Genomic DNA, 144,179 nt, shown 5'->3' on the forward strand with positions numbered 1-144,179 from the left:
TAATTCAGCACAACTCCTTACAACTACTTCAAGAAGCTGCTCATGCAGATTGACAGTCTAACAATGTCCTCTTATTCTGTTGCTATATCTACCCTCCTGCTCTGTTGCTATCTGCTCCTCAACACACTCTTCACTGTGTTATCTGGCATTTCACGCTTTCTCTCTCCTCTGGCTACATCATGATATTATGTTTCCAGGACTGTCAGTCCATCAGTTTTCACAGCTACTAAGATCACATAAAAAGAGAGAAATTTGCTGATATGCTCTTATCCAAAGCCTTAGATCTGACTCTCGCACGCTTTAGAAATTTTGAATCCTTTAGTTCCTATTGATTTTGGAGAAATTAATGGCATCTGGATGTAATAACCCAAGAGCCGCACACCACATCATAAGTTTTCGCTCTGTCATTCCGGATGACACTGTGGATGTATTTACTGTGTCATCAAGTTTCTCAGATCTCTGTGGCCTGCACAGTCCCCTCATTTTTCAAAGGTTTTAGTTTATGATGCTAATTATGTCAGAGATGCCTGTAAAAATGTATTCTTGATAGTGGCTGTTGATGTAGAAATAGTTTTTCTGTTCTGTCTGCTTTATCTAATTAAAAAGTAGGCTCCTATTTTTCTTTGCTCTGCTTAAACTTTATTGAGTTTCAGATCACAGTGAAAAATTTACTGTATTTCTTGCCTTACTCAGCTAAAAGGTATAAAGTGACTTGACATTCTCTGTTCTGCTCTCATTTATGTGGTTTTTAACTCCTGACATCAAGCATTCAGATACGGTTGTTCCCAAACTTCAAAACAGAATCCAGAAGCACAAATCATATGAGGGCACAGTTTTACACCTAATCCCAAACTCTGCAGAGAGTGAAACCAAATCCCCAGATCCAGATTGTCTCTGCTTTGGAATGACTGGTGTGGATGCAATTCATTTCTCAGACAAGTAACTCTGTGATTTTAAGGTGTAACCTAAAGGTTACGTCTGAATGCTGAGTGCTCTTCAGTCATCAGTGAGATGTCTGAAACAATTCCTGCTGACCTGAGACATGTCAGGATGGGGCAGGACCCCTGCAGAACAGAGGGGATGAGACCAATGTGCTACATCAGTATTAAAAAGCCCTTGTTTGTAGGGCTTCTCTGCTTTAGCTCACACAGGAGGGGCTTTTGTAAAGAGAATTTGTTGTCTTCTCAACTATGTATGCCCTTTGCTTCTGCTCCATTTAGATGGAATTTCCACAGATGTGTCACGTGCATTTCCCAAAGCATTTACATTTTGAGCACTTAAACTGTGATGTAATCAGGATTAAACTTTTGCTCGGACTAGTCTTCCAGAGTACAGACTTACTGGTTTTGAGTAGCTGATCATGTAAGTGGGTCAGCTGGGGTAGAGCTCTAGATAATGTGACTGATTTCATTGAGTCTCTGCCTGGATCTAGGATTGAGCCTTTCTTTTCCATTAAGTGCAGGTAGGTGGTTGATGCATCAAAGGAATTCTGGCAAGACTTTAAAAAAAGCCTCCTTAAGTTGTCTTTATCTGCATCAGTAGTGGAATCTATACCTTATGTTATTAAAAATGAATGCATTATTAAAATATTAAAGCATTTTTAACTGGCTTTGCTTCCCATTTCCTTCTGCAATGCACTCTTCAAAATCAGTGACACTTATTTGGACTATTTCAGTTTTATTTCTAGGCAATTTCACATTTTTTGTGTTCTCCCATTAACACTAGGATGGCCAGGATATTCAAGCACATCTAAGGATTTTCTGGTCCTTGATTAGATATCCCTTATAGACTACAGAAGTGGTGAAAGTACAAGCTCTGAAAATTTGTCCTCTTGAAGCTCTCTCAGTCTGGAGACATCTACTAAGGAGGCAATCTCATAGCTTTTCAAAGACTTTAGGATGGAAAAAGTACATTTTTACTGGGTTTTTAAAAGCTCCTAAACATTAAGCCTGAATGGGATCTAAGCGCCATCTTTAGCTATCTCTTAAAAAATATGCCTCATTTCCTGACTTTTGTAGATGTTGGCCAGCTTGGGTCATTAATGCTTTATGGAGGTTGCTTATACTTTCGTCAATGTTTCAAGGGGAGTTCTGTTACATTGAATCTTCTATTTTGGTTCAGCCACATCTATTTGAGGCAATTCAACACATGAATCACATTTCCAGGATTCAGCTCTCAAGGGACTACTTGTTAGTCTTTATGAGCAGGAGATCCCTTACACTTCCATAGTCTTAAGAGAGTTATTCCTCTGGGAATTCCTCAGAAGAATTAAAAATAGAAACTTGGCTAATTGAGAACATAAGTGCAAAGTTGTGCTAGGGAGATGAGCTATTTATAACAGGATGGCCAAGACAACATGAGAAAACTGTGCTATTTAGATGTCATCGCTGTAAAATATCCCAGTGAAATCTTAAAGAAAGAAGGGCCACCTATGTTTGAATGCCAGAGGATGAATTAAATGCTTGAAAAATGATAGAATAATAACGTACAGAAATACACAAAAATAATATGCTACCAAGCTGTCATTTGTTACCAATTACGTTCTCTTTAAACTAAGGCTTTTCCATTAGAAGGGTGTCAGAAAAAAATGTGATTAAGTCACCCTTATTTGTATTCCATTCATGTACAAACTGATTCAGGGGAGGGTTTTAATGTTACCATGCATTATACACAGAAATGGATACCTTTTCATTTAGAAAGTTTTCTGTTATCTCTGTGGCTGAATATAGATGGGAAATATATGCCAGTGTAACTGCGTTTTTATGATCACGGTTATAATACTAATTTACAGCAATAGCCAAATAATTGCTGATGGCAAGAAAAAGGATTTCAATGAAAGATTAATTTATTTGCCTGGTGGATATAGTACAGTACCTCCCTGATGCAACTCTGGTCTCAACTGTCTGTATGTATTAAACCTTGAATTCAGAGCTCTCAGAGGTCAAGCCCTGCTCTCTGCTGACCTAAAAGCCAAGGATAACATTGTGGCTGAGCCTAACCATTACTAATCATGCCACATACCTTAAGAGATGCTTTTTTACCCCCAGCCATATTGCATAACTGCTCACATAGTATATGCCTCGGGGAAAAGGGAAAAAGAAGGCTAAGACAGTAAAATGAGGTATGCAGCTGCCTGAACCAGGGAGCTGAAACAACTCCTAGCATCTCCATCCATCACAAGGCTGTGATGTTATCCAGAGAGCACAGGGTCTACCTGGGAAGGGACAACTTGACGGGTTTGCGGTGTTCAAAGCTCTGTGTGAGAGGGAAAGATAGATAGGAAGTCTGGAGAAGACATCAGGAAAGCAAAGACATAAAAATAACCAAGACTATAGTCAGACTGGGCATCTGGTTCTGAAAAATGCCTATGTGAAACTTCTTGGTTTGAACTGGTGGAAAAGAGGGCACTTTCTGTCAGCCAGAGAAGTTGCTTCCTACTGCCTCATAGGTGAAAGAGGAGGATACTGAAGAAATAGCTGAATTCTTTCTTGATTTCTTCTGCCAAAAGAAATGATTGCAGCCTCCAAAATTTGGTTAATTGCCAGGAAGGAGAAAAAAAGAAAAAGTTAAAACTCTAAGAACAGATCTGCTCCTCTCAATTTCTATCAATCTTTTTGTTGGCTGATGTTAGCACTATACGTGTAGGAAAGGAGTGAGTTTTTCCCTGCCTTCTGCAGTTGTAGGTTTAGAAATATTCTGAGGGTTGTGCAATCTTTCAGAGTTGTTCTCTTTTAAGATGTACTCTGAGAAAATGATTAAGACTGCGAACTTCCAACCATGTGTTGAGAGATATTAGCAAGTATCTTTGAAATAAATGCTGCATAACTCTGAAACTCTCTATTCTGAAAATGCTAGAGCCTGGAGAGGTTTTCTAGAATAGCAGTTCTGTATTGCCACAGGTGTACATTTTATTGAGTAGCCCCAAGAGACAGATGTTTAGCAGCATTTTTCAGGGATTTGGCCAAATCTATTTCTGCTGACCTCTGCTGACATCGTTACCTTCAAACCCAAATACTTATTCCTTAAATATCATGACTTTGAGCTGACACAAGAAAGCATTGGCTTCCTAAAATCTCATGGCCCTTTGGCACAGAAGGAACTAAACAAACCAGATAAAATTTGAGCTCGTCCACACACACACTTAAGGGATTATATTTTGTCAACTACTTAGAACAGACTGTGATCTGTACAGCACAACAGAGCACAGTCAGAGAGATTACCTTATCTGAGGACAAAAGAAATACAAGCCTGATATATACGATCATCATAAGTCCTAAGCTTCAAATTTACAGTGATAGTTACTCCATCATTATCTTTGATGTTATTTCCTGGACAAGAAAACCCCCTAGATACAAATTTTCAAGACTATCTGAAAATGAGGGAAAACAGGCTCCAGCATCAACATGAGCTGAAAAGAAAGCACTTCAACAAATTCTGATTTGCTTGGAGTTGTTTCCTTAATTTTATCCTCTGTACCCAGAAACATTTTCTCCTTTAACCAAAAGCCAAGAAGTTGTTATGATATGACTGCTTCTTTGCATTCCTTAATTTCACTTTTAGTTTTATAGTTTTGTTGTTGTTTTTCTCAACTAAGAACAAAGCAAATCCCATTTGCAACTGGTATTTATTACTGCCTTAGAAGGAATTAAATATCCAGCTACTTACAGTTCAGTAAACTCCTCAAATCCCATGTGAACCAAATGAACAAAGCTCATAAGCACATGCTTCTCTCCCACAGATGCCAGCGAGGTATGAGCCTATGCTTGAAAGATATGAGCAAAAGTGGGAATATTTATGCTTGTAAAGCTATGCTGTGTGTAGAGATACCAGTGTTATTTGTAGAAGATCTGTGTAAAGCTGCTAGATCGGTTCTGAAAGTGGCATAGTTGTGTTGGTGTGGTGTTACGTGGTAGCCTTATTTTTGAACAGGAGTAACTAGCTCCAGCATGATGCCATGCTTGCAAAGCTGCCGTGTCTTATCATCATTAAAGCACTGCTCAATGAAGAAACACTCTCTGCAAGTACAGATTTTGAATTTAGTAGGTATATTCCCTTGCACACTGTATGATCAGTCTCGCCAGAAGCAACAACTGTGTTGTGAGACTGAGCTCTTCTACTTGCTCCTTCAGCTTGAGGGGACTGAAGACTTTCCACACTGCATTGGTGATTAAGCTTTTAAAACACCATGGATTTGGAAATAAAGGAGTAATGACGCAAAGAGTATGTTGTCTTGTCTCGTGCCTGCCAGCTCCTCAGTGCTCTTGTATTCAGTTCTCCTGTATCACACAAAGCAAGAGCATCTATAAGACAAAAGTAAAAGGCTTGTGTCCTGGATCCTGAACTTGGTGTTTTTGTGTTCCTCTGACGGGAATTAACTGGGTTTTCAGTCTGTTTAGTTCAAGAGAAGAGATTTCAACAGTTCTGAATGAAAATGTAGTAGCTGCCTAATATCAGCACAAACTTACACAGTGGATAACATCCAGAATAGACATGACCTCCTTGTCTATCGTAGCTCAAGAAGCGTTATCAGATTCCAATTTAATGTGATAAAATGTCATCACAAACATGAAATTCTAAAGCCATCACTCAATGATTATAATTAGCCCATGGCAAATTGCTCTGAATACTAAAGCAACTATAAAAAGTGAAAACTGTCTTAATTAGCAAAGACGCAGAAAACGTGTGAGACTGACTCACAGCTGGCAAGACTTCAATTAACCTGGCCCAGATTGAGATGATTAGGAGGGCAGCTCCAATTGTGTAAAGGATGTAAAAACTGCTAGAGCAGTATTAGGTCTTATATTTTTCCATCCCTGGGCCTGTTCTTCAGTGCTACCTTCAGGCACATCATCTGTTAACATTAAATCATTTCCTGAGCTACCTGCTGAAAACCAGACCTAAATCCAGCAAGCCCTGACGATAATCTGCAAACCTTTTCAGATATTAACTCTTTCAATGACTATGATCTGTACAGCAATTTTTCTGCCTGGGTGTCACACGGTCCTGTCCAAGCTCTTGTTCAATATCATTGCAGAGAATTCTACAACCCCAGTCTAATAAAATGCAAGAAAACATTTCTTTCCATATAGTGTCATCTCGTGGACACAACACCTCATGCTGGGTCTCTGATCATTGTGTTGTTGAAAAGCTGCTTAGCCTGGACTGATCTTACACCTGACAAATTCAGCAACTGCTTGTGGTTGACTTCAGCAAGGGAAGATCATGCCACCTCCTTCAGATTCAGACCACAGAAGTACTGACCTGTCCTGTCCTGCCGATCCCTGTACAAACCCAGAGTGCTGCAATGTGTGTGGGAGACAAAGTTTAATTTAGTTTCAACAGCAATAGCATAGTTACTACTGATAATTTGGGCAACAGGATTTCTGATTTTCAATCATGCAGACACTTAGCTTCTCAGAAATGTTTTGTTTGCATCCTGTACTCTAAAACTCAGATATGTCTATATGAGCTGCAGTCATATCTCTGTGCTGTGTCTTAGGAAAGAGCACTAGATATCTGTATTTTTAGATCTGAAATGGAGAAACACCCAACTGCAGGATTCCTAGGCAAAGTGGACATTACATTTAGAAATCTAAAAGTGATCCTGAATGAGATGGGCAGAGGAAAATATGCTAATTTTTGTTTCCAGTCTCTAATGCTTCTATTAATACATACACCCACAATCAACCAGGATATAGCTCAATTCATTGTAGATGATGGGTTCTTATAGTAGCATCACCAATAATGTTTCTGAAACATTTCATTTGGTCTAAGAAACTATGCCAAACCTTTGAGTTGCAGGACCATATACATATTTTTGTCGCATGATGACATGAGCTCGTAGAAACTTCAAATGCAAACAACCACTGCATCATTTTTCTGTACACTGCCATGAAGATACCACCTGTATTTCACACTATGCATTGATTTCTGAGGTACATGGGAGAGAGCCAACAACTCTGAACACATCTAAGTTCCATCAATCAACACATTACCAAAATCCATACGGATCCAATGTTGAGAGTACAAGGGAGTTATTTTCAGGAATAACAACAATGCAAATGGACTTTTTTTCGGTCAGAATTAAAAGTAAAATGTCAAACTGCATTATAAAAAAGAATCAATTAAAAATCTCATTAATTAGTGACAGTTTAACTTTAGTAGGTCCAAAATTATGTATTCATGTTTTTTTTTTCATATTTGAATCCATGTTACCTCTTATTTCTCACAGTATATTGATCTGCATTTACTTTTAGCTTTCAAAAAATTACAAATAAATATAACTGGAACTATATTTTTGGACAAGGACTGGCCAAAATTCTGGAATGAAGATTGCAGTTTTCAGCAAGAATTGAGGAAAGACTAGAAATAAGCTGCTACAGAAGACTAGAATACAGATTGGAACAACTGTCTTTATCACTGGAGGGCAGTATAAGTACCAATATAGGCTAACATAGCAAACCCCCTCTATCTTCAACTAAGTGACTTTCTCTACCAGAACAGTAATTGCTACTTGATAGTGACGAGCTACAAACATGAGATCCCACAAACAGCAGGTCAGACCTACCACTGAAAGACAGAAAGACAGTTCTCTTGTCATCGATTTTTCTTTATCATTAGATTTTCCCAGACTCAACCTGTGCTGGGAGAGAGAGAAACTTTCCTTGGTCAGAGATCTTCTGCAAGCAAAATTTGTTTGCAAAATTTGTATGGAGATTTTCTCTGATTTTAATAGAAATATAGTTGCAGAAGCCCTCACCATGTTATGGCCACTACCAAGCTTGAATGTAGTCTCAAGCCTTTGGGGCATCTCTCTTAATAGCCAGGCATACAATACCCTTGTGTCTTGGAGCTCAGCAGAGTTTAAGGCCTTGGTGGTTGAAAGAGACTCTAATTGTTTTATTTGTAATATGCACAGAAAAATTGTCAAACTTTTCTACATCCTTGACAATGAAGAATACAATTTCATACCACAGTTCTGGACTAACTTTTCTTAATCATAACAATTTATGAAGTTTCTGGACTAGGCATTCCTTATAAAACAGTGAAAAAAAAAAAAGGAACATTAATTCTGTGGGGTACCTCTGTTACTTTGGGTCAAATCTGCATCTTCTCTCATGGAAGTGAAACTAGCACAGGATCAACATGAGCAGAAATGGCAGCATCTAGCTCAGGCCAAGAGAAATAGCGTTGACTCCTGGTTTCATGTAAAGCCAGAGCCTCTGAGGCAACAGTAGACCTCTGCTTCTTTCATTTTGGCTGGTGTGAACATCTAGTCCTAAGCAAGACTGTAAAGGTAGCTATGATATAATCAAGGAAAATTCTTTGATATTTGCCCTTCAAATAAATCTGACAGAAGAAGAATGGACAAAAATGTGTCCTTTACATCAAAGCAATTAAATAAAAACTGCAAATGGAAGAAAAAGAAAGTCTTACGGCAATGTTAGTAAATTGGTTGATTAAACATTTCTGATAATGACATATTTAAGTCAGATACAAACTTGAGGACAAAGTTCTCATAGGTAAGGAAGTGCGCTTTGTTTGCAGCTGTACGATTCAGACTAACTTGTATCAACCGAGATTCGTGGCTGTATATGCAGGAATCATTCTGATGAGCTAACTAGCTTAGTTTCCAGAGGAGCCCGTGTAATGGATTTACGAGGGGGCTTTTGACATGGGACCAGCACAGATATGTTGCTATAGCTGAGTATGTATCTTGTAGGGTGTAGTATTTGGTAGTCCTGAATATCTAGGCAGAAACTTGGTCACTTGCTGTAGTACGACTGCTGATTTTCAACATGAGCTGTACAATTTTAATGACAAATAATATTTCAACTGAAGTAATTTCATGACTTCTTGCAATTTGACTGAACAACCTCAGTATTATTCTACTAGGATGTGTTTTTGCACTCAGTATTACCCATTTTTGACAGTGGAGATGATTTGCAGCTCAAAAACAGTTACCAGTTCACCATGTGAGATGACGACTAGCCACTTTCCTTTCACCAAGGAGCCTTTCCTCAGCAACAATGAGCAGAGGCAGTTTTCTAGCAGTATCCTTTTTTTCAGTGCCTTTTGGGGCCACTAGATAGAAAACTCACCTGGGGAAATGGTGATTGATTTAGAAATGGAAAATAAGTGTATCTGTGGAAAATAGCCAGACAAAGAGGGACAGGCCTACATCCTAGGTCAGGTGCCCTCTCCAATATGACTAACAAGGTTGTGTCCTCTGATCCTGTACCATTGCCTCCTTTCCATTTGAAAGGAAACCAGGTCCAAGGATAAGGACAGAGTCTTAATCCAGTAGGGTCCCGCTAGACAGGGTACCAAGGACCAGGACTTCAGGATACAGTCAGATACCTCAAGGCAAATCCCAAAGGTTACCATTTGCACTGGATGGGAGAGGGATTTCTGCATATGAAATACATGATTTAATGTGTCCCTCTAAGCTTACTATTTACTCAAGAATCTGAGAGATGCTTATGCTATTACCTTCATTATCAAGACCAAGACAAGTGTGATAGCACAGAGATGGAGTCAGACCTCATAGCCATGAGGTGAGTGTAACATGGGCATGTTCCCTCAGGCTTCCCAGAGATGGTTAGAGAAAACCTGAGAAAACCATACCCCAGAGAAAATCTGTGCCTTTCCATTGAAAAGGCTTGAGCCTCCAACTCTACTACTGAGGGAAGAGGAGCTGACACCTACCAGGGTTGTGGAGAAGAGGGGAGAAGCCTGGATGTGAAAGCAGGAGAGAATTTGGTGAGAAACGAGCTATTGGCATGAGCAGTTGGTGAAGAAAGGAACTGGGTTATGTTCTGTAGAGGCCATTGTCTAGTCAGGTCTGTCTGGGAAATTTAAACATTCGGTTGCATTTAGTGTAGCTGCATGGCAGCTGTAAATTGTCTATCTGGCGATAGTCTGTGAGGGACCATATGCCAGCTCAGGGTTGCCAATTGCTCTGATCTTTTCTTCCCAAGCCCTGGGATGCCCTGAACCGCTTGTGAGGAAGGAGGTGCCAGTTCATGGTGCTACCTGAGGTTTTAGCTCCACATTTTCTCTTAAAAGAAACCCTGTTTGTTTCCTCTAAAACTAAATGTAAGGGAACAGGCATGTGACAAAATGGTCATGTAATATGCATTAATACTGAGTATCTTTTTGTTAAAGAAAGGGAAAATTCTAATATTTAAGAGTAATATATTTTATTGAAGATTTCAGTCTTTCAAAGACATAAGGATTTGGTATAGAATTTCAAGCTCAGTAAAAGGCTCTTATACAAATATGGTCATGGTATAACCTTGAAAAATATTAACAGTTTTCAGCAACAAGGGAGCTTTATGAGGGACAATAACCAATGTCGATTTACGCAGTTTATTCATAGCATAGTAAAGTTGCCTACACCTGAGAAATTTCAGTAAACACCTAATGCTAAATTCATACAAAGAAAAGTTAAGCAAATTCTGCAACTTGAAGATAGAAAAGTTGACCATTATGGGCTAAAAAGAAAGAACAAGCAAGATGTTAAATTAGGGTGCAAATGGACACAAAAAACAGTTGGAAAAAAATGACCTTCATCTTCCCTATAGTACTTAGTTAATTCAAGTATCATAGTGACTCTTGGCTGCTCACAATGTGTTGTTTGTAATGCTCCAATCACCCAGCTGCCACCTTGGAGCCCTAACGACCGATCTTAACCCCCCAACAAATAAAGTGAAAAGTCAAAGTGATTACTGCCCATCACCTGAAAATTATTTATCAACATTTTCGTTTCAGCGAGCTGAAATGCCTCAGAGGGATTAGTCTGACCCCACTTTAGAAGTGTGCTCTCAAGCATATGAACTCGTTATCCTGGGCTGTTCACCAGATCTGGTAGCTGCCATCATGCATTTAACATCATGCATGCAAGGACCCTCATCTTAAAGTATCTGTCTGAACTAGAGGAATTGCAGTACCTATTTATCTCCTTTGACTACAGCAGCCAGGAGGGGATTTCTTTGATATCTGACTTTTACAGGTCACTATCTGGTTGTGTGTTTCTGCAAAGTATTGGCTACAGATATCACATGGGAAGACTTATTTCATGAAAAGACATTGTTTGTCATTAGAGTCTTAAATGCTTATAGAGCCTGGGTTTCTATCGAGATTATGTTTTAGGGCACAGTATTTAAAAAAAAATTGTTGTAAGAAACAGAGGTCAGTTACACTGAAGCTTTTTAAGGATGTTGAGGAAATGTCTGATTTAAGACCCTTTGTCTCCTTTTCAGATTAGAATATCTGCTTATCCCAGTCCTCAAACTGGCAAAGACTTATGGGCATATATTTATATATACATCCTGATGGCTTCCCTGAAGCCAAGGGGATTATTCACAATATTTACGTCTTGGCAATTGCATCTGTTTTTGCAGGGGCGGTGACTTGATTTCTTTTCCTGGTGTACATAAGTGTTCCTCACTAAATGCAGCCCAAGGATATATATATAGCATCATTCTCCGCTTCTGCCCCATTCATATCACCATTCACATTTACTTTAATTAAAAAGCAACAGATGATGCCAAGGCAAGTTTTACACTAGACCCAAAGCCAGCTTTTATTTTTTCTTTTTTTTTATTGGCAAAGCTGAATTTAACTTCATTAAACAATTCCTCTCTTATTCATAACAGAGGCATATCCAGCACTTCTCCAGAGTATCACTTGATAGAAATAATGAATTATATTATATGAAAAGTTTCAATTTTTCTTTTAAAAATGAGCTTTAACATCATAAAATACTGTATTCTCATTCTGAGTCAAATATCTTCTTGTTATTTCTCAAGGAAAAGTGCTCAGCAAGGCTCTGTTCTTGCCTGAGTGTTGTATGACTGTAACAAATCACTAAAATGTCCCTGAGATATCTCACATCAGGGAAATTGAAACCCTGAAAAATATATGGACTTGGCATGAGCTTTCTACATATTGTGAAATTGCTACTATAATTGTAGGATTTAGTATGTTATGGGTAAAAAGGACTTATCTTTTAAGGCCTCTTTTTCTGCAAAGCTGATATTTAACTTGAAGCACAGAGATAAGTATATTCTTGTTTAGCTCAATCCTCTAATATGTGTTTAAATTTAAAGATGTCCCAGGCCATGAGACTTAAGAATTTGATTAAACTAAATCATTTACTTGAGTGTTTTGCCAGATTAAGATCTTCAGAAGTAAAACAGAGTATGAACATAGGCTGCATTGGTGTCTGAAGTTATAACTTCCCTAGTAAATAAAGCAATGTCAGGAGTTGCTCTGTGTCCCTGAAGGAGGCTGGCATGGTCTGTCAATGTCTGTACTATTAAACATTCCTGTAGTTTAAAAACCAGGTAACTGTAAGCAAGCTGTTTGATGGGAATGCCCCCTGTGCCATACCAACACCGAGACTGTGTCCAGGAATTGCTGGGGAGAGAGCTGGTTTTCTGGACCAAAGCTGTTGCAGGGTCTTCCCTAGATATTTAATAGTTTTGAAGATTAAATTCCAATACCTGTGTCACTATAAAACCTGGAATCACCTCTAAAAGTAACTGCCTTGGTCTTAAGAGGTTGCACCCTACGTTCTATGTTTCCGCTGGCGTTATCACGCCCAGGACTCAAGTTTCACGGTGCTGATCAGCAACAGTTTATTTTTATACACGTGGCTCTCTGAGGTAGTGAGAAGAGAACACATTCTTGTTCAGGGCTGGATACTTTCACGATTTAGGCTTCCACAGCTAGATGAACCCTCTCTGAAGTTCTCACACAAGCACAATAACTGCAGCTAGGCTGGCACTTTTTGCTTTTCCACATCATGGCTGAAAATCCATCTGGCTGCAGAACTGAATTTTGCAACTACCTCTTATTTTTCTGTAGAGGCAAAATCACACATCTCACAAATCCTACATATTTAGTATTTGGGCCTACACATTGGGAATGAGGGTCTTTGTCTGCATAGGTACATACTGACACTTCTGCTGTGCCAAAGGTTGCAAAATCTCCTTTGACTTGGAGTTCGAACCAGTGGGATTTCCTACAAGGGAAAGTCTGCATCTGGCAGACAGGCTGCTTTTGTGGGTCAGAGTTATCTTCAGTGTGATAAGTGTGAAAAAATTCAGTTCTTATTGATGAAAGGAAATAAGATCAAAGAAGTATCATGCCAGAATTACAAGAGAAATAGAAATAAAGATGTTTTGGACCAAGATTTCTCTATTCATGGAGACTTTTACTGTCTATTCAATTGACATTCCTGCTCGAACTCCAGTGTAAAAAAATATATATATCCATGACTGAATCTCAAATAATTCATGTCTTATTCTCAAGTGGCTTATTGGAACGAAAGCGATGCTTTTTGTACTTTACAGAAGAACTTGGTACAACATCCAAAACACAGCTGGGGAAGTGAGAAGCAGTCTTACAGTAGAGGGCTGCTGCACTGCCTTACCCTGTGATATATTCCTTTGCCAGCAGAAGCTGTGCTAATATCTTCATGATTTTATTACATAAGCAGGGTAGACTCTGATGTGTGCTCAAGAGGACTATACGGATGATTTTGCCAAAATGGTCGCGTTGCAAATAATGGGGAGACCATTACCAATCTATGTTAGAAATACTGCCTGGAGTACCCAGGAGGCTGATGCAGAGGGGTTGAAGTTAAGCATTAATAGGACACTGTTGAGGTGTGATTAATTTTTCTCTAGTTAAGGCTGTATCAGCATTTTCAGTAGAATAGTTGTTTCCAGAGGCTTGTATAACTCAGCCTGGAAAATGTGCTCTGAACAGAAACTTGGCACAAAATTTTCCAAGCAAGGGCAATATTTTCTTTTTGAAGGCATGAAGAAATAGCCATTTATTTTTGTATCTGAGAAAGAAAAGCAGTGAAAAACTAGGCATTTCTATAACAAAAGTGTGCTGAAAATAAGAAATGGCTACAGTAAAAAGACCTAGAAAGAGCAGAAGTTTATGAGATAAAAAGTACAGAAAAATGAAAATTTAGGCTTAATTATTTTCAGAGTTTTCTTGCAGACACTTTCCTGTCTGAAGGAAGTTTTTAGCTATTTGAGTGCTATTATAAATTAGCTAGTTCTGTACCAGAGTCTGCACTTCGATGCATCCAAGCATCTTCCATTTATTTCAACAGAGTTATGCTCTTAGAGTTTTCAAAAATAAATAGGAAAATTTTGAAGAGGTTGAAAGCACACACAAAAGATTAAAGTACAAAATAAGTTGAGCTGCAAAGGAAAGATAGCTTCAGGGAGTGGGAAAGAAAAACTTTATTTTCTTTAGTGAAGAAGCAGGAAGAAAATGGTATCTAGTGTTGTGGGCATATTGGTAGGTCAACCCACATCAACCCTGTGGTTAAGCATTGACTTTTCACACCACTGTGTCTAGGATGAGCATCTAAGTTTCACATCGGGTCCTTTACTTCTAAGCCATGGAGGAGACAGAAAACTTGGGGAAAAGAAAGCCTTGAGGATTAAAAGCAAGAACTTCTGGAAAACTTTCTTCTACCTGACAGATGTGTCAGAAGCAGCAGTTGCAATTCTCCAGTTTCAGGTGGGTGAGTTGATGTGTGGGGCTCTGTAGTGAGAAATGTTCTCTCAAAGAACACCTCTAAAAAAACCCCTGAAATCTTGGTCAGAGGTGTGTGCGTGTGAGCTGCTGTGATCACAAATTTCAGATTACTCCTTGGGAAATTATGAATGCTGGCACTAAGTGCTAGGTAGGTACCTCTGTGCATCTCCAGGAGATTGTGGTGCTGCTACTAGTAAGAAGGAAGAGAGCAAACAATGGGATTATGCACCATCTGTGCTTGCAGCCTGGTGTGCACCTTCCATCTCTCATTCATAGCTTCCTCAGGTAAGGAAGCAGCTCTGAATCTCCTCCCCAAGGGTGCGTGAAACCCAAGATGGAATCCTTTCCTTGCTGTATATGGGAAACAGGTCACAGAGTGGCCCACACTGAGGTGGGGGAATCTGCTCTCACTTGGTCTGTGGCACTGCTTTATGCAAGGCTGCAGGGAAAAGAAGCCTTTTGGGATGAGCTTCGCTCCATGTTCAGTTTCCTTCCCTGTCCAAATGCCTTCTTGCTTGTGTAAGATGGTATGGAAGAAGAATCAAAGTTTTGACTGTCTATAATTTGATTACACTACCCTCCACACAACATTTTTCACCTGGTTTCCACTTCACCTGCATCTTCTGAGATAGCCTTAACATCATTATTTTTTTTTTTTTTTTTATTTAGAGCCTTGCTGGAGGATACGCTGCCTCTTTGTGAAGTATCCCTTTTCGCCAACAGTACGTCTCTTGCTCTCACTAACTGCCTAACTTTTCTTCCTTTCAGTATTTCCTAGGACATCTAATGAGAGCTTGAGGTATTCAAAAACCTAGTGTTGCAGTGAAAAATAACTTATTAAAGTTTATAATTACAGAAAAATTAATCAAAGAGGCTTAGCATGGTACTTGCATAAAGACAATAAACCAAGCTCTTGTCATAGTGAAATATGGAATAACTCCATTGAAATAAATCTTAATTATGCTAGAGTCACTACTCAGTGTGACTTAATTAAGAATAGAGCAGTGAGAGCCTTTTGGGAAAAAAGAACACTAATTACACAACTATTTTACTTCATATTTCTTCTTTCTCCCTCTTGTTCTTTTCCTTCTCACTGGAGAAAATTTCAAAACTCCTGTTGTTCAAGCGAATTTGAATAGATATTAGCATGTGACGCATTACATCCTAAATAGGAATTGTTTGAAGTTAAAGGTTGAGAATGATAACCCTGAAGATAATCTCTTTAAACTATACATGCAAGGTACCATGCATCCATAGTTGTCTTAGCCATAAAGTTTGTTGCTTTGTTAAGCAATAAATTTATGAAACATCAAGTACTGATCTACAGAGGTGAAGACTTAATTCCAGTTTAAAAAAATGGCAGAGGAATAGATTCATTAAGGTTAAAAGAACCTGTATGGAAAAGTGTAAAGAAAAAAATTACAGAAAGAAAATATATCTTCACTGCAGACTTCAGAATGCAGCATGCAACAATGGCTATCGAGTATAGACAGATATATTGTTCAACAAGCATATCAATAACGTAAGAGGTTCATTTGTCATGATTTCACTTCTTACCAGATAGAAAGCATGCAAAGCCAGATATGTCATGGCAATAAATCTGTTGACTTCAACAGAGTTATCTCAACAATGAATTCAAACCAATATACTTTGAGGGAATGAAACCAAACCAAATAGGAAAATGCATACAGGGTTCTTGGCAGCTCATGTAGACCATATATAAAACCAGACATTAAAGGAACATATGCAATATCCCAAGGGACTTATGCTAGCTGTTAAAAAGTGTATAATGAAGATCCAATACGTAGCATGTATCAGAATGTCAAATTGCTGCGCATGAGCTGTGACCTTTCTTCACAGGTACCTATGTAGCTCCAGTTGAGCTGAACAGGTGCTGCAGAAAAGGGTAGAATTTTTTGAAATGGACTGAAACCCAAAAAGAGCAAAAGAAGGAGAAGGAATTAAAAACTATGGACTCCTAATCCCCAAAGGAGTCCAGTGTGAACCAAATTATAGCAGAAAATAATTAATTTTTTTTAGCTTGAGATGAAAATTTTCCTTGGTCCACAGAGACTGATGCAGGAGTAATGGCTGCAATGGTTTTCCCTGGTAGATCTGGAAAAAGGTTGATAAATAAAGTAATCAAATGACATCCATGAAAGGTGTGGTTTGTTTTCTGCTCCACTCCCACATTGACATAGAAATAAAAAACTTCTATTCCGAGAGTGTAATCTATATATCTTGTGTCTGGTATATACAAGTGCTACTGTGCATGCATGATATCAAGAGACATCTCGTCATACTCTAGTTCATTTGTGTGAGCCCACCCTCAACATTAATATCTTCTGATTTCTTAGTTCACCATTTTCTGCTGGGAGAATTCCAGTGGCAATTTTTAAACAATCTGTTCTGCATAAAAGCCTCGTAACCAAACATAATATTTGAGCTGAGTTACTCCTGGGAATTATCCCTAAAATAGATGTTGGAAGGCAAGTTTCTAAGGTTTTCTTCTTTCCTCTTTCACTTGATATTTGGTCTTTTTAAGTGGGGTTAATCTCACCAAATCTGGATGAGTCTACATTGCTGATGTCTGTGTCTGAACTAAGCACGCTGAGATTCCTTTATCATCAATGGACAGGAATACGCATTTTTTAAGGTGTGATTCATTTACTCCTGATGCACAGCTGTAAAATGTGTGAGAAGTGTCTAACCCTCTCCTATGGCCATACAGGGAGCTCAGATATAAATATCTACTTTGTCAATGTCCAAAGTTAGATGAGATGAATCCCGGCTTTGATGGCTTTGGAAAAAGCTATTTTCCTCAATACAATGCGTGACAGAGATCCCTGGCATAGATCTGGGCAGTACAAGACAAGACCAGCAACGTCTCCTGTGATGCATTGAAGCGGGTGTGAAAATGGGCACCTCCAGAAATGATACCCAAGGGTCACAGTTGTGCTGTAACAAACCCGGTTTTGTATAGACCATGGAGGAAATGTAAGACGAGGTATGGAAATCTTAATATTCATAAACAACTGTTCTAAAAGGATGGATATTGCACAATATCTTCAAGATGCAAATCAAGGTCAATAAATACTTCCCAACTAGAGACATGCATCTGAGCCATAACCCAACATTAAAACATCCAAATCTTAGTAAACTATTTAGATCTCAGTTTTGCAGCTCGTCCTTGAATATCTTGGATCCAAACAGTAACCTTGATCTAGCCACATCTGAAATTTAGATCTGGATTCAAACTTTGGAAGCATTATCTATCTAGAAATTTTGTCTTTCTCTAAAACCTGTTGCTCGCAAAAGGTCCCTCAAATAATCAAGAGCTTTGACCACTCCTAAAACACAGAGGTCATTTTTGGCAAATGATAATGGCAAAGTACAGAAAGTATAAAGAGGCAGCACTGCATTCCTTGGAAAAAGAAGCAGCTAATGAACATTAGAACTGGCGTTCAAATGGCTTTTTGTGCTGCAGGTGAATTTTCTCTGACTCTTCCTAACCATGAAACAGTAGGAGGAGGTGAGACATGTCACATAACAAAGAATCAGCTTCTTGCAGAGAGCTTTTTAGTAAAACATATGTACACACCCTCATCAGCAGACTCCGCACATTGAGACTGAGATAACCAGCCACAAATAGACATGTATACATATTTTGGAAGGCAAACAGCTTTCAGACATCTTGTAAAGGTACCCACAAGTAATACAAAGTAGATATAAACACTCCATGTAGTGACATCTTTACATAGTGTCCTCATGGATACTATATATTCAGGAAGACATTGCTCATGTAGGTGATGATATACCATATTCCAGAGATTAGAAAGCAAGCCCTTTTAACATACTGAAGGGGGAGATGGACATGGCAAGCTCCAGCGCAGAACTGGGCCAAGAGCAAACTGAAATGGCTAAATCTGTTTTCACCCCTCCTCTTGGGCTACTAAGCTGTATAGTTTACAAAGCAGAGAAAGTCATTACAGTACAATTTCTAGTGTCACATAGTAACCGTGGATTTACCACACTCTTCTGTGAAATTTCAACTGCAATAACAAAGCTTTATGTTGCAGATGATCAACACTCAAATATAATAATAATAAAGACATTTCACCTTTCCCTCCCCTTCCCACAGGGGACCGATATGTCTTTTTACAACTAGGAGTTGATTCAGCCCCCTGCAAACATTAACAAGGTATTTTTTTCTGTGATGTGGCACATATTTGACTGACATTTTGCTTAAAGAAAGGGAAAATCCCACTTTCTGCAGCATATCGCAGGGACCAGCAAACATATCCCTTTGTCCACTGGACCCAATATATAATGATAATACAGTGCGGGTGATCCAGAGCTGACTCAGCCGTTACACAATCACATTATGCCTGTGATATGCGATCCATCATTATGTTTAAAGCATCGTTTTGATTAATATTCAGTATTTAATGTCAACACTGAGAAATTAGAATTTGAAAGTGTTAAACTGCAGGAGCTGCAAATATTGCTGCAGTGGTAATGGCCTGGGTTAGTTTTGTGAGATCTGTTAGTTCAAGGGGAATTTTGTAATTCAGAAATATCCAAACGTGTGTATGGTATTAAGTACCAGCTGTGACCTCTTGGCATAAAGGTCAGATGTCACATTTAAAGAAACAAAACATTATATTTCCAAATGGTTACGCTTATTTCTTCTCCTATATAACCAATACCTCTATCCCTTAGCAGTATAGCTTTGCCATCCATACTCACAATAACACTCTAATTGTGGTGTTAGAGATATACATGGCATACTAGAACTGGGAAGTACTTTGGCTTAGATTGTTTTAAACATCTACTTCCCAAGTGCATAGGTTTTATCTTAACTAACTTGCTCAAGAAAATAAGAAAAATATACCATGGCATTTTTTCATCTCTTGGTCTTGTTCCCTCTTCTCATTTGAAATGTTGTTTGGTTTTGGTTTTATTTTTTTTTTCCTTTTCCATGGACAATTTTGTCAAACAAATCTGCCCTTTTCCCTACTGTTTACGTGATGGCAACTCTTTTTTTCACCTTTGTTTCAGTCCTACGTACAACAGATCAGACAATTACCATTAGAGCTACAGGCTGAGATTCGGGAACACTTAATGGTCAACAGACTCTTCCCTGGTGGAGAATGAGGATTCAAAGGAAACAATTGAGATTATTTTTACTTTCATTGTTAAAAAAAAGTTTGCACCTTGATGTGTCATGAATACCCCTTCTTGATCTTCCTTTGCCTTGTCAGACCTGGCCAGCACAAGCAGCTGAGATCTTTGCTCTATTTTCCCTGCATCTCTGTGCAACACTTTTTTAAAAAGAGAATAAACTATTATTTTTTCTAAGCCTTTCAGACTGCTGTAACGTGATCAGGATTCTCCTGAATCTCTATGCATTCGATCTCTTCTCGTTCCTTCCTTTTGGCCCGTTTCTTTTTCTTGTGGTGCTTTTTGGAAGGTGGGAAAAAAGTTAGAAAGACGGGCAAAATAACAAAACAGTGCAGAAGTGTGCAACTGCCAGCAAGCAGCAAGCATTTGAACAGTGTGAAGGTCAAGTTTGAAGGCACAAAGAGAAGGGGGACCAACCCAATAAGAAAAGAGGAAACATTCTGCAAAATGGCTGTCCCATGCTCTTCAAGTGAGTTCTTTATACACTGAGTTCGGGTGTGCTCAGTAGCTAGTACAAATGTATAAAGCAGGGGTGCACAGTGATCTATGGCAAAATTCAAAGTGTAGATAAGGCACAGTATAGAAATGCAATCCATGTCTACATTCCATAAGGTCATCAAGCCAAGGACACCCAGCTCTATCGAGGTGACACTGAGAATTAACCAGAAATTTCCCAGAGGATGGATAACCAGGAAAAAGGTCAGTATTAACACCAGGAGGATGCCAAAACCAGAAATCAAGACAGGCATAGTTACTGATAAACCGTAGTGGTCCATGAAAACAAAAGTAGGATTGAACACAATGAACTTGATGCTCTGGATAAGAGAGAGTGGCCTCAGCTTCTCCAACAATTCTACTGCCTCCCTCTGTGTGTTTTCACTAGTCCTGGCCACCAGGTACAAACGAGAAGCGATTATGTTGTTCTCATCTCCAGCTTTGGAGAAAATAATGTCGTTTTTGAAGTGTTGGAATTCTGGCTTTTTTAAAAAGGAGCTCTGGAGGATGCTGATAAAATCACTTTTGTTGGTTGCACTGACGTTAACGACTCGAAGATACTGGTAATACTGTTCAATCCAGGACACTGTGTTGAACCCCTGGCTTAGTGTTTTCAGGTCTTCTTGCACAGTGCCATTCCAGTACTCCAGGGGTTCGTAAATGTAGAAACCTATCACTGGGCTGTAGTTACTGAAATACTTTTGCTGTATGAGGGCATAGGAGACGCTTGGAGACTCACTGGCAAGGAGGTTGATAATGTTGGCTCCATCATTAATCTGTAAGCACCCCATAAAGGAGAAAGAGGCATAGATGAGATACAGTATCACTACAAATGGCTTGACGTAGATGTTGGTAATCCACTCATTGTAATGCTCTCGGAGGAAATGCTGGATAAAGTGATGCTGGTACGGGTTGGTCTCATGATGAGAAGTATGCCGATGGCCATCATTCATCATGGTCTGGAACCACACAGGTTTCCGGTCCAGGTATTCTGCTGAAGGGATTTTACAGCAGAAGATGCTGTGATAACGGTTCTGCTCCAACTGGCCAGCAAAGACCAGGCAGGAGCCAAAAAAGGAGAAGATATAGAAGTAGTTCAACAGGATAGAGACACACATGTTCTGGCAAAAAACTTTTACAGCTTCAATGTTGGTGAAAGGGCTTGCCCCCATACCGAAGGCTATGAAATACAAGGAGCTTGTCATTGTATAGGAGACCATGACATCTGAGTAGGCGTCTGCTACTCTGTCTTTGAATGGCAGATTCTCTCTCGTTCGACGCCATCCTGAAAGAAGTTCAAACACTCCTTTGGTTCCATGACCTGAAATGAGAAAACAAAGTATATACATGTCCATATATAAAGTGGGTCCCATCATCCTCCAGGTTTTTTTTCCTGTAGCAGGCAAAAAATTTTGGCAGCTAAGTTTAGTTATGATCTTGTCACTAGTTAAACAAATGCAAAATTGTGAACTGTCTGTCTAAAGCTAGATACCAGAATTTATACGCAGATGCTCAAATTAACAACCCGATATTCTGAGACTCTCCATCCTCAGTAATGAAATGGTAAAATGCCTATTAAATTACACTCATTGATTGTAATGGACATTGAATTAGTTCCCAAATTGACGGCCTATATAAGACAAAGGAGAACAGTAAGTTTAGTTCAAGTCTGGGGTTCATTCTCGAAATTCCTCATGGCATCTGCTACACCTTTCAATGCTTAAGGTATTTTGTGTGAAGCACTAATGTGACTATCAACATTTTCTTCCAGAGAGCATAAATTAAAGGCATTATTTGAGAAATGAGGAAGTGCGACCAAGAAATGGGCACCTTGGTTCTTCATGCTGGACAAAGGAAAAAAAATATACTACCATTAAGTACAAACAGCCAGAATAATTTCTAAGATGGTTCTCTACCTACTGAATGAAATTGGAACTTCTCAGTGACAGTGCACAAGTTTCCACACTGACATACTGGTGATAATGAAGGAGAGTATAGTACTGGCTAAATCACTGGTCCACATCAATTTTCTAGAAAAATTATGGGCTTTTTTCATTATTATGTCTCCCTGTCTTTTTCTATGTCCTATCCAGATCTCCTTTTAGGGAGGAATTCCCTGAACTTACATGAGAGGACATTTAGAAAACAGCCAGATGTGACCAGTGTTCCATGGCAGGTTCTTACTTTGTGTTCCATCCTGAGAAACGTGTTGGGGTTATGATTTTTTAATAAATTAAAGCCTAATACAAACTTACTTTCATTTTACTCATTACAGTCACAGTCTGGGAATTCTACAACTATTAAACTTCAGGACAGAATGATAAAGTTGAAACTAAGCTCACTGGAAAAAGTAGTAAAAGTTATTAATTTTATATATATTCTTATAATTTATATGTTGAGAATATATATACACACATTAGAATAGACTTTATAGTTCTTTTTTAGTTTATAGTTCTTCTATTTGCCATTAGAGATTTTCAATTTGGGGGGAAATATAAAAACTAACATTAAAAAACACAGCCAAAAGGGTTTGGATTTGAAATAAAAAAAATTGGTCAAAAATTAAAACCACATATTTAGACTTGAATGAGAAAGTGGAAGGTTTTCTGCGCTTTGAATCAAGCCCTGATGAAATTCTGCACAGTATAAGGAAATGCAGTACTCAGCAGAGAAAGCAGTAGAAGCAGACTGCAGATGCTTGTGCCTCTGTTTGTGTGCCTTCGCTCTGCAGTAGGAGAATTGTATGCAACAAAACATGCACAAAGGTAATTTTCTTGTCATAAAACCAGAAATATGACAACAGGAGATTTGCAAATAATGAAGTGTGTAATACTGAAAAAATGTCTGTGGAGTTTGTCTTTTGATTTAAATTGTTTGGATTCATATAGCTACTTATGTTGCCCAAAGCGGACTCCTGGCAGCCATTCTAGACAAGGAAAATTACAGCATAAACTGTCAAGTTCTGTGAATGTTACCTGTTTTACTGCAAATCCGTGTCCCCAGTGAAAGATAAACATACAGTATTACAGAAGTCTTGTAGTTAGCGAAGAGTCTGTGTGGAAATGCTGCTCAGTTACGAATCAGCATCTTGGCTCGGGAGGGACCTTGAATTCCCTGGTAAGTTTAGGGTGAATCTGTTCAAATTCTCAAGGCACATCTGTCTTGCATGCTGTCAATTTTGGACCATTAAGCAGAAAGCACTGGCTCCTTGGACTGAGAAAAGCTGTGGAATCCAGTGACTTGGATGCAATTTTATATTATGCCTAAAGCAAGTGTGCAAGTACCCTGCAGGGCGTGGATGAGGCTGGCTGGTCACCACTTGCAGTGCCCACCTCCTGGCATGGCTTAATTTAACATTATAGGAGCTGTGTTCTATTCTGGTTTAGGGACTGTAGAGCATGATGATCTGCCTCAGATATCTGTGCTCACCCGCTCTCCATCTACTGATTGATTTTGGATGGTTCTTTTCCAGACATTTCTGACAAAGGTCCCTTTGATGTTTGATTTTGCCACTTAAAACTTGTTCATATCTCATATGCCAATAACACCCCTCTTTCCAAGGCAGCTCCTGCCCCTTCTCTTCCAGCTTTAGGCACCCCTCTTCTTTCTCTCTCTCCCTCTCTTTGTTTCTTCTTTTATGAGGAAGGCTGAGGGGATGAGTAATAGTGCAGGATTTCTGCTCTCATTGCTGGTGTCATTCTTCCCATCTCCCCACCCCATCAAGACTTTTCCACTGAGGACAGAGTGATCTTACTGAGTGGAGGTGCTGTTCTTAAACCTTAGTTTCCTCTCTACCTCCCCACTCTCCCAGCATAACTTCATTACTTGCTGAATGAAAGAAGGACTGGCTTTTATTTGTTTCAGACTCCCAGCCAGTGTAACTTTATGGGTGAATTAAGCAAAAACTAAACCTCTTGGTCCATAAGCAACATCTTTAATAAAACCTGTTCTTTGTTCTTGGGATCTCCCATCTGAACGATCTCAGCATCCCTCACCCTTCTGACACCTCTCCTTGACCACATGTCCACAGCTGGGTCTGTGTTCCCTAGTTGGCTGTCCAAGACTCATATGCTAATTTACCATCTGGATGTTACCAACAAAATATAAAACAGGTGAGTCCTGCCCTTTACCTCCTCTAGGAGATACTAACCTGGGATTTTTCCTCTTTCTAAGCATCGATTTTCACAAAGCTTCTAGGACTGCAGTAGTGTCTGAGATTTCTATCCCTCTTCTAGATGTGACTGAAATGGGTCCATTATTTTCAGACTGTTATATGTGCAAAAGTATGGAGAGAATAACTGTGGTAGGCTCTTGTTAGGAATCAGAACAAAAAGTGACTGGCAAAATCAAATTAAAAAGAAAAGATTTTGAAAATATGAAAACAGATAGTGTGGATCATTGTAATGTTTTAAAATTGGAAATTTAGCAAAAGCAGTCCTTTTGCAGAAATGGCTTAATTTATGATGGACTGACACTTTTCAAAGAAGCCTTAGGTGAAGCAATGCTCTACCAATTCTGTCAATAATTTACAGTAATATTAACTTTTCTCGCCTTATTCTGAAGTCTCATTTATGTGCCCACCTTAAAGGATATGTTCTCAACTTTGTTTTTATTATGGTTTTATTGTTATTAATCTATAAATTTTAGTGTATCACATTCTCAGTGATTAGTACGAGTGCATTTAATCTTAGGATAGGTACATACTGACTGATAGAAAGGGGTTTTATTGTGAAACATATATGCATGCAAAGACTACCCAAGAGCATACACTGACGTGTATGTACTAACTTGTGTTAATACTGAAAATTAAAATACTGTAATTAAAATCTAGACTGTTTTTCTAATAGAACAGGTAGCATCTTAAGGAAATAAAATACTGATATTTGTAACATCTTTGAGGCTGAAAACTGGCACTAATTTTCTCATGAACACTAATGTAAAACTTCAGCTCTATCACACAAATATAGGAACTGGGGAATACAGTGTGGTAATTCCCTTGCTGCCACAAGAAGAAATCTTTCCCTGGCTGGTTTTGCTACATCATTATTCTTATACCAGGTTTTCCAGTCAGCCTCTATTGTTCTTCCCAGATAAGCAGGTCCATTCCCCTTTCCCACCAAGGACAAAAATCCATTTTTTTCAGGATTGGACAGAAAGCAATATTTTGCTGTCATTTCTGATGAGTCAGACACCACAGCCACTCTGTAAAATTCTGTTCCTTCAGCTTCATCACTAATGTCACTGACAACATTGACAGTGGAGTTAAGTTCACTGAGCAGTTCTAGAAAGGTTCACAGGGTCTTTGGCTCTGGGTCAAAACTGCCAAGTTTCTCTGGTACTAACATGACATGAACGAAGTACCGCAATTTTTTATTTGCTAGACAAGCAATGGCCTGTGACTACTTAAGAAGAAAGGAGACAAGATAATTTTTTATTCCATTACTTATGAGGTTAGGAGAGCAAATAAGGGTGGCTTCAGAGCAGATTGAAATATAGGATGTTTTTTCTCCCTCAATTTTCAAAACAAAAGTTTAATTATGAGCAGATATTCAAAATAAGTTTGAAGAGGATAGGGATAAAAGTGTGAAGACTGAAATAACAGATTAAAGACCACTTGATTCCATTAAATTTGTTCAGGTTGGAAGAACTTGGAGAAATGAATCAACTAAAAGCTGAGGCAAAGTAACCTCTGAACTATTAGTAGTCACCTCAGAGAATGAATATAGGTGGGATGGTCCAAGAAGAACGGAAAGGACAAACATAGTATCTATCTCCAAAAAGGAAAAAGAAGACCTGTAGAACTTAATGTCCAGCAGCTTAGTTCCTATCTCAAAAGACAATAGTATAAGCAATTGCATACCAATTTACCATCACCAAGAGGACAGGAAAATGATCAGAAAAAAACAATATCAACTTATCAAAAACAAATCATCTCAAGTCAACCTAATTTCTTGCTTTGAAAAGTAACTAGCCTAATGGAAAGAAAGAGAAGCAGATAGTCTATCTGTCTCAGTAAGGCTTTTAATACCTTTATACTGGGCTTAGTAAGTTTTTAAATACTATTGCACTTAGTATTCTGACAAAAAAATTGAGGAAATACTGTCTAGAGGAAAACATAGGAAATATGTATTCAATTGATTGTGCACATACAGAGTTTTTTTCCAATGTTCTGTCAATTTTCACAGTGAGATTGCATCAAAAGTCCATCTTGGGCCTGGTTCTTTTTCATATTTTCCATTAATGATCTGGATACTTAAGGAATTTGTGTGCGAAGATAAACTGGAGTTCAAACCCGCTACAGAGCACGACTTTAAACTTGGAGAAGTCATCAGAAATCAATAAGATGAAATGCAGTGAATATGAATGCAAGGCACTTTGAGGAAATCAAATTTAAAAAATGCATAGTAAGGAATAACAGCTGAAGGAGAAGTGAGACACAAGATTGCTTAGAGGATATGTGGAACTTCAAATATTCTGTTACAACACATAAAAAAAAGCTGAATTAACAGTAATAACAAAAATTTGGAGGCAAGAATTTTGCCTACTCTAATATGATGGAGGAATAAACTGGAACACTGTTTTGAAATGGGGAATGATATTTTCACAGAATCATAGAATCACGGTTTGGGTTGGAAGGGACCTTTAAAGATCATCTAGCTCCAGTCCCCCATGCTGTGGCCAGGGACATTAAAAAAAAAAAAAGGAAAAATTGGTCTGATTGGGGAATGGAAACAGCAAACAATAGCGTGTTTGTCAAATATGAAAAGCACAAAGAAAAGATGAATGAGTTGGCTTTTTTTCCCCTATAGACCACAATGTCAATGAGGACTCAGTAACATTCAACATGAAAAAGTTATTATGAAAAGGACAGCAATTGATTCTTTCTCCTTTCTGCTGGGAGGAGGAAAAAGAATCATTGGTGTCCTTTGCAGAAAAAACATTTAGGGTAGATATCAGGAAAAGCAAAGCTTTCTTTCTGTAAGGTTCATTACACACTGGAACACACTATCTAAGGAAGCCATAAAGTCTTCTTCATTGCAAGTTTAAAAAAAAAATCTGTTAGTAAAAATTGAGATGATAGGTACGTCCTGTCTTAGTGCTGTGAGGTGGATTCTATCCAGATTCTCAAGATCTCTTACATCTCTTCTTTTGCACCATTATACCTAACTTTAACTTAAGATATTTAAGGTTACTTAAACATGAAAATGAGTCTACCTTTTGTGTTGTCTTAACCAAAGCATGTTTGTTCAGAATTTTTCTGTTCCTTCTGCTACAACTCGTCAACTTCTTGGGACAGGAATTTGATCTGCATTTATTACTCAACATAATATTCACTGGGACTTCAGTCTGTAGTCACTAGGTACTGCTGGAAAGAGGGTTTGGGAACTGCCAGCTTTTGTAAACTTCCTAGGAAGGAACACCAGCATGACTCTGTTATTTTTAGGTCAAGACATATGGAAAAGGGTTTGCTGCTACAGGTCATAACACTCAGTGTGGTGATATACGTGTTGTCTATGCTATATTTCAAATCAAAAATGTAATGGATACTGTAATGAGATTTTTAATCAGAGGGGAAAAAAACCCCAGGGCTTTTAATCATAGGGAAAAAAAGTCTTAGAGGTAAGTGCCATAGCACAACTTTACTCAACATTTCTGCACTAGGAAATCCAAGAATTACATTCAGTTTTCATTAACAGCCATACCTGTATTCTTGTCATGTATATACAGGATGCCAGGACACCTTTCTTTCAAATTGCTGTGGTGGGCATTAAAATTCTTTGCTGTGAGTCTACAGGAAATGATCTTTCCATTGTTTTGTATAGAAAAACAACCTATAACTCCTTGAGGGGGAAATCACTTTTTTTTTCCCCTGGATACAGACAAACAGGGTACATGGATACTTTTTTTCTTCCTTTGAACTGGAGAGGCCAATTCATCTCCTGGAAAGACTGGGCTTGTTTTATCTAATCAGTGCCCCATGACATCAGAGGCCGTGGCCATTAGTAGTATATTGACGCAATCTCTTTTGTTTTCACTAAACATGATTCTTTATCTCATTTGAGACATCACATTTTGTAATATTAAAAACATCTAAGCAGAGAAATTAAGTCATTTAAAGGTACATTCTCCTTGTGATGCCATGGCATACACATATTTTCTCTCACCAGATTTATGCAGACATGTTGTGAGAGAGGTTTACACCCTGCTATGCCTTTCTCTCTTGAAAATAATTCAGGGTAGAATTGTTCTTTAAAGCAACAGATCCCTATCATAATAAACTGGCTAATTTACAGAGCTGTGTTCTATGATAGGACTGTTTTACCAAGTGCAACGAAGCCTCAGCCATCTGAACTATGTGTCTTTAGCAACCAGGACCTCAGGGAAATCTCCAGTGCTACACAAGGGATTTTGGTATTGCTAGATTTTGGCACTATTGATAAACACAGTAAATGCACCTAAAGCTAGCACAAATATAATAAATGAAGTCAGTTATGCCTAGTAGATATTTCGATTTCCTCGGAAATATTTCTGCCAGCCTATGGCAAATTTGGTGGCCTGAACACATTAGTGCCTTCCAGCTCCCAGGTTTTGGTGTATGCCCATTACAATGTGAACCCCATTAAAAAATAACAGTGCATCATGGAATACTCCTATTAACCATACAGGCTATAACAGGTGCCTTCATGTGTGCTCCAAGTGATTGCATTTATTTCTGCTTGCATGAGCACTCTAAAAGCCTTTTAAATAATTCTGGGAATATCTGATGAGACCGAAACATAAAAGAGTCAGTCTCCTCATGGGCATTTCAGTGGAGCCTGGCAGATAGCATCCCAGCGAGTATTTGAGGTTGAAAAGCAATGAGGAGAGAGGCAAACGTTTGATTCTATCTGGTGTTTGCTGTACAAGGGTATTTCAAAAGAGCCCAGCATCAGCCTAACATTGCTCCCGTAAAATATTGCAAAGTTCTTGACCACAACCATAGCTGTGGTAGCTGAGCTCCCTGCAGTAACTACAGGAGGAGATATTGGCTGCTTTATCCTCAGGTTACCTGTTTGCATGAATCTCCCTATGAAAATGCCACTCTCTTTTTACCTGTTAAAAAGGGAGATGAGACAGCTAGTTTAGCCTAGAAGCCTGACTTTCAGACTGCTAAATTTATGTGAGATTAACTGTATCTTCTGTCTCCATCCTGTTTTCTTAAATTGCAGAATGATGTCTATACAGAAAAACATGCCTTCGGAAGAAGAAAATGAGGTAATGATGTACCAGTCATAGGGGACACCCTCTGTCAATTTCCAAGATCCTAAGGATCCTATAGATCCAAGATCCTAAGGAACACCAATCTGTAAATTTCATAATGCTAATCTGTTGGAAACTCAGATGAAAAGGAAGGGTTCACTTGCTCTTTTGGTCTCCTTTCACGTGTTCCCTTCAGCTAATCAGCTCCACAGTCCTTGACAGCGCCCTCACTCTATCCTTCCCCATCCACCTCAAAATAAATGTTGTCCTAGACAACATAAAGAAGCTCAGACATGAGCAAGCATCTATGGGAACTGGGCTAAATCTCTCATGGTGATCATTTACCTACATGTCACATCCTTTCGGCATGTCCTCAGTCTTTCACCAGTTTCTGTTTCTCGTTTTTCAGACTCTCCAAAGCAAACACTATTACCCTTGTTTGCACAGAGATCAGTGTAACGGGACCTTGATCTTGATTTAAATTAAGAATAATTAAGGCTAACATGAATTTGGCATCTCTGATATTGAATCTTATTCAGTTTCGTATCCTTCATATTGAAAAGGCCTTCCCAGAGCTTTATCATAAGCAGCCCTGGGTAGACGCCCAGAGCTGAGCACTGGAGATGAGCCAAAGGCCTGCTAGTCCAGACACAAACATGTTTCTAACTGAACCATAGTGACACCACTTTGTATTCAAGGTTTGTTTGCTACAGTTCATTTTTAAGGTCAAACTTTACAATTTTTCATGCCTAGAATCTCTTTTTTTTTGTTAGAAGGAACTGAAATATTAAATAACAACCCTCCCACCCCATGCATTAAAACGGAGCTGAACATGGAGAACATTTCAATGGATGCAATTACTCATCAGGCTGCACACCTCATTATATGAGATTTATGTTTGAGCTAACGTATACTGCTTGCAAATTGTATATAAAGTTGGAATCCTGCTTAGTTTTCCACTGTGCTTAGCAGTGAATTAAAACGTTTTTTGCTGTTTCTCATCTAAGCCTTTTAATGAACATTGTAAACAAGGACAACACATATGGAAATTACTATTCATCGATAGGAGTTTAAGTGACATATAGAAGACAAGGGAATGAATTTAGATTAAGATATTAATGAATATATTATATATTCATTTATGCTAAAAGCATAGGACGGATTTGTGACACTGATCAGAACACACTTGTTTTATCACCTGGATTTGATAATCCAGTAACTTCCAAAAGAAAATCAGATTAATAAGGTACTATTGAGTCTCAAGAAAGGAAAATGCTTTGTTCAGGTGTGGATTCTGACATCCAGAATAAATAATCTATACTTGAATCATTATAGAAACAATGAGTTAGGGTCATTTGCTACTTTCTGGCATAGAAAGCACAATTATGGATTCTTCAAAGAGAAGCAACAAAACAGTTAAGTTTTGTTTGTGTAAGGATATGCGTCCAAAAAATGACTGGTGCATTTGTAAGCCTGAGCAAATGAAGAAAGCACGAGTGTTTAAAGAGAGCGGGACAAGTTCCTGGAGTAACCCCATGAGGGAAGTGTACAACATTTTCAGTGGTGGGACCCAGTTGTGTAAGGGGAAAACTTTTACCTTTCAGTGACAAGATGCATTTGTCTCCAGCCGGCATTTTCTGAAGTGCAGGATGCCAGAGTGTAACAGGCAACAAGCAGGAATAATTCCCCCTTCACTTTCTCCAATGAAATCAGTTGCCTGTCCAACCCACCTCCCCTTGCTTGAACAGCTGGAATCTCTCCTGGACAAAGCTTTGAAAGGAATATAGGCTGCCTGATAGAAGATATTTCTCATACATTCCCAAAGCCAGATGGGGCACTATCTTTTCACATTGGCTGAAGATCTGGTCCTGTGGTTAACTCTGTTTTAGTAGGTAATATGCTATAGAGCAGGAGTACTGCATCTTGGCTGAAGTAACTCATTTTCAATTGCTACCCTAGTACCAGGTTCTAGCTGAGAAAAGCAGGGCTAACTTTTATCTTGATAGTTAATGCAATCAAATCCCTTTCTCTTCTCATAATTTGTATCTGGAAATTACTCTGGCTCTTCATTTGGCCACTGGGGTTTCCATCTAAACTACTTATCTTGATGTAGAAGCACACCTTGTCTGCAATGAAAATATAGCTCCAAACCGAAGGGAATTAACCCATCTGCTGACAGAGTGATATTTTTAACAGTGCTGTTAGCTTAGAATTTGCTGACATTTGTTTACTTCAGAAAAGGGATGGGAAGTCAGAGCGGGAGGCAACATTAACCTTTCACTTCTGTTCACTGGGAGTGAAGAAAATACAGAGGACTGACTCAGCAATTTGAAAAAGAGGTATTAAATCTCCCTCTCCCTTCCCAAAAAGCCCAGGTTCTGCATTGCACAAGGCTGCGGAGGGAGGCTGCTCAGCTGCCCTTGCCAAGCCCAAGGCGCTGCTGAGGAAGGAGGTGTTGGGTGCTCTGACGCACTGGGCTGCCCCTGCCCCTCCATCCCACCCGTGGGACTGGTCAGAGGAGGGAATCATCCTCCAGTTCAGGTGCAAGACACAGGCAGCTGCCAAGCAGCTGATACAGTGACGTGGCTGCTGCCCTACATTGTGATACATGAGCTGTGCTGCTCAGACAGTAACGCTATAGGGGAGCAAAAGCCCGGCTTGTCCCTATACATTTGCCCTGGGAATCCCAGGCTGCATGTCTAAAATGTGTAGGTTGCATATATAACTTTTATCAAAGAATAGCGCCAGGGAACGCTGTGCATGCAGGAATTCATTCAGCCGAGCTGCCAAATGGTTATTATAATCCTCAGCATGCCTCTGCATGGACAAAAGCCCATCCTTGGACCTAAGAGTTTCCTCTCATTAGACAAAGAGTAAAAAGCAAAATGAACCAAAGAGAGAGAAATTACTTATCCAAATGACTGGAATAAAACCCTACTCCTTACGTTTCATTATGCAGCTCTGTTGAAAAGTTACAACTGCAACATATTGATGCTATGCCTGCTGTTCCGTGACTCTCGGCTAGACACATATCAAAATTATTCAAAACCCTATAACACTAATATGGACCTTTCAAGAGGTTAAGAGGACTTGCATGCATTCATGGGGGAAAACTGCATGGAAATAGGCCATTTAATTCAGAGACAACACATTTGGATGAGGAAGCCACTGAGCCTAGAAGCAGCTGGAGCCTGGAGAAATGTTTTGGGAAAGTGTGAGTTTACGCTTGACCTATTGAAATCCTCGTTTTTAAAGCACTTACCATTGGCCACTATCAGAAATAGGATGCTGAGCTAGATAAACCTTTTGGCTCAAAAAAGTCTGAATGCTTTTACATCCCCGTGTATGCATGGAGCTAACTGCATTAAAATCCACATGCACATGAAGAATGAATTAAAGCTATGCAACTCTTCCTGCTCTTAATTCTGTCATTTAAGTTTTTGACTTTATTAATTTTAGTCTTATATTAATACCATTTAGAAACTTGTCTTTGAATTGATATAAATACTTGCCTTATTCACTGCATGGTCTCAGGTCCTATTTACCCTCACCATTTGTACACAGCACAAATCGATTATTTTGCCATGGGTTGATACGGCAGTGCATGCATCAATTCCCACATGTACTACATACATTAATGAATATCATGACCTCTGTGAGATTGTTATAGGTATTACCTCAATTTTATGGTAGGGAAATTGAAGCAAAAAGAAATCGAATTTTAAAATATCACCAGGATCCATCAGCGAGTACTTAGCCTTGAGCAGGTCTTGCTTTTCTCATATAACACAGGACATTTATTGCAATTGATATGCTTAAAGCCTGGTGTATCAATCAATATATGCATATGTCATACTTCGAGTATTCGTACCTTGGGTATTAGACCAAGACACAGAAGAAACAAACCACACAAACTAATAGATATCTGTTAAAATATTTTGCTTTCCCAATTTGGAAGATAGCACAGCTGCTGTATTTTCCACAAGTGCTAGACTCCTTCCCTTGTTGCTTTTCAGCCTTTTCAAGAAGCACAGCCATCACCAACAAAGGTCTGCTTCCCTGCATAGCCCTGATTCACTCCCCAAATCCCTGGCCAAGGGAACCTGTGAAGAGCTGGAATTAGACCAACAAGCTCCTTCCCGGTTTTGTGGTGTGTGGCCTCATCTTCAAGCTGCTTCTCATAAAACCTGGTGAAATGGTTGTAAATAAAGCACAAGATGAGCTTTCTTTTCATGACAAAACTCCCACAGAAATCTGATATGCCCAGTGTTGGCATTAAAAATATGGGCAGGCTGGCTCGTGCGGTACTTGAAAAAAAGCCTTTCCCTGTTATCAGCATTTAGCAGCTCATTAATGTATATGAAACCTGACCTTTAGCAGTCTGTCCCAGGGGGGTATAATTAAGCTTTTCACTTAATTATTATTCTGGCTAAGCTCACCGTGGCCTTAAAAGAATATACAAGAAAAAATTACGGTTTGGGGAGGGAGGGGGGGATTTTTGCTAAGAATACCAGGAGCAGTGAGCCAGTTGGCTGCCCACCCTTTTCCCATTATTATTTTGAATATCCATAATTTCAGACGTGAATAATTGTGAACATTAAATTAGATTGAAAGTGTACTTCCCTAGTACCTCAAGGAGGAAGACAGCAGTAGGAGTACTGAAGAGGGAATGCTTTGTCTGATGAATCTTTTGTTGTGCACCAGTCCCTACAGAGGTCATTGGAGATTCCTAATCTACATCCATTCTAATGAATTACACATTTCTAGGCTCAATTTTGTGTTACTGTGGCCAGCTGGTGCAATCTGAGCATTTCTATGTTATTTTACTTCTTTAGCCTCCAAAATAGAACAGCCACATCCAAACCCTTATTTGCATCTGGGAATTTCTTGAGAAAGTGCCATGGACAGGGAAAAATCATACCAGGGAGTGTGCAAACAGTTTAATACTGTATAAGAGCTACAAAGCCGGCCGTGTTCTGTTTTCTAGCAAAGACTTTAGCCAAAGGGTGATGCTGCTCTGACACTGTACATGCACAAGAATCACACAGATGCTTAATTTCTTAGTTCTGGTGAGGTGACTTTCATGTTTATATCTATAAACATTGGTGAGGGGTCTTAATCCCTTTGTGAACAGGGAGAAAGCACAGTATATCATTATTCTGTAGAGATGGATAGATGGACTGAACATACTTACAGCTATACTGATGGAAGGGCGAGGGGCTGCCTTGCTTTATAGGATAGAATCACACAATCGCAGAATCATTTTGGCTGGAAGAGACCCTCAAGATCATCGAGTCCAACCATTAACCTAACTCTGGCACTAAATCATGTCTCTAAGAACCTCATTTACACATCGTTTAAACACCTCCAGGGATGGTGACTCCACCACTTCCCTGGGATAACTGACACAACAGTATGTTGCTGGTACCAGCTTTAGGACCAAACCCTCAGCTATTCTGAGCCCATCACCCCTACTTGACTTCACTGTGTGCATTCATTAATTTTTCTGATCGTGAAGAAGCAGCAGAGTTTTTCGCGATAATAGGAACTGTGGAGATGATCTCTGCCTCTCTTTTCATCTGAGGTGCTGATTCAGCTACCCTTCTCTAGAAAGTCTGACGAACAGGAGATTATCCCTTATAAGAAGCATAGTGCTGTGAAAGGAAAAGGAGGAATGAGGAAACTGCTCAATCAGACTCCTTCAACCCTTCTAGTTTTAGTGCTTTAGATACATTTAAAAATGTTGCATTTTGAGTCATTGCAATGGGTGTCAGGCAGAGATAACCTGAGCCCAGGCTACAGACCACATTTAATTGCTTGGTAGCTATAACTGAGAGATGTAAAAAAGTTGGAGAAACAACCTGTTAGTCTGTAACCAAAAGAGGGTGTTGCTTGCTAAACTCAGAAGAAAGAAAATTATAATCTATGCCAGAAGCAAGGTGCTGACTGTTCTCAATGGATCACTGATCTCACGGCATGCTTTTTTTATTACTTCTATGTTAGCAAAGCTCCGTGAGTAGCACTTCATAATGTGCTAGCAGTACATTGAATTTACTCAGAAAGGCAAATAACAATAAATATAAAATGAAAAAACTATATCTATAAATCACTGCAATTTAAATGTGGGACAGAATGTAAAGTTATGTTTTGTTTTAAAAAGAGATTCGAAGATTGTTTGCCTCCTTCAGAAACCTATCCATCAGTTTATTTTAGATGATTGCTTCTGAGACTGTTGCCCATTCATCCAAACTATGACATCACGAATTGCTGTTTCCCTTCAGTTTTAAAGAACTAAAAGCAATTTCAGATATTGTCATGAGTTATCATCATAAGACTGAGCCAGAAGTTTGTACAGTTTCAGTCTGTATCTCCCAAGCTGATAAATGATTTTTATAAAGGTGTTTTCTTTCATAAGGCTCCAACTGCTCTGTACAAACTTAAAAAGAGTGCTAAATAGAAACCAAAGGACTAGGGCAAAAATTAAAAATATAACAGCAAGGAATACTAAAATTCACTTTCTTGCATTATCTAGGGTCTGTAAGATGTACCCTATGTCTTTCAAAGTGTATTTTTCAAGAGATGCAGTAAGTTACTGAAAGAAATGTTTACCCATAAAAAAATTAATACGTAATCTGCATGTTGAAACCTTTTTTTGGATACAATCTTATTGTTACACATGTAAACTTACTATTAAATATAGATACTTCTTTTTTTCTCTCTTTTTCTTTTTTTTTTCTCTTTTTCTTTTTTTTTCTTTTTTAATACGAAGTTGAAAGCTTCACGTAGCTGCGTTCTCACTGCATGTGGAGTTCTGCTGCTCTAGCACCAGATTACTGCAACCTCATGCTGTTTTCTCAGGATTTGCAAAAGCACCCAGAATTCCTCTAACAGCTCCAGCTTCTGGTGTCCTGGGACTGTGCAAGAATCCTGACCCTCAGCTGAGTAAACCAAAATTTTCTACACCCTTACTTTGCAAAGAAAGCCCTCATGTTCTGATACCAGACTACCAGGAGAGCAGGAAACTGCCATAAATATTACTTTATTTTTCCCTCTTCTCTTCCTCTCTGCCAGTCTCAGAAATTTAAAGCAAGTTTCGTGGTGAATTCTGCTACAAGACTTTCACCTCAGCAGTTTAACTGACTTGTAAGCACTTTTCATGCTTCTGGATAAATTCCAGGAAATCAGAGTTATCTTCTTTCTAATTAGCAACTCTTTACTGTCTTAAAAGTTATCTGTGGAATGTAAGAGGTCTCCTTCTTTTAATGTATCTTTTTTTTTTCCGAATATTGGTAAAGCAGTAAACCAACCATCAGCTGCTACGATTTCAGCTGATAATGCCCCGCCACATAAAAAGCCTATTAGTTTTATAGGGTACTACTCTCAATAGTGGGGATTAACCTCACTGAGTAAAAACTGCAGGTTTCCTCAGTGCCTCCTCCCAGGCCAAGGCAGGAACGGAGTTTTTCTCCTACTTTGTCCCATAAAGCCTGCCAACTGGCCAGCATGCCCACAGTAGCCTGACAGTGACTGCCCTGGGTGACTTACCACATCACAGGAGGAGAGGGGGAGGCCCGTGGAGTAAGGATGGGATTTGGGTAAAGACTTTTGGGAGATATTCTGTGAACGAACAATTGAAAAAAAGGTTATATTTAACCTGTTGGAGTCAACACATTGCTGATTTTGCTACTGTGGCCACTCCTGCTGTTGCCAGTGTTGTAGAAAAACAGCTACTGCTGGAGGTGACCCTTCCCTGGAAGAGAATCATCGAATCATTGAATGCCCTGAGTTGGAAGGGACCCACAAGGATCATCGAGTCCAGCTCTTGTCCCCGCATAGGACAACCCCAAAATTCAGACCATGTGTCTGAGGACGTTGTCCAGTCTCTTCTTGAACACTGTCAGGTTGGGGCCGGGACACCTCCCTGGGGAGCCTGTTCCAGTGTCCAGCACTCTCTGGGGGAAGAACCTTTTCCTCATGTCCAACCTAAACCTCCCCGGCACATCTTCCTGCTGTTCCCTCAGGTTCTGTTGTTGGTCACTAAAGAGAAAAGCTTAGCACTTGCCCCTCTTCCTCCCCTTGTGATGAAGCTGTAGCCACCACGAGGTCTCCCCTCAGTCTCCTCTTCTCCAGGCTGAACAAACAAAGTGACTTTAGCTGCTCCTCATACGGCTTCTCTTCTAAACCCTTCTTCAACTTTGTGTGCCTCTTCTGGACGCTCTCCAGAAGCTTTATCTCCTTTCTACCCTGTGTCCCCAGCCCTGCACACAGCGCTCCAGGTGAGGCCGCCCCAGCGCAGAGCAGAGCGGGACAATCCCGTCCCTGCCCGGCTGGCCGCGCTGGGCTGGATGCACCAGGACACGGGTCTCTCTTGGCTGCCAGGGCACGCTGTTGGCTCGTGTTCAACTTGCCATCAACCAGAACTCCCAGATCCCTCTCTGCAGAGCTGCTCTCCAGCATCTCGTCCCCCAGTCTGTATGTACAGCCAGGGTTGCCGTGTCCCAGGTGCAAAATCTGGTACTGATCAGCTCCAGCCTGTGTCACTTTCACAGGCTGCAATGGTGTAGGTCATCCCCCTGACCATGGGGTGTCAGGGCTGGCTTGCACTCCTCTCCCAGACTACTTATTTCTGCTTCTCTCTTTTCTGTAGGGGTGAGAGAAGACTCACTTGCCCTTGCAGGAGACAAAGAAAATGAATTATATAGTGATATTTCCGGAAAAATGTATTTATGAGAAACAAGAACGTGGCTGAAGCTGATGGTATGGAGACAAAAGTAAGGGATAAGGGAAAGAGCTGGAAGTGTTCTCGTATGAGCGCTTAATGGACCTCGGAAGACTTCGGAGCACTGTGGGAAAAGGTAGAGAAGAGAAAGTACTTGGGTAGGGTGCAACACAGGAAGGGTTAGGCACATTGTGAGAAGGTGTGGAGCTGCAGGAGGCCACAGTCATTGCCATTTCTGCGTGTAGTGATGTGAAGATATTCTGCTGTGCTTCGTGCTGGGATGTCCCAATGCCGTAGTCATCAAGCCCTACTTACTGCAAACTGCTTTACAGCAGAACACATCTTTCCAAACTAGAGTGTATCTGACAAAGCTTTCCTCTCTTTAGATTTCTGATTATTTGCAGTCCAGCTTGCTTCAGTCCTCCGTCTCCATAGATAGTGCCATCCACAATGAATGAAGAATTCAATATGATTCTATCTATGCTGTTAAAGAAATGAAACCAGGTCCCATTTCCTGGTCCAGAGGCCAGCTGCAGGATCTGGTCAGAGCCTTAATACTAAATTTCTCTTCTCAGACTGAATATCTATCTCTAAATAATTCTTGACTCCCAATCTATGTCTAATACTTGGTTAGGAACACATGAGTTGTCCCTGACAAAAAGCATGCCAGGGACTCTCTACAGAGAATGGGGATCCACTGTCCTGCCCTGCCTGCCTTCTGGCACTGTGGTTTTACTAATATAGATGCAGCCTGAAGGTCATCCCAAGGTTATCAGACTCATAGAATCACAAAAAAGTTTTGGTTGGGAAAGACCTTTAAAATCATTGAGTCCAATTGTCAACATAACACTGTCAAGTTCACCTCTAAACCATGTCCTTAAGAACCTCATCTTGTTCCACATAGACACCCTGAGCAGATCTCTTTCTCTCAGTTGATCCATCTCTCTTTCCTGTGTAACTTTAGGTATTTATCTGAGGTGTCTAGTCATCCTAAGCTCCCCTGGTAACCAGAGAGAAAGACAGATGACCTAGCTTGTCTATCTGGAGATCTACAGGTGTCTGTCTCCTTCAGTTGCCTTAGAGGGACCTCAAGAAGACAGCTTCAGATGTAGACAACTCAGTTATCCCAAGTGGGAAGAGTCCAGGTGTGTGTAAATAAAGACCAAGATTACCTCTTCAGAATTGTCTCATTTAGTGAGGTAGGGATTTGTACTGAATCCAAGGAGGCAGCTGGCAAAGCTGGATTTCCACACCATGAAATGGTCAAGCAGATTGTCACATTTTGGCTGTTATGCATTGGGGTTGTCTCCAAGGAGTATTCTGAGACTTTATAAAAATATGTGTCGATATGAAGAGAAAGTTGTCATGCACTTGAGTTATTACTGCTAGGAGGACTGCTTGCTCCATGCCAACAGCTAGAAGAGATGCCCTTGCATAATAAAGAGAGCAATATCTGATTAGGGGGGAATAAAACCGTGGCGTCAGCAGATCATACAAATGTTATGGTTGCAAGCTGCCAAGAAGCTTGTCATCAATTAATTTTCTTGCAAACCATTCCACAGAAAATTCTTCTTTGCCTTTGGCACTAGCAGAACAACGACAGCAGATTTTATTACTTCTGGAACAGGAGAATGGCAGCTGGTTTGTCCAAGCAGACTTGCCAGCAGCCCAGATGAAGGCAGGTTGTGCTCATATATCTCCTCTCTTCTTCCTGGGCTCTCAGGTATGAACTGAGTAGAACAGTAAACAAAATGCTCATTCTCACTATTGACCCTTTTATCTCTTTTTATCTTGCTTTTGACACAGGCAATTGTGAGACCTTTCTCAACTTCTTTTCACAGATTTACTTGTTCAGGTGTAACTTTCTTCTTCTGTGGTGTCTGCTCACTGGTGGCAGGGTGCTCAGTGACACACGCCCATGTCCCCTGACACTTGATGACTGCAGTGATTCCTGCAGGGTGGCAGGAAACCCAGTCCCAGCCTTGCTGTGAACAATTGCACTTCCGTGACCCCAGTTTAGTCTGCAAATGCAAAGAGCTTAGTGCTGGTCAGTTAGCCCCAAGCTTGCCTTAAACAAAAGACAAACTTCTGATGGAAATCACAAGTTCTTGTTCAAAGGAAGTGACAATATTAAGTTCTTGGGCTACCAGAGTGAAGAACACAAACTGTAAAATACAAGTATAGAAGTTACTAAAGGCAAGGTTCTTGTTTTGGCTATTTCACTTTTGTTAGCTGGAGAACTCGTTCGCACAGTATTTTACCCCATAATTACCTTGAAGAAGGACCTTGCAGACATGTTCTAACCTACACAGACACAGTTTGACTTGAATACCTACTCAAATATGCAGCTAATCAAAATAAGCTATCTGCAAACCTTTTCATTGTGGTTATATTTGGTAATTTTTATCTCTGCTTTTGCAGTATCCCGTCATATCTCAATAATCCTTCTCATCCACCTCTCATTTTTTACTGATAAAGATGAGTTACTTTTGCATTGTTGGTAAATATTAATCATCCACAAGAGTGTTTTGGGCTTATTTGAGAGTAGATTTGGAATGATGAGGAATCTTGGTGGGAAAATTTTTCTATCATTCTTTCAGGTAGCTGACTGAATCTTGCCATTATATTTTACTCTGTTTGCTATCTTGTACCATAAAGGTTGGGTTTGGGTTTCTATAAATTTATAGAGTACAAATGTAACCAACTAATTTTTTTTGTAGGAACACATAGTTCTTTCTTCCCCTGTTCTTAGGAGTTGGCTTTAAAAATGCCTTTTAAATGAATAAACCAAGTGAGATGAGATGAAGTGAGAGAACTGAGAATGACTGTCTTGTTTGGGGATTATGTTACTCATCTGGGATCGAATCCAGTGACATTTCAATTCCGTCACTGATTCAACAAATATTGTCCAGGCAGACTAATGGTGCCTAGATAGGCACTGCCTCACCGAGCCTGTGCTGGACGGTGAACCAAGTGGGCACTGATGCTCTCAGGCAGACAACAGAATTAACCATGGATCTGGATCTAAGCAACTGTAGGTGCTCTTTCCATCGATCTACTGGCAGGAAAGGAATGCTTTTCATCATGTGTTAACACTTTTTTTTTTTCCCCCAAGAGTCTAAAAAAGTGCTTTGATTCAGGTTGAATTGGGCATTTTACATCAAAGTTGTGGTTTTTTTTTTTTTCAGCATTTTGGAAAGAAAAGAGTGGCGAGTTAGAAACAAGTTTTTTTTAGACTGAGACTCCCCACCTTGATCCTGAATTTTACAAATCCATGAAGAAGCTGTCCTACAGAAAATCCTTTGGTGCTTAAATGTAAGTTGAAAGACTTCAAAGAAACTTTAAGAAGAACTTCAAATAAATATTTAGAGGACTGTAGGAAGAACCCAAATATTTATCTTTCAGAAAACAGCCCCAGTAAACATTAACTTTTACATGAATTTTAGACGATTTACTTTATGCTCTCCTACTGCACCTTCTTACATGCTCTGCTTGTTCACATCCATTTTCCAGTCCATAATTAAGTAAAACAGGAAACGACCAGCCTGATGCTCCCTCAGTTCCCACTCCCAGCTATTTTCTCTGTAACATTGTACATAATAAGCCCTGATATTTCTTTTTTAATCTTCAAAGACACCAAGCCAAAGATAGGCACCTGAGCTTCCTCTTAAGAGAAAAAACCCTATTATTTGGATCTTAAAATAGGTGGAATGGATCATCCTCTGAGGACACCTGCCTCACATCACTGATTATTGAAGAAGTCTAGAAACCTGTTTTTCAGATTGTTAACTGTAGGTGAGATAACACAGAGATTTTAGGCACTCATAACACTAAAAATGCAATTAAAAAAGTATGCAGACATCTAAACTGACTGTTGAACATCTAAGTCATTTCTCCATGTATCTCAAAGGCATTTTAAAAATCCTGCTATGTATGCATGTGTAGACATCTTAATATTTGTCATTTTTCCCTTAGACACTTCTGAAATTTGATTTATGCTCCACTTCACAAATGCCACCCTACCAATTTTCCTGAGAATTATTCCAAACTAAAAATGCTGAGAAAATACTGACAATCTATATACTGAGAAAGATGAGTGCACCAAGATTATTTAGCATTTGTAAATCTTTCTAGCTGCTGAAATCTTTACTGGAAGCAAACATAATTTGGTGCAGGTTTCATGTAATGAAGTGCTATGATTAGGAGTCCATACTGAAAAGTCCACCATGATAGTACCAGGGAGAGGAAAAAAAAAAAAAAAGTTGAACACTGTAGACATTTAACTTATCTAATCTTTAGCAGAAAAAGCATTAAGAGCAAAGCCTTAGGCTTTGAAAAATACTAGTCAATAATTTTCATACTAAATCCTAACGACTTTGGACCTTCACAAATCGTTTTATTGAAGACTTCTTTTTGCTTTAAAAAGTCTTTTGCATTTGGTGTTGTTTCTGTAACCCGATAGCCTGGTCCATATCTCTTTTACATCGGTGTAGTTTAATGATCACTGCATTCTGAGTAAGAATGTAAGTGTTGGGGAAATCAGGCTGATAGCATCAATGCCAAATGTGATTAACTGAGAAATACTGACCATGATAGACACAGATATAGAACTGGCGTGAATAATTTCTCATAGTGGCAATACTTCCGTCACAAATTCTAGTGCATATGCCTCACATCATTCTTGCCAAGGTATGACAATTACTGCAGAGTGTCAATTAACAATATGACATTTTCCTAGGAAATGTACCACACATTAAAAAGAGGCATTTGCCACATGCAATACATAAAAAGCACATGAAAAGAGACTAATGATCTGGCATCCATTATTTATGGGAAAATGAAAATAAATACAAATATCACTAAAATATATTGCTTTATATGCCTTTATATTAAGTTTATTCTTCTGCTCCATCAGGAAAGGATATCAGATTGCTGGATGTGGCCTGTTCTTGACAAATACATGTTAACTGTTTCTTATCACCTAATCATCTTGTCAGTGTTTGCAAAGTGATTGTTCAACGATCTTCTCTGTCTTTGCAACTTTCACAGTTAGGTCACCTGGTCTATAAGTTTCTGGGTCCTTTTTTTTTCTTTTTTTTTTTTTAATTATGTTTGCCCTACTCTCATCCTCTGGGGCCTGCTCTGGCCTCTTCAAGTTTTAAGGAAATAATTGCTAAAGTTTACAAGATTATTTCAGATAGTTTGTTGAATGTTTGGAAAATAAATTGAATCAGACTCTACTGTGTTGGAGACGTATATCTTACCTGACAATATCTGGTTGACCAAAATCTGAATTGATTCAGATACCTAAACATAGATGTCCAGGACTTGAGTATTCAAGATATTCGAACATGGCTGGCAGGTTTCATGCTCTTAGAAAATTGAACTGCATCCTGAAAGAGGAATTTATTTGATTTAGAGACCCACAGAAAGGGGGAGGATTCAGATCCAGATTCAGGTACATAAATTTCATTATCTGCAGTGTAGGTATGCAGTAAGTAGGTAAGTATTAATGCAGTGGAAGACTTTTCGATAGTCAGCAAAATCTATAAAAATATTCAGCACATCCTGAAGTGGACAAATATACTTGATTAACTGCAAAGTTTTCTTGACTATGTTTACTTACTAGTGATGAAACACAGTTATGCAAACGTAGAGATCCACCGACTTTTCAGATACCTTTGAGCATCTGACACACAGACAAAGGTCGGGCAGGATGAAACAGGGCCTCTTCATGTCCTTTTCATTTGGCAGCTGGAGGCCAGACAGCCTATCCCAAGACTTCTTAAATAGCACAAGGTACCCTTATTTAAGCAGCTGAATCCCACCTTTGACCTCTGTTGATACAATGGGAACCAAGAAAGCCTTATTTTTATTCAAGTGTCCCTGGACAGGCATCTCATGCCATTGAAGATGTCCTAGGGTAGACAGCCTGCTGGATTTCTACCTGCGATTGAAGAAAAACATGTTTTTCCCATAGGTCTCTAAAATGATGTCCCTTAGTATGATTCAAGCAGCAGTAGACATTGTTGTCTAAGCAACAGAATCAACTTCCTTTATGTAAGATATGTAAACATTTACTATTCCTAAGTATAATTATGTCTTTTTAAAAAAATTTCAAATATTGTTTTTACAGTAATATTATTCCTACATAGGGAAAGCTTATCTTTTGCAATAATCCTACCATACCACTTACTTAAAAATATAGTGGCACTAGTGAAAGCCTGGTGGTAACCATACAGGTCTTGCCTGTTGCTCCCAAGAGCCCAAGCTGGTTTTTAATCATCTTGCCACTCTCTTTGAAAGGCTGTACTTTCAGACTGATTTAGATATTTTGATAGTGTTCTGGTTGGTGGCATTCTTATTCCACCTATTTGACTGAGATCAAGTGTGAGTTGTCAAGACATACTCATTGTTACACTGGAGTACTTACATCTACCAATGTGTAATATTGTGGAACTCCAGATTTATCCTCTTATCAACTTAAAAGATAAGCTGTAAGCTTAAGTCTGTGTTGTTGTGATCACTTCATGTTCTTATATAAAGTGATCAGAAATAAAGGATGTAACAGTTTTCAGTTCTTTCGGTCCTCTTTGACTTCAGTTATTTGCCAGTGTTCACTTTAATGCTGGTTTCCCATTGAATGTATCTCTTATATTCACATATACTTAGGTTACCCAGCAAGTATTTCCCTTTATCTGCACCAGCTGTCATTCATTCTCACTGTATTATGACCTTCTTTCATAGCTTCCAAATCTCTTTTTATATTTTATTGAAAATGGAGACAGGATAACTCGGAGCTAGATCCAACATGCACTGAGTTGTTTTTTTTTTTGTCACTGTCTCTACTGAAGTCTGCTACAGGTTGTCGAAACCCAAATTCTTAAGTCTGAGCTATAAAGTAGTTTTCAGTGGGTACTTCTATATCAATACATTAAACAACACCCTGGAATGGGCACTGCAAATCTATTTGCCATATTTCTGATTGCCAGAAAGTTCCCTGGCATAGGTTTGGTCAGGGCGAAGCAGCATTCTCACAAATAGTTCCCAGGCACAGTTTAGGATGTATTGTAGACCAGGAAGCATTCCCAATACAATCACTCTCTTTTGAAAGTCAGGAGAACTGAAAGTTATGGATGTTATCAGATAATGCCAACTGGCCTCCAGGATGAAAAATAAACAGTGGCACAGTGTTGGTAACTGGTAAAGATACAGCCATTGCTTTCAGTGGTTATTGCGTGCCTAAACACTTAAGAGAATAGGAATTCAAGCCACAAATTTTTATATATTTTTCTTTTTTTCCCTCTCTTTGCTACATACAGATTCTAATTAGAATCAAATAGACTATTTTCTTCCTTGGAATTTCATGCATTTACAAAACATCTGGAGTGGGGTTCATCTGGACACAGGTAACTGAGCTGGCTGTTTAGACTCTCTTCTTAGTCTACAAAAGAGGAATGTTTTCAGGGGACAATTCATTTCCGTCTAGGAGGGCATCTAAATCAGGACAGATGAGTTGACCCAGCAGTGCATATTTCATCCATTTGATCACAAAGGGAACTTATGACGACTTGCTCAGGGAACCACCTCAGACAGCTATACTGTGCATGGCTAAAGTTGTGACAGATGAAGCCCACCCTTTATTTCTTCTGGCTTCTGTGACTTTGAGGATTTCAATTTTGCCTTCTAATTTACTTTTTACAAAGCTTTTACTGCACAGCAAATGTTAGTTGCCATCATAATGCTGAAACCAAGAGACCTAAACCAAAAGAAACAAGCTCAAGATCAGTCTGTTGTGTTGCCTTTCTGGTTTTCTGTGGTAATAAATGTTTTCTTCTGTGTAATTAATTTTTTGTCTTAAACAAACAAACAAACAAAAGTTCTTCATCTAGTTATCTTATTTCTTTCCTGTTTGTCTAGTTTATGCTTTGCACAGGAGTGATGATCGAGGGACATTTTATTTGTTCTCCTTTAGGATTTTCCCTCTAACTTCTTGCTGTCTTAATGATTTTATGTTTCAGAGTCTGCCTAACAATTCTAAAGCCTTTCCAAATTATTCTTTTCTGTAGGTGAAGACCAAAGAGTTGCAACATACTAATAAGCTTCTCCTTGGAGTAGTAAATTCAATCATGTATTAATAAACACTCACTCTCAATTCATTCCTTGCCTTTAAGCTCTTGAATATTTCTCCCCTATTAGTCAACAGAGATTCCCAAACTGTCTCAATTCGATTGCTTATCCAGATGGTCTGACTAAATAATTAACACAGTTCAGTAATTGTGTTAACATTTTCTCCGTGTAACTGACTGGTAGAGGTGTCTTATGAATAAAAAAACTTCTGATCTTTCCTTAATCTTCTAAACTGCACAAGAACTTAACCCTAACTTTATTCATGGGTTCTGGGTTTTTGTCATATTCAATTATCTGTCCTGGATTGAGTGACATTTTCTCTCTGACTTGAAGGCTTAGAGAAGATTGTTATTTTATTTATGTGTTTTGCCTGCATGTTGTGAGATGGACAAACAGTAAACAGCTTTGCAAGCTTATACACAGCCCCTTGGCAGAATTTAAAATGCAAGTGAACGCTTCTGCAAAGAGACTAAATATTCTGCAATAGATAAATTTGTCAGTTATCCATTAAAATAGAGGAAGAGATACAAATCTCATCTCATACCTGACTTTGCTTCCTCTGGTTCATTTTCCCACTTTCTCACAACCTTCTCTTGCCTTGATTCTCTTTCCTTGATTCTTCTCCAATGTCAAGAAAAGGTCTTTGTGATTGCTATCATACAGATATCACGGTCTAGCAATGAAATTGTATGTAACTCCTGCACGGGGTGCCAGACAACACCGAAGCACCACTCCAGTTCTCCAACATCAGGTAATCCTCTATAGCAAAAGCCCCATGCAAAGTTCCTTGCCTGTGAGGTAAAGCTTTCCAACTTACATATAATGTATTCCAACATTTATCAGATTGGCATTCGGAGCCCTGGAATGTTTTGAGTCCCAGACCTGGAACCAGAATGAATTGTTTCAACAATTGAATTGTTGGAATTGTTTGGCCATCAGGAAGCATTCACAGAAATAAAAGCCTTCTTCCTTGAAGATCCTACTTGGAGTCTTATCTTCATCATCAGGGCTACCATGAGAGACATGACATTGGAGAGGGACTTATGTAATCTCCATGTGTAAATTTAATACTTAGGAAGAGGAAAATACATAAGATAAATAGGTGACAATGACTACAGAAAGCACCAAGAGCACAAGTAGATAAAGTAGATAAGAAAATATTGACAGCAGTAGTCATCAATCAGGAAACAGAGGTGTGGTGTTTTTGTTGCTGTTGTTGTTTTGGGGTTTTTTTCATTTTTAATCTTGTCATGTTCTGGTTTATGCCATATTAAACAACTGTGGGGGAAAGAACTAGATCGTTTGTTTCCAGAAGACTGGAATGATCCAAACGCTCACTGGTTTATGGGAACTGTCTGAACTTGTTTGGAAGTCACTCTCAACAGCACCAGAAGGTACCAAGTTTCATAAATGGTGTTTCTTCAACCAGCCCACTCATAGGTAGTGTTCTGCCACCTGCTTTTCCCCATCATTGTAACTCAGGGAAAAATAATACATTTGGCCTTTTTCCTCAAAAGTTAAGAATTAATTTTTCCCTCCACACTTTTCTCCTGGATCTTGCCTTTCAGCTTGCAGAATTAATTTTCTCACTGCAATACATTCTTAGAAAAACAGAATAAGGATGACTGTCAGTGCAAGAATAAGTTTTTTTGTGCAACATGATGATTTCCCAAGGTGACTTTTTTAAAAAAAGTATTGTATACCCTCTAATAAAAACAGTATCTATCTTAACTAACTTGTCTGGAAATCAAGTTTTTCAATCATTGTTCAGCAAGAATTTTCTGTGCGGTCAGCAAACATTGACAGAGTTGTGCACGCACCAAGAACAAAGAGAGTAAACATAACTTGAAAATTTTAATTCAGAAAATTCAGGCCTTGCTTGATTTGTAACTGTGGAACAAAAGAGATCAAAGAACTTGATTTTCTCCTCCCTATCTTTCCAAAGATGAGATGGAGATATGAAAGAACATAATTTTTCACATCTTCTCCAAGCATTGACTTTGATCTAAACTTGTTGTTCAGATTGGAGACAAATTTACAGCACCTTATAGTGGTTGTGTGGTTTAACATGAGTTCAAATCAGAAAAGGTCACAAATTTACCAGAGAGGTTGAAGCTTGAGAGGAAACAAAGGATATCCTACCAATACTGTGGTACAATCCCCTGTATGCATTGTGTCACATGGGGCAGGCAAAGCTTTGCAGCTTCTCTTGTGCTTTTCACTTTTTCATCTCTATTGGATCAGATTGCCAACATTGCTTTAAGAGAGAGCATGAGGAAGCCTCAAAGCATTTATCTTTCAGATATAATGCCAGCAAAACATATTGCAAGCTCTAATAAAAATGGGTTTAGAAAACATGCTTTTTGGATTTAAACATCTTTTTTGTACTTCACTTTGTGTTTCTCCTGCAAAACGGATCTAGTTGTACTGAGCAAGAAGGTGTATATTAAAAATTAAAGAAGGATACCACTCATATCGGTACATTTTTCTTTCTGATGAGGTTACATTCTTGCACAGTGGAGTGTCTCAAATTCAGAAAGAACTCAAATTACCATGAGACACCATTTTTAACAATGGACCATTAACTTTGAAAAGGCATTTGGCAGTAAGTGTATTTTGCTAAAATATTGTCCACAGACACCTGTCAGGATTAGAAATGCATTAGCATAGGTTCTTTATAGCTCAAAGACTGTAATATGTGTTATTTGAAGAGATTCAAATGCAGGGGAAGAAGTTATATTCTATGACATTAATCTAAACAAAAATCCAGTTGCAGAAATAACCAAGATTATCTGGCTGCAGTGTTGTGGTAGTGACACCAGTAATGCTTTCAGTTCAGAAATGTGAGGGTGTAGTGAACACAAAGAGCCTGAAGCATGAAGAAATGTCAGCCCACTTGTTTTTTTTCTTATGCAAGGTATCTAAACAGATGTAGGTGAACACAGTAGATACGTTTCCACAAAACTAGCTACATACCCACAGCAGATCTCATTCAGAATAAGACTGCGTAGCATTTCAAGAAGCTGTGCTTGTAAAAAAAAGTTCAGAATATCAGAGTCAGTGAGAAAAAACCAAGTTATTTTCTATCAGAAAGTTCACCTTTTGGTTAAGTTTTTGAAAGGATATCTTCGTTTCTTTACTGTTTCAGGTAGCTGGAACTTTTAATGAATTACAAACAACTAGAAACCATCAGATGTCTAGCAGTCAAAATGTGCTGCTTTTTGCCTAAAAACAAGTGTTTGCTGAAAAGCAGGGTCAACAGTTGTCTTTTGTTTTTGTCAAATAAGCATTACCCCGGGGAGGGGGGAAAGCATGTACCTTCACATAGAAATTCTTTAGATGAGAATGCTTTCAACGAATTATTTTCTGATAAGTTATACTTTAGAAGGAAAAAGTGAGGAAACATAAATGCAACTCTCCAAAACAGGCTTGCATAAATGCCGTGATTAAGCATGACTTTATTTCACACTTCGACAGCCACTGCCTTGTGGCCTCAGAGAACCTAGAAGTGTCTAGAAATGGAGATGCCTCTACTGCAGTAATGGATCAGTCCATAGCAAAGATAACGTTATGGACACCAAGGGTTGTTGGGGGTCATCTTTCCTATCTTCAGCCACAAAGAAAGGAACCCAGTCCAAAATTATCATCTCTGCTCCCTCTTTGGTCACCGGAGAGAGAAAGAAGACCCTCCAGGTACCTAAGACAGGTATCTCTGTCTACTGAGAAATATTAAAAAGTGATTTGATTATAATAATTATGGTTTATTTATTTTAAAATAATATCCAAAGACTTAATCATACTAGACAATACACAGGATATAAAGAGATTTTTTTTCTCTCCAGTTCCCCAGCCTTTAGCCTGTAATGACTGATCTTCTTAAAGAGATTAATCTCTCAAAAGACTCTTTTCGAGGATGGATGTGTGGGTGAGATCTGAAATTTTTAAGTATCACAAATCTTGCAGTTCAGAGTCTGAGAAAAAATGGATAGTGTGTGTTTCAAGAGAGAGCTTTGTAAATGTTTGGATGTGAAACAAAGGTGTGTATCTCAATAGTTAACATTTTTGACTTGTCAAGATATTCCAACAAAGCTTTGAAATTCCACGTATATTGTTCACTATAGAACCTATGTCACCTGATTTTCCTTATCATATTTCATGGGGCTGTTCAGACCTACTGACTAAGAGTTCAAAACATAATGGTGAAGTAACTGAAGCTCTATTGAAAAAACTAAGGAATTTAAATTATTTTTTGAACTAGAAAATGAAGTCAAAACGGCCTTAAACACAGAGCCGCAAGCCAAATCTGCATAATAAACACTAAGGTTGTTCTAAAACATCACTACCACTTTAAGTTCCCCATTCTGAGTGCCTGTGAAGTGTGACATTACCTAAATATACTGCACATCGTAAAATGTGAACATCACTCTAGACTCTAGGCTGTGATTCAAGAAAAGATCCCATTCAGGAAAATACTTAAGCATGTACTTAATTGATTGGATTTAAACGTATGTTTAAAGCTGAGAATGAACAGAAATGGAGTTATGTCTGTGCTTAAATACTTTTCTGAATTGCCATCTCAATTATAGTGCCTTAAACACAAGTACATATGCTAAAATTTCTTAAATTACTTTGGATTCAGTCCTGTATAAATGACCTCCATTGGTTCAGCTCCATTTTATACAAAGTAGAGCTCTAGTCATCTAAGAAAGGACACCAAGGATGAGGCTGTCCTGATGGGAATTAGGGAAGTGCTGATTTTTATCTGTCACAGCCCTGAAGAAATATAAATTCACTGTCAGTTATAGTAATTCTCTACAGAATTCTACAAACATGCCTATGGTGGAAAATGGAGGGAAAACATTCATAAGAAACATCCTAGAAGAGATCAAAATTATTTTCAAGCACATTTAAAACAGTTTGGGGTTTGGTTTGTTTTAAAGACCCCTGAGAATAAAAGCATTCAGTATATAGGCTGGTTACTGGAAAAAACTCTTCTTTCGTTTTTTAAATATATTGGATTTAGCTTGGTTATGAAACATTTGTTATGTTCCCTGTTCTTCTTTTGAGCCCACAGGGATTTTTCAACCTCGTTAAAATGTGCCATCTGCTAGAGACTTCCGTTATAAAACTACAACAACATAAATTTATATCCCTGCTTTATTCTTTGGAGCAACATCAACACCTTGAAGTTTAAAGAAAGTAGCATGCTTTCACAAAGTGAATTTCTTGAATTTTCTTTCCCCAGTTATCAAAATATACAAATAAGACAAGTTCTCACTACTACTAAATAGAGAAAATAATTTCCCTTGTGATTCAGCTAATTTGGTGTAATTACTCCCATCCCACTTTCCGGTCCAGAATGGTATAAAGAAAAAAGAAAAAAGGCAAGAAGGTATAGATATTCTCAACTGCATAAAAGATTGTACCTTTACTGATATTGCTATTCAGTGATATGACAGTCAAAGGCTTGTGCTATATTGTATTAAGGAAGACATTTTGCAGAAGCACTGCTCTTGCAGGATCACAGATGTGTCAGGGTATATTTTATTTCATTGCATTAATATATTATTCCACGAGGGATAGATAACACCAGATCCACCACAGGATGTTGGAGAACACAAGCCTACGAAGTTAACTGGAAGTATTCCTATTCACTCAAATTCTAGATTATTTTTTTTTTCCTTTTGGCAAAAACTGGCAACAAAGAAATAGATTAAAGTGATAAATCATGGAATATTCCCTGGTGGTGGTGAATGATGCTGGGTGTAATTACCACAGAAGTCTACTGCAAAGCTTAGATGAGATTTTGCTCTCATATTTTAGCCTCCCAGGCTTCAGTTTCATTCCTCGCAACTGTCCACATGATTCAGGAATTAAAAAAATAGAGCAAATAAAGTTTTAGAGAGACTGAAAAATAAAAGACCACCTTCAGTTTACCAGTAGTGGTGGAGACTCCGTCTTTTTGTAAAGGAGATCATCTCTTTTCAACCTGTTTTCTCTTAGCCTGGCTTGCAACAATGCGAAACTCCACAGAATTATATTCATGGACAGAAATCACAATGAAAATAACACCCTAATAACAAAAAGGAAGACAAGATCCAGATACTTGTGTAAGTAGTGATGGAGTAACTAATGGTGGTTACTGTTGAAAAGGACCAGATCAAGCAGGTATGTTTTTATTTAATTACTTCAAGGAATATGGAATATGGCATTCAGTTTTTGATGTCTCTGCCTAGCTTCATCCTACCTAATTCTAGGTAATAAAGAGATACCTACACTAGCAGGTAGTTACACCAGGCTTCCTTACTAGAAAGAGAGACATTACTGAGATCAGAAACACCTGCTGGAGATCCCTCTTTCCCTTTGGCTATGGAAAGTGCCTTGGGCAAGCCAGCATCTCAGCTGAGTGCCTCCACATAGGAGAGAGCAGGGGGAGCCTCCGGGTGCATCAAAGAAAAATGTCAAATAGATGGTTTGATGCATTTCCAGGAAACTAATCATGAGTTGAAGAAAGGAATCTAATTCAGAGGCAGTTCCTGGCAACTTTCTGTCCCCAGATCAGTCAAGGAGGAAGTTTCTATATTACGCTCTGATGAAAGTAAAAAATAAGGCAAAAGGAATGTGGTAATAAATACCAGAAGAGTATGTACACCAGGGAAAGAAAAATATCTGGTCATACCAACTTTACGCTGGTGAATTAATTTCACTTTTTTTTTCCATGTGCTATGATGGAGTATTTCTTTTAAGAGTTGCTTTTCTGTTTGAGTAAGGACCGTGTAATCACTAGAGGAATGAGGTGTAATTCTGCACAAATAGGAATGAATGAGAAATGAGCTTACAACAGAGAGACAAAATGCTCTTCCAAGCACAGACTACATTGTCATGATAGTGCCACCCAAGCACACAGTGTTGTCAGGTCCTCCTTGAAGTGCTCTCCAGCCTCCTTCATGCCCTCTACAACCCAAAGATTGCAGGGAAGATGCTTGTTGCAACACATGACAGAATTGGAGAAACATCTAAACGGTGATGACAATGGTGTTATTTTTTCAACATGTGGGTGTTAGCTGTCAGTGTTACAGGCTATGGGGTGGTTGAAGAGCCTGAAACATGTATTTCCACCTCCATCTTGCTAGAAAATTTTTCCATCTCTATCTCTATCTCCATCATCATGGCCAGTCCCTAAGCAAACTCTCTTTTTATTTTCCTTTGACCTCATTCTTTTCCACTTTATGCAAGTTCCTTCTATATTTTGTATTGCCTTTTTGATTGTTTCCTCTTTGCAAGAGCCATGTTTCCTTTGGTCTGTCATTAATGACAAACTCCCAGGAATTGTACCTACTGCCAAAGGCTTCTCTCTCCTCCTATACCCTCCTCATGAGTGTTTTTACTCCCCATGGTCATATTCCTTACCAGATACTCCCTACCTATTGCCTGTTTTCCTTCTGTCTGACCCAATGCAGTTGACTTGGGGAATAACACGATTGCAGCCTACATTTTCAGAAGTTTTCATTCACTTTGGGGTGCCATCTGGAAAAATCTCCATCTGTGCTTTTCACAAAGGCTCACATCACATTCAGTGGAGTAAAGGTAAGTAACAAGGCAAGTAGGATGAGAATGTCTTGTCTTTCATTCTTTTCTTGCTTTTAGGTAGTTGGTTGCAGAAATGCACTAATTTCTATTGTCAGTCCTAGAAAGGAGTTCACATCAGAAAATCACAGTCTCTTTTGTTATTCTGTCCTGCAAAGAATTATACTTCAAAACTGCCAGTGTCAGCTGCTTTTCCCCATGGAGGAAGGACCTCTTAACACAGACCAATGTGGCAATAAACCCTTCATAAAAATCCCAGCCCTCAGCAAACCTGAAACTATCCTCTCCCACCTCTTGGGAATGGAGCACACACCATTGCTGTATCAGGAGACCTTCAGCCCTCATCTGCTGAGGCTGTGAAATTCACTTGGTTTAATCAGACCAGAGAGCATGTTCCTACTTCGTCAGACCTCAGATTCAGCTGCAGAAAAAATTGCAAAGCTCTCACAAATGAAACAAAACACTTTAATTCCATCCTCAGAAATACAAACATATATTTATATACTTACTACTATTTTAAGATCATTTTCCCATCTCATTGGACAGAGTAACTAAATGCCAGCCTGATTAAGGAATTTAAAATTTTGACATGTAGTTGCATTAAGTGTGCTAAGTTTATGGCAATTAGAGAAGAATCATATTATTTTGCTCTCAGGCAGAGCTTAAGCTCAAGGATGCCTGGACTTTTATTCCCAGAGATGACTTTTACAGTGATTTTAAGATGCCAGAGAAAGACATTCTTCTGAAAAAAAAAAAAAAAGGAAAAAAAAAAGGAGGATTTAAGGGATAAACTTTTGTTCTTTTTTGTTCTCATGTTCTCATCTCCTGAAAGAAAATTTCTTAAGCCACCAGCTAATTCTTTATTACATTCTGGAAACAACAGGTTTTCTACTACCTTTTTTTTTTTTTTCCCCTGAGTAATTTTCCATCATTGTGCTTAGAAAATGAAGCCTTCTAATACTTGGTAGTGATGCCGCTGTGATTCAAACGTGGACCCAGTGCTGATGGTCTATGTGACTGTATCTGTGAGCCTGTACTGTGTGAAGCAATGGGCTCCACCAACGCATCACCAAGGGATGAAAATAAGGCTTGGGGAAAAATACTTGGGTAAAACAGCAGAGCTCAATTCATTGTAAGCTTCATTGAACTGAGACTGATTTATACTAGCTCTACTACACATTTATGTGCTACTTTGAACTGGAAATTTTAGCCTAATGAAACTGGAAAATTTTATATAATTCCTCAAGAAGGAAGGCGAGTATGGAAACATTGTTGCAGAATTTTGGGTCCCAATGTTGTATTATATTTTTTGTGTTATTATAACAGTAGTTAGATTGCTACTGAAGTTGGTTTGTTGCATTTTCCTTTTTGTCATGATATAGCCCTACTTCATTATCTTTCTGGCAACTAAGCAATTCAGATCAAAATCTAATTCTCAAAAGTTCCCACAGACAATTATTGAACTTAGCTCAAGGAGACATTTAGAAAACAGGGGAAGCTGGTGATTACCCTTAAAATTGAGTTGAGACTTTCATCATCTTCTTTTCTTGTGTTATCAGATGGCCCTTGTCCTCCCTTGCACAACGCTAGGGAAACTGAGGCTGCAGGCACATTTTTCAATGAAGCCAAGTAGTTTTTAAAGCCTGTGTTTGGACGTCTCTTTATCTCCTATGTCAGGTTTACATGGCATGCCATGAGACTACTATCTCATGAGCATGAGAGCTATACAGATCCTGCATTATTCTCAGAGAAGTCACAGGTGAACAGTGGCTTGGTGTGCATCAAGTTATTCAACCCACACAGTTAAAACTCAGAGAACAAACCCAAATAAAAATATCAAGGAAGATCTCTCCATTCCAAACAGTAAAGCATGATCAGATGTTTATGATACAGATGTTATCACAAACACTTGGTGCTGGAGGTGGAACTTCCCTGCCCTAATTTAGGCTATAAGACTAACTTTTGAATAGTTAAAACACACAGGTTGAATTTTTATGTAGGCATCTCTCCCACTGTGTCCTGAGATAGCTAGCATCTTTCTGCCCTGGATAACAAGGAGTTCAAATTGCTCCTTGAGCTTCAGTGTTGTGTTAGTTGTTAAAATTCATATTAGACACAAAGGTAAATCATCTGAATAAAATTCTAAATGTATTTAAAAACTGGTGGATTCAAATCAAGCATAATCATATTCATTAGATCAAAAGATCATATGGTTTTATTTATATTATTCCCTATGACAACAACAGAAAGCACAGACTTCACCAGTTCTGCTTTATAGCAGGAACTATTTCCTCAGCACTCTTGGTGACTCAGCACTCAAATTACCGTATTTCAATATATGACCTAGTGTAATTAGGACAGTATTTTTTTTTTTTCAGCTGGTTGTTACTTTTATGCTGTAGCTGAGCTTCCAGAACTAGTAATTTATCTCCAGTGATGAGATTCTGCCCTCTTTTCAGTATTAAATGGCTCAAATGTAGTAACAGTTACTTGAAGCAGCAGAGAGTAGAAGACTATAGACTGTTCTTTGGAGAGCTCTTTCCTGCCAAATCCCCTCATTTCTGCAATGGCAGATGTTTGCATTTTAAGACCTAGTTTGTTTCATGAGTTTTTGTATTTAATGACACTCTTTCTGTGCTTGCATAGAGCATGTGGGAGTCTTTCAGAAGACCCTAAGGATGAAATTAATCTCTCCCAACTTTAGCCATGTAGAGTTTTGTGTATAATCTAAATTTGTTGTCTTTGGCTCCCTCTCTCGTCAACAGAGAAGGAGGGGAGAATATCAAAGAAGAGATTCAAACCTATTTCCAGTTCCCACCTCAGGATGGGAAGAAGCAATCCCTAGAGGTACTGCTCTGTCTGGCCACTGCAAGTGCAGCCTGGACAACTAACTGGCTTAGACTAGATGCCTTGGTTTTAAATAGTTAATGTTAGGGAAGATGCATCCATGCACAAATTATCTTTTCATGGCAAATTAGACCCTCTGCTGCACAGGGCTTGGGAAGGTCTCACAGAAAATTGTGTAAGTCTTTTCCTTGAGGAAATTGTGTCTTGGCTCTCTCCTGGCAGATACATGGGGTGCAGAAACATCAAGCACACACTGACAAGGGGATGGGCGGATTGAGAAAAGGCAGCCTGACACAATGGGACAGAGGAGTGACAAAGAGTGGGAAGAAACACCATGGAACACAGAAGGTGTGATGTAAAAAGGAGGCAAAAGCAGTAGTAGACCTACCACTTTCTGCTTGATATTACTGACCTGACCTGGCTGTCAGTTTTCAAAGTTATGTCCTGCCTCAGGGTGGTGGTATAATGGAGCAGGAAGGTAAGAAGGTGAGAGACAGGAAGGTACAAACTACAGTATCCTTCTCTTTGCATCCACTCAAGGCCATGGGACAATGTAATCATAGAAACATAGAATCATTTTGGTTGGAAGAAACCCTCAAGCTCATCAAGTTCAACCATAACCTAACACTGGAACTAAACCATGTCCCTAGGAACTTCATCTACACATCTTTTAAACACATCCAGAGATGGTGACTCCACCACTTCCCTGGGCAGCCTGTTCCAATGCCTGACAACCTTTTCAGTGAGGAAATTTTTCTAATATCCAATCTGAACCTCCCTTAGTGCAACCTGAGGCCATTTCCTCCCAAACTATCAGTTGGAAGAGGAGACCAACCCCCTCCATGCTCCAACCTCCTTTCAGGCAGTTGCAGACAGCGATCAGGTCTCCCCTCAGCCTCCTGTTCTCCAGGCTGAGCAGCCCCAGTTCCCTCAGCTGCTCCTCATCACACTTGTGCTCCAGACCCCTCACCAGCTTCATTGCCCTTCTCTGAACTCTCTCCAGCACCTCTATGTCTTTCTTGTAGTGAGGGGCCCAAAACTGACCACAAGATTCGAGGTGTGGCCTCACCAGCACCGAGTACAGGGGGACCATCACTTCCCTAGTCCTGCTGGACACACTAATTTGTGACCTCAAGCAGGTTACCCATCCGCGGCTCCAGTACAGTAGCAGGACCTTGGCAATGGTGGCGTAAAGGTCTTGCCTTCCCCAGGTCACAAGCTTGTTTGATCTGTACTTTGATTTACAAGCTCTCAGACCAACAGGAGAAAAACATCCAATGATTTCATCTGCAGATTCAGCCCAGCCAACTTCATTACCTTATTAAAAATGGATTGATGCAAAACCTCTCCCCAGTGCTCATCCAAGAATCTATGTGGATGCAAAATATCATGCAAATTAGGTAATTAACTAGGTTTTGCTTCATTAATAGATAAATCAGAGCAATAAGAGTCTTCCTAAATACTAGCTATGCATTTCTCCAAAAATAGGACATCTAATGCAATTATTTTTATTAGATCTTTTGTATGTGATCACAGAGCATAAAAAGGAATTAGAGTTCCATGTTTATTACTATTAAAGAATCCCCCTAGCCTCTTTTTTTCATTTGGCTCAAAATAGAGAGCAATGTCTCTATTGTAATTCATTAATTATCAGACTCACATTTTAATTCATGAGTCAAAGAATCCTACTTTCAGCTTGTTCCTGGTTAGACTGAAGTTAAAGGTATGATAGAAGGACAGAAAACTAAAGCTGAAATAGTATTAAAATACGCAGTGAGTGAAGAGGCCATATGCTGTATACTAATGTGTAGTTTTGAATATTCTATTTAAAACAAATAAGGATGAGTGAACTGCAGCTTATAAACATAGATACTTCCATGGAACTGATGCAAAAACCGAAGGAAAACACACTAATATTTTTTAACACATCTGTCTTTGGTTTCCTACCAGATCTGCCACTTTAGTATCTGATCACTTCTAGAGTTACCAGTTGTACATTCATGGTAGTACACTTCACTATATAAAACCTGCTGGTAGAGAGTAATAGCATTTAAATTATGCTGTAATTTTGAAGTTGTTTCTGTATAAACCTATTTTAGATTAAAATGCTTTAGTTACTACTTCTGTGCCACAAACTCTGCTTATTAAGTATGGAAGAAATAGAGAAAAAATATCAATAATTCCATCATGTAAATGAACTGTCAGTTATGTGAAAAATCAGTATGAAAAGTATCTCAAAGTTAACTGCAATGTAGCTACGTTATAGTCTCATCGTAACTACAGTGTAATTATAGTAGCTGAGGATATATCTCTTTAGCCTTTTCTTCTGTCAGAGTAGAAATTTATTTTTATAGAAAGAAATTACAATTTTTTTAACTAACACAAAGAAGAAACTTAAGTCATTAAAACTTCATCAGAATAGATAAAAGATTCAGAATGTGTGGTAGTTTCATTTGGGCTGGGGTTTTTTTGGTTGTTTTTTGATTTTTTTTTTTTCTTCTCCTCTCCTGAGCCTTGTCTTGAATCTCTTCATCCATCCAAGGACATCCTTTCATCTTAATTATTTCTCCCCACACTTCACTTTCTCCACATCAGATAAATGTTCCATTTTTGTGCAAGAAGATGTTACTGGTGGAAGAACATAAAAGTGCTTACGGTTGTTTGTTCCGTTCAGTTCTCAGATCAAAAACCTGGTCAGTAATTTGCCAAACTGTAACCCTCTTATCTACTCAATAAGCCACGTTCAAAGGAGAAAATCTGGCTTTAATTAATGCAAATTTATGTGGTGAGTTTGGGGCTTTTTCTTACCTTAAGATATTGCAATGCTGGAGGATGAAGCAGGATAAAGCCTTATCAACAGTCTTGCAATGATGGCTGCTGTTTGCGCATCCCAGATGTGGGGCTCTTCATAAAATAACTACACAAACCAGGAACAGTTGTGTAAAACTACGTGCTGGTGTTTCCTAGGGAGGTAGTGTCTTCTCTGGTGTGAAAGCACAGGACAGCTGAACTGTGTATTAAGGATGAATACACCTAATCAATAGTACTTGGATAACCACAGCTAGTTACATAGTACAATATTACTTTCGTAACTGTGAAAGGATGTACCTGAGCCTCATCCCGCTTGTGACTCTGGGTCACACTTCTAAGATATTAAAAAAGTCCTCTTGCAAACAGATGCTCAGGCCTTACATCTCAGTTTTAATGTTTCATTCCTATAAAAGCTCACATTTAGCTATGAAATGCGACATGAAAAATTTCTGGTAAGATTTCAATATGAATTTCCTACTCACGTATGTGACAGTATATATTCTTTCAGTGCAAGTCTCTTCAGGACATTGCTGCTCTGAAAACCCAGCCAAGGTTAAGTATGCTGTGACTTCAGCTAGATACTGGAACAGAAAGATGCTGATATCAGCTAGGGATTATGAAATTTTTTTACCATTGCTGTTGCTGCTTCTCTGGTGAAGCTGGCACCTGTAGCAATTCTGCTGGCACGGTGGCTGATACTCTTGTTCATTTATCTTTTCATTGAGCAAAAGAGTTTTCCTCTTTTCTCCTTTATCAGCCAATGTCTAGTATGTCTGAGGTATTTCCAGCAAGGCACTGACCTTCCCAACATCATTACAGTTATTCTTACTTGCTTGTAGCTCTTTGCACAGGCATGTTTGGCTGCAGAGCAGCAAATGAACAAGCTGCTTCCCTTTATCCTCTTTCACCTTAAATGCTAATCTGCACCTGAATGAAAGTCCCAAAGTGCATAGCATAGACATATATAGCATTAGAGCAGCTGTTGCAGTCCTCTTGACAGAGTTTTGGTGATGGCTCATCGCCAAAATATCAAGCAAACAGCTATATCCCAGTGGTGCAATACACCTTCACCTCTACAGCAATACCCTCCTTAGTCGAGTAACTCATGACCTGACTTCAACCGAGTTCAGTTGCATCTATTGCAAATAAATGCTTTGCAGTAAGATAAAATATTTCAACCGCAAGTGTAAAATTAGAAAATAGTTTGAGTGTCTGGTTCTTTTCTCTTTTCACATGGTGATGGGAAGCCCTGGATACCTTCTCAAGTAGATATCTGGCCTCCTCCATGGTTACTCCCACCCATGTTTATAGCAGATGGGTGGCATTGTCCAAAAACAGACCATGCAAAGAAGACACGAGGGCCATGTTAAGTTTCTAAAGCCAGGTCTCCTCTGTGACATTGGTCAAATTTTTCTGTTTTCCTATCTCTCAGTCTCTGGATTGAGTTCGTGTTGCAAGGTCCTCAGGGTCTGGAAAGGATCTCACACAACAGGGCCGTGCTACAAGCACAGAAATAATAAAAGTAGAAACCAATGGCACATCTGTTGCAAACTATCCGAGACAAATAAATTTCTGAGGCATTTCCATTGATTTTGATACACTCATCCTGTGAATTTAGCCATGACAATGAGAAGCCAAGGGAGAAAAGGGCATGATTTCTGCCATTTCCACAGTAATTTATTGAGAAGAGTTTTGGGAAGGGGAAAGATTGATGGAGGGTGAAGTAGAGAAGCTCCTTGTCTGACACACCACATACATATTTTGTCTCACTACAAAGCCAACATTATGTACATTTTTTTTTTTTGTTTTTTTGCTTTGGGTTTTTTTTAATAACAGAAAAATACAAAAATATCTTAGTCAAGCATTCGGAAGCATCTGGTACAAGGAGATCTCCTGTTTCATGATGCTTATGTTCTCTGCACATGTGAGGGCCAAACCAGCAAGTCCTTCCTCACACAGGCATCATGGGGTTCTTCAGAGCTCCCTCTAGCCAATGGAGGTCCTTACTGTAGGCACTTGACTGCTAGTGATCAGATAAGATGAGGATCTGAGACACAAGTGAAACCAAAGAGCTGGACTCTCCCTGAAGGAGCATGAACAGACACCACTTAGCATCACAGCTACTGCAGCCCATGGCAGATTTTAACCCATCAAAATCCAAAAAGTAAAGTGGAGATGAACAGTATAGCCTACTTCATTTTGCCCATGCATTTTCTGAAGACCTATGAGATAATTTCAAAAGATGTAGGAAAAGGTGACAGAACGCTGAGAGCCCAAGTACCTTCTAGTTAGTCAGGTCCTTCGATGTTCCTCAACATGGTCTTACTCCCAGCCCCCACAAGAAACTGTGTTTTTCGAGATCCAAGGAACTGGTGTGGGGAGCCACTGAAAACCGCACCTGGGCGAGCAGGCAGCACGTATTGCAGGCTTCATGGAATCATAGGATTATTTGGATTGGAAGGGACCATCACAGGTCATCTAGTCCAACCCCCTGCAATGAGCAGGGACATCTTCACCCAGATCAGGTTGCTCAGAGCCCGGTCCAGCCTGGCCTGGGATGTCTGCAGGGATGGGGCATCCACCACCTCTCTGGGCAACCTGGGACAGTGTTTTACTGCCCTCTTTTATCACCCATTTTTACCACCCTTGCTGCGATGGGGCTGGAAGCAAATTCCCCTTCTAGCCTTACTTGCTGCTTGGATCCTCTGCCACTCCATGAAGACAAGATACAACCTTGGTTGTAATTTGAAGTATTGTTGTGTTTGACCATTAAAAGAACAGTTAGTAAGTATGAAGAGGCAAGATGGAGACTATGGATTATGGTTCAACAATGTCACCTCATCTGGGGATTGTCAGCACATGCAGGGCACAGAGGGATTTGTGAGAATGTTGCCTCTAAGAAGAAGACATAGTGGGGAAACATTGTTATCCGGAATTCTTTAGGAACCATAGAACAGATTTGCAAAGTGGTTAGAGGAGGTTCATAGTCACATGTCGTATGCTTGATGAAATAGGAATCAAATGCTATAGCTGGAAACAAAGAAACAAGAAAGACCACAGTTTGATGCTGAAGAGCCAAGGACATGTAAGTTTGTTGGAAGAAAAGATAAAGGAAGAACTTTTGATGAACTACATGGACCAAGGGAAGCCTGAAGTATAGGAGGCAAAAATAGAGTGGAAGAAAAATGTATGATTAAATGAATCTGTAGAAGCAGGGAAATTACATAGCAATGTCTCTAAGAGATGGTCAGCAACAAATAAAACTGCCATAATAGGGATAAAAAGCAATATAACTTCTTTATTTCCATTTCCCTTAAAAATTACTCCCTTTTGGTAGTAATTCTAACCATACATTGCTTAAAGCAGCAGTTTCTGATTTCCAGAAATTGCTAAGTTCCCAAATGATTTGGATATTGCCTGTTATACTGGAAATTCGGTATCCAGCAGTGATCTGAGGAATGCAAGCTACTGAAAGAAAGCCATAAATGGATAGCTCTGGTGAGAGAAAACTTTAAGTGGTCTATTTCTGCCTTGTATCGCAATCTGAGGCACTGTGTATGGGCTTTACGCTGTAGTGAAATCTAGATTGTGATTATCACAGAACCAGCAAGTTTGTTAAGAAGCAAGTTCTACAACTCAGATCAAGAGGAGCTTGAATTTCAGCTCTTACCAAGACTTCTTCCTTCACTGTATTTTGTAAAGCCAAAATACTCAGCCTTCTCCTCTACCGTACAAGTGTGAAGGGAATGATGTTTGTGACCAACTTCACTGAATTCCTGCCAGCTTGTCCTGGAAAGACGTAAAAAGGGGTTTCAAAGGACTGAATACATGAAGAACGAATTGTGGTGCTGATCTTAAGAGGTAGAGTACAGCAATTGCTAACCACTGAAACTCGCTTTTATGCCTAGATAAGCATTAAATAGGAATACTGTTAACAAGGTACCAGATAAGGGAACCAGGTGAAATTAACGTCTTTGCTGAGAGTCAATGGTTTAATAAGTATACAAGCATTTCACTGGCTCCCTGTTGGGACTCCACACTAGCCACAACATAGAAACATTGGATGGGTTTATGAAAGAGCAATGTTGTTAAGACTAACATGTAGCCGGCACTAATATATAAACAGAAACTAACAGAAGCGATGCAGTAGGTCTTGGTTAGAGAATATCCTTGTGATGCAATATCTCATGCAGTCCTGCTGTTACATGAGTTCAAGCAAAATGTGCTCAAAAGCCAGGGGGCCACGAAACCAACAATAGCTTTCCAATATTTCTTACATGCATTGGATTTATATGAGCAAAAAGACATGTAGGCCTGGAAGAGTTTGCCAGATGAGTCGTAATAGCCCTGAAGAGCCTAAAAATTAAAAATGTTCTAGAAAAAAATGAAGGAAATCAGTTTAGAAGCCTCTCTGTATATCAGATGGGTCCATGGAGCTCATGTGCTTATCAAAATGTACTAAGAAGAAAGTTTTGGAAGTGATTTTGTATTTTTGATATGCTGGTTGTCATGTGGTAGTCTTACAAAATACCATCAAATGTCAGAGCAGTTTTAATTATTGAAGCCTTGTAAGTTAAAATGTATGTAACATAGATATATGAACATAAGATTATTCTGTATGAATAGTTGTAGAAGTCTGGTAAGGAAACACAATTATCTGAAGTTCCCTAAGAGTAGGCCTAAAAGAGGAATAGTGGGATAAAGCTGAGAAGACAAAAATATAGGATGAGCATAAGCAAAGTTGATTTGTCACACAGATGGAAGACAAAATTTCTGTTATTCTATAACAGAAAATTCATTGGTTTTAAGACTAGAGAAAACTATTATGATCACATGCCAAAGCATTGTAGTCTGTCATTTCTGCATCAAAATCACAGGTTTTGAGGTATAGCCTATACATTGAAAAGATGCAGTCTTGGTCTGAAAGTTTCTATTCATACAGAGTCTGTCAAGCCCTGAAAAATTGTCCCAGTGGATAATTGCTTTTGGTGTAAAAGAATTGCACCTTTATTCTGTTATGAAGTGGTTTAACTGTAGCTTCCAGACACTGTACCTCGTTATGTCATCTCCACCTGCCCTACACTGCCTGCTGTGGAAAACAACATGAACATCATATTCCTCCTGGTGCAAGACTCCAATTTTGTGGTCTAATTTTGAAATATGCTTTAGGAAGGGCTCAACAGTGCCATAGATATACTGCACAAGATAGACATCCGCATCTTATCAAGGTGAATCTCACTCAGAGTGCCAATCAGCATCTTCCTAAAGCTATTCACCTGACTGATGTCGCCTTCCTATTCTAACACACATTTGCAATTTCATCCTCCCGTGTTAACAACAGCAGCACACTAGGAATTCATATTCGATGTATTATCTACTGTGATCTCATTGTTTGTGCTTTCGGGGATGCGATTCCTCATCTCATAAATGTGAATACATTCTTTGTTTCTAGATGCATAATCTAGCACTTAACTGTGATGAAGCACATGTTGACAAAATGAACCTGCCTGATGATGTGCTTGGGCTGCATTTTCATTATTTTTATCTGCCAAACCTTGGCATAATCAGAGAATTTTACTACTATTGATTTCTTTTTCACTCCAGAACATGGGGAAAGGTGTTGAATAACATTGAAGAAATTCTTTTTGTCCCCATTATTCATATCTTCCCAGAAGGAAGACTGCCCATTTAAAAGCTACTATTTCATTATTACATTGAATATAAGCTACAGTGATTTAATATAGTACAAATACCTTCATGCATCAAAATGTTACGCAGAAGTAAATCATATTACCATTACCTGAATATACTACACCCGCATGGTTTCTTTTCCTGTGTAAACGTGGAGATTAATTTTTTAAAAATCAGGTTTATCTAATAAGACCTATTTTCCATTATATCATGGAAATGTGTATTGCATCATTTAAAAAAACACTTTACAGGATGATATTTTTTTCCAGATAAATATTTGATCTAGGATGTTAAAACATCTGTTGCCATCATATTTAACATCAAGGTTTTAGAAGATAAAGTTGTTGGAACTTTTTGTTTAAATATTTTATCTACTAAAATATGTTCTTTTCTGTATGTTTACAATTTAAAAATCAAAAGGGACTCCTGGATATTTTACTTTCTTCATTTCCTCACACCCTGATTTTTTCTTCTCCTTTTTCTTTATTTCTCTTTTTCTCATAGGAAAAATAAAAGAGAAATTAGGCTTTAGATTGGAAAGTAAAAAACCTGAAGATTATAAAAACTATAAACAGTTATCACTTTTTTTTTTCCAAGAAACAAAATGTTTCCTACACTTTGAGCAATGAAAACATTTCTACTAGTTTATTTTCAGAGGAATTTATGAAAAATAACTAATTTTGCTAACTTTTGGTGAAACTTCAATGGAAAACTTGAAGGTACTTGAACGCTTCCAGAGGAGGGCAGCAAAGCTGGTGGAAGGGCTGGAAGGCATGTCCTGTGACGGGCAGCTGAGGACTTCGGGTTTGTCTAATTTGGACTAAAGGAGGCTGAGGGGTGACCTCATGGTGCTCTACATCTTCCTGAGGAGGGGACGTGGAAAGGGAGGTGCTCATCTCTTCTCCCTGGGATCCAGTGATAAAACACAAAGGAATGGTTCAAAGCTGCAGCAGGGGAGGTTTAGATTGGACATTAGGAAGTGTTTCACCCATTACTCAACATATGAAACTAAACAGAGGGGTATTAAGCTAAAATTTATCATCCTGAAACATGTCATCTTTGTTTTGTCATGTAAAGTTAAAGCAATCCTCTTCATGAGAAAAAAAAAAGAATTCCTAACAACTTCATTTTAAATTAGCTTATAAGAGACTTGCAATATGACCCATGTACTCCATTTGCCTATCTAAGTTATCAGAGGGTCAGTGACAGATTTACACACACTGTTAAGGGAAAAGTTATGGAAGAATGTGATCTGCGGGTTAAAAAAAAAAAAAAAAAAGAAAATAAAAGCTTTATTTTTAAAAGATTTTATGATAATTTCACTTTTTCCTACTAATGCCAAGTCAAACAATCCTCCCTAAAAGTTAAAAAACCTTGCAATATGTTCCCATGAAAGGCAGTAACTGGGACATTTGTGTCACTGATGAATGAAACTAAAGATATTTCCACCTTTTAAAATAAACATTGAAAAAACTCCAAGAAAAATTTATCGGGAGCTGAAACAAAAAGTTCCATAAGGAATGCATAGTTTGATGTGTGTTTTGCAATACAGTGTCAGGTCCTGAGGAAGTGGTATGACAGGGTTGTGTAAAAGAGGTCACAAAAGACAAGCAAAGGTCTCCTAGAGCACTGACAATATTCTTTCAATTTAAAAGCTGACAAAGTATCTTTTCCAACTTGTGAACAAAACTCCTGAATGGATGAGGTTTAATGATTTAATGCTGTGAAAGCTGAACCATGACTGTTTACCACTTATACGGTTTTTACTTTTATACTATATGTAAGAAAAAATTATTGACATTTTTGCCTTGTTTTACCCAATGTTCTATGTTTGTGTATGCATTTGGGTTTGTTTGTCTGTCCTTGACCACCAATTGCTTTTGTACATCTGAGAAATTTTTTTAAATTGTGGCAGAGGAAAAGAGATTTTGATCACGATAAATTTCTGCATATTTTTAAAAAAATGTTTTGTAAAGAGAGTCTATTACTTTCCCCTGAGGGAAAGAGTAAGTATATTAGAGGTCAAAATCCACGTAAGAGAGATGTTTTGAGACTTGCTTCATTAGCTGCATTGTTCAGAGCGTGACTTCTAATAACCTAAGAAAGAGGTAGAATATCTGTATCTATGATTAGTAAAGCCTTCTCTCCCTCAACATCCTACCAAGGTTATTCAATTTAAATCAGGCTAACTGCATGATAAAGTTCTCACTGTTTCTTGGCTCTGATGGGAGAGATGTTGAAAGCCCACAGAAGGGATTACAAAAGGCACTGAGCTGTACTTTTGCAGAGAACTGAAGACTAGGTTAGTACGGCAGCTCTCAGTCCTAAAAGTTGTGCCTTGAAGATGACTGGCAGTGTGGTGGGAGGAATATTTGCACTGTTGTTGTTGGCTTTTTTTTTTTTTTTCCCCGAATATATTCAACTTTTGTATAGCCCCAATGTCACACCTTCTGATAATGCTTTCAGTAGTGTAGTTAGCATCTCTCCTGTGGGGTGTTCTCTTATTTTAGCTGCGCCCATTGGAAGATTGTGCATTAGAAGGGTTTTGGGCTTACTCTTCGCACAGTTTCTTATTGCTGTGGTATCAACACTAAGCACAAACAGACTTCTTGTTCCCAGGTCTCTCTGTCTAGTTTCAGAAGGTTTAAATTGCCCTAACTGAAAACTTTGTGCTAAACTGTTTTAAGTTACTACAGGAGGACAAAAGCTTTCACAGCTCTGCACTCAGTGTGCAGAACCTCTCCACGTTCACCTTCTGCAACTCTGTATCCTTCCTGAATTTCTCAACAATAACCATAAAAATATCAACTAGAAACTTAAAGAAACACAGAAAAGTTCACCTGCTAGGGTCTCACTGGGTGTGCCATAATCTACCCTTTGATCTTCTTTATAAAGCAATGTAGGTGCTCCCTCTAGTAGATTATACCTGTGGTTTCTGAATTTATGTAAAGTTTACAAAATGATACAGTACTGATTTGTTTCACAGCTATGCTAGCAAGATATTTTCCTTCATATGCAGGTTATCATCAGTAATGGAATTCATAACACTAGGAAAACTACAGCATCTAAAATTTCTGTAGCAGATCTGCATTTGAATATGGGTTGGGATTTATAGGTTGGGCATGTATATCAGGCTGTAAAAAGATGCTTTTCTTCCTTGGACTTTAAGAGCAGAGTATGAGTAAAAGATTCCCTGCTGTTGAAATACTACAGGAAATTGCAATGAAAACTTGCCAAGACACAGCTACATATTCTCAGGGAATGCAGAGACTGCTGAGCCACATAATGGGACTATTGCATTCACCAGTGAAATACAGTCGTATCTGGGCAAAAACCAGCAGCTGTTCAACAGAGCACCACCTGCACAGCACTTTGAGTCTGGCAGTGGTCACCAACACTGTATCTAACTTGCATGGCAGGGAGAATTTGAAGAAGATAGAAATGCAATTATCCCCCATGAAATTCAGCCAAGATAATGAGGACAGTATACCCACTCTTGCAGAACAAAAATTAAAGGGTATCTACAGTGATCCAAAGTTGCAAAGTCTGAGGTTTTTGTATCATTTATTTGGTGGTACCACTTGCAGCCCTGTGCTGACATCTGTTGCTGGTGAAGTTCTTGCTACCACTTTGAGCATCCAAAATAGCATCCTCATCTTGCAGTCGGACAAGTGTGGATGAAACATGACCTGCTTCACCACATCCAGCAGGACTAACACACGGAAAGCCTCAGCTGTAATATCTGAGTATACCTTTGTCTGAAGGCCAGTAGCATGAAGTTATGCCAATGACATGGAAGATACTTGTTGAACAACATAGGCTTATGCTAACATTTCATAGAATTATAGAAACATAGACTAGTTTAGGTTGGAAGGGACCTTCAAATCTCATCTAGTCCAACCCCCTGCCATGAGCAGGGACATCTTCACCCAGCTCAGGTTGCTCAGAGCCCCGTCCAGCCTGGCCTGGGATGTCTGCAGGAATGGGGCATCCACCGCCTCTCTGGGCAACCTGTGGCAGTATTTTACCACCCTCATTGTAAAAAATTTCTTCCTCATGTCTAGCCTGATTTGTTACTACTCATGGAGCAGTGAGTCTGGAGCCAGTGTAGGTTCAGCATGCTGTGTGTTACTGAAGGCAATTATCTTACCAGAGAGGAGAAGTCGCTTAATGGGAAAGAATTGAAGTGAAAAAAGGAAATGGAAATGGAAGGTTGTCAGGTACTGATAAGGAGAATGGCTGAAACATTGTGGCAAAACCAGTTCATCCAGCTGCAGGAAATGATACATTCAGTATAAGGTGAATTGCGATTTACGTACCAAGGATAAGCTAACGAGCCACAGCCCAGGCCGGCTGGCCCATACAGCAGGTTGTGGATGTGCCGGAGGGCACACAGCTCCACCTTCTGATATGCTCAGCATGGCACAAAGGGAAAAGCTGGGACCCTTTAACATGGCCTGACACTTGTCAATCTTTCGAAATCACCCCTTCCGCCCAGATTTTTCTCTCTTTCACAATAACACCTCCACAAAACACCAAAAGTTACGCAAGCGGGCAACCCAGAGGGCTATGAAGGCCCAGCTTGTGCAAGCACTGGCGGTGCCCACCCACCATCCTGAGGAGCACTCTGCCCACCAGTCTCACCACACAAACTGAACAAGACACCAGAGGATGCCGCACATCGCTGGACCTGAGACTGTGAACTCCATCATACATAAAGCGGAGCCATAAGGGTGGTGAAATCTTTCTCTCTCTTTTCGTTCTTTTCCATACTTCTATCTTTTTGTTTTCCCTTTTATAAGTAACATAGTAATGTAAGATTTACAGCCATGCCTATGCCGCAAACTTTTTATGTTTACCAATTGAACCTACAATAATGTAAATCCTTCTGCCACCGAATCATATACCATTTGGGCCAAGCTGCGAAATAAAAGCCTTTTGTTTGTGGACCTTAAGTACTATGTGTACTGTTTTCCAACCATAGGGGACCCATGAACCTGAGTCACTTCTCCCCCAACTCATACCTGAGGGCGGGACGTGACAAAGGTTGAAACTGAATTATTCAAATCTCAGCTGGCTAGTGGTTGCACAAAGGATGACATACAAATGACATAATATTGAGTGAGATCTTTAGTATTTTCAGTAGACTCTTTAAGCTTTTAATTCTATGCAAAGTTTTTGACATTGCAGATGAGTATAGCAGATAAATATTGATTTAGAAAATTTGGGCAAATATTTTACTGAGTTCTATATTCTGTTCCTAGTTATTCAAGGGGAAATTATCAGACTGAAAGGGGGCACCTATGTGAAAATTTCTTTACAAGTGAAATTTCTTTGTGTCTGTTTTTGAACTGGACTTCTAAGCATGGTCATTAATTTTTATACTGTTTCCTTACTGTTATGTTTTAGTGTTACAATAATATTCAAAATACTGAACATATTTTAGCTAGCTGTGTAAAAATCCAACTATTTTTGAATTTTTGAGCCACAACCATATCTTGCAACAGTGAGTTCCAGGGGTTATTTGCACACAAAATGTATTCCAAGAGAAGGTAAATGCATTTGCTGCCTTTTATTTTTTGCCTAAAAAAACAAAGGCACAAATTTGGATTTCCCTACAGGGAAACGAGGTACATGAGGAGAGCAGACAGCGTGCTTGACAGAGCATGGAATCATTGACTGTAGTCTTCCTCAGTTAGCAGAGCTCACCTTTCCTGCCCAGAAGTAAAGAAAGGACAATGCAAGATAGCATTTTTCCACCACACACCAAAGAGCATAGGATGCAGCCTTCTGAAGCTCAGTCTACCCCACATCTGCTCTTTCCTGAAGATCCACAGTGCTCCAGCAGAGACCAGAAGCCACCACCAATCCTCCCCTGTGGATGGAGTTCACAGAAATGTGTGAACTACAGTGAAAAATCTGAAGAAAAAGGAATTTGGCAGGAAATCATATCCAAGCTGAAGTATGCACAGCCCTACATATAAAATATCCTAAAAGTATTCGTGAATATACAGCTACTGTGAATCATTACACTCCACAGTCAGGGCAGACAGACTCTGAAGTTATAGGCATAAGCTGCAGCAGTGAAAATATTAAGAAATATCTTTATAAATGTATGGCTGTTTAAGCACTGGAACAAGCTGTTGAGGGAGGTTATGGAATCGCTAGCAACGGTGCTATTCAAGGCTGGATTTAACATTGCCCTATTAGGGATGATATACGTGGAGCTAAATCATTTCTGCCATGATGCAGCTCCTTTCCAGTCCAAATGAGCCAAACATAAATGTGATGTGCATTGATACATACTAAGTACAAGGAATGAAACTCCTGCTAAGTTAGATCAACATGCAGAAAAGGTGTATCCAATAAAGAACCTTAAATAACCCAGTCATCGGAATGAGCACTGCCATGAAAGGGTAGAAAAATGAAAGCAAGAGGAGTTCAGAGAAATGCGTGAGGCATCTAAAAAAGAAACATCATTTACTATCTGAATAGAATTTGTGTATTGATTCAGAGTACTAAACAGACATTTTTAAGTGCAAAAGAAAACCATTCCTTTTAGCCTTTGACTTTTTAGCTCAAAACTTACTCTCTCCTCTTATGAAACCACTTTTTTCCAAACAACTGTAGAAATGCTTGCAGCAAATTAGAAGCAGCTTAACTCACAGCTACCAGTCTGTCAGCTGCAGATGGAGAGCTGAGGAAGCTGGTGTAATAATAATAATAATAGTAATAATAATAATAATAATAATAATAATAGACAACTGTATTTGGAGACTTCACTTTGGACAAATGGGTTGAGTTCCCACTAGAGTCAGAAGGAGGATGAGTTTAGCTGAATGTTCTCATGCAACAAACCCAGCCAACATCTTTTGTATTCAGTCTGTCATTATGGAGCATCTGGTATTGATGGTCTGTGCTTGGACAATGGTCCAAAGATAAATGCTTTGACCTGAGCTAAGCCTCAGAATCACTGACCAGCAGACCTGCAGATCCACCTCATGGGGTAGAGCAATTGCCCTATGGGATGATGACATATGAGTTGATAAAAGACCTTCTGCTAAGTCTCTACAGGAAGAGGTAGAATTCAATGTGTAAGGGATTTAAGTCAGTTTATGCGTATACCTGCATATGCATACATGAGTATATATTATCTGAGATCTTATGTATATAATCTTAGGTGTTAAAGTCTAAGCAGTCACCATAGCTTTTTCAGAGATGGATAGGATGTTCCAGAGATTAACACAGCTCATCCCAACTATATACTAAGTGGTGGTCAAATGACTTTGGAGTTGCCTATTTGTTTCCATTGACTACAAAGGAAATTGGAATTGTGTCACTTCATTTAAGGGAGGAACATTTCACACAGCTGAAATTAGGTGCTACAAACCCTGTTGTTAGGACTGAGGCTGGCTGTGCTGTTGCTGTATCCCTTTCTGCCAGGTGTGGGAAGGCCCAAAGGACCCTTGTGGAGATATTCTCCTCTCGCTTGTGTTTCAGGGTATGAGGGACCACCTCAGTTCTGTTGCCTCTCCCTAACCATGACAGCTCCAGGACACAGCTGCAGGGCCACACTGCAGGGTGCAGGTATAGCAGAGTATCCCAAACAGACTTGGGTTTTCTACTCAAAATCCAGGAAAGGCTCTTTGGAGGGAGGGTTGTCCTTTCCTAAGAAAATGAAAAAACAAAACAGAAACAAACAAAAAAAACCCCAAAGAACCCAAAAAACCAAGCAAACCCAAACAAACTAACAACAAAAAAACCCAACCAACCAACAAACCAAACGAAAACAAAACGACAAAAAAACCCCCCTATCCTTCTGCAACTGGGAACAGACTTGGTAGGAAGTATATCAAGTTATGGGGAAATCAACCTTACAAATATGGAGTATGTCTGAACCCATTCATATAAATTATCTATGTTATCTACCTATCCAAATAGGTAATTTTAAACATTTTTATACCTTTCCACTTTTTTTCTCCTGCTGCCACATGTAGCATTTTTGTTTGGTTGTTTTTTTATTGTTATTCCCATTTCCTATTGTAAAATTCAAGAACGGACATTTTATAGCTAAGGACAAGGTATTTCCAAATACTTAATGATCTGCTGTGTGGGTGGGGACATGAACTGCTATAACGTATAAAATGACAGATTCTCTGTACTTCTAAGGCATGGAGTGATGGGGCTTTATGTCAATAGGTCTCTTTGTTCCAAGGGGTCAGTTTCTTCTTCCTCATAAAGATAGGAGATGATCATATAACATGAAATTCATATGGGATTTACTTTACTGCTGCATCAAAAGGACAAAACCAAAGTCAGAGTCACTCCTGAAATATTTCTAAGTTGCGGTTGTAATCAGAAAGTCCATTGTGTGAAGCAAAGGCTAGAAACACTGGAATACTTCATGTACAAGTAAACCAGCAATTGTATGCACTTTAGCATTTTCATTTGTCTTCTGAGGTTTAAAAAATTTTTTTCCTCCTCTGCACTAGGACTTTTTTCTGTAACTTCCCGCAACTCTACCACTAATGGTAATGTTGTGACATTTCAAATTTACTTAAAGGTGATGACCAGCCATTATTTTAACTGCCATCCAAAAGCGGTTAAATGGCTTCTGTTTGAAATGCTAATAACTGCCTGGAGTCTTGTCTGCTTTTTCCTTGCCTCCTCCTTCCATTTCAATAGCTCAGGGGAAGGGATAACTGGGAATTTTAACAGAAAAATTCTGCACTGTAAGTACAGTTTTTGCCATCCACCTTGTGCTCTTACATCAGGCATGGGGTTACTGCTGGAAACAGGTAGCTTATTGCTTCCTAAATTTTTTGTATCACTTTACTACACCTCTACTAACAGTATTGTTATTGGTGGTGGTAGTGATAATAGTGCAATGTGTTTTAGGACATCCATTGAGCCTAGTGTTCTCTAAAGACTCAATGAGAAATAGCTGTTCCCACAATCTTATGGTCTTCATAGTCTGAACTTACAAAGGGCAGGAAATATTTCCTACATCCACTCACTACGAATCCAGCCTTCTAAAAGACACATACACTTCATAATACAAAAAGTATAATTACACTCTAATTACACTGTAGTTATATTTTTAACCTAAGATTTCCATTAATATATATAATGAGGTACTTCATGGACTGCCCAGAATAATTACGATGTAAAATGACATAATGAAAACACCTGCATTTAAAAAATGCAGTCAGATACTCAGCTAAGTTAAATCATTATCTCTCTGATGATATCAGTGTGTTTCCTGTGCATTAAAAAGCAAATCATGGGAGCAATAATATCTCAATTATGTAGTTAACCTTCTGGTTATATTAATTAGTGATGATTAGGCATGGGAAACCATAATTATGTCACGTACATAACATCCCTTTGAAACTGCGTTGTGAATCCAAACACAAAAGGCAGATGTGAATATCTAACCAGGTCCGTTTCCAACATCTAGAACAAATCTGAAGCTCAATGATTTGACTCTCTATCTCTTATCTGAAACACATCCAATGGTGATAGCACTGCTGGTGTCAAACTTGCAGAAGAAACTGCAGTTTGCATTTGTCCCAGAAAAGAAATACAAGGTAGAACTGTCCCATATTCTGATTTCACATGGTGGTTACTAAAACCCAACTTAAAAAAAAGGAGACAAATAAAATATCTCTTTTTTATCTAACTAACTTGACTTTGAAAGGCTGACTTGCAAATCTGGCATTTGTAATTCTGGGAAACCATTGCACAATTGTTCATTTATAATTGCTCAGTTATTATTTGATCTATTGTTTACATTTGCTGTGCTAGCAGCAAGGGATGCTGGTACAACATGGGCCACAGTTACTTATTGCCCCATAGAATTAACAGCCTTGGGGTCTTCAATGGATCTACTCTGATGGTTAAACCAGGTTCAATAGAAAACCTTGCCCTGTGAGGACCGGAGTTCTATGGGGTCCTGGGCACATCATGGACAGAGTGAGGTGTCATTAGGTGACACTGTCATTCAAGTGACTAAAGGCATGTGGCACTTTGCAGGATGCAACCCAGTATTACTTGGGTAAGACAGGCTTCCTGTCTTCTAGTTCATCAAACTGCAAAATTGTTGCTTAATATTTACCAGCAGCAGTTCCCAGGCATTGCAAGCTGTTGTCTAATGATATTTCCAATTCAGTCTGAGATTCCTGAGTGAAGTTTCCGTAGAAGGGTTACTTAAATGTTTTCTTTTTCAATCTGAAGTTCACTCAATATAATGTTATAGAAGCAATCCTTGCAAATATCTCACTTCGAGAGAGGTGGGTTTTGGTTTTGGTTTGGTTTTCGTTTGGTTGGTTGGTTTTGGTTTTTTTGTTTGTTTTGGTTTGGTGTTTTTTTTTTTTTTTTTGCTTTTGCTTTTGGCAGTGGCTGTGACAAGAATGACAGCACAAAACATAACAGAAAGTTATAAACATTACTTTTCTTCAGAGAGCAAACAAACTCCTGGTTTACCAGCATCCTCAATGGGAAACTGAGCCACTCTCAGAAACTCTCACCCTTGTCTCATCCTGGGGCTGCAGCGTATGTATATATTGAGTGCAATGGTACTGTCATTTCAATTGATGCCCCTGATCTATACAAATACTGATGCTGTTGAGCTCAGCTAAAAGGTGAGTTTCACCTACAGGCATTATTTGGTCCTCCTTGGGAGTGACAAATTTGGGACCTGTCAAGCAAAGATGGGTCACCCCTTCTCTACAGCTATCTAAAAAGAGACACCATCAGAGGAATAAAGAAATAAGGGAAGATGGTTTTCATCACTTCAGTGTTTTTTTACCTTTAGTACAAGTTGCTGCACGAGCAAGGCAGTGCCATTTGCCCCCACTCTTTGATACACACCTTCTGGTAACTAACAAAAAGGTTGCCATGAGCCTCGTCTTCCCCACTGTCATCCTTTCCTCCATTCTGCCATGCAGATCTCTTTTTTCTGAGTCCACAAACCTCACTCAGGTTGGGATCCATCCCTGTCACAACCTGGCACGTTCTCTGCTCCTCCTGTTGGCCTCTTCCCCCTCTCAGCACTTTCTTTCCAGCAAACCCACTTACACTGCAGAGCCGTGCACGGTGTCTGAAGAGTTGGCACAGGGCAGCTCATGCCAGGGGCCATTGTCACGATTTAACAGTGCAGATGATTGAATTAGAGGCTTTGGCATAGTTTTGTTTACCAGTATTAATGAGGCTGAACCAATCATGCAGTTCCTTGGGGTCTTTTGCCTCACGTCTCCCTTTCCTTTCTGGAATCTCGACCATCCACTCCATCCCTCTCCTCCCCACCTCAGCCAGCTGCTCTAGAGATGCTGGGTGCAGGACTGATGAGGCCACGGCTCAGTCCCCTTGGTCAGTGACACGGATGCATTAACAGGAGAGAAACAAAATAGAGGGATGCATACATCTACAGGGCTTTTCTTGAGGGGAAGAGCAAGGAAATGTAGTTTTTTGGGGGTTGAAGATTTTCAGAAAAAAAAAAAGATCCTTCTCCAAACCTCAACTCTAGCTTGTGGCTTTGCATATCTAGTTCTCTCTCACCATAGCACAGGACCTGGGCTTGAGTACCAGAAGCATGAATGGAATTTAAGAAATTCACTGTAAAGATACAGAGTTCTGTCCACAGGTAAGGCTTCCTGCCATCAAAAAGCCAGCACAAATGTTTTTGCATTGACACTACTGAGATTTTGCATAAAGTAATTGCTGGGACTGAAACTCATGGTACAACGAATCTCTGACAAACTTGGATGTAATAGAACCGAACAACGCTGCCTCAGCAAGCCATTGTGGGCACGTTTCCCTCTCCCTTTCCAACATACCTTCCCAGCAAACTCATTAACCATTCAGATGCACTAAAATGCCTGGAACAGAAATGAGAACAGAGGGAATGAAAACAATTCTTCTGCAAAAAGAGCTGAGTTTTATATCTTTTCTTTGTCGGCACCTTCACCCCAAAGGAAATCTCTGCAGCTGATCTGGGACTTCACAAACCAAGGGATTATGCGCTACAGATACTGACAGGGCCCTTTGCTTACAGCCTGGCAAACACCACAACAGTAATCTCCCCTCTGAGATAAAGTCCATCAATCTTATTGTTACACCAAGCCATTCCTCTTTGCCTCTCAGACAAAGCTGGAAGAGCAGCTCTCCTCAGGAAGGATTCTAAAATCTTTTCTTCCTCAGAGCCCTCCTGCTTTAACTTATTCTTTCGACTGGCCTCCCATCAAAGTCAGGTCAACACATATTCATTTTCTGTGCTGAGCTGACTAGTTTTCAATAACAATTTCTCCTTCGTTTTGTAACAGAGATCAATAAAATTGCTCCTTTCTCATATTGGCTGAGATTCCAGCAACGTCATTTGCTCTTTATTGTTGCTACTGCTTTGTTTTGTTTCCCTTTTTTTTTTTTTTTTTTTGGCAAGGCACAGATCAATTTAACAAGATAAAAACAACTTGGACTTTCACTCAAGGCAAAATCTGCACTTTATAACCCAAGATGTAATTTACAATCCTGTCATTAATCTCTGTTAATCCTATTATTATGAAGATAAATAATTACCCATAGCGAAGAAAGGGATTCCCAACAAAGTAGAATTATATTTTCCATCAGTAATGAAAAATATCCCTGCCGCAGTGACACTGGAAATACAGATAGTGAGTACTCCCAAGAGTCCCAGGAAAGGTTTGCTACGCAGGCAGTCCTTCATGGAGCTCGAGAGGGTAGCAGTCAGGAGAATCAGCATGAGGCTCACCAAAATCTTGCCCCTGGCCAAGAGACTGGTCTGGTGGAAGTCCTTCCAGAGGCTAAAGGATGCTAGTGAGTAGAGCTGCAGATCTTGGTGATCCAGCTGCATCTTGTGCATCAGTTTACAGAATTCACTCTCCCACTTCTCCCCAATGAGGTCCTGGGTGACAGAGCCATACGTTTGGAGGTAGTAAGTGATTTGGATGGCTCTGGCTGATTTGACTCTCTGGTCCTTGCTGTTTGGCACTTCCATGACCCCTCCGAGCTGGTGGCCAATAAAACTGCTCCTTCCATCCTGGGAGGGAAAGTAAAAAAGATGAGCATGTGGTTATCCTGTGTAAGATGTGATCACAGTGATACTGTACGACTCCACCTTCCTTCCACAGACACTCCAAGACCTCAACTCAAAGGCCACTGCAGTCAACAGGAGTCGTGCCATTCACTTCAGTGGGCTTTGGGACCCATCCCTTTTCCTTGCCACAACTCTGTTCCTTAGTCATTATAGAATCATTTTCAGTTCTGTGCTGCAGTTCAGGGACTGCCCAGATACTCATTGTGGTCACAGATGTTCAAGAACTAAAATGAAGCATGCAAGCTCCTCACCCTACAGGAGAGGGTCACTTCCCCACGCTTTAACTGTGACAGACAACAACAGATCTCCAGTTACTGAATTATAAAATATTTGAGATGAAGAATCAATTTCTGGAAGATTTGTGGTTTCCTAACACTTTGGAAATGCTTTTAAAAAGTTGGAAATATGCAGTCTGGTTCCTCAGTATACAGATGTAAATGCAGATGGATCTACAAAGTTTAACAGTTACTCTGGCTCTAGAAAAGTATAATTAAAATCAGACTGTTTGGATTGTTTATTTGAGATTTCATGGGTTTGTATCAGTGGCACAGCAAGAGAATCAACCTTACACCTCAATTTAGCCAGTTTTGGTTTTTTTTAATATATATTTCAAGAATAAAAACCATACTCTGGTCTCACTCATTTCAGTGTATACTAGGACATAAAAAACTCCATGACAATCAGTAAAGGACACATTAGGTGCACTCAGGATCAGCCCCTGTCTATTTACAAGATTTTTTTTTGTTTTCTGTAGAAGTACTTGGTCCCGTTTAGATGTGGTGGGTTGGTTTTGTCGTGGTTTTTTTGGTTGGTTGGTTGGTTGGTTTGTTTGGCTTTTTTTGTTTTGTTTTGGTTTTTGTTTTTATTTTGGTTTTTCATTTTTGGTTTGGTTTGGTTTGATTTGGTTTTTTATAAGACAGGTTTATTAAGAAAGGTCCTGTAAGGAAGGTCCTTGCTTTTAAGCCACTGGTTATTCTAGTTCTCTAGAATAACTGCAATGTGCCCCTTTCAAGACAGGGGAAGCCTGAGTGGATTTAGAAGATCAAACCCAGTTGCAAACTGAGGAAGAAGACTCAGTAGATTGAATAAAAATGTCCTAGAATAAGTAATCTCTTTGATCAAAAAACTCTAAACCCAGGGATTAAATGTCTGTTGCGCACCACAGAATGTTTCAATTTTTTTTCCCTGTAAATTAGATTGTAAGTTTTCAGATATCTTTCCTCTTGTATTTAATAAAATCATAAAATTCTCAAGCCAGTTAATATAGAAAACATCTTGCAGCAGCGAGTTCACATGAGATAATGCTCTTTGCCTAGATGTGCTATGGAATGAGCTGACTGACAGCTTGAATTTGGGCAATGTTCTGCCCTACACACACACATGGAAGCAGTCATCTGCAAAAGACCAGAAGCATTTGGGGGAGACATTTTTAACATCTTTAACATCTGACATGAACCATTTCTAGAAACACCTGTGCTGCACACGAGCCGTCATCTGAAATTACCAGACCTGTTTGCCTTAATAATTCCCGTCCTAAGGAAAAATCAACGGAGCAAGGTACCCAGCTTTATGAAACATAAATGTCTTTCAGCATGTCTACGCATAGAGCACATAAATATCAGAAATTGAGAGACAGTGCTGAAAATGTTTTATATACTCCTCTTGCCTTGTCTCTGGTATGCAATGGAGGAAATCCTCCCACTGGGAAATTTCTGCCTATGCCTGCTTTCATGGCAGGAGCTCACGCCGTTTTCAACATTTGCCTGCCACAGCCCAGGGAATGTGATAAAGTGCTTTTCAGAAGTTCATTTTTCCCTATTCCCAGTTGTTATTTCCCATTGAAATAATGGCTTCTGGCAACATATTCTGGCACAAACTACACAAAAGGTGATTTGCAGTTTAATGCAAGCTTCTCAAATCACCTGAAGCCTCATTGCAAATGTCATATAAGCAGAGACAGCTAGCACTGAGGGGCAGCTGGTGCAGTTTCGGCTCCAAAAAAGTCCTCGTGTCTAGCATTTCATGTTAGAATCCTACTTTGATTCATTATTTCTATTCTTTTTTTCCTAAGGAGGCATCATACCCAACACTCACACACACACAAAAGGTAAGTTTCTAGTCTGATAATTAAGGTTTGAGCAATGCAGTCCCTGCTCACATTGGAAGCAACTTTGCGGTTAAAAATTCCTTTTGGCACTGCTTTGAAATTTTAGGGAGAAATGTCATATTTCCTTCATATATATGTGGTGTTGACATTCAAAGGTTTTCAGCCACTGCAGGATACTTTAGCAGCACAGCTCCAAACTCAGACAATGGACTGTAATTCAGGATTCATTGATTCACTGTGCTGCAAGGTTATGGGAGACTTTGCGATGACCATCTGCCTTCCTCTGCAAAAGGTGCACTGAACAACGGCAACATTTCAAAAGAGGCAACAGAGCAGGCGCAAATAAATCATGTTCTGCCATATCTCCCATGAAACAGAAGATAACGGCTATTTGTTACACTGATGTACAATAGAGCATCCAGCTCATATGTCAGCAAAATAAAGAGTGAGCTTTCAGATGGAATCGAGGAAATCACAGATGCTGAATTGCTTTGAGGTCATTTTGTCCATCTCCTCCCTTCCAAAGGCAGATTGCTTCCTATTTACGCAAGGGTTTTGCCTTTGCTGCTTTTATAGTATGCAAACATGAACCTGCCACCAGGGCATTTGGGAAAATGAGGCCCTTTTCTAATACAGCTCACATGCTGGCTTGGCCAAATGTTCCAAGTGAGATAAAGGTTGTGTTGTGCTAAGCAAAGCTCACAGCCATGGTGACAATCTCAGCAAGTAAGACAGAAGAAAGATGAGGAAAAATACTGCCTTTCATCCAATTTTACAGGTGGAGACTGAAGTGTGGGAAAATGAAGACCCAGTGCTGCCAAATATGACTTCCAAGCATTTCCCAGAGGCCTCCAAACCAGGGGCCTAACTACCTCCTGATGTCTCATGGGCACTTGAGGGGAGTTATTCACCATCTCAAGTTCTCTGTTGTCCTACAGGACCATCTTGGTGAAAGAAGGAGACATGAATGGCTCAGCTCCCGGGCTAAGCCTAAGGTTTGGGAAACAAAAGGAAGACACAGTGCCTTGTAGAAATGAGGCCTGAAGACCAGGCAGGTTTTGAACCAGATTCCTCATTCTGCGTAGTTCTTCAATTAAAAAAAACCCACTTTCTGCTGTTTATTAGCGTGTCCTTCTTGGTATATGCCTACATGATGCCATTTTTATTTACATAACAATAGTTGCATGTTTCAGACTACAGATCCCTTGCACATTTTACCTGCATATGTTGCTTTTCTTTGATCCTACATGCAGAAAAGCAAATTCAAAAATAGAATAATAATACTTATTGGTTATACACCATTTTACACCTGTGTGTTTCCTGGAGGTTCTACAACACAAGATGGTAACTCTCTTTAGCAAGGTCACTAGCATGGCAGGAATCTAAATTTCAGATTCCCAAGCCGTGTCTATGTGTCTTTCTCTCTCTCTTTTTTTTTTTTTAATATCTAGTGAAAATTTCACAGTGTCTATTCTCTCAGAGGACAAAAAGGGCCATCGTGCATTCTGATGGCAGCTGACTCTCTCCAGACCTGAGCATCTTTAAAAATGGCATGAAATATAGATCACATAGATCACTTGCTGAGGCATGTGATATTTGATCTTAAACAGAGGACAAGAAAAAAATTTTTGCTTTGATGTATATTGTTAAATTGTGCCACCTGCGTTTATTCAGACCTGGCCTTGCACATACCGTTCAACAGTAAAAATCATTAATAGCGAATGGATGGATGCAGAATAAATCCCTACTGTATTTCAGGCTAGCAACTTGTCTGTCAAGGGTGCCTGGACCCTTAATATTCTAAAAAAGATGTGTAAATGGCACGGGGACATTTGGCTTGCTCCAGAGGTGAGTGCAGGACCTCTCAGGTTAAACAAAACCAGCTGTTTCTACTGAGATAAATACCTTTTGCTGGTGCTAACACAGGCACAGACCCTCCCTGCATGCAGCCCAGAGGGATGCTAGCAATACTCCTTTGCTATTAAATTGCCTGGGAACTTTTTGGTTTCCTTAATATTTTCAGTGTGGCTGCTGAAACCCTGACTACCACCCCCAGGATCCCATGTGGTCACTGACTGCTGCCACCCCAGCCCTAAGCAGATCACCTCCTCCTCCCTGCTTTAAATGGCATCAGCCTCCACTGGCTTCCATTTCATGGGAAAAACAGAGACTTTAATGTATTTTTGATTTGGCATGTCTACTGCCTTCACAGCGCCCTGCTCAGTGGAGGCTAAGGCTGCTGAGAGGATTGAAAGTCATTTCAGATCCCTGACAACAAGAAGGGGAGCCCCTGTACCCTACTGCCAAATCACTTTCTTTCAAGTACATTCGCAGAACCTTTGCCAGCAAATTTATCTCTATTTTTATTATTCTTTAACTGCTACCTCTTATTAACTGGAGTGATGGATAATCATCAAGCTACATTCTAGAAAAGTCAGGATAAAGTGTGCAATCCTGGTTAAACTCTATTTTATCTTAAAAGTTTAAAAATGTTCAACAGAGGGCATCCAGGAATGTCTGCTGAAATATATTGTGTGATAAACATCCTAATGAGATCAATGCAGTTGTTTCTCCTCGTGATAAGGACATTCCTACTCTACCAAACGTAGGTCATAGAAAGTATTAGACTAATCCACAGAAGTTAGAATGAGGTCAGTTGCTTTAGTTCACCTAAAGTTTTCAAGGTAAAATAGCACAAAAATCCTTTTTCTTCAATGTGTTATTTTAGCTTTGATATATTTGGTTGTTTTTACCTCCCTCTAGCTCTCTGTAAAACTTTGGAGGGAGATTTTTTCCTCTACAACTGAACTGATTTCTCTGTCCCTGTCTCTACTATAGTTATCCATGGAGACCTTATACCAGTTGATCCTTATTACACAGCCACCGATTACCAACAGTTCCTGAAGCATCCCTTTCAAACAGTCCCATGTAATGCTGATTTATGTCAAGGCAGCAGTTTTCCTGCCCTCAGAGCTTTGTAGATTCTCTTGCACAGACACCAGACTGCTTGCTGTGCTTGTCCCTGTGCAGCTATTTTGTACAGATGGAGAGAAAGTCCAGGACCAGTGAACTCTGAGGGTATCACATTAGAGGTAAAAATGCACCTCGTCTGGCTGGGAACAGGGACACAGCAATGACCATGCGGTCTGTTCACTCAGTAAAAATAAAACATCTAAAAGTGGCCATGAGAAACTATCCAGGAAATAATCCTTTAGGTCCCCACTGCAAAAGAGAGCAATTCAGTTATTTCCAGCTGTCTGTCAATGCTGAGGTTCAACTCACCAGCTGGTCAAGCAAATTTGTTTTATAGTCACTAGGAAGAGTCAGGCACATCCAAAGGATGATCCTCCCCATCCTAAAGTATAGGTAAAAAACAGACTTTCCCTCTGCAGTTGCCTGACTCTCTCCATTTACAGCAGAGGCACAAGATTACTTAAGGCTTGATCCTCTCTTTCGTCAGGTGAAAAAAAGTCAGGAGACATGAACTCACCCTCAGTGGCAGAAGCAAACACAAAACTAGCTGACCTGTCTTGTCATCCCTGACTCATATTTGCCCCTTCACAGACATGTCCTGCACGTTAACAACCATACAGACCTTGACCTCCTTTCAGGGAAATCAAGGATTGCTGGTGTGATTTTTTGGTGCAGATATGTACCCAGAACACCCCAAACTCAACCAGAACTGTCTGGCACCTCTTTCTAATGAGTTTGGTATCACGCTAAAGCCCAGGCTCTTATTGCTTTGGGTTTCTAGTTTTTGATCAGATAATTTGAAAAGAGACAAGATCAAGAGAAAAGTATTTCAAGAAAATTATATACTCTAGGATCAATGAGAATAAGAGAAGTGTTCCTAACCCAGATCTATTCCTTCCAAGTAAATCAAATTATGGAGGAATTCATAAGGGTGCAATAGCAGAGTGCGATTGCAATTGGAGACCTCTCATGTGTGGAGGAACATCTGGTGCTGGACACACTGTATTTCTGAATGGTCCTCCCCACTTTGCCACTTCAGTATCACCCCACCAGGTTTTCAGCTGTCTAAAGAGGGGAGGGCCAGAGAGGGAAAGCAAAAAAAGGCTGCTCCTCCACCTTTGCTTCCCCTGCACATCCCTCAGGAATAAAAATACAAGATAAACCCTTGCAGACCAGCTCACTCCACACCAAACCTTCCCACCTAGACTATATTTCAGCTTTACACTGGACTGTATTTCACCTTTACATCCTTTTCAAGCCTTCTGTATTCTTTGTTCTGTCTTAAGCTCTTCATTGCTCAGCTGACTGCTTCACTGTCAAGGTCGAATTCCCATTTGGTCCATATCAGATCCCAACCCAGTTCTTCTGGGAAAAGAGAAGTGGATTTACTGCCCAGTTCATTCCCAGCACAGCTTTGTCCTCAGATGTCTTAAACTGCACTCATGCACCCAAGGACACAATGGTATCCTTGAAGCTGCTGAGTAATACTCTGGTATCTGCAATTACACACATCCCCTGTGTGGGGAAGGGTATTGCTAGGTGATCATAGAATAGTTTGGGTTGGAAGGGACCTTCAAAGCTCATCCAGTGCCACCCCTGCCGTGAGCAGGGACATCTGCACCAGCTCAGGTTGCTCAGAGCCCCGTCCAGCCTGGCCTGGGATGTCTCCAGGGATGGGGCATCCACCACCTCTCTGGGCAACCTGGGACAGGCTCTCACCACCCTTAGTGTAAAAAACTTCTTCTTCATGTCCAGCCTGAATCTCCCCTCTTTTAGTTTAAAACCATTACTCTTTGTCCTATTGTAACGGGCCCTGCTAACAAGTCTGTCCCTATCTTTCTTATCGGTCCCGTTTAAGTACTGAAAGGCCACAATAAGGTCTCCCTGGAGCCTTCTCTTCTCCAGGCTGAGCAACCTCAGCTCTCTCAACCTGCTGCTCTATCCCTCTGACCATTTTCGTAGCCCTTCTCTTGATCTGCTCCAACAGGTCCATGTCTTTCCTGTGCTGAGGGCTCCAGAGCTGGACGCAGGACTACAGAGTAGAGGGGCAGCAGATGAATTGGTGGCTGCACCCCAGCCTTGCAAGACGGATCCAAGGGTGAAGGGCACAGATGGCTTTGGGTGCCCAGTGGCCTGGGGACTGGTGAGACTGGTGAGATGGCAGAAGAGGAAGCCCCGCAACGGGTAGCTCAGTAAAACTTGCTGTTGGTGACATCAGTTCACCTTCCGCAGGAAATTCGTGTCAGCAGGACCTCTCAAGTTGTAGGTAAGCCTGGGTGTGTAAATCTACCAGGTCACGTCTTAAAATACTTCCGTCCTTTTGTTTCCAGCAGGCACAGAGCCACAGCTCCCTCCTCACTTTATATTGTCCTTTCAGTTTGTGCTCTGCCTTGTCCAGAAGCAAATCCCTTAAGACAGTCACCTTGGGCTCAGCCTTCTGCTTTTCACTGCCTGTCCCTGCCAGTGAAGCTTCCCTGGTATCACAGAGCAAAATGTGAAACTGCATCTAGCCCCTAAATCCTCCAGGATGAAGGATGGTGGTGAAAATAACCACTGCAGACCAGCACAGTTTCCTGTGCCCATCCATGAATGGGATGGCTGTGGACAAAATAAACAAGCGGGAAATGTGCTTTGTGGGGGATTTATGTAGCAAGAAAGTAGTCAGTGATGCAAAAAAAGTAGAGTTTGTTGTGAACGTGAAATAAAACTGGGGTTATGGAGTGGAGTGCCCTAAAGCGTGAGGTGTGAGAAAGAAGGAGGCAGGGAGGAGAAAACACAGGGTGAGGGGTAACGGAGCTGCAGTTCTCACTGCACCCTGACCACCCAGAGAGAGGGCAGGAGAATGCAGGTGGGAGCAAAGTTTCTCTGACATGCTCCTGCAAACAGCAGAGCTGTGTCTCCCATGCCCTGTGCTGCCGTGCCAGTGGCAGCAGACAAGCTCAGCCCTGCACTGCAGTCCCTGCTTCAGCTGCCTCCTCATCCCTCTCCAGCCTCCCTCCTTCCCACCTCCCCACGGGGACCCAGGCCACACAGTAGGATCGAGCAGAGAGGCAATAACTCAGGGTTTGGTTTAGATGCCCTAAACTGATCCCTCACTCCAACAGAAGAATAGGAAAGCATTTCAAGCATTTCCACCCCAGAAGTCACACTTCAGGCTGGGCAGCACACGTTATTTCTTCCTGCTCATGTCTATCTGCTGTCGGGCACCTGGTTTGCAAGCCCTGCATGGCCAAACTGTGCTGCCCTAGGCGTCTATTCAGGGACTTGCACAGTGCAGGAGGGTTCAAGCCCCATCCCCAGCTCTGGGAGTTTCCCCAGTGTAACAGAGCAACATGCAAAGGGTGAGAGATGGGGGAAGAAGGAATGGGTGGCACGAATAACTCCAGCTCTGTCTCTGGCCTGGAAAGAAACAGGGATTTGGTTTACAGGTCAGCGACTTCCTCTCACCATGCACAGGACCATGCCCTGATTACTGCAGATATTGGGCTGCATCCTCTTACCTGCACTGTTTGCAGGTCAGTTCCAAGGGCAGTGGATTGATTCAGCTAACCAGGAGCTTTGCAATTTCCCCCCAAACTGTTTTTCTACTCCAAGACCTCCACATTTCTTCACCAAGCAGGACAGCATTCATGTTTTTCATATGTTCAAATCCTGCTTTATGACAGACTTTTGCAAGGAGGTGTTGCTTGGCCTTAGGAGGGGAAATCCAAGCTCCTGCATTACATGGTACAGTTGTCTACCTGTGCAAACTGGGACTACATTGAATAGGTTTGCCCAGAGAAGTGGTAGATGCCCCATCCCTGGAGACATCCCAGGCCAGGCTGGATAGGGGTCTAAGCAACCTGATCTGGGTGAAGATGCCCCTGCTCACAGCAGGGAGTTGGACTGGATGAGCTGTGAAGGTCCCTTCCAACCCAAACTATTCTATGATTCTATGAACATCTAGGTCTCTGCCAGTTGCTAAGCCGTGAAGAATACCCAGGGCCAATTAAACAAAAGCTGAGTTTGTCTCCCTAGTGCAGTTAGTGTTCATCCCAAAGGATTTTGGTTTTGCCAAGGAGAAATACAGGAACGAATGACTAAGAAGGCTGCAGTGTCTTAAGGGACATGCAGAAAACACCAATATTTGGATATATAGAGTTTAACACTCACATACTCAGGTATGTGTGTGAAGAACACTTTTATCATCTTTCATATTTGGCAAAGTCTAGGAATCTATAATATGAATAGTTTATATTAAAGTATACTCCATGGTTTCATCCACAGCTCAAACTCAGTGTCAAAAAACATTCAAAGGAAAGGAAGACAATTCTAAAGAGAGCAAGAAGACAAGAAATGCTTTCTCAGTGCAGGTTAATGGTCTATCTAGCAAAATTTTCAGTCTCTGTGCATTTCTAAAGCATGACACACCAAGATAGTGTCCTCCATAACATGGCTAGAAGATGCCTTTGAGAGTTCCATAGTTATTGTGGATTTTCCAGCTCTTTAATAAAAAAAAAAGTGAAATGAGCCTCTGGGAAGGGTGAGAAAGAATGTAGCTGTTCAATTTCTAATGAAATTCCTTCCCCCAAATGCAGGAATTGGCAACAAAAACGAAATTGGCAACAAAGAGTAAGCAAGATTAATGAAATAAAGCTATCTTGTGCCATAGTGAAATCCAAGAGAATTCTGCTATTTCAAGAGGGTAATTTCTTTCTCCAAATGGGAGTAAACAGGATAATATTCCACCAGAATGCTTTCTGTCTCTTGTGAAAGTCTAATCTTAAAATTTTCTTGAAGTCCATGGAGTTATAGTCTAAAGAAGAACACAATTCCTAAAGTAAAAAAAAAAAAAGAAAGACAGCAGTAAACACTAAAAAATCAAGAAAACTCCCTTCCTTGTCTGCTTTCAATATCAAGAAAAGCAAAAAGGCACAAAACTGTTTACAAAACTTCACCACGCACTTCATTTCCCCAAGCTGAAGGGTTTTGGGAAGACAAGAGTGGGATCCAATAATTGTCCCTAGAAGGGCATCCTAAAAAGCTGCCACACATTTTCACTGACAGATTTGTAGGCCTTCTCACTTTGTGTGCATCCCATTGTGTATCTCTTCTAATTGTTTTCCCTACACCGCTTGAAGTCCAATACACACAAGAAATAGGAAGAAAACCTGCCAGGAAGCAAAAAGAATTGGATATGCCTGGTTTTATTACTCCATCTAAATGTTAAAAAATAAACAGCAGAGAATAGGAAGAGGAGAAGTAAAGCAAATCCACGGGAATCATTTAAGCTCTTACAATCTGAAGTTTCAATAATGACACAGAAAAGGGTGCTTTTTTCTTTTTAAATTATGTTTCATGTTGGCAAACATCTTTTTAATTTTCTCTTGTCTCTGCTCTTCCTGGTTTCTCTGGGGACCAGCAGCCAAAGTACTGAACGTCTACGATAATGTTTTATCAAAGGCAAGAAGAAAAGAAATAATGAAGAATCAGAGCCAAGCGTGAATGTGGCAAGATTTGGGGGCTAACATGGTTTTGAGGTCAACTTCCAGATATGAAGTTTATGGGCTTAACTAAGCCCAGCCTTTGAATGCAAAGCTGTGCTGTTCTCTTACTCCGGGTTCTATTCAGGAACTTAACAAGGCACTGCGCAGAGCAGATACAGTTAAGGACACTTAACACTTCCAGGTAGAAATTAATCAGTTTTCTTTTTTTTGTGTGTGTGTGGTGGGGTTTTTTTGTTTGTTTGTGGGGTTTTTTGTTGCTGTTTTTTTTTTAATCTCAAACTTGGCATTGTGAAACAATTTCTCTACCCTAAAGCATCCCTCTCTCCCCTCCAGCACACACTGTTTTTTAATGAGTTTGGCCAATCATTAGCTGGAGTGAGCCAAAAAAATGTCTAGTTTCAAATGTATTTCCTTTTTTTATATCATAACTTTGGACCAGAATCTAGAAAGGGGGAGTGGAAATGAGGCATTTAAGTAGGCTTGTATTTATGCATTAAAATATAACTGAAGCTGGGGTTGTGGATCTGCATATGAGATGACTGACTCCCACTGAAGGTTCTTTTCAAATCAGTACATTCAAAGAGATTTTTTGCACCCACTTATGCAGGTAGTTTTTATATTTGGAAAATCTCTCTCAAGATCACCTTGTATCATGTGCCCTTCATGATAAAATCTGATGTTCTTAGCAGTCCATAGAGATGAAGGTGACGACGTGTAATTCTGTAATAGACTTTCTTTAATTCTTATTCAAATCAAAAAAGTAAAGCTCATGGCATCCTGTCCACTTTGGGCTTCTCATTGCCTCCCATCACTTGAGAGCTCTCACACTGGAAGTTTGCTAACATAATGAGGGCCAGCTTTATTTTTTTAAGCTGTACTCTATGGGAGAGGGTGTCTCGTGCTGTCTCAGATGGCACACAGCACATTTGCAATGATTAACAAGTGCTAAACAACAACATACGGAAACCTGAAAATTCTACATCAGCCCAAAGCCTTAATCTAGAGCTTGCAGGAGCTGCTAACAACTGTCACTGATCAAGCGCCATGTGCTGGGAGCAATTCATCTTGATGCAGCCTTCGTGCTGTGGAGGTCTGGGAGGACCCACACGAGGTCCAATGACAGGACTGGAGGGAACGGCAGGAGGATGTGCCAGGGGAGGTTCAGGTTGGACATGAGGAAAAGGTTCTTCCCCCAGAGGGTGCTGGACACTGGAACAGGCTCCCCAGGGAGGTGTCACGGCGCCAAGCTGACAGTGTTCAAGAAGAGACTGGACAACGTCCTCAGACACATGATGTGAACTGTGGGGTTGTCCTGTGCAGGGACAGGAGTTGGATCCTTGTGGGTCTCTTCCAACTCAGGACATTCCATCATTCTAATTCTATGATGCTATGAGATACAGCAGATGCAGAGGTCTCAGTTCAGACCATTATCACTGGTCACCAGTGAGGTTCGGGCATGGCCCGGGACCCCACTACACAAGGTGCTGTGTAAACATACAGCTAGAGAAGCTTCCTATGCTCCAAAGCTCTTCCCATCTGATGCCTGAGTTTCATTAGTCTCTGTATTTCAGAGTACGAACTCGTGATGCTGCCAAAAGAGGAGCCCCTTCCCTCTCCTTCTTGAGCCTGCACCTCCTCCCTGCCAAGTTTGGGGAGCAGCAGTTCCTGTAGCATGTGGTGAACTGGATCGGAAAACTGACCCAGGTTTATGCAAACTCAATGGGTAGCAAAAAAATAAATAAAAAAAAATTAATCCCCTCCTTGTTGCCAGCTGGCTCAGGGTTTCTTTAATTGCTGTGCTCAAAGCCCATAGTCCAGTGGTGGTGTCAGCTGTGCAACACCTCAATGGCTTCATCCCCAAGGTGGCTGTATTTCACAGCTGAGTATTTTTCCTTTTGTGCAAGTACACAGTTCCTATTAACTTCAAGCAGAGTTTCTGATTTGGATGTGCCTCTCCAGCCAGAACAGGACCCAAAACATGAAAAGTCAGGATTTAGACTCTGAGGCCCTGCATAACCAGACTTGCCAGGTTAGAAATACCAGGACTCCCAGGCTGCCTGCTCAAGAAGAAGAGAAAAACAGGGCAGCCCTAGGGGGCAATTTTGATCTTAAATGGACTGAATATAATTCTTTGGGTTTTTAATCCTCCTAAAGCCTGCGATGTCCCAAACCCTAATTTAAACACTTTCATTAAATGCTTAAATATAGGCTATATGTGTTCCTAGATGTACACGTTAATGTGGTGCTATTATTAAGAATGAGTTCAAGATATCAAATAAAATGAATATTTAGTTACTGTGTATTAGCACTTCTGAAGAAATAGAGTATATTCATTGCAAACAATAATAACAATAATGACAACAACCACCTTTCCATCTTATCTGAGATGTTTCCCTGCAAGATACCAAAACATTTTTCCCCAGATAGACATTTTACCGTTACTTTAATGTAATACATGGGGTTTTGGTGGTGGTGGTGGTGGTGGTTTTTGGTTTTCGTGGTTTTCTAAAGGCTGTTCAAAGTCCCCTGGAGTGAAAAGTGGTTTGTCAATTCATATTAGTATAACCTATTTGGAAAGGTTCTGGCTCTGCCAGAACAGAAAGGATTTTACTTCTAATTTTAAAACAGAAGTGCTGCAGATGCTGGGACATTGTGGTATCTAGCCACCTTTGGATTTCAAGCAAATAAATATTTAGGGGAAAATTCCAATAAAGTAAGCCAAAGAGTAATGAGTTGGTAAAGCACTTCCAGATGATAGAACCTCAGCATTTGTTTTCCGTATACTCTGCAAAATTTTAGTCTCCCTGCTTCAACAAAGGGCCAATATCTTACAATCTGTTTTGCAGGAGGATGGCATTTAATCCCATTTAATTCCTTCAGATTAATGTATTTTAGTTCTATTGCAACAGTCTAATAATAATTTCCAAAAAGAATCTTTCGAAACCCTGCCAAAGTTTAGGTGTGAGGCAAAGCTGCAATGAACTTGAGAAGAAGCTGTGATTTTTCCCATGAAATTATTCTGGGAAGTTTTTTCTGACATCAGTGCAAATGCAGATTATACTCTAGGTTATTCAGAAACACTTCATCTGACATAAGGTTTTGCTATAAAGATCTTTAAAAGTAGTATATTCCCATGCTTATGAAAATTTCATGGATTTTTTTTCTTTTGGTGATTTGAAATGAAAGTATGGTGGGATTCAGGTCACCTAATTTTAACCAGTTGAAAGGCGAATGCATAATCTGAACATTCTTCCTCTTGCCCATGATGTCTCTGAGGGATTAATTCATCCTCACCTAATGTGGTTGTTTAGAAAAAGTGAAATGCATTGCTTCTGGAGGTTCACCCTTCTCTCCTCTGATTGCACACTGGGGCCAGTCTAGATTAGATGCCAAACACAAAAGAGTTCAAATTAGAAAAAAAATATCCCATCTTTGGTCTTTTTTGGATTTTACCCTCATGACTTTCTGCATGAGGACCCACAAACTTCTGCATCATGGGCCCTCAGCAGCAGGGCAGGGTCACAGCCTGGCTCTGCAGACCAGACCAGGTACCATCTGCTGCAGCAAATGGCCTGACATTGTGGACATTTGTTAAGGAGATGAGAAGAAATGGCCTGACTCAACAATCCATTTCACAAACATCAGCGGCCTGTTCCTGATTTGGTCTGTCATCACACTCAAGTTGGACAAAAAATATTAGAAATGATCCAGCTGAATATTTTTTATTCCTACTCGAGTTTTAACTGTCTGCTACAAGAACCTTTCCCTGGCACAACCAGAATATAACTAAAGAATGACAAAATTAAACAGGTACAAAATGGAGCCAATTTGTGACTTTAGGAGTATGAGGCTATTCAAATTTGAAGTGCTGGGGAACAATCAGATGATGCACAACATGGCAAAACAACTTCAAGGTTAACCCATCCAAAATCCACACAGTCAGCACAAAACTCCAGAAGAAGACTGATTCCATTCTAGGAAGATAACGAAAGGACCAAAGCAAAGCAATAATCTATCAAGGCTTCACTGTTTATTTAACACATTATCTACAGCCTCCAAAGCACGGTTCAAACTCAACATATGGAGCTCTCTTTGTCCTGCGGAACTTGATCTGCAAGAAGGTGAAGAATGAAGGACAACACCAAATAGCAAAATGTCCATACTTACAAAGCAGTATCAGAGTCAGAAATAAAACTAAGTGCCCTCTCTTTGGGGTTTGCAAAATCCCAACTTTAACAGCAACTTTGTCTTTGACCTTGGTCCTATAATTTAAACACTGCATCTTCAATTTGACATTTGCAAAACTCAGCTCCCAGGAATATGTTTCAAGGAAGGACCTTAGATTGCCCTTTGGGGACCAGAATGCAACCAAAACTCTTCAGAATTTTTTTTTTTTTTTTTTTTCTGTTTGGGTTTCTAACTGCTTCCGTTCTGTCTGCGTAAATTCTCTGACTCAAGTGTTGCTGAAATCTCCTCCTTGTCTAATATTATCTGTGAATTTCATTCCTGTGCAATTCAATACTATTTCCCGATAATTAATAGAGATGTTAGATGAGACCAGACCTAACACAAATTCTCCAGATACCCTGCAAGGTACCTTCCGTAAACTTGTTACATTGTCATTTATCATGATTCTTCATTTACAGTCTTTCAGCCAGCTTCCAACCCACATGACTGATTTCCAATCCAAGCCAATTGAGTTAATTTTTATATTAGGATTTCCTCGTAATCTTGCACAGGCCAGGGAGTGGGCTAGACTGACCTTATAAACATTTTATGTCTTTGACCTCTTGATGTAACACAGAAAAGAGATGAGATTGCTCACAAAACACCAACAGCTCTTTGACTGAATTTCTCTAGCTCCACCACAGCGCTCCTTTATGACAGGAAAATCAATGTAAGGGAGAGAAAGATCTGAGTTGCAGCAGAATATCAATTCTTGAATATGTGGTCCTGCACCAAAATCACCATCTGACACCCCAAACTACTCCTTCACAAAGCAGCATCTGAAATGTCCTTTCTGTCCACAGTATTCTCATGAAAAGACTACAGGAAAGACCCAGTTCAAACTGGCCCTGTCATTTCAGGATGCACTTGAGTTTCTTTGAGTTTCATTCTGGGCTGTTCTGTATCCTGGTTACCTTTATTTAACTACTGTAAAGGAAGTGAAAAAAATGTCCTATTCTGCCTTTATTTTTCCTTGTCATTTTTGCTACTTCAAAGAGTAATTGGGTTTTCCACACAGAAAAGGTATCAGAATCATTCCTAAAGAAGTGTTGTTCAGATCTGTTAAGTAGTGACAAATGACCTGCTTTAACTTTCCTTTTGAGGTGAATATTCTGATGAAAAGACCACTGAAAATACACAATTACAGTATTTGGTATTTATATAACACATTTTTTTTTTTCTTCAAGGATGTCCTCTCCTTTGTCCCACCTTCAAAATCTTACACTAGAGGCAAGAAGATGGTAAAAGTTGTAAGGACACAAGATTTATTCTTTTAGGAGACCAAAAAAAAAAAAACCAAACCCACACATTTTATTTAAAATCAAATTCTTCTCAAAAATGGAACATCATGAAATACTTAATGAGAGCAGGAGAGCTCTTAACCTTGGCAAGCTTGCAAAATATATTTTTTGGGTATACACCTAAAGCCTAATACCTGTGCTAATCTTGAAGCATGGGGAAAGAAAGAGACATTTGTAAATGTTCAGAAACATTCAAGTTTCTCTGCTGGTGTCTCAACTTTCTGTGCAATTAACAATGATAAATCTGTTTTGCATCAACTGGGTGACCAGTGTTTTTTATATGCAGGTAGCGAACCAGTTATGGACAGAAAAAATAATGTTAGTTAACAAAGAGATACCACTGGTAGAGCATTTATTACCATACTTTCCAGCCATTTCTGAAGAGAATTTACTTTATCATGTTTATCCAAAAGTCTACGTGAAACAGGAATAAAGAAAATGAGCAAACAGAAGTGTGGATTTTAAGGAGAAAAATGCACATGAATTTTTCCATGTTGCATCTGCTCAGCACTGAATTTGTTAATGTGTTTAATTAATGAATCAAGATCTACTCTAAGAAACCATCCTGGAAAATGGTTAGGAAAAGGGTGATTTATAGTTAAGTGACAGGCCCCATCAAACAAGAGATTGTGTTGCATAATGAAGTACTGTTAACAGCATCTTTCTTCTTAATGAACTGTAAATTGTTTTACAAACTAAACCTGCTTGGAAAACTGGAAGTGAGGATCACTTGCCCCATCCATACAGTCAGCCTCCAGTGAAAAATGGCATTAACGAGAGCCTGTTGGGGACACATTCGTGTCCACAGGGACTGGGCTGTGTCCTCCTGCCAGGCAGAGCTGGTGGGGTCACTTCATTTCTCGGCTATTTTCCAACCAGAGTGACCTCTCCTTCCCCAAGGTTTCAATATGGGAAAACATTTCCTTTTAAAGTAACTTTTTTTTTCTCCTTTATTTTCTAATCTATAGTATAATGTGAGAGCAAAATATTTTTGAAAGAATACTTTCAAAGAACCATTTCAACACAGCAAAACAGAAGGATTTTGTTAGGGTCATGTCAAAATGAAACTATGGGTAGCTGCTCTTCTCTTTTCTTCCTCCAAGACAAAAATTAAGGGCAAGGCAGACATTGTTTCACAGATGCTTTTGATTTCAAGAATACTGTAATTTCTGACAGAAAAAGATTCAGCTGAAATTTTATGGGTGCACCCTACCTGCAGCACAGGTAATTGTGTGATTTAGCACAGGTAAATGAGCGGTTTAGCACAGAAGCAGCAAAGCCCTCCATGGCCACCTCTGAATCGTAGCACCCTCTATGAAGCTGTTGAGATGTGCAAAACCACACCATATATGTGGTAAGAATAACACCTCCCCATCAGACTGACAACACTAGTGTAACGCTGCTAGAAACAATTATGCAAGGTGTAAAAAAAGCAAGACCCTGCCTTATGCAAGGGCAAGTTTTCTGGCTTGCTTAGGTACCTAACTTGGTCCTATAGGTGATGCTTATGTTCCTTATATATTGCAAGGGGAAACGTTAGGTGTTTAGGTGTGGAGGTATTCAATGGCACCTCCCAAGTGTCCCACCGACTGCACAAGAAAATTAATTGTGGCTGTCTGGCCCATTAGGAGCTTGATCTTTAAAGCAAATTTACATATCCTGCGATATGGGCTACATTATACTTAAAGTTTCTGCAATGTGGCGTTGCCTTCAAAGGCACAGGACAGGTAGGCAAGATGGGGCTTGTAAAATTGGTATTTTTAATGAAAAATTTATCTGGGAGATGCCAAAACATTTACCATCATATGTATTAAGGAAACACTGTACAGCTGTTGTTCTGACTGACTTTTTCCATCTGAGTTATAGATCATTATCAGACCAAAACCTTTCTGCAATATTAGCTGGGTAGTGACATGCCGGTCTCACAACGTGTGGTCCTCCCAGCAGCTCCCTGGCTGCAGTACCAGTTGGCCAGCAAGAGTGGACTGGGGGAAGGCATGCTTGGTGTCGGAATGCAGAACGAGGGAGAAAACCTGATCTGGCCAACTCAGGGCTGTGGGAGGGCTGTCTGATGTCTCAGCTGCTGCTGGGCAAGCAGAACTGACATTGTGCAGGAACTACCTGTCAACATGTGAGCAGGGTTAAGGAAAAGAAAAAGCTGCAGAAAAATCTCTTTGCCATACCAGAGCTGCCCACTAACAATTTTTTCCCAGTTTTCCACAGTAATTCTTTTAAGCTGGAAATCCTCCCACTGCCACCAGAACCCACTTGCTAGGGTCATCAAAGATCTCCAAGCACTTAATTCAAAACTCCTGCTCCCAGATAGCCTAACCACTGTAAAAGTGAGACTAATTCACACCCAGCGAATCCAGGGCTGAGGCAATGACATGTACTACTGCACGTGATCATCTCTGCACTGCTCCTTCCCTTTGTAGGATGCTTCACAGCCCCACCACCAAGAACTTCCTTTGTTCTCTGTTCTCCACATGAGCATCTTGCACCTCAGTAGGTAGGAAGACAGAGAACAGGACAAATGTAGTGAGAAATAGAGGTATAAAAGAATTTACAGCTTGCCCTTTCTGCCTCCCATTGCCTCCTCCTCTTCACTACACACAGCACTTGCTTTTCTACATTGTTGAAGACTTCGTTTCATCAGTATTTAAAGCTGCTTTTCAGCTCAAGTCCTGGTCACGCACAGCATGTCTCACTGTTTGCACTAGGAGTGTGCAAGGGATGTGCGGTCTGCATAAATGAAAAGCTTTCTGTTGAAATGTGAGATCATGATTGTAATAACTCAATTCCCTCTTCTTAGAAAACCAATCAGCAGGTTACTTCACCGTGACTTCTGTAATAACAACTGTCCAGAGCTCTGCATAGGGGTCTTTTATCTCTTAATGTCTTAAAAGGCTTAATACGGGTTGTGTTCTTAGATTACTGTTTTCAAAATGTCTAGCACAACCTTACCTACATCATGGTTAACCGACTAAGAAAGATATGTATATGTAATATGTGTACCGACATTAAATAATTTAGGAACTTTTAAAAACATATTTATTAATCTAATTTTCTCCTTACAAACTTCCTCCCACTTCTACTGCAGAACATATATTTAATCTTTTAACGCTGGTTTAAAGATCTCCTCTCTTCTCCTTTCCTCTCCTCTCCTTTAAAGCATCTTTCTCTGGCTGGGAAGATGACAAATCTTCTTTACTAGGGCTTGTCAACTGTGTTCTCTTGCCTTGTTAGCATGGCAGTTTCTGAATATCTTGTTACAAGAATACCCATACATCGTAAACCCAGAGGGAGAAGTTCAGAGCCCTCCAGTAGCTCACACAGTCAGTACAGTAAAGGGCTCCGAAGACATTTTGGAAAGGCATAGGGATGGTTGAGATTAGAAGACATTATGTCAGTATAGAAACACTGCAAAGAGTTAGCTGAAAAATTAGTAAAGGAAATATTTTTTTTCTGTCTACAGAGACGTAAGTATTGTAGGAAGACGGTAAAGTGCTACTGCACTTTCTACCTTTGGCAAGTGGTTGACATCCATCCCAGATACACAGTGATGAGCAGTCATTACTAACTCAAGGGGCTGGCAATTGCATCTTCCTTTTCTCTCTACCCAAACAAACTTCCAATTGCTTCTTTATTATTATTCACCTCACAGCAAGGTCTCCAGAAGGCCTGGCACTGCATAAAAGGCCATGTCTCCCTGCAAGCACTGACAAAACTGAAGACCACAATAGCTGGGAGGGAAAGGCATGAAGCAGCTGACCAAGGTCATCTCAGAGGTCAACGGAGAATATTTTCTTTGTGGTCTTCTGCAGGGCCACTGCCATCAACTGCTCAATGGGAAGGAATGAGCTTCACACCCAACCAACCTCTCGCCTACAGCCTGGTGGAGCGGAGGTAGAATTCACCCCAGAGGCAAGGAAAGTTAAGTTCATAACTGAAGAACAGCAATTCAAAAAGAACACCCTAAACCCCATCCTTGCTTTGATAGGTTTCTGCTGTCTTTCTGCTCTTTGCTTATATGGGGGCAGCTTGTCCTGGTACAGGTTAACCTTGTTGCATGTCCCTGATACAGTCAGGGTTCATAGTCTGGCCTTCCTTTTGGGCAAGAGGGTTGTCTTAACACCTGGTCTAGCACAACTGAGAAAGAAACTGTTCCTAATGTGCTAAGCAGAGGAAGGAGTGGGGAATTTTCCTAAAAATGCAAGGAAATGTTTCATTTCTTGCCCATGAGAAGCAGGCAGGCTGTCTGATCATGTCCCCAAGAGCTGAGAGCTGCAGGGACACCTCCCAGCAAGGGCACAGCTCACCCACTGCAGATACCAGCTCCGCCAGACCCTCCAGGTGAGGTGGGTGAGGTAGCCCTTCCTAATCCTGTCAAACAGTATGGAAACACAGTTGGAAGACCAAGAGAGTTTTTTTTTCTTTTTCTTTAAATAGATTTCCCAGCCTGTCAGCCAGAAGAGGCTATTTGCCTTCAAACACTTTCTGTCTTGCTTTCATGCTACTGAGCAGCTACTCCTGCCCAATCCTGTCTTGATTTGAAAGGATGAGATGAAAACTACCTGCAGCCTCCATCCTTCCTCTTCTGATCTTCTCCCTGCTCATTTATCATTACTTTGCTTTGACTCAGCAACTTTTGCCAGCCACAGAGCACTTCATAGGATCCTGAGCCACAGGCTCCAATTGGGATGGGTGCTATCACAAATATGTATAGAGCCACAATTGTCTCCGAGGAAGCATCTGGTATTTGGAGCCAGAGTAATCTTATACGTGAACCGACTTTACTGAAGGAATAATCAGTTAGTGGATATTATTGATATGCAGATTCTGCTTTGATGTAAGTGGGCTCTGGTTTTATATCCTCTCTGTCCCATGGAGGTCGTCGGTGCCTCAGGGTCACGTAAGAAGGAATTAATCTTAGAACGGTGGGAAAGACTCCATGAATGCAAGCAGAGAAAGACTTATTTAAAAGTACAACTGTCAGCGTGAGAAAAATTGAGAATCTGGCCAGTGGCAAGTCCGCGATTACAGGTTTCAAGCTGCTAAGTGAAAGCAAGTAACTTTTCCACTTAAGCAATAAAGGATTCAATATCCAGCTGATGTGCTTATCACAAACGTGGTAATAGAGATGTCTGTTTTACTGGCTGCTGTTTAGCCTACTGTTCATAAATGACTGATAATTAATTGAAGGCAGATTTACAAAAAGCAACCTGCTTACAAAGGCTCCTTTCAACCAGCAATTGTCATATTCATTCTGATCTCAGAGAGATAAGTTCTAAGTTGTTATGCTTTCTCTGACAAACTAGCAAATAAACATGAAAAGAAACAGTAAAGATGGAACACCTGAAAAAATGCTTTCATTTTTTTTTTCCTTTGGGTAACGACTGTGCTCAGAAATAATTTTCATTCTTTGTACTGTTTTTTTTTTTCTTTTTTTTCCTGATAAGGACAGCAAATTTGTTGGGGTTATTGGGCAATCAGGGTCATAAACCAATCTCCTTCCTCACATCTGATAGTACACAAGAAGTAATCCCCATGTAATCAAAAATTCTGTCTATACCAATAAATAAAATGTGCCTCACACCATATTCTGGCCCTGGGGGCTGAGGCACAACATATCCAAGAAGATACATAGATCCCCAGAATGAAGTAGATGTACCAACCAGGAATGCACCCTTTTCCCATGTTAACTCCCAAGCCATGCCCAGGCACTACCCTGGAAGCCTTAATTGACTAAAATGATGCTGGGATTTGTTAAAACTTACGATTTAACAGTTTGATGTCCAAGGGTCAGAGCTTAGTGTACACTTGAAAGTCTGTGTGGTTAGGGCACAATCCAGACCCCGAGGACAGGAACATCTGGTTTGTGCCATGGGCTGGAAAGCACAAGCAGCCTTGCTCCAGGACATATCTCAAAAGTCTTCATCAAGACTTCATACATCCAGCTTCGTTTTCCTGCTCCACCATGGTCTGTCTGCATGACCTTGGGCAAGTGACTCTTCTGGCTGGGCTGCAGACTGCAGCGTAGCGTAGCAGTGACTGCGAACGGGCTAGAGAGTGTCCCCAAAGCAATGGGAGCAGACAGCTTTGTACAACCGGGTTCACCTGGCCTTTCAGAAGAGTAAACTTGACTACAATGACTCCTGTGTTGTCAGAGCGGATTTTAAACCCAGGCATTTGAAACCACACTGCAGTCTGCATGCTGGATGTAAGTGCCATCTCTCTGTCCCTCTGGTGAATGGAGAGACCAAGAGTTCCCAGCTCACAGGGGGCAATGAAGACAAATGTGTTCAAGGATATAAGGTCTTCCAACACTATAGCAAGTAACAGTTAAACAATCATTGCCCTTCACAGCCAGATTTTCTTAGGAAAACTAAGCAGTTCCATTAGATCTTGCAGCCCAATAACAGCTGTTTCAAACCCAGAACAGTTTGCTGAAACTTGCTCATATGGCTCCCGCAAAGCTCCCGTGAGAGACCTGGCATGAGGTCACCCACAGCCAGCTTCCAGCCACCCTCACCTGGGAGAAACGGATCGATTTGGGCTCCGGCAGGAGACAGAAAGAGGGACAAAATGAGGGGAACGCACAAGGCTTGAGAGAAAAAACAAAACCAAAAAAACAATCTACGAGATGCTTTTGCAGCTCCCAGATAGAGCAGAAGAGGGGGTTGAAACAGCTCAACATTGTAATTGTGGTTCCCAAACCAGTACAGGTCGGCACTTGACCCATTCCAGCTGCAGGCTAACACAATTGGGACACCTTCACAGTTTGTAAACCCACCGTATTGTTCTTAGAAGAATTTTGTTCAATCTGAGGACGTTATTAAATGAACAAGACAGAGTAAAATCTACCAGTATTAACCAAGTAATGTATCCTATCAGATCCCGGTGGGTCCTTATGGTGCGGGAAAGTTTCGCTGAGAAAGCTCCCCAGGATATGGACCTGTGAGTGTAATGAAAGCTGGTCCACACTGAATAATGGCAGGTCGATTTGGCCCTCTTTTTTGCATTCCCATGAGGTCCATCCACAACTTCTCTTTCATGTCACGACTCAAGTAAAAAGAAATTAAAAACTTCATACCTACAGCCACTTGGATTGTTCCCTTTGCTGAACATCCAGAGCCTGATCCACTGTTCCATTTCTGGTTAAACACAACTAGGCATCCCAAAACAAGGAACGCAAACCCTGATTTCTACAGCCTGTGCTCAGAGATGCAGAGAGAGGGAGGTCGGTAAATAGCCTGGGACCGTAGATTAAATCAATATTTTGGCTATGTCTTGAAGGAGCGCAAGAGATGTTCACTCACAACTTCCTAACCCTGTAGTTTGGTAGACGGGATAACAGAGATGACAGAGAGGAAGCTCGCCTAACGAATTAACCTATACAAAGTAGTAATTTATTCCCAGCAGCTGCAGTCAAAGAGACCAGAGGAAGTGAGTCTCTGAGGACACGCCATAGCTGAAAGCCAGTCCCAGGTTAAGGGCTGACCATGGTTCCACAACAGAGTCCTTACTGTACCAGAAAGAGAAAAACCACGGCAAAGTGTGTTTCTTTTTCTCAGCAACACCAGGGACTCTCCTTATCCATAGAAATGGGCTGCAATCATCAGCTTTCTCTAAAGATCAGTCACAGATTTTGGTGGCTTTACCTCCCTTCACTGAGGAGTGGGTAGATATCTGCCTGCTCTGTCCGACTTTAAACCTAGATGCTTAAGGGCATTTATTCCTTTATCCTAAGGATGATACGCAACAACTTCTTGGGGGATTGGAGGTGTAGGGATGCTATTTGGATCCAGACACCAATGCTTTGGGAAAGTCTTTCTCTGTGTGAATTATCTACCAATCACTTCAATACCAATAAATTGCTAGTCCAGACCATGTTATTTTTTCCTTTCCTTTTATCTCTAAAAAAGAAGGAGCTGTAGGCACTCTCCTAGAGAAAAAAAAAACATTGCAAGTGACCCCATCCTAGTTTTGCCAAGCTCACTTTGGGTTCCTCTACGCAAGAAAATCTGGATTGAGAGAGTAGAATGACTATTTCTGCATAAAGCTGGTTTATAATGACGTTAGTCTGGATTATCAGTGTTCTCCACCAAACTAGCTTGATCTTCACTTTAAAAATAAGCAAAATGGAAAGAAAGCACTTTAATTCTGCAATAGCAGGATTGTCTTCATAGTGAACTTAAAGATAAAATTTGTTCAGGGATATTTAATCCAGAATAACTCATGTTTCTGAGCACTCTTTGAACTCAGGACTTAGCAGCAGCAGCAAGGACACCTTTTCATTTCCACACATGCAACTCAAATAGCCACAACTCTGCACAAAGCAATTGCTGTAACATCTAGGGGAATGGAACCAAATCCCAACTGTCCCGGCCCTTTTACTGAAGCAAAAAAACCCTTAATAAAATCAATGTCCCTGCTTCAGTTTTTGGGGCATGAACTGGCTTTACTTTTTTTTTTGTTTCTTCCTGGTAAATTGAACAGTAAGAAACAAACAATAATTTCAGGATCTGGCAAGCACTTACAAAAGCACTACCTTCCTCATCTCTGAGGACCTCTTTGAAAAAAAAGGGAGACAGGTAACCCCAAAGAGCCTCTCTGGTTTACAAGAAGGACCATATCCTCTTCCTTATGACCTGAGCCATGAGTAACTGGTGTGCTGGGGAGTTTGTTACACTCTGTTAAATAAATTCTGCCCCTGGTGCAATGCCTGAGAGAGCATGCAGATGTACTGTAATTCACAGAAACTTCTCTGAGCAGCCACCTGCCAACTTTGCACCTTATTTGCTCATAGCAGGTTAGTCCTGGTGAACTGGACTGCTCCAGGTGAGAGGGAGAGCAGATGGGTGCCTGTGTGCCAGGGAAATATTCCCGAGATCATTTATGCCAAGTTGTTTACTCTTTCAATTGGAAGGACTTAAACTTCTTTCACCTTTTACCTGGTTTCCCCTTTGCTGGAAGCCTCTAGCTGATGAGATCTGTCCCAAAACTCCAGCCCATCCATCAGCCGCAGAGATAATTATTTTCACACAGAGAGAAAAAATTCCACCTCCCTTCCCCTTCTTTGTATGCAGGTAAAGAAAAGAAGGCAGGACACTTGAAATCACTTCTGACCCAAACCTCCTACTGCTCGTATGGCACTCGCAGAGGCAGGGAGATACAGGAACTCACTGTGCATTTGAGGAAAGCCTTTTCTGGCCATATTAAGGATAAATTATCCCACCACAGCAGTGGAGGTAGAAAAGGTGACAGCGAGCCCAGCTCTCAACCCCTCACCGACCTCCTGTCCCTTTTCCCCGATGGATTAACCCTTCAAGGCATTGCAAGGTCTCCCAGTCCCAAGGCTGTTCTCCACTCCCTGCTCCTCCTGGTGCGTTAGCATACGGTCCCCCCACCCTCCCTCCTCATACAGAACAATCGCAAGGCACCAGTTTCAACTGCTTCCCGTGGAAAGCCCAGATCACACACATTTAGATATATAGAGATAGATATGATTATATTTCTCTTTGCTGTTTAGGACAAGAAATGAAGTGCTGCCTCTTTAATTGGCAAAAGCATGCAGTAAGAGCATACCTTCAATTTAGTGTTGGGATAGCTCACTTGCACCCTGGCTGTTGTCTTATTGGAGAGGGCAGCCTGCCTCAGATCCTCTAGCACTGAAATAATATCATCCAGCACGCATTTCTTATCCTGATTTCTCAACACACACAGATGGGAAAAAGTATAATTATAGCCTTTGTAGTTCACCTTCATTTCCAGCACGGCTCGGTGGATCTGCAGGATCACATCAGCCTGATGCAAAATATTGCCTCCGGGTTTGGAGAGGAGAATCACCCTGCCATACCTCCCCGGGGTGTGCAAGTCCGAATACAGCTGGCTTTTGGATTGATCGAGGGAGAAAAGGCTGCTGGCTAAGCTCCTCTCGATCTTGGCCAGGCTGTGGCTGGGGGCTACCAGGCTCTCCAGGTCAGTGTCAGGCTGGAAGCGGTTGAGCAGGCTGAAGCCGAAGATGATGGTCAGGACTGCGGGCACAGTCAGGAAAAACACCGGATGCCTGCTCACGAATAAACCCAGCTTGTAGAAAAACGACTGGAGCCCTCTGTGTATCACCTGCCGCAGCATCCTCCACCAGATCCAGCCTGCAGATGCTCCTGGCCGTCTTAGAAAGCACATGTGACATGTGTAGCTCCTTACCCCTTCCTGTCAGTTTCCCTTTCTCTCTCCCTCTCTCTCTACTACTCCTTTAAAAGACTGCAGCAAGTTGCAGCAAGACAGCCAAATATTGATCAATGGGGTGTGTGTGTGTGTGTGTCGGGGGTGGAAGGGACAGGGCAGAGGAGGGAGGAGGAGGGGGGGTCCTTGCCTTTTTTTTTTCTTTTTTTTTTTTTTCCCCTCTCTCCTCCCCCCTCACTCCCGCCCCCCCCCCCGCCCGGGTGCCCCCCTTTCTCCGACGAGGCTCAGGCGTTGCACCGGGAGCGCTGCCGGCTCTGCAGTGCCCGCTCCGCGCCCGCGGCCGCTCCGCGCAGCCCCGCGGCGGGCACCGCTTCTCCGGGGCGGTGCAGCCAACGCCAGCAGCCTCCCCCCCGGCTCCCCTTCCCTGCAAAGCACCGCTGCTCGCTATCCTCCCTCCGCCCTCTACACACACGGGGAATTTGCTGGGGCGGGAGGATGATGCTGCATTTTAACATCCCACCGACCCCATCGTGCCCCTCCCTCGCCTCCCCCCCCCAACCCCTGGCCGCAGCCGTGGGGCTGCCCTGGGCTCCCCCGCTCCCTGCCGGCTGCCGAAGGAGGGAGAGCTTTGTCCGGAGACTTTGGGAAGCGCTTTCTCAACAGCAGCAGCATCCTCCGAGCTCCGCTCTCCGTGCCCCCGGTCCCACGGCTGCTGCATCCCGCCGCACCCAGCCCTGCCCCATCCCGCCGCACCCAGCCCTGCCCCAGCCGCGCTGTGGGTTTTGATGGCGGGGGGGACACACGCAGCACTCCAGGCAAAGCGATCAGCCCAAAATTGTCACCTCTCTCCTTTCTCTCATTTACAGCCCGAGGTCTCCCAGGGGGAGTTGCCCTGTGCTCCTACAAGGGCGAGAGTGAGTACGAGAAGGGCTTGGGGCAAGGCGGGGGAAGGAGAGTGAACTGCTCCCTTCTTCTACCCGACAACCTGACACCTCTTCCTCCCTGGCCAGCAGCTCCCTGTCCTACCCAAGAGGAGCAGGACAGCGGTCCTGACACTCCAGATGAGGAAAAAAAAAAAGCAAAAAAAACAACAAAAAAAGAGGTTTTCCAAGCAAAGACACCAGCAGACCATTACATAAGAGGAGAAAAAGTCTGCAGCTCCCCGGACCAAAGGAGAGCAGCAGAGAAATGCATGCATTTTGCAGCAGGAGAGCTGCCCACCAGCTTTCCAGGCGGCAAGATCTGCTCCACCAGGAGATTCAGCCAGGACTGTTTGGGACAGCAGATCCAGCCTTAGCAGACCCAATAGCCCCTTGCAGACAAAGCAGGAGAAAAGGCAGGCTTGTTTTGCAGAAGCTTTATACCTATAAGTCTAAATTGCAAAAATGTAATTAAAACCTAAACCCCTAAAAATGCAGTTTTCTGCTTGGTACCTCCCCCTCTACCAAATTCCTGCTGTATTTTCATTAGTGTTGTCAATCAGAAATTGATTTATTTTGGGATGGGACCAAGGATGTTGTGCAAAGCCTGAGAGAGCAAGGTTCTTCCATAACAAACTCTTATTGAAACAGAAGGAGAGAGACTAGAAACTGAGGAGCTCAAGACTGTCAGTTATCAGACTGCCCAATCCAGGACTAGAAGAGCAGCAGACTATGCTTGGCTTCAAGTAATTATGAGTGTTTTGAAGAAAAACAGCTTATTCAGCAATCCCTTTCATGCTGACACTCCCCCCACACAAACATTTTTGTGTGCATGGACAGGACGTACACAGAAGGAACCCATCTTTGGGGGCTTTGGAGAGCTTGTGTTACATCTTAGAGATAGTGATTCAGATTGTGAGCCTGAGATCCTGAAAAAGTGCAGAAATGTGAACATCTTCCAAGTGATGCAACAGAGAGGGTAGGACCTTTGGTTTGGAAACATACCTGACTGAAATCAGTGGCTGAGATTTACAGCTGCCTTGGTGAAACAGGCTTAATTTTTAGATATTTGAATGGGTGCTGTAAGCACATCATGCCTTTCAAATTCAGGCTGTTTTTATTTAGTGGCCTAAATACTGCTGATCTGGAGGCACTTGCAAATGTGGGCCAGAGTTCTTACAGGCAACAAGGAGAGGTTGAAGGTGGGAAATTCTGTAGAAAACACACTATCAGCTTCCTGTTTGCTCACCTTAAACCATTGCTCATGATGCCTCAACCAGCCCAGGAAATGCTAGGCTCCATTGGTACAAATTACAGCTCTTTGTCTATTTTATGATGCACTTATGCCGATGGTTGGGTGCTCCCAGTGAATAAAGTCTAAATGCAAAGGCTTTATTGAGCCTTTGTACTTACACACATAAGCGAGACCTTGAGCGGGAAGTCAGAACCTGATTCCTCATTTCTACGCTTGCAGGCTTATAACAGCCTTTGACAGAGTACGTCACCGTATCTAAGTGATGGGTGCTATTAGCAGAGATATTTTAGCACTGTGGGCTTCAGCACAGGTTGCAGAAGCTCTGCCTGGAGCCTCTAGGTCCTTGGTCCTCTGGGGCTTGTATGGTGTCGGTACCTGGTCTGGCAAGAAGAAAGTTGCAATCACTTCGCTTTGTTACTGTGACCTTGCCCAGTAAGCCTTCCAGAGAGCTGATCATTGCCCAGAGTGTGGACCAGATCTTCTGTTGACCACAGGAAGGGTTCAGGAACACAGCACAAGCAGTCTGGACCACCCTAGGAAGAGCAGGTCCCTCTAGTGTCTAAATAAGATACGGCAAAGGATGTTTTTTTGTCTGCAACTTCTCCAGGTCTTGGACAACTTCTCTCTGCCAGGATGCTGCAGTGAAGCATTCAGACACGGCACTGCTGAATCACAGACTGTGCAAAGAGAGGGCAAAGAAATATGTACAAAGAAAGGTGTGACTGAGCACACACTGGTTCCTCCCTGAGCAGGAAAATAAAGCAATATTGCCAAAGGGCACTGGGAGGTGGTCTTGCCTGTCCATTGGAGTACACAATAATGAAGGATAAGAAGGATGGGGACAGACTTTTTAGAAGGGTATGTTATAACAGGACAAGGGGTGATGGTTTTAAACTAAAGGAGAGGAGATTCAGGATGGACACAAGGAAAAAATTTTTTACAATGCGAGTGGTGAAACACTGGCCCAGGTTGCCCAGAGAGGTGGTGGATGCCCCATCCCTGGAGACATCCCAGGCCAGGCTGGACGGGGCTCTGAGCAACCTGAGCTGGTGCAGATGTCCCTGCTCACGGCAGGGATGGCACTGGGTGAGCTTTGAAGGTCCCTCCCAACCCAAACTGTTCTATGATTCTATGATTCTATGAAAGTGTGATCTGGCATCGGTGCCCCCACAGGTAACGTGGGTGAAGAAGTGATCAATGCATTACGTTAGACACCTCAAATGGCAAAATCTGTGGAGGATTTAAAAGGCAATTTGAAGTAAACATCAGAAACAAGCAGGGCATCAATACCTTTCCTGAGAATGATGTTGGGATATGCTGATATTTATATCCTCTCTGGTGTCATCCAATGAATTCTCTTCAAAGGGGAATAACTGACATGTCAGGGATGTTAGCTGGGGGAACTGAATGATAGTTCATAGATTCTGGAGCCCAGAGAAGTAACAAACCACAGAGCGATTCAAAACACAGAAATCTTTGAAACAAGATTCAGCTTGGAAAAAATACAATGGTATCTGGGAAAAAAAAACTGGAGTTCCCTACTCTCAGAATGGAAGCATCTTTAGGAACAAATAATCCTGCATGAAAAAAAAAAGAACAGGATTATAGCACAAGGCAAGGTAGACATGGTTTTGGGAAAAAACAAAACAAAACAAAACATTGCATAGCAGAAAGTCAAAGCAATACACTTTTACTTGCAGAGGTATCCTAAAGCAGGGAGGGAACAGTCCCTCTCTTACTCTGATGTGGCTGCACTGGGGAACCGTGTTCTGCTCAGAGGGCTGGAGACACAGTAAACCTGTCGATAGTTTAAATGAGAATTATCAATGGACTCAAGTGGTTCACATAGGGGCACTGATTCGGTACTGAAGAAGGCAGAGTGGGGTGCCCGAGAGCCAGATTGCCATACGTTGATTCACAACCAAGTAAAGCTGCAAACAGTCCTATTGACATAGTGATTTTAAGTTGTTATGGTTTAATACCTGGGTGGATCTAGTAAAAATTAGTGGTATAAAAAGACATAAAATAGTGAAAAATCAGACGAAGAATTTAGAATAGCCACAGGGTTTGTGTATACAAGAGTAAATCAAACAGATTTCAGACCGACTAACAGTTCGTTTTCATACACTGATATGATTTTTCTACCTCAAACTGAGAAAGAAAAACTCTAGTGTGATATAGAGTTCAGTTTAAAAATGTGGATTTAAGAAAAATCACTTATTAGCAATTCTCATTTAAGTTCTCAACTTCCTTGAGCTACAGTGCTATGCAGGAGCCAGGCTGGGAGGGCAGGGATGGAAAGGGGGAGACAGAGGAGGTCTGTGCACAATACTGGGGGATGAGGGCACTGGAGAAATGATGTAAGAGCTGGGGTGACCCTTCAAGGAGAAAAATAAAATAATTGTGGTTACTGTAATAAAATTTTCTGTTTTGTTTTTGTGCTCTCTGGTGGTTTTGAAAGTAGTTGAGAGAACCCTGCCAGTTGCAGAAATGGAAAGTATGAAACACTGAGGTGTGTCGTGTCTTTTAGGGAACAAGTCAGGTCCTGTAGGATCAGAAACCTTCACCCAGAGACTTTGGAGATTTTAAACAGAAACAGCTGAGATGGATGAAAAGCACGGATGGTCAGGCTGTTAGTAAAGACACGGGCTGTAGTAATAATAACAAAAGCAACAGGTGCTAAAGAGAAACTCTTACATGGGAGGAAGCAAGTATTGGATCCTTTATGTGTTGATATATTTTCAAATATTCTGCTTTATTATTAAAAGTTTTAACCCCAGTTAGGTGTTATTTCCTGAAGTAGCTACAGGGCAGTTGGTGAAATTGCTAAAATGCTACTCACATAAGTAAAGACTGTCGAGCCAGGATTTTCAAAGGGTCAACCTTCATTAAAGAAAATGGGTCAATATTTTCAAATAAGGAAAACAGATTTTGAAAAATATCAGACATAAACCCACGGTTATTTTCTGCATCTATGGGATTTTTTTTTTCCTACAACCAGGAAATTATTTCAGTTTTGAAAAGCAAAAAAACGTCAATTTAAAGACCAAACTTTTGGGAACAGGTTTAAAACACTTTTTTTTTCCTGATTAATTCTCAAAATCTTTTTAAATTTAAGTTTTTCACCAAAAATTGGAAACTTTCTTAGAAATTTCCTAGAAAGAAATAAGCAAATTTTTTTCCTGTTTAGGTTGTTTTTTTGATTGAAAAGATATACTTGCCATTTTCTAAGCAACTGCAGCTAATTCACACTGCTACCTGATAAAAGCCTCCAGTGTTAGCAAGGAGCTGTGGGATCTGTGACAAATACGAGAATCATAAAATGCATAACGTTAATGTATTGTATTTCTTGAGAAGACTGAAAAATTAAAATACTGAAAGAAGACATCTTGCAAAGATAGCTGGGAGCAGCAGGCAGTTAAGTGATATGTTTTGTGTAGGTAGGGAGGTTAAGTTTTGGGTTTGTTTTCTTTCGTTAGAGAGAAAATATTGATTCAGCTGGAAAAAATGGAAATGACTGAGGAAGCTACCTCAGATGAGCAAAAAAATCAAACAAATACACTCCCACATGTGCTTCTCCTTATCACTTCTGCAAAAATTAAACTTCATATTTTCAGCACTTCTTACTGTGCTTCCTGCTGTCATAAATGGTTATGAATATTCATTTCTTCCATCACCATATGTCTTTGTTTTCATGTCCCTGTCTATTTGGAAGAGTACTTTGAAAACAAAGGTGTCTTCTCCAACCTGTCTCTAGGTGGAGATACGTGGAACTGTAAGTTAGACCTGCTATTCGTGTCTTCCTTAAGGGCTTTATACAAAGACCATGTCTATCCTGTGGGTTTTCAAGCTGCTGCAATGTATTCTTAATGCTACAGTTCCCAAGGAAGGTGGAAAAGACATTCCTAAGCACAGGAATCCAAATATGTCAGACCTTGGTCTGACAACATCTTGGATACTTGCCTTGCATTATTTCACTTTCTGATTAAGAATGAGGGTTATGTTGTTATTTAGCCTAAATCAAAGGGTGTTGCCACAGGTCAGTGTTATTTTCTGTTTACAAAGGAGTGCTCAGAATGGAAAGACAATCCTATAGGTATTGTAGGAGAGATCACCTTCATGAAGCATCCTGCTAAGAGGCTTCCTGCTTCTTCATTATTGCAGGCTTCCTCTGCTGATTCTGTCAGCCTTAGTCTGCCTTTTTGGAGGTGGCCTGAGACGGCCTTTGCTGTGAGTCCTGTGAGGACAGGGCTGAATGCAGTAAAACAAGCTGCTACAGAAACTGATGGGAGGGAGTAAAATGTAGTCAACTTCACGACTTGATTTCTTTAGACAGACATGAAATCAAGAGATATGTACTGTATTATTCCTAAAAGCTGCACTGCCTTAGAACATTTATAATAGGGAACCAGTGAACATGTTTCATGAAGAGCAAAGAGCAAACCTACATGGTCATGAGTCCATGCAAAATGTCTCAGTCTAGCTTCTTTCTTTCTGTCTTTTAAAGAGTAATGCAGAATTTAAAAAACAACAACGAACAAAAACCCCACAACAACAAAAAAACCAAACCAACAAACCCCCACAACAACAACAAAAACCACAAAAAGAACCAACCAACCAACCAAACAAACAAAACCAAAACCAGTGGGACAGTGGCTGCAGGAGTGTGAAGCATTTGAATGCTGTGTGGAGAGGGTCTGGTCCTGTTCCTGACTCTGCAATGTTGTTCCTATGGGATGTTAAATGGCTTAGATCCAGGAGGGCTGTAAGTCTCCTTTCAACTTAGGATCATCAGGTCTATTTTGGTGAACTGCTGACTGTTCCCAGCCACAGCTGTGATGGCTGTTGAGCTGTGGATATGACTATACGAGTATACTAAGTATCTCCAGGGCCCATTTTCTAGCCCTCGATCCAGCTGGTACAGCCTGGCTGTGTCTATAGCATTAAAGTCTCCCAGTCTCTGGAACAGGGTCGTTGTATCCAACCTGATAGCTCAGAACGGTCCCTGGCTGGTGCTGGATCCTGACCCACACTCAGGAATGCATTGGGAAAGTGCTGATTGTTTTGGGCCCAAATCATTCCAGGCACCATTCTAAAAATTGAAGGATATAGATGATTGCATTCCAGCGCTTGGGAATGTTCCCTGGCACAATTAAATCTACTGACAGAGGTAATTATAGGATGGGATTTGCCTAATCAAATATAGAGGCCTACATCTGAGACAGTTGTCTGGGTTTACCCCAGACTACGTATAGACAACGAAGAGAAACACTTGGGTATAATTTCTCTTATTATGTGAGATCTACTTATCACTAAGTGGATGTCTAATAACAGTCACATGGATTGCACCATAAAAGCTGTATTAGATAACATTGACTATAAGAGTAGCCCGGAAAGAGTAGGTCACCACATTATGAACAATATACATCAATACAGACAACTCAGAGTAATTATACTCTACATGTAGGTATTGTAGACAGTGCTAGAAGCAAAACTGTGTACAACTCTGTGTCAGAACAAATATTCAATCTTAAACCCATAAACAATCCCCGAACCATCTTTTCTTATACTTTATTAAACTTCCGTTTTACTACATTTCCTCAGGTTTTATCTTCTGGCTGCTTTCACAAGATGTGACTAAATCTGTGTATATCTGAATATACGAGGGCCTGATTCTGTTTGCAGGTCTCTTGGCAGCAGTGTAAGAGCAATCGTAACAATTTGCATTTATACATTTTTCCTTCCATCTGATAGCCTCAGAGTGCTTTACAAATACTGATTGATTATGTTTCACATTACTCCTGTGGGATGGCTGTAAAATAGAAAAATAGAAGAGTGAATTACGAATGACTGGAACTGAGAGACAGGCAAAGAGAAAAGAGAAGCATACCATTAGAAAAAGGACCATTACTTCTCCATAAAACCTGGAACTCAGTGATTTTGTCCCAGTTTACACCAGCTGAAAATTTAATTTTCGTGCCCCAAATTCCTGGCAAAGCATGAATTTGATTCAGGACGTACCTTGGCCTTAGTGAGAATTCTGTATGCTCTTAACTTTTGACTCAATGTATGCAAAGGTGATTCTCACGTGTGGTATCAGGTTTTTGTTGCACTGACCTAATTTCATGGGCTTAACAAGACAGGCTTGTGAGCGAACAAGACAGATTCCCCTATCAGTAGAGACAATATAGATTTATATAGGTCAAGTAGCTTCACAGGCAACATGATCCAGTTTACCTGACTTGGTGTCAAGCTCCTCCCAAAAGAAGAGCTGAAAATCCCTATGTGGCCACTAGGGATAGGCAGGGTGTTCTGGAGGCATCTGAGGAGACATCTTGCCTGCCTAAATTTAATCATCTAATTTAGATAAAGCAGATCTTCCTTTCAAACCCTTCAAGGCATCTGTCATCACTACTTGCCTGGGAAGTTGGGTACTTACTGTAGGACTGCTCCAATAGGAGACAAAAATACAGGTGTTGCTTATAGCACCAACCCAAGGCAAACTGGATCCCTCTCAATGCAAAGACATATTAAAAAAATCAGATGCAAACATCGGGGTAGCAGTAAAAGGGAAAAAGAATGTCCTTCAGCAAAGACTCACCTCCTTGCCCTATTTGCTAGCGGGCTGTCTACAGAGGTGGCAGTCCCTGTCTTGACACACCACTGCTCACCTTGAGTGATTGACATGCTAAGCCCTGAGCATCCTTCTCCTCACTCCTCCTCCTTGTTGTTGGCTACACGACCTTGTCTGGGATCAGCTCGCTGAGTGATGTGGATTGCTGTGCAGTGTTGCTTCATTCATTTAGCATGCTGACAGTCTTTGTGTTATCTGCAAATATTACCAATGGTGATTGCAAACTTCACTCCAGAAATATGAGATAGCAACAGACCTAGCAACAGTCTATGCAGAACCCTACTAAAAGCATCCCATAATGGTTTCCCATTGACAAACCCTTGTGCAGGTTTGTGAATTAGCCTGTTCTTAATCTCCTTAACTTTTGCCTTATTGATATTATGTGGAACTAATTTTTTAATCAAAATGTTATGCAGCAAAAAGTCAAACAACATACAGAAGTCTAAATAGATTACATCTTTGTTGTTACCTTAATTAGCTGGCTTTGGAAAATCATCAAGTGTTTAGATTGTTTTTGTTTTATGAGATAGATTTTCTGTAAAATTTTGGTGGCTAGTATTAATCTCATTCCTTATTACTTATATATTTTTTTTAAAAAAATATTCATTCTGTATTAATTTTTCCTTTTTTGCCTGTATCAGTTCTGTTATTGATGTTACACTGGCTTTCTGGGGAGATCTCATTCATCATTTGTTATTATTGACACACATCAGCAGGTTTCTCACCCTTTGGAACATCCCCAGGATTCTGTTATTTTGGAAAATGCTTTTCTAGGAACTCTTGGGGCATGAAAGTTGCCTCAGCCTGCATTTTCTCCTGTGTTTTGATTCATAGCCTCTCAAGTTTTTTGTGATTTTGTTGAGTAGCTGTGTCAAAAGCAGGGATATCATTTCAGACAACTTCTATGGGAGATGAGGAATACAGAGGAGAGAGGTGGCAGCTACACAAAAAAAAAATGGTAGTTTTGAAATATGAGAAAGAATTCAGAGAACTAGAATAGGGAGAAGACTGATAGGCAATTATGGCCTGACATGAACTGCACCTATCCATGGAAAATTTAATGGTCATTTCAGTCCCAGCCCACCCTGCTACACAAATACTTGCCCCTCTCCTTCTCCTTTCTGCATATGCATTTAGTGGTTCTCAACTGCCTATTTTAACCAGCTTCTTCTGCCTTTGGTGGATCCTAGCCCTCACCAAAAGCCTCAAGTTTTTTTAGGACCGGTTGTACACGAGGACAGAGTCCTTCTTCTCAGCTCATATCCTCTGTTGCAAGAGGCTGGTACTTTCCTGGCCAGGAGAAGGGAAATCCTTGGGAGGTTTAGGTCGTCTCATGAGGGAATGGACTCTGCTGTGTGTCATACTTATTAACATTTTCTTAGACTGGATCCTCTGGATCCTTAAGCAAGATGGGTATTTTCTGAAGGCACAACCCAAGGACCAGACGCTGTTTGAAAGATCTTATCTCAGTGGTGCTTCATGATAGCCAGTCTACTCTGAGCTTAAATTTCTACCTATTGTCCAAAAAAGGTGACCTCTGTTTCATTTGTTGAAGGACCCTTTCCATTCCTTATATGTTAGAAACCATAAGGAGACAAGATAAGTCAGGTGTTTACCTAATGTGACTGCCACTTCTCTCCCTCCCTAAAGACGACATAAATCTTCATTGTCTCCATGCTTTCCTCAAGTTGTGGAAATCTTTCTCATTGCAATAGTGCCTTCTTCATCTATCCCTTGCAAATTCATGTCTGTATAATAAGTTTCAGGTATCAGTGCCCACTCCTGTCATATCATTTACCCAAGAAACAGCCACAGTATGCATCAGATTGAATTCACTACAAGCAGGGTCCACTGCAATGCATGAAATACCGTACCTCAACAAACCATTAATTGGTGCTTCAGTCAATACTTTTCCTCTGATGTTCTTTGCTGAATGTAATTATTGGGTTTGACTTCAAGATTCTGTCATCATCAGCATGAAAATGATCGCGTGAGTAACTCATTGTTGGATATCAATGGCTTTTAATCAAATTGCAGTAAAAAATAAACAAACCTTTTCAAAAGCAAATTTATCTCTCTTTAAATATTTCTGTTTCTATCTCCTGTGAAGTCAAGTTGTCCAGCTGAAATGTCAATCACTATGAAGCTCATTAGGCACCTCTTTTACCTTTGCCGAGCTGATTCCAGTGACATACTGTCCCATGATGAGGGAGTATGAAGCAGAATTTCAGTAAACTAATTGCACAGGGCTCTGCTATAAGCTGACCTGATTGTCCTCTGCTGTGAACGGCTTCATCTTGCCAAAAGGAGAAAATTAGGTTGTGTTTGAGAAATGTCATGCCAAGATCACAAAGTGCTTAGTGTATTAGGACCAACTTATTGAATATGATGTGATACTCTGAGGACAGCATAGGATATCACGCTCCTTCCCCTTCTGAAGTATTTATGACATTTCTCCCTAATCCTAAACCTTCTTCCCTCTGCAAACTTCCGAGTTTTTCATGCTTTACCCATTTACTTTCCTCTTGATACTGTACTGCTCCCTTTAAGAAGAATATTCCTTGCAATATGCATATGCAAAGAACAAAGGGGACATGATGGTCTTTTTCAAATATATGGAAATCAGATGTAAAAGAAGGAAGAATTAATGTGTTTTGCATGACCTTGCTAATTATGATAACGTAATAAACTTCAGCAAACAGGTTATTGGATATTGCACCAAAACCTTCTAACACAGAGAACAGATAAGCACTAGCACTGAGTGCACACAAACATGGTCTAACCTCCAGCACTGGAAGGTTTTATGAGTCTGCTATGACTTTCCCTGTAGTCCCTGTTTGAAGTTCCTTTTGATGGAGGAGTATGGGTGCAAAGCTCATCAGCTGTGGAGCCGATCATATTTCTCCAATCTCATCCTCCTCGTGAATTACAGAAATGAAAACCCAGGTTGTACTTTTTTTTTTTTTTTTTTCCTAAAGCAAGAAGAGCAAGAAAAAAAACCCAAAATCATTTCTAATATTAATGTTCTTGTGTTCATCTTTAGTCATCAGAAAAATCTGAGACACGCTTTTGCAAATCTTGGATATTGTCTATCTATACATATTTACATAAGAAAATACACAGAATAACCCAGAATAACCTAATTTATGTTCTTTATTTTTTCATTTCTATTTTGCTGAAAAAGTGTGAATGACAAATTTCTTATTTTCTAAAGATGTAATTAACTTCCCCTCCCCCCACAGAGTAAAGTGCCAAATAGCTTTCACATGACTCCAGGATTTTAATTAAAGTACAGAAACCAAAGTTTTAAAAAATAATTTTTATTAGTTAAATAAAATGATCTTAAATGTCCTAGATGCATAAGCAGGGTTGGAGAGCTTTTAACAACATGTTTTGCATCTAGGATGAAGTTAAATAATGGTCTGTACAAATAAATTGAACAGATTGCTTTAGAACTCCGCAAGACTTTACCATAGCATTAGAGTAGGAGAAGTCATCCTTCCAGATGGGAATAAAGAATTTTCCCACTTCTTTGATTCCCAGTTGATATCTTTGCTTTGGACACGTCAGCAGCTAAGCATCAGTGGTACAAACAGAAAATATTCTGCTCTGAGACAAAGCTTAGTGGCATCAGCATTAATTTAGCTCTTTAACAAATTCCATTTCCTGCTACTTGCTCAGTGCTTTTCACAGGTTAAATGGTTTCACATTTTTATAACTTTGGTAAGAACCTTGAACTGCTTGAAATTGTTTTAATTTAAATGATTTATATAAATGGCAGTTGTGATAGATTTCAGTTCTAGCTTATTCTAAGTAGATTAACAGAGGTGTCAGAATTTAAAATTAAATATTAAGGAAACTTATTAGTAAAATAAAAACATAATTGAAAATCCCATCATTTCATCTGATAGAATTGATTTTTAGCATTTTATTATCTATCCATTTTTCCCGTGATTTCAGTTTACACAGTGTATTTTGTATTGCAATATTAAAATAATATGCAATAAAAAGTAATGAAATTAATTTATGGGACGGGTTACAACTCACCTAACATTAGCTGTTTTAAAGTTATGTGCCTAGTCTCATCTATTTAGGTAGGTCCCTTAATAATAATCAAAACCATGTCTTCACTGGGAAATTCATCTTAGACTTATCTTAGAGCTTTTGCTAGATGGGGACGAAATAGCCTTTGGACATGACTGTCTGTCTCCAGGGACTATTGATGGCTCCTTGATGGTTAGTTCAGACCAGATACCTAACCTTCAGATGGCTGAACTCAGGTAAGACTAATGTACTCGTAGAGACTATGAAGGTCACTTGCATTGTCAGCTATCATCATTCATCCAGGTGGTCCTACCAAAGCCATCATTCTGTGCAGTGGGGCAGAAAAACCCAGTCAGGAAGGGCAGGGAAGCTTCCCACTTGGCAGAAACCATGGAATGTTTCAGTAAGTTTGTCCCCCTTCTGTACTGATGTTAATCAACATGAGTTTGCAAAGGGCTGCAAGATTGTTTTTGCCTTGCCAAGAAAGGTTGGACCAGAAGATCCTTGTAGTTCCTTCCAACTTGGTATTCTGTGATTCTATGACAGATGCAATTACAATTCAGAGCAAATGCAAAGGGCTGCATCCTATCCACCATGAGACAACTCTGAAACAGCCTCATCACGACAGGCTGGCTCTTTCTCTTGGTGCCCAGATCAATCTTCCTCCTGGAAGTGCATTTTTCACGTGCTGACTGTTGGATGTTCAGGCATTCCTAGGCAGAACATGAGTCAAACCCAGGCTGCTGTCCAGGGCCCATCTTCAGCTGAACACTCCTCTGTAGAGGGTTTTTATCTTGAGTGTTTTTCTTTCAGTCATAAAGAAAGAAGGAAAGTAAAAAATGTTAACGAAATGCCATTCCCCCAGAGACGGTGGAGCAGCCTCAGGAAAACCAGCAAAGGAGGAGAAAGGGACTAGTGGGAATTCTGAAGGTTAACACCATACCCTTGGCATTCTTGGCATAGGAAAGCTGCCAAGACTTTCCTTTGTCATGCTGCTTTTTCTGGAGGCCTTTTGACTTCACCTGGTTGGTGCATGAAAGGCTGCACACAAAATAAACAATGTTTGTGAGACCAAATGTCACCACAGCATTTTGCTCGCATGATGGTCTTTCCTTCTCAGCGTATTTTCATTTGGAAACACTCTTTTCACCCAATTTCAGATACTCCTATTTGCTTTCTTTCAGATCCATTCTCCAGATCCACACCAGCATGGCCTTTTCATGATATCTTACTCACTATAGCTCTGAATTTACTTTGTTATATGCAACAGCAAACACAAAACACAACCAGCTCCTTTTCCCCTTCACTTTTCTGTTAAGCAACACACAAAATTCCTTTTGCGGCTCAGATTATTCTTACCATTCCATTCCATAACACACATACATACTGTTATATAATAATAACAACAAAATATGAGTGAACAATGCAAAATGCTCATCTGAGGAAACATGTCAAGATAAGAGAAGATATTGAATTTACTCAACCCACATCTACTGCTAGTGTGGATATAAATGAAGGCAGCTGTTATCTCCTTCTACAGTCTCATGGCCACTGTACCAACAAAAATCTACATCTGTTTGATTCTGCCCACAACCCTCATCTACCACCTCTAAATACCCATTTAATGCTCAACTCTGACAAGCTAATACCAGGTGCCAGTAGTGTGATGAAGGGATAAATATTTTCTCCTTGTTTCCTCTACGTGTGCCCCACTTTACTGAAGTGAAGATGGTTTAAAAGCACCAAGAACTTTACGGTTGGCAGGTAAACACCTCCTGGAAGAGATGGAGGGATTTCTGTTTGTCTGAAGCTCATATGTCAGTGATCCATAGCAATGCAGCTCCTCAATAAAGACATATGTTGACATGAGCTAATGCCTTGCTGGAGTTGTTGGGCTGAAGGGGATTGTGATTGGCCTGTGGGATGTGTCATTCCTTACTGTTCTTCATTCATTTAGTATAATGGAAATAAAGAAATTGAAGCAGGAAGGTCTGACAGGATAATAGCTTGTGATGCTCTGCAAATAAACATCTACCTCCGTCTTGACATTTATTATCTATAAACTGCTTGGCTTCTTTTTGGCAGTTTTATTGTGTCAGGAGACCATTATCCTGTCACATCACTGCATTGTACTGACATTATCTCTTAAGCAAATTTTGGGATTGAATTTACAGTTCTGTGGGTATTTTCAGCCTTATGCTGCTGAAGGCTGAGAGTGAGGTAGAGCAGGTCTTTGAACACACAGGTGAGGAGACTGCATTAGGGCTCATGGGATGGACCAGCTCAGGTACCTGGTAAGGAAGAATGGGTGCTGGTGTGAAAAGTCCTGGCAATTGGATAGACAGGAGGCCTATTTCCTTCTTTGCACTGGAGCAGGACTTGCTACATGCATGAAGAGCATGGGACAAGCTGACACCACAGAATCAGAGCCTCTCAGTGGATGTTAAAAATCCTTTTACTGTGCCTGGAAATTAAGTAAGAGCATGACCTCGTAATATCATTCATTTTATCGGTCATTATCCCTCTAAGCGTGTGACCAGTAATACAATTTTAAAACGCATGTAAACAAACCCCAGCATTTAATAAGCATCAAATTACTTCTTCATGAAGGTAAAAGACTCTAAGATCAGCCAGATAACTGTTACAGACAAAACCAACCCAATGCAACATGAAAATTACACTCATTCTGCTGGTGTTTTGTACTGTTTCCACTGCCAAACAACAACAAAAACATCTTTGAATACACTCATTAAACTGTGGATCCAATGAAAAGCCACTGTTTACAGTCTGCTAACACCTTGAGAAATACATGCTTCCTGGAAGAAACTACAGAGACAGGTTCTCAATATCTTAAAGACGTATTTTTCACAGGAACTGGTAACTCCAGAGACCCTTAAGAATCATCCCTCTTGTTATCCTAGTAAATTATTTCTCACGTTCAAATAAAAAGAAATCCATGAAAAACAGTGACCATAGGTTTTTGCAACCAATTTATAAAACTCATAGACTTAGCTCCCAGGATAGAAAACTGATCAAAATCTTCCAATGCTGAGAGTCTGTAGCAGCATTTTGACCATCTAGTTCAATTTCATTTATAAAATGCACCATAGCTCCTATACAGCAACTCCTGCCTCTTTCATAATCTGATGTCTAGCTTTGCAAGGCTATTGCTTCTCTAGTTTGTCCACTTTTATTTATGCTTCATCTGCAGTCCAAGTTTCCTGCTTCTGTTACCCTTCTTTATCCAAACATAGAGGCTTCCTCTGAGCTTTCACCCAGAGAACATGAGTCCTACCTTTGGTATTTTGATGTTTTTCAGAAGTAGACACAATATTTTTAGTTTTATTAAAAAGGCTTCCCTTCCAACTGAGGGACTGAATTTCTAGTGTATGATGTACAGCCATAGTAAGGAGGCTATGGGTATCAATTTGACAGCTTTATAGTCTCTTCTCTTTAGAGTTTCATACTATTTCCTACTTGCAAAGATGGCAATCCTGCCACGCTTGCCTCCATAATTTCTAGTTTCCAACACCTCAGGGTTTGTTTGACCACCTCCAAATTGCTTATCTGTACTTTCAGAACAGGAAAGTTTGGCACTAAGGGCTTTGTGGTACTGCTTAACTCTGACAAATATGCACAGTTCTTGATGTATATCAGATAACACTTATGTATAACCACCATAACAGACATATAAATCTATCTTGATTTTAGATGACAAGGCAGGCGTTAATCTAATTTCCTTTTTTTTCCTTATTTCCAGTTCTAAGCACATAACCATTCTGCAATGCATCCCTGTCTTTTCCTGTGTTTCAGACTGGAAGCACTTGTGAATGTTAGACTCATGGAATTGCCTTTTTACATCTAGCCATTTCTTCTAAAACATTTGGGTTTTTTTTCAATCTATAGTGTCCTATTTTTAACAGCTTTCCTATTCTTAAGACAGTATTCCTTCAATTTTCAGCCATCTTCCCTTCTGGAGCACACTAAGGAGTTATTCTTAGATATGTATCAAATATCAAAAAAAAGTTCCATGCCAAGGGAGGAAAATGCTCTGAAACATATTTCCAGGGAGAAGGCATAATGCTACACGAACATGGCATTCAAAGTTGATATGGGCATTTACTTCTATTTCATCAATGGAAATTTCAAGTATCTTATTGATTTCAAAGTTTCACTGCCAGTCATTTTCTGACTTTATATTTTTTTCCCCCTCATTCAGAAATTTTAACCTGGGCAATTATCCTCTATCTGCCAGGAAGCTACTGGAGCCAAGTAGCACATCTGTAATGATTACAAATCAATTTGATTGACATGCTAGCCTGCCACAAACATTTGCAAAAGCTCTCCTGTTACAAGATACTTCTATTTTGCACAGTTCGGAGGTCTGATCTCAATTGGATTTTCTGGGCTCCCGCTGTGACCAGTAGAGGGGCAAATGGCCCACAGTGAAGCACATTCCACCTTGTCTCCAAAGCCATGGGATAAATTTCCCACCAGAGGCATCATTTTCCTCCCTGTATCTGGAAACAGCATCACGACATTGAGTGTAGCATGGGTCAAATTGCTTTGTGGGTTGCTTGACAGTATTGACCAGATTCCCACTGAGCATAATGGCAATTTAAACACTTTCATGAATCCATCCAGATGTAGGTGCCAACACGTAGCTATCTGATGCTGGAGCTGAATCCCAGACTCTACAACAAGCTCAGAGAAGAGGCCTGATTTTGAAAGAGCAAAGGTGGAGAGAGGTTAATCCTGCTCTGTATAGTGAACCCTGACTTGATGTTTGGTCTTTTTCAGGCTAAGACTTCAGTGAACTTCTGAACATTATGCAGTTCCTCATCATCTAATTGTTTGGTTTTTGTGCAAATTAACAGATCATCTGCAATTACTTCCATCAGCCAAAATCCTCCAAGATCAGAGAGTTCACAAAAAATACCTTTGCCTCATTGAAAAAAGTCGGAGCTTTGCCAGGGATTTCAATGGAGTCAGGATTTCACTTCTACAATATTTTTTTTTTTAATATGCTGAGGAAATCTGATTTTTATTTTCTTGGTAAACATCTGTCTTCAAAAGGTGATTCTGAAAACTTCACTTTTGCTTTCTTAACTCGGACCTGCCAAAAAAGTTTTGGCTGGCATCCAGCACTGAAACTCATTCCCTTTTCTTCCTCCTTAACTTTCTAGTGACATTAAAGATTATGTGCATTAAAAAAATGCCTAATACATAATGCAAAACACAGTTGGTGGAGAAGAGTGTGGAAGAAAGCAATTTAGCTTTAGGCCACCAGTCTCTGCTTTCTTCTAATTTTTTTGGCACGACAGTAGCATTAACACCAAGTCTTACAGATCAATACATGTAAAAAAAAATGAAAACGCAAGATTATGTGGGTATTTTAGCCAAAAATATAAACCATGGTATGTTTTCATACCTTAGTGGTGAGCATAACTGTAACAAATCACTAGTTTGTTTTGCGATGGCAAATGAAGAGCAGGAAGATGTAAGACAGAAAGAAAACTGAGGGAAGAGAACATCAATATTTGAAATAAATGGTGGAGAAATGGACAAAGAGTATGAAATGTATTTTTTTATTTACATCTAAAAAATAGCTTTAAAAGCTACTATTAAAATGAAAGGGAATTAAAGCAAGTGATAAATAGGTTTGGATGTGGGGTGTTTTTTGTTTGTTCGTTTGTTTGTTTTATTATAAGGAAGAAACTATATGCTTTGACATTCTTGGAGGCCATGGCTACTCTTCTTAGAATCAGTGTGTTCAACTGGTCAGAGGAATTCAAAATTTAACCTGAAAAGCATCTAGAAATTAAAAGGTTGATAGATTTCTGCATCTAATGCCAAAGCTGGTCAACATTTTAGTTGGAATATGTAGCTTTGTCAAAATTAACATATAATCAAATTGAATCAGTGTTAATACAGACTGTCACAGGATTCCATTTCAGTGAAAAAAACGAATACTTTACTGAAAATTACATTCTCTTTAAGAGCTTTCGTGGGTCTGAAATTCTTGAGGAAAATACAACTTTCTTCTACAGGAGCAAACTTTATCCAAAAGTAGTCTTATTTATAGGTTTCTTCCTAAGAGGAAACTTCCTAAGAAAGAAGGAACCTATAGAGCATGTAAGTTCTGCAGCAACTGCAGAAGTCAATAGCTCTGCTGAGCACGTAAACTGGGCACCTCAGATGAAGGCCGATATTAATTTATCAAGTGCAATTGTTTATAGTTTCAATCTTCACTGGAAGAATTCTCTGAAACATCAAGAAGTACAGTTTACACATATTTAATCTTCATGATTAGGATGCTACTAGAAAACCTGCATGCCAAGGTTTGATTTTAATGGTCAGAATTAAATCCATTACTGATTCACAAAACAAAGTAGGCTTATGGGAAATACCTTCATCAGGGATATAGGCAGAGTCCATGGACCATGGACACATATAGTTGCAGGAGCAAAAAATCAAGAAATGATGGAGAACTGGAGATCTGTTGCAGGTATACATTGAGCCTGGGGCAAGACCTTTAGCCAAGTGAGAACATTTTCCATTTCCCCTGATGGAGGACATAGTCTTCCTAAACATTTGTACACAGCATTTGTAGAGTCTGCAATAGAATTGCAAACATGAAGTTCTATTCTGATGGAAATACTGAGATTTCCAAATTTGGAAACTGCTTTCCCAAAAGTTTTCATCACACATCAGGATGAAGAATTTTAAAATATTATCATGTAACCATAACTTTTTAAATTTGGAATTGTCACTTCATTGAGAAATGTTAAACCTAAATTACTTTCTCTGTGTATTTTTTTAAAAAATATATTAAACTTTTCTGAACAGAATTTAATTTCTCTTTCCATGGCAAGGAACCATGTGCCACCGAACCTCCGTTTTTGCTCAGTTTTTTAAAAAATCTTTTTATTTTTTAAAATTTTTTTATTTTACTGTTATTAACGATACCTTATGCTGGCAGGGATGAGGGAAAGCTTAAATCCTGTATGAGTTCATTAGAGAGGCAAATTTCATCCAGCAGAGACTCAATCCCTATATAGAGCCATCTTAATGTGTTCTCATGATAAAATATTGAGGAATAATGGTAATATATGTACACTAATGCATTCAAATAAAGTTCGTATTAAATCTTGTTTTAATGAGGGATAAGCAAGGGCAGACTTTCTGAGCATCTTGAGTCCATATAATGTGCCGATCCTGATGTGCTGTGCCTGCAAAAGGAACTTCCACGGCAAAGGTTTTGTGCCTTCAACAGGGAGAAGTATCAGGTATGTTGTTGCACTCTATGAATTACACAAGGTTGTCCTTCCAGAGCCTTTCAAAGGACGAGGCTTGAATGATTGAGGTTGAAATGTTTGCTCTCCCTCTATCACTAAGTTTCAATACTGATGAAGGACAATGTACTACAGCATCTTCTGCAGGAGACCTGAGCTTGTTCAGTGTCCACAGTCCACACTTCAAGCTGACAAGAAGCTGCAAAGTCACAGTCAGCGAGACACCAGTTCTGATGCTCTATAGAGGAAAAAAAAAAGATATCAGAATTCAAAGTCAGTATCATGCTGCTGTTATCAATAGCTCCAAGCCATTGCAGATTGTGGGTTGAACGAACCAATATCAGCCTGCAAAATGCCATGAAATCAGCTACAAAACAAGCAGATTAAAAGCAGATGAATCAGGTGTATCTCCAATCCAATGTATTTAAAGTAAAGCTCCTAGCAACTCCAGTAATATTTGGATTAATCCCTAAAGTCTGTATTACTTTTCTAACGACGATTATTGAGAATATTTCAGATGAGCAACTTTGAAGCTAATATTTGGAATATCATGGACTATTTGAGGTAGATGAGCCCTGACTTATTAAGACGTAAGTTCTACTTTGATAAAAAAGTCTCCATAAGATTGCCAAATCCAGACATCATCTTTTAATTGTGCTCTTTCCCCTGAAGCACAGTTCTCTTTTGGGCTGGTGATCTGAACAGTGTCTTGTGCTTCAGAAATGTGCCGAAAACTAAACTCTGCAGTCAGAACTTAATCCAAAGGCAAATAAAGTCATCAGGAATGCTTGGATTGTGCCTTTTGGACTGAGCAAAGAAGTCAACTAATAAAGTTGCTCTAAGTTTTTGAGTTTTCTTTTATTCATCTCCATTAGACAAATGTTGGAGTAAATAAGCTTTCTCACAGAGATTTTTGGAGGAAATAGAAAATATTTGGAACCGCAAATTCACAAACCTGTAAACATGCAAATTAACTTAAAAAATTCTTAAGGACCATCTCACCTAGCTGTATCCACCGAAGGAGCATAAAAAGTCCACTCTGTATAACACTGGCATAACTCCTGTCTAAACCAAAAGAATAGAGTCACATTCAATTTGCAAAGCCAAAGTTCTACCAAAAAGTTATTATTTATTAACAGTGATTAGTATAATTGATCACACAGAAAAAAAAATTAAAAAATCTCGCCCTACCATTGATTGTTTGATCAAGCACTACAAATAGGGGAAAACCAACTGATAGACAATGTAACAATGAGAAATTAAGAAACAGATATTGAGATTAAGCCTGTGTTTGAGAAACAACCAACCTGTGAAGAAAATATGAGCTTTGTGAACATCAAAAGCCAAAGCAAAGTCACGATTAGGCATACAACTTGAGTGATCCAGACAAACAAAAGATATTTGCTGAAGCTCCTAGAAGAAGTGAGATTGCCAAACTTGCTCTATTTATTATGAGGCCCTTCACGGTAAGGAGGCAGAAAGGACCTCCTATCAACAGCCATCTGAAACCCCACTAGATGTTCTCATCCTATGTTTCCCCCCTACTGGGCACCTTAAAATCTCCTCCCAGGTTCCTTTACTCACTCTAGGTCTTTGGAACCTCATAAAGTCTCCTAAAGTCATCCCAGTCCTTAACCTCAGACCTCATAAACACTTACTGGCCCCTTCCAATACTCCCTGCCTTCTCTGGGACCACCCTACCACTGTCAAGATGCCCAGAGCATGCCAATAATTAGTTTGAACCATCCTCCCAAATGCCTTGTTTTATCTATCCACTTTTGTGTGTGTGTGTGAGTCCTGAAACTGGCTTCATATGGTTGTAATACACGGAATGAAAATTGTCTTTGCTGTCAAAAGTGAGGATGGGATGTTGCTGCTGGGCTGAGAGCTGGATGACAGAAAAAGAGTGATGAGAGAAGGACAAAGAGAAGGGCTGGGAAGAACATTGTTGCAGTGACCTTAACAAAATGAAGACAATTCAGGAATAACATGAAGAATATACAAAAATGCGAACCTGCTTACAGGGAATTAATTTTTGAATAATGTAAAGCAATAACTGAGCAAATTAATTCTCCAGTAAAATTAATTACACAATGAAGTCATTTTTATAGCAAGAAAATCCAATGTTCAATGAATATGAAAAGTCTAGGCAAAGAACAGGAGCTTGAAAGAAGTATTTTCAGTGCAGCTACTGCCCTGTGACTATCTGAGCTATATTCTCAGTGTAGATGGACTAGACATGAAACTTTTACATTTTTTTCCTTTTCATTTCCTTAGAATAATTTTGTAAGATCAGGTGATGTCGGAGCTTTTTTGGGGGGGGTGGGAAGGGGAGGGATGAATGCTTAAGTTTTGAAACAAACACTTAGTTTCAAATAAATGTCAATGCTTGTAATCAAAAACTTCTTTTGTGGTGCAAATGAATGATGCTGAGAGCAGGGAATGAATTAGTGATAATGGGCCAAAAAAGTAGGAAAACTGTGAACGGTATGTCTATGGCTGCATAGGATGGGTGACGGCTACAAACAAGAAACAGGCATTATGAAAGATACAGCCTGTAAGTCTCTTCTGGTCTCTAAAATACTTTGATACATCACTCTTGAATAGCAGAAAAGGGGGAAAGCCCTGTTCACTGCTCCTGTGGTCCAGCATCCTTGCACCAAACACATCTCACAGTGCTCGGATTCAGCTGTTTCAGTGCATCGGGTCCGACTCCAGATTATGTTTCTCCTTTCCATCCAGTAACATCTCCTGTGGAAAAACCTGCCCAGCACATGGAAGTACCTACTGCCTTGAAAAGATGTGAACTTAATTCTGTTCTGCAGTATATACGTAGTCCCTAATGATATCAGTGGAGTGGAAATAGGGGTAATTGGAAACAGAATGTAGCCAATTATCTTTATGATTTCAATTCACAATGTGAATGATGGAAAAAACCCACCTCTGAGTTGCCTCCAATGAAAGGTATATTTTAAAAATTTCTTCCAGATTTATTTTACTGGCTTAAAGGAAGAAAAAGTGCATAGTGGAAGAATGTATCTTGTAGACAAACAACAGCTGAGAAACTTTAACTACTTCCCCCCCAAAAAAATCATTAACCAGTGAAGAAAATCATCAATATTTTATCTCTTGCCTTCCATCTGATACATAGTTCTAATTGGGAAGTAACATTCAAGCTCTTGAATGTGACCTTATATGTTGATTAGGTTACTCCCTCAGCAGTTGAATCTTGTCATTTATCGCAGCTGTTTAGAGAGAACACTCTGCATAATGTGGAACACCCAGGTGTTTATGGGAATGCAGCTGCCTGAAGGGTCACTGGGAAAAATATAGACATTGCAGTACCACTCCACATACAAGCCGTAGTAAGACAATATTGAAGAGGATGTTTTCTGCATTATCTGAAGGGAAAACCATAGACAAAATGCACGCGGCAGTGCATGCTGTATACTCTGTGCTAATTATACTTGAACATAAAGTAGCTGCTACCCCAGGAAGAGATAATATGGAAATGTATAGGTAAGTCAGTAGAAAAGCTGGTGAAAACACTCTCTGCATTTAACTAGACGCATAGAAACACAGAGAAAGACATGTTTTAATACTTACCTATGCAAAAAAGAGTATAAGCTATGAACTTATAAGCTTATATATAAAAATATAGAATAGAATAGAATAGAATAGAATAGAATAGAATAGAATAGAATAGAATAGAATAGCTAGGAGCTGTGGCACAGCTGGGCCTGTCACCTTGATTACTGATGTTTACCTGAGTTTCCTTCACTTCACAGAGGAGGAGCTTTGGTAGGTTTTATATGCAACACAAAGGCCCTAATAAGCACCGGGGAGTGTTGCTCCTGATTTAAACTCAGGGGTGTGATAAACTGTGCAATCAAACATTGTCTCTGCATGTTGAGTGTGATCTCTCAGCTAAAGCAACTCAGAATGCATCATTTTGCATGCAAGGAAAATTACAGAGCCTGTCAATGGGTCAGCCCTTTTTAGCATCTCCTCTTCTCTCTGGGAATTGTGACAAAGCTAGATTCTGTTCCAGGTACGTTTCTTGTGTGAACTGAGGCTGTAAACCTAATTTCTCAAAAAATAGTAGTTGTGACAATTTTTTTCATAGATAAGAAGCAACACGGTGAAGTCCATTGATACAAGGGATGCATCTGTTAAAACCTTACCAAATCCAAGTTATAGCAGTTCTTCTAGAGAAGAGGAAGCTGCATTTGTATTTGATGGAACAAGTTCTAATTTGGTGCAAACATCCTTCCAGAAGCCAGTTGAGAATAGCCCAGCATCTGATGTGTCAACAACTTACAGCCAGGATGGCTCCAGTTTATGCAATAACAAGAAATTGCTCTCATGCATCACAAGCTGCTCAGATGAGGCTGTTTTAAAACACCACTCCTGTTTTATTAACTACTTGAGCTAATGTTAAAAGTAGCTTGAGGCAGGGTAAAATTTGGGCCAAGATGCAACAAAATATACACTCCATTTTGTCTGAGAATCCATGACTACCCTCCCAGTGTTCGGCAAATCAGAGTTTAATGAACAAGTCTTTGAGAAAGTATTATCTACACTCTACCCACCCCTATGATTCTCACTTCAAATCAGTGCCACTAATTAAGCCAATTTAAGCCTCAGCAATAAGGCTGAATGTGGATTTAGTGGTGTTGTACAGAGTGCTGGGAATGGGAAAGGCAACTCAAAGGAGAAGCTTCTTCCCATCATAAGATTGGGATCCTACAGCATGCCAGGCTGTGCAATTTGGAAATATGCCAAAGGAAATCTTATTACTATTAACCTATCATTATCTATCCCTTCCTAACTCAAGCTGTGTACTATAAAGTAGAGCTGCAGGCTGATGTTTAGCTCTACTTTAACTGATGCTAGGACTTTATGTATAGAGAGTACAGTTCACCCAGTCTGACTCTGCCCATCACACAATGGATGTCTGATCTGAAACACTGATGATCAGCAGGGAGAAATGGGCACGTCCTGAAGTGAGTTTATCCTGTCCGAAGGTGGGTGTCAAAAGAGGTTTGACAAATTCACCTCCAGAGATAAGCTGGCTGAAATAGAAAAGAAATCGAAACAACCACCTTAGACTATATGGCTAACAGCTGGACAGCAGAAGTTCACTAAAAAGAATCCTGTCCTAAAGGGGTATACTCTGGGATCTGGGTCGGGTGCCACTTCTCTTATCCCAGTTACAAAGCACTAAATAAGGAAACCGAAAACGAACAAACCAAAAATGATGGACAGTTGGCTATACTTAGTAAGAACTTTTTCCTCTGAAGTGAGTTTTACTGTCTTCCTGTAGGTTGAGCTTGGTTCAGGTATCAATTCCTTTCATCTTATATTGGGTTCACCCCAGTGGGTCTGTATCACACTCGTCCTCAAATTCTGCACAGGTAGAATCAGAAATAAGCTCTTTAAGGTTGATTTTTCACTTTTTCAGACTGTCAGGAATGACTTGTGAGGTAATGTAAGCATTTATTTTCAAGCTCAGTCCCAGTTCATGAACATCTGCAAGCATATGGACAATTCAACAATATGAAGTGAATACAGGCATATTATGCCGGACTTCAGCACATGTGGGCATGTTCCTAAAACACGGTCTCCAGGCTTTTTAGACTGGCCTGTACTGACCCTTAGCAGCTATTTCTGCAGCTCATTTGATAGGGTCATGTGCTTTCAGTGCTGATGAACTCCACCTCTGTCCATTTTCCATGTCAGTCATCAGATTTTATTAGATAAAAATAATGAGCTCCATTTCCTTGTGATTTCCTTTTTTTTTTTTTTTGGGGGGGGGGGGGGGGGGGGCGGGGCATGAATAAGTTCCCCAAATTTTATTTATCTAACTGTTATGCCAGTACTTTAGACTGATCATCTAGATGCAAAGATCTTCAGGGCATGTCCAGAGATCATTTCATTCCCTCTGTCTCAGGAGGAATGGATGCAGTTTCAGGGAATACCCCTTTGTCCACCGTCATTCTGTCAGTCAGTGTATGTTAGTCTAGATATCTTGAATGATATTCCAGTCTAGATTCACACCTCATTGAAGGTGTTCATGGTCATGTTTACATATGGCCCAGGGACTCAATACAACTGCTCACACATCAGACTTTGGTACCTTTCGTGATGCACCAGAGCATCTGAAACACCCACCTGGCTCTGGCAGATGTGATGGGGATCCCATGGGACATCGGCGCCATCCTGCACCTCCCTCCAGGAGCGGTCCAAAGGGACAGGGTCCTGACTCAGTTGTCCCTGCCTGAGTGCTTCTGGAGCAGGACCCAGAAGAGCAGTGAGGCTGCAGATGTTTTCTAGCAACATAACTATTTTACTGACAACTGAATTATAGCTGATACAGCTGGCCACCAGGTTGCAGCTGAAGTTAAAATCACAAAATACGACATTTGCTAGAACAACCTGTGCAGATTGTCATTGCTAGTAAGTTATATCCTTTAAACTATGCACTCGCAATTCAGCAAGTGATGATAAATATTGCACTGACATCCACCGTCGTTTCACTTATTCATTTATGTAAAATTCATGTAAACACATCCAAGTAGTGCAGCATTCTGTATCAACCATTATTAAAAGGAATTAGTTTCATTTTGTAGAGTAACCAAGCCAGAATAAAGTAAGTAATCAGTTCAGTAAAGATGTGAGGTAAACACTGATCCCATTTGAAATGTTTGCCTTGGAGTCTTATAGAGAAGGATGACTCCAAATGTTTTCAGATTTACCTTTATTTGAAGGTCATTACCTTCAATAAAGATGGGGATGGCTCTCACAAGATTATTCTCATATTTGACTAGAATTGTGTTAGCTGTTTCAAAGCATTTTTTTAAAGCTATTCACTTTTAGAAACTGTTTGAGTAATTTGGTTTAAATATAGTAGTTATCTTAAAACAAACAAACAAACTTACTGTAGTTCCTACAGCTACTGTACAAATATAAAAGACAAAGTGATTCCTTCTTCAAAACTCCTTAAGTGGGTAATTTCTAGTAGGTGAGCAAAAAAGGTAGTCATGAAGAAACTGATGGTGTTATGGGCAGTGGTTTGTAGCACTCAACTAATCTGAATGTTATCAAGGTTTTATAGACATCACAGAAGACAGTCAAGAAAAAACACGAAGAAAGAAGACGTGACCTTGCAAATCATGGGCAGATGGTGCTGTTTGGCTATTCTGATTCAGCTCCTTTGCGTATTACAGATGGTCTGTATAGTGTTATGGTGCACACATAATTATATTAAGGGATCAACTAAACTTTTTCCATAGCCTTTTAGCACAGTGGACCAGCAAGAATTCAAGAATTTCTGAATAATACTTTTTGTTGCATATCAGACCTACAGCCTGCATGCCTGTTACCCTAAAGCTTTTTACTTTTGATCTTGACTTAGAGAGATGGAGATTGTATCATTCTGTTAAGCTCAATGCCATAAACAAGGTGAAAAAAATATTTCTGTCGAAGATAATTTCTTAACTGGTCTTCTTTTACAGACACTATGGCACATACCAGACCATAATTTGGTAATATCACCTATGTTACTCGTTAGTTGCAGTCTTCCCAGTACTAATCATTAAACTCACTGACTTGTAGAAAATAGGTATTCCGAATTCTTATTCATATTCAGACTAATAATAAACCCAAGGATGCTCTGGAGGAGCTTATCCCAAGCATCTGGGACAAAACAAGAAAAAACCATAAAGCTGCAAGTTGGCATTATGCTTGAAGCAGAAGTCTGAAAGCAGATCTCTCACTGATAAGTGACAGAGAATGAGTTAAGATCTAGAGAGCTAAGTAAAACCATGAAAAAGAGAACTTTCTAATAACTGATGCAACAGAAAAGACTTTGTTAAAGAAATATAAAATTCTCATTAAAGAAATAGACAAAAATAAATTATATGATCAAAACAATGTGGAGGAAATTTATTTTTGCACCCAAATTTTGGATAGACATCAATAAGGCTTGAGACATCAGGTGCTCAGAGCCTGGACACAATTTAACTGGGTTAGGAAATCTGCATCTATTTTTCAGGAAGTGTCTGCAAGATTTAAAAACAGTTAGATGTGATGGAGACAAATCCATCTGGGTGAATATCATCCCCAAATTATAAGCTTGGTTGAAAAGGATGATGGTGTTATTTTTCAGAATGAGTGAAAGAGGGAGAAGAAAGCAAGTAAAGGGAAGGAGTGGAGGTTAGGAATCTGGTATTCGCAATGTTGAGTTTGAACTGAGACATAAGTCAAGCTAGAGATATATAGACATCTTAATTGGGCATGGTAGATGGATTTTGGCTCATTTATAGAAGCGTGTTTCATTTTAGTTTGCTTTGTATGAATGGAGTCTTTTCCATCCCAAACGCAGCAAAGTTCCTACATTTCCAAAGCTGTCTCTGTTTTTCAGGCTTGCAAATAAATGTATCATGACCGAAGGAAGATGCATGACTTGACTGTCAGGTGTCAAGAATGGTTCTCAGGGAATTCACTTGCATTTTGGATACTCAGCTGCTTTGAAAACTGGGTCCCCCAAAACTGCTAGCCTCCTTTAGAAATGTAGGCCATTATCTTCTGCCATTGGCATGACTTTTGGTAGAGCCCGCAATAGGTACCAGGAATGCTTCGCTCATACTTTTTTCTTGTGGACTTCCTATGATGGCTTTCATGTGAATGATCTCCAAAGCCTTCTGAGAAACAGGAAAAAAAATGTATGCATTAGAGGCTAAAACTCCGGGGAGAAAAATCTCCACTTCTGGTTTTTGGCTTTAGAACTGTCCATTAGAGAACTTTTCCACTTCCACACACACAAATAGACCAGTAGAGGAAACAGTTCTCAGACAGTGATGATATTATAGGATTTTAAGGGTCAACATCAGTCATCACTTGTAGCTCATTTATTTAAATGACCCATTTCAGTGTGTGCAAGAAAATTCCTCCCTCCAGCCTGCTCAGAAAGCAGCCATCTGCTGCAAGTTGTGGATTCACTGTTTTAAGTTCCAGCATTGACTAAATACAATGAAGATCAGAAAAAAAGAAAAAAATATCTTTTGGCTAAGTCTGTTATATAAAAGGAAATGATACGAAGTGATCCCCATAGTCAGCAAAGGAAGAAACAAGGTAAACACTAACTAGAATATTTTATTCATTCGCCCCTATCGGTGGCTGTAAATTCTGACAAAACACAGCACCCATCTTTCTGCTCTATCTAATCGCAGAAGAGACAGACTCTATTTTTCTTGTAATGCAATAGAACACACTGCAGCTACCAGACAATAAAAGAAGATACCGTAATGGCTACACTGTTAAGAGCAAACATTTTTGTTGTTGTCACACTATTTCTATGGGAGCAAATTGGATATAGCTGAAGGTAATATATAATTCTGAAGAATCATGTAGCAGGCAGCACAAAAGAATGTTGTCTTAGGGAAATACTGAAGAATCATCACTTTATTAGCCCTACAGCTCCAACCTCCTCTGATTCAATGTAAACCTTTAGTAAAGATCCTTCTTTAGATAAATCTGTAGACCTTTTCTTCTGGGCTTTCCTATATGTGATGTTTAATAGTGAACTATGATTATCATTTCCAAAGAATTTGATAACAGCATTACTGTTTAAACAAGCAATTGGACAGCTAGCATATATGAAATATAGGCACCCCCTCTATTAAAATTATGGCTGTCAGGATGAAAACACAGGAAATATGTGCTATATGGACTATCCTGATATTGCATTTCATTTCATTTCATACACAAGAAGTAGGAATTTCTTCATCAGAAAACATCTGCCTAATCTGCTATTATGACTATTTCTGATCACTCAGAAACCTGACTGAAGGTGATGACATGTACAAATGGTCATCAACCGTGTATTTGAATTCAGATAGAATTTTCTGGAAATTTAGGACATATCTGGAATTTGCTCCTGATGGATGGATGAATCTCTCTCTAAGACAAAAGAGAAATAACTTATTTTAGAAAATGAGTTATATTGTAATCAACCTCTTCTTGGAATAGACAGGATTAAAGTAGCCAGAGTCTTGTTTACAAATATAATTTGCTGCCCTGGCATGTTCCTTCCAGTTAGTAAGTTCCTTCCAAGTAAGCAAGAAATAATAAATGACAATGTTTTGGACACAAGGAATATGTCTATGTCCTCCTACGGACCAGCTCAGGATGCTTCATCTCCTCTCTTGCTTCCACACCTGAAGACCAGCCCACAGTCCCCCTTTGCAAGCATGTACAGTGGGACACAACCATGAAGTAGGATTCAGCTGACCAAGTATGGTGGTGGGATTCAATTCAAGATGAAGAAAGTAAAAGCTAACACTTTACATTTAGGGGTCTAGTGCCTTACGGAATCAACTCGTTTGCCAGCACATAAGTTCTTGATGACATAAGAGATGCACTAGAACACCTAAGACATTAGCACAGGGCTGAGAAATATCATGTTGGATGTATAGGAAACCGCACTCATTTTGGTCAGCAACTGTAGACCAGATACAGTATCTTAGCGCATCCCAGATAGCCCTGGACACTTATTTTTAGACAACTGAATTATATTTGTGTTCCACTGGTGGTATGCATTGCCCAACCGATGTCTCATGTCAGACTGTAACCCAAAACAACTTTGCCCTAGGTTCACTGTCCCTTACAGAGCTTCTGACCTTTATTGGTTTTAGGGATTTTACCACTCAGAAGATTTGCTTTGCCATATCAGTGCCTCTTTCCACTGGTATGTGAAATACCATCCTGCAGAGCATCTAGCAAAGCAGGTAAGGGAGAATGGATCCTGCACTTAATGGTTCATCCTTCCAGATAGCCATGTCAGCCCTTCACAAAAGCAAGGTTTCAATTTTTGCTTAAAGTATGGATACAGTAACACTGCCAACTTACATTTATCTCAGTCATTGAGCTTGTCAGCCTCGGCAAGTGAGAGCATAATTCAACAACTACTTCTTTTTTCTGGTGTTTGAGCCACAGAGCCCTTTATTTTAACACAGGATTGCTGTTTATTCCAGAGCATGGCAACAAAAAAATAGTAGCAACATTTGAGCAGAGACATTTCATTGAGTGGAGCAGTTCTACATATTTCCTGGTCAGTCATGTCCACTTTCCTGGTTATTTGTTAAGTATTAGTATCAGTTGAGAGGAGTTCTTCTTAATGGCACTACAGAAAGTCCCTGTAAGGCTTTATCTAGACTTCTGTCCTGGCTGTGCACCACTAAGGGAGAGTAATTGCAAAGGTCTACAAGGAAGACCAGAGGAAAAGAGTTTGTTTCTTAAGAGCGGACTAGAGGATCTTGGTCTTTTCAGTGTAGTGGAAGAAACTACGAAAGGAGAGGGATGATGATCCATTGGGGCAAAAAATAAACCTGCAGGAATGAGAAGAACTAATTAACATAAAGGCCCAAATAGTCACCAAAAATGGTTTTAAAGTCAGTTGTGGAAATGCAAGCATGAGACATGAGGAGTTGTGATCTTTTTCTTTAGGTTATACTTCATTGTGGTGACAAGGATACGTTACAGCTCAGGCTGCATGCCCTTAGGGCTGGCAGAAATCATTATTTAGAGACATATTTTACAGAGATCCAGTGTCACAGATTGCACATGGTCCATGTATGTTCAGGCCAACCTGTCAAGACCAAACTGTGCATAAAGTTTTCAAGGACACACACAAGTCGACTCCTACTTCTAACAGCATAGAGGCCAATATCAATGGTGTATATTTCATATTTTATGATCTGATGTAAAATATATAGCCTTACTTAAGGAGGATAAGAGGAATATATTGGGAAAGGGAAAAGAGAGGGTGGAAACAAGACATGGGATTTATCTCAGCTAACAAAATGTCTTACTGTAAGAGCTAGTAATCTTCTTTATACTCAAAGAAAACAAATAAGCATTTGAAGTTTGATTCTCCTGACCAGTTTTAAACACTAATATTAGGAAAAGAAACTGCAAGCTAGACAACTACATGTCAGTGAAATCTTCCTTGGGAAGTTCTGAAGGAAATGAGATACAACATGTTTCTTTATGGAATAAGCAGTGGGAGGTTGCAATATTTTACTTTATTAATATTAGGCACGTGTATATAGATAAGAAAGCCTGGCTGAGATCTAGGTAAGATGATATATATCTACTGACACTAGCAGTTTCAGATAACATTTCTGGAAGATATGAGGTAGCTAGTAAATTTTGCTTTCACTGAGAAATAGTTAGGTTTTTTATATAAATACGGGCTCGTTTCAAGGTTGGTGGGTATAAGTAATTATATTTTATGGAGATAACAGATTAAACTTTCAACAGCCATATCCAGTCAGCTGCAGTGTAAGAGCTAATAATAACTGTCCTTGGGAAGATTCAAAGTAGCATCCAGAAAAATCAGAAAAGGCCAGCACTGACATTCCTGAAATAGCCAAGAAAAAGATAATTGCTATGAATAAACAAACAAAAGGAAAGAATAGCTTTGTACACCAGAAAGAGACAAAGTAAAAGTCCAATTAAAAGAAAAAATCCTTTATAGGTCACCTTAGAAAGGAACAGCTCACAGTCATCAGTAAAATAAAAAAATCAGTAAGGAGGAAAAAAGTTTGAAAGGAAAACAGTATGAACTACAAATAAAAATTGCCAAGTTAGAAAAAGGGCAATAATTGATTTGCATGATCTTCCAGGCTTTAATATCCAAAAGAGGGGAGTGTGATGATGGCAGAACTCGACAAGAAAACACAGATTGCTTGAATATGTTTGAAGTTGAAAATCCAAAGTGATAGAGAAGTTTCTGGTATATCATTTAGAAAAAGAAATAAACGACATTGACAATACACTTCTGAAGCTGGCATTTAGAGAGGAAGATCTTGGCAAGAAAGCATAGAATGTTTTGATGGATTACTTATTTCTTAACAAAAAAAAAAGCTAAATCTGATCAGAAACTAGTGCTAGCTGGTGTCTGTCACAGTTCAGGCACTTAACATTCAAATTCATGGATTTTCCTCTTGGGAGAAAAATACAAATTGCAAAACTTTATTCAGCGATCACATATCAAGAATATTTTCTTGCTTGAAGAAAAACTATCCCCAAACCAAATCAGTTTTGCTGATAATTAAATGCCTCCAGGTCATCACACTTCAGTGACCTTAATGCACTCGATATAAAAATGGGTAAGGAATAGGTATTTGGAGACCAAATAAATGTATCTGTGCCTCGTAGAGACAAAGCTACAGAGGACTTTTGGCCTCCTCTGCCAGCATTATTTTAATGACAGAGAGAACACAGATCTCAGATAGCAATAGTAGAACGTAAGTTTACATATGCATGTGACTTCTAAAAATGTTTGTCTTGCCTTCCCAAGAATGATGAATACAGAGACAGAGACATTTCTCTGGACGTCTTGGTCCATGCTCAGAACTCTGCTGCACTTTGTCTGTTTTCTTACTGAACCCATAAACATGCTGCACAGCACTTGCTGCCAAAGGCAACGTGTCTTCACTTCAGGAAACCAGGAGGACATTCTCCCCACCTGTCTTCAGAAGTTTACTGTGCAGACATCTGCATCTGCGCAATCTGCACTTTCTTCAATATCAGTGGAGAGAAACAAGCACTTTTAGGAAATGAGTCATGTGATGTCTGTCATAGGGTAAAATGCATTTCAATTTACAGGTAGCCAATCCTTTCCCCATTGTTATAAAGGGAATTTAGACAGCTGTGTCACATGTAAAAATCATCATTACTTCCAACATGGAAGGCAGAGGAGGACTTCGCTGTTGGTTGATATGCTACATGTGGGAAAACATAGTGCATAAAGGAGAGGATGCTCAAGAGCTAAATGTGCCTGTGAACCTAAGAAGTATTCCTGCTTGTAGCCAGTACCAGGATGTAAAATTAGCAGCACATCACTCCATGCTGATGTCTTGTTTGCTCTTTGTATTAATACTCAGACATGTTTCAGGGCTTTGACATAGTGGTCTACCAGTAATTGAGATTAAGGCACATTCTTTGTTTACAATTCACTGATGAATTAACTTTTCTTTGCATTCAGCCGTGGATGCAGAATTTGCTTCATTCCTTGGCTGGGACAGAATCCTTGTTATGATTTATTGCAATCCTTATTTTGATTAATAGAACTCCACATTGTTCATCTCCTGGGCAATGAATGCAGGATGCCTGCTCAGCCCAAGGAGGACCGTACGGTCTCGCTTTCAAATCGATCGGCCTGGTTACAGGTTTCCACATAAGGTATTTTTGAAACCCTGTTTCTCACTGAAGGAAATTGGCTGACTAGTCTTGTGGTTTTGTTCTGTGTTTTTTAAACGTTCTTAGCTATATGTTATGGACAACTTCTGTTGGTTTTCTGATGCATCCCTAATGTATCAAACCTATCATTTAAACATTATTCATTTAGTATACTTCAATATATTAGCAGTATAATATCAGAAATAGCAATCTGAAAACCGCTTGATAAAAAGCCCATGAAAGGCTGCTACTTAGTTGGAAATAAAGAGGATGAAAAAATTTGGAAAGTAAAAATATTAAAAAATAACTAACGTTTGGGCCATTTCCCATGCTGGTCAGAAAGGCAGCTTGCTTGAGATGCACTTTTTTACTGTTTTTAGAATACTAATATCTGCAGTTATTTCATTTATACAAATTAAAATAACTTATTACAGAGAACATCGTACAGAGAATCAAATTATTTTATACTGGGTGACATAATAAGACTGAGAGGAGGTTTCTGTGCTGAGATGCCATTCTGGGCACTGAACTTGTGATCAGGCTGAGGTTCCTACTTCCAGATCCCCCAAAACCTTTGCAAAGTAGTCTCTGAACTCAGGTAAATTGGCCAAGATTTCTTCCCAGTACACTGACCACCTGCTTGTGTAAAACTGATTTTTTTAGTGTAAACTGCCAACTAACTATCCCTGTAATTACTGATTTTATGAATGCCATATAACTGTTCTTTGTGCCTACTAATACTGCAATATACCCTATTTAAACACAAGTAGTGCACATTTATTACTCTAACTAGAATTTTGTCAATGTTAGCCTAATTTCTTGACTTTTTTGATTTGTAGCTCATGTCTGGAAGTCACTTTATACAGCCTAAGAAGCTGCACAGATCTTCTCGAACCTATAGCAAATATACGTACTGAATATTTGCTTATGCAATATTAGCTGGCTGCCATGAAACTGCCCTGTGAGGGGTAGTGGAGACCAGTAATTGTTAATTCCTGAGGTATAGCTCTCAGGTGGATCTGTACAAACAGCAAATGAGGTGACTAGCACCACTCACCTTTTCAGCCTCAAGAGCTATTTCCTACCTAGGCTGAAAAATGGTTCTTAATTGACTTGAGCGAGATACCGACTGAAAAGACTGAGAGGTTTTTCTTTATAAAACCTGTTTCACTTTGCACTGGCATGGATTTCGGACTGCGCTAATGATCAGTTACCATTTCTCAGCTAGCACAGGTAGAGGAGAGGAAAGCTCGAGGGTCAGTGACCTCTTCAACCATTCCCAGATTCACAAAAGAATGCCTGATTTCACACCAAAATCTCCCTTTCAGAGTATCACTGTAATGATGTGACCTTTGGGACCTTGCAGGAGGGTGGCGGGATGGTGATGGTGCTCTAGTGGCACGGGCTCTGCACCCCTGCATTCCAGCGTCATCAGTGCTGCTTTCAACAGTTATTTAGTGAGTCTGCCAAGAGGAAGAAAACCTAATTACACTGCAATCCTTCAAATGGGCTTGTGATTCACATTTCTTGATATGATTCCTTTTCATCTGCACTTCTGGCATCTTTAGAATGCACTATCTAAGTCTAAAAGACCTAGTTTAAGGACTATTGTGTTCCTGTTTATTTTACTCCATCACATCAGCTTTTCATGTTCTTTTTATAGTTTTAGTAAATACAGCTACTATCTTATTATTGTACCCAAAATATGAATGCCAAAGTGTAATGAAAAAGTTTTATTTTAAGACTTCAGTGGAAGCAGAAGAGACCTGAAAAAGATGCAGAAAGCACCATGGGATCAGGATATTTGTGTCTTTTGAGAGACAGTATCAGTTACTTGGAGCACTCCAGAGACCCCAAGAAATGGAAGGAACACAGGGAAAGCTGAGGGAAAGCAATAAAGGTCAGTGTAGACTGATTGAAGAATGCAAAAAGCTTGCTCTCAAACTCTCAAAGATATTTGCATGCCTAGAATCCTTTAAAGTTAATAATCCCTTCCGGATTTTACTGGGTATTTAGGTACCTATTGATGCTAAATACTTTAGACATATATTGTTGATGTCCACGCCTGACTATCCACAGTAAATGGCGGGACACAACGACAGCCACCTCTGTCAGAGACAGAGTGGAAATATTCAAGGTCAAACAAGAAAATTCATAACCAGGACTGGCAATGAGAACATTGCTCCTGGGGATCCTCTGTAGAAATAGTTGGCAGACACAGCTGCAGTTATTGAAAACCATGTTTCTCACTGTTTCACCCAAGAACGTTTGGGGGTGGCGCTGGAAGTTTGCAAGATTAGTTCTGGTAAGTTTTAGGCTTCTGGTAAAGATGGGGATATGCACTCCTGTGGGCGAGGTTTGTTCTGATAGCATCTGTTTGCTGGTTAGTGCTAAAGAAATTGGATTACTTTACTTATTGTTGAATAGGGATCAGAAGAAATCCAAGATTCAGCAGGTCACTTGCACAGGCATGAAGTGAACACAATGTCCTGGCCACCCCACAAAGACAAATTGCCTGAAGGCTTGGGCATGCAATAAATTTTCTAGCCAATGTATCAATATAAGAGTGGGCAGCTTCAAACTCCGAGCACCCTGAAGAACATCGCCCTCTTGTTTCAGGTCTTCATAACCTTTGCAGAATTGTCTCTTTGGCTCTTTAAAAAGTGCCCAGATTGGTAAAAGCTCTCAAATGAATTTGTGTTGAAGGAGAAAAACGCAAACTTGTTCCTTCCAAACATCCAATTTTGAGTGTTAGTTTGGTTTGGCCATGCTGTCCAAAGTGTAATAGATAATACATTTTAATGGGACAAATCCTCACCCGAAGAGTTCAATGATATAAATAAATCTTTTTCTGGCTCTGCTGTGTTTGACATAGGCTCAATGCTAATCTCATTTACAGAAGTCTGACTGCGACTGACTGTATTGAAATCGACCGCATTTTCCTAGTGTGAAAATAGGACCAGGCCCCATAGCTACAATTAGGAATAAAAGTGGCTATATGAAATAAGAGTTTAAGTTGAAAGGAATCTCACTGATGGACTGAGACAAAACGAACTTTATCTGCAAGGTGGGGAAAAAAAAACCAGGCATATTTTTTAATAAAGAAAAGAAAGAAAGTTTTAGCAAACTTCTTTGCTTGGTCTGTGGCTGTAACCAGCCTTAAGTTTCATAACACAGCAGGAAGGTGGGAATTAGATGCCTCTGCAGACTTCTTTATTTTATTTAATTACTTTTCATGCCACACTGAGAAATTATGACCGAAACATTAAACTGAATTAAAATGTTATCACTTATAGATACGTGTGTACCGGAGGATATAACCATCCTTATGCATTAATTGAATTTATTGTTTTTAACTTCTGTTCATTTTTTTTGTTCATTGTTTTCCTTTTACCTCTGATTATGTGCCTTGGAGGCAAAGGTTCATTTACCTTCAGAACTTGAAGAGGATGAAACAAAAATCTTTTCCTCTTTGCACTGTATTCAAGTTACAATGGTTTGCTCACAGCTCTTTGCCCCATACGCTCACTCTTCTGGACCCCAGCTCCATCATATGAAACACTGCTACACTGTGGTGTTTTCCTTCTCCTCCTTCCCCCCTCCTCCTTCTCTCCTTTTTACCTGTTGCCACTGATACCATCGTCTTCTATCTCACTGATCAACCATACAGTCTGGCCATTAGTAGTGACTTCCATCTCATCCCACCTATGTTTTGACACTTCTTACCCTAGCAGGTTTACTTTCCAGCAATATTTGAGGAATTTACACTGGACTTTTTTCATCAACACAAGGCCCAACTGCTGATCAAAGCTATTTTTCCCATGAAAGGTTTCTTTTAAAGATAAATTTTCAAAGTAGTGTTGAAAATCTGAATGCCCTGAAACTCAGTGATTTTATTCTTATGGGTGACACATGTAAATAATGGGTCAGTAGCCTCATGTCTCTGTTTCCTGAGATCAGCTATGTGCTGGCTTACAATTCATTTGAGGTATAGCTCCTGCAAGTGGGAACATTATGGTGTCTCATGGGGATGAAGTCTAACCAAAAGCTCTATCTACGAAGGTTAGAAGGATTTAAATCATTCAAACTGCTACTCCTGTGAGGAAGCATAACATCATTTCTTAAACAAAATATTTGACTTGGAGGCAACCATCTGGAAGTATTAGAATTCCTGCTAAATCTTAATTTTTTGTGGGAAATACACAACAAGGTAGTGTTCTTCCATCAAAAGCATTGTAAGAACAAAACCCCAGACCTTTCTAATCTTTTCCTTTTACCCATCCCCAACAAGCTTAGTGCTAGAGCCATTTTTTGTAGACTGCTGCAGCCTTCTGTTAGACTGCTCCCACACCACCTTGCCTCTTCAGAGCATGATTGCTGTGATTTCTCTGTCCATTTTTTTCTAAGTAGCTTTTTCATCAAGTAACCATGCAATCTTCTCTTACTGCATCATATCAGTGCTCAGCTTCTTAGTTGCCCTCCAATTCTCAGCTCTTTCCAATTGTTTACTGTTTTATCCTGTCATGAAGACTTGCACATGGCCTTCTTTCCTAGCTAGCTGCCAAATTCAGCTGCTAATTTTCCCACTCTTTTGACATGCCTTTGTACCTTCTTCTATTCAGAGCAGTCACATACATTAAACAATCTCCATAATTCATGTTTTTTCATTTCTTCATTGCCAAAACAGTCTCAGTAGCAGAATCAACTCTTCTGATAAATATAGTCTTCAGTGTTTTCTCTTCTCTTTAGTTTTCACAATGATCCATTTTATCTCTGTTCCTTTTGTAAGATCATAGTTGTCACAACTCATTAGCAATTCAAGCAAAGTCCTTTTGCTTTTTTTCTCATGTTCTTCAAATCTTGCTGATGCTACAGGATATTGCTATTCTTTCACCACTGACACAAAGCAAGCACAGTCTCTGCTGTTGCTAACTGAGCTCACTTTAAACAGACTAGTTTGGGTGCTGTATTGAACCCAGCTACAGCAACGTGGTGTACCGGTCTAAGTATCCATTATGCCTCTTGAGATTTTCATCTTGCTGAGTGCTCTCTGTGACTCCATCACATAGTCATCGACTTTCATGAGTGTTTTGGAGCACTTTATGAGCTGAGA

General features: G+C 40.0%; 1 protein-coding gene across 2 annotated transcripts; it reads right to left on the reverse strand.

Moving 5' to 3' along the window:
- Nucleotides 1–19,937: 19,937 nt before the first annotated feature.
- PTCHD4 (patched domain containing 4) lies at nucleotides 19,938–104,671 on the reverse strand. Of its 2 annotated transcripts, none has more exons than XM_065632459.1 (3): nucleotides 104,246–104,671; nucleotides 77,852–78,332; nucleotides 19,938–21,571 (listed from the first exon to the last, which is right to left on the reverse strand). In XM_065632459.1, exons 1-3 carry the CDS (start codon nucleotides 104,669–104,671, stop codon nucleotides 19,938–19,940), a joined length of 2,541 nt encoding a protein of 846 aa, XP_065488531.1. The 2 variants fall into 2 exon arrangements, with proteins under 2 accessions (XP_065488531.1, XP_065488530.1); XM_065632458.1 differs by having other exon boundaries at nucleotides 104,072–104,671.
- Nucleotides 104,672–144,179: the final 39,508 nt, after the last annotated feature.

This window comes from Caloenas nicobarica, chromosome 3 (assembly GCF_036013445.1).
Source record: "Caloenas nicobarica isolate bCalNic1 chromosome 3, bCalNic1.hap1, whole genome shotgun sequence".
Taxonomy (NCBI): domain Eukaryota; kingdom Metazoa; phylum Chordata; class Aves; order Columbiformes; family Columbidae; genus Caloenas; species Caloenas nicobarica.

What these genes read in the sequence shown, in the direction of transcription:
- PTCHD4 (XM_065632458.1), bottom strand. Translation starts at nt 104,671, where the DNA reads ATGTGCTTTCTAAGACGGCCAGGAGCATCTGCAGGCTGGATCTGGTGG. An exon ending in ATCCCAACACTAAATTGAAG is followed by an intron (nt 78,333 to 104,071) that starts GTATGCTCTTAC and finishes TTTCCCTCCCAG; the next exon opens with GATGGAAGGAGCAGTTTTAT. An exon ending in AATCCCTTTCTTCGCTATGG is followed by an intron (nt 21,572 to 77,851) that starts GTAATTATTTAT and finishes TTCTCATTTCAG; the next exon opens with GTCATGGAACCAAAGGAGTG.